At 41.7% G+C, this 144,179-nt stretch overlaps 2 protein-coding genes across 3 annotated transcripts; both read left to right on the top strand.

The window, feature by feature from the left end:
* The first annotated feature begins 22,586 nt into the window (after window positions 1–22,586).
* LOC121166713 (isocitrate dehydrogenase [NAD] subunit beta, mitochondrial-like) lies at window positions 22,587–24,050 on the top strand. The gene is given in 3 exon segments (XM_040995969.1): window positions 22,587–22,681; window positions 22,683–23,655; window positions 23,923–24,050. Coding segments are annotated over 3 exon segments (1,149 nt in total). The 3' UTR covers window positions 24,004–24,050.
* Window positions 24,051–74,807: 50,757 nt separating this feature from the next.
* RAB2A (RAB2A, member RAS oncogene family) lies at window positions 74,808–143,154 on the top strand. 2 transcript variants are annotated; one of them, XM_040995081.1, is made up of 8 exons: window positions 74,824–75,152; window positions 98,290–98,361; window positions 107,495–107,562; window positions 118,048–118,130; window positions 118,506–118,598; window positions 121,692–121,803; window positions 139,904–139,972; window positions 141,828–143,154. In XM_040995081.1, exons 1-8 carry the CDS (start codon window positions 75,107–75,109, stop codon window positions 141,921–141,923), a joined length of 639 nt encoding a protein of 212 aa, XP_040851015.1. In that variant the 5' UTR covers window positions 74,824–75,106; the 3' UTR covers window positions 141,924–143,154. The 2 variants fall into 2 exon arrangements, with proteins under 2 accessions (XP_040851023.1, XP_040851015.1); XM_040995089.1 differs by lacking the exon at window positions 98,290–98,361 and having other exon boundaries at window positions 74,808–75,152.
* The last annotated feature ends 1,025 nt before the right edge of the window (window positions 143,155–144,179 follow it).

Here is a 144,179-nt window from a genome sequence, read left to right as displayed (position 1 = left end):
AGCCACAAACACTCACACTGAAACAGAGAGAAATCTTACACACCTCCCCGATTTCTTTAGTTGTGCCAACTTCAAGAATTGGATTGATAGAGTTGCTACTACATAATACTAAAGCAGGCCTACCCTTGCAAGCTACAGTATACTATGTGGAAATATTTGACAAGTCTATGCATTTTACATGCATCATAACCAGATATTATGTAAAAAGATACTGAATTTTCCAGCTGTACTATTTGATGACTTTCACAGGTTTCTGATTACCTAGCAGAGCTTTAATAACAAAAAAAAAAAAAAAAGGCCGTGGTTTGGGAAAGGTATTGATACACAATGACAACAGTGATATCTTTCTGCTGATATCTTCGTTGCTGCAATTTTGGTTCCTTGCTGGTATATTTTTACTATTCCAGTTCATTGTGTTAGGCATTGCCAAACAAAAAAAAAAAAAAAGAAAAAGAAAAAGAAAAATCCTGGAATATTCCAATTCTAAAATGCTGGTTTCTACTGAAGAACTGGCTTTTATCTTGAAGCACATCTTCTTCTGTTGGTCATAACAAAGACTGAGTATCCCAGGATGTGGCCGATCTGCCAGCGTGTCCTTGGGTGTCATCAATCATGCAGCAGCTGGCAGAGCTTGTTTGGAGCTGGTATGCCAGGCAGGAGGCCTGGAGCCATGCCCAGGCAGCAGGAGCAACCAGGGTGGTCTGGGAGGGAGAGAGCCAGAGGGCAGTGTCTCGGGACATTTTGGGGACCTCATTAAGATGCAGCGCTTGGAAACCTCACAGGTGGATCCAAGTTGTCTGCTTCAGCCCCGATTGGCTCAAATGGAATTTTTGAAAAGTGAAGGCAAGCTCCAGATTTGTGTGATTTGACGTTTGTCAAAAAAGAAAAGTGAAGATCAAGTGTTTGGATGGCCTGGAAGAAAAGACCAAGAATCAAAAGAATCTGGAGTTGGACTAAGTGATTAATATTCCCTCCTTTTCCTGGATGTATGTACAGAGCCAAAAAACATAACTGACGGATGTCTCCTACCTAGAAATATGGGAGACCATCTGTCACCAAAAAGCCAAACCAATGGCTCCACACAGCACATGAGCAGTGTGTTAGTGGTTCCTCCAAAGCACTGCTAGATCATGTTTGCAGACACCCAGAGCACAACCAAGAAGCATCACAGGAAGGCCAGCATACAGAATGGCTTTGTTTTGGCAAGCTGGAACTTGGTCAGGTGTACTAAACTCTGCCTGGAGAGACTGCTTGAACCTAAATGCACAGTTAGTGTCATACACACATTAGTTAAACTTGAAGATGTGGAGGGTGGGGGTGTCCACCATGCTAGACCAGTAACCCCAACACTACAGCTAATGGACAAGCAGGTACATGACCTCTGTGACTAACCAGGTAAGTCAGCCAACTCCTTCTCCTTGCTCTGACCCTGTATTCACCGGAGATCCTATTGGCTACGATTTCCACTACTTTAGGAAAGCTAACAAGAGAGAGGGTATGCTCACTATGTTTGGCTTAAGTATCTCAGTCTAAAGGACATTCATGTTCTCATTGCAAAATAAATACTTGCACTTTAATTTATACATCAGCCTCTTGCCACCTCCGTTCATGAGAGTATACCCTCAGAAAGCTGGAGCATACCAAGTATGCTTGCCACTTAGATATGAGAAACATTAAAGCTGAGAGCCTGACCGGTAGTAGTGTTGAGCAGGTGGTATGGAAACACCGACTTAGGAACTATATGAGCATTAACAGAGCCAACTTTCCCTGATAACTCCCCAATATTGTCTCACACCATCTTCTAAATTTAAACCAGTAACAGTTGGGTGTGCCTGTGCCAGTTCATTTCAAATGTTCCACATTGTGAAACAGGTTGAAGCCCATAAAGCTAGAGGAACTATTGTCTGGGTTACCAGATCTGTGCTGCTGCAGCAAAGGATCCAGGGGCTTTGGAAGGCTGTAAATAAACTCTTACAGCATTGAACTGCCACAGCACAACTTAGCCACATGGGTCCTCCAGCAAGCAGGCCAGGCTCCCACGCAGCCCCAACTGCATTGGCTTCAGAACCTCACTTGGACACTTCTGAAAGTTTACAGTGTTGTGGAATATAAAGCTGTGTGCACCAAATATTAAACTTCGAGGAATCAGAAATATGAGACCTTACAATTGAAGACACAAACCTGATCAGAAGGTTTTAAATTTCGTTGCAGATTAGTATTGAAATGCAAAGTCGAACCACATATTAGAAAAACGTGCAATCTTGATAAGGTCATGAGAGAGGGTAGCATCATGACACAGCAGGTGAAGCCGCCACTTAAAGCACTGGCATTTTGTGTTGGGACTTAAGAGTCCTGGTCGTTCTGCTTCCAATCCAGCTTCCTGCTAATGTACCTGAGAAGGCAATAGAATCTGACCCCCAGTATTTTTGTTCCTCCCAATCTGAAAAATCAATATTAAGTACCTGGCTCCTGACTTCAGCCTGGCCTGTCCCTAGCTGTTGTGACGATTTGGAAATTGAACCAGTGACTGAAAGATATATCTCTCTTCAATCTCTCTCTCTCTCTCTCTCTCTCTCACACACACACACACACATACAGCCTTTCAAATAAAAGAAATATTTTACTTTAAGTCATAGAAAATGCATATAATGAAAAACTGTGAATAGATTTCCTTTTTTTCACTCTAAATTAGACTTATCTTTTAATACCATTTTCCATAAACTCTTGGAAATACCCTTGGATTTGCAGAGCAAATGATAATAATGTGAAGAGGAAAAAATTGTATATGCCTATTAAAAAACTAAGCAGGAAACTTTAGCAAAACTCAAAACATTAATATCCATCACCAGGGCAGTTAAGAAAAAAGTTTCTCACTGCGGGTAGTGTGGCAAGATTGCACAACACTTCCTGATTTCACTACACATCACAAGTAACAGACTCACTTTCTTTCACAACTACTCTGACTTGGAGACATTTATCCGAGGGAAAATATTTTAAGTGAAGGCAAAACTACATGTGTTAACATATCATTTAGCATTAAACATAATTGGGGAAACTGAACACAAACTAAATTTCCAAAAATTGAGAAACAATCAAATTGATTATGATGCACAAGCAGAGCAATGGGAAGCAATCACTCAAAACTGTCATTTTAAGATCTATGCAATATTTCAGGAAATGTCTAGAATATGCTAAACAAAATCTGAGTGCTTGGAGCTGGCTGTCTGGTACCACTCGGAGCACCTGCACTGCATATCATTGTGCCTGGATTCAAGTCCAGGCTCTCTGCTCTGATTCCATTTCCCAGCCCTTGCAGCAGGTGATGGCCCATGCAGGGCTAACCTGAATGCGGTACAGACCTAGCACTGGCCTCTGTTATACGATGAACTTACCTATTGGGTTATTTACAGCCTATCTCCCCCTTGGCAAACGCAATACCCACCACCCTACAGACGATCTCTGGAGGCAAGGATCTTCATCTACTACTAACAATAGTTCCATCTGGGAAGGTGGTTTAGGTGAATGAGTTACAGAAATAAAAGGAAGACACATTAAAAATTCAATTGATAGAAGAATAAAGCAAAAATAAAACATAGCTCTAGACAGATGATATCCCCTTTGAGTCCTTGTCTACGTCACGATAAGACTACTACGACAGATCACTATATCCAGGCCTCACAACATTCCACATGGAAAAGCAGCTGAAGATGAGCTCACAATACTAAAACAGCACATGACCAAAAATCTACAATAAGTAAATTGCTAACTGGCCTCATAACCTGTTCTGGACAAAAATTTCCAACATGGCTGCTGACTGCACCCTTGTGAAGCCCTCAGATAATACCATTACAATGAAATGACCACACTGACAATCTTTCACTCACTATGCACTACCTGATGCCAGGATACGTTCCAAGTTTCCCAAAAAAGCAAGGTGATACACAATGCTTAAACCTTGCCCCAAACTTACTCCTCAGGAACATTCAGTGAAAACCTACCCCAGCCATCACTCCTGTGTTTCCAGATTTTTTTTTAAAGATTTATTTTTATTATTATTTTATTGGAAAGGCAGATATACAGAGAGGAGAGACAGAGAGGAAGATCTTCCGTCCGATGATTCACTCCCCAAGTGAGCGCAAGGGCCGATGCTATGCCAATCCGAAGCCAGGAGCCTCTTTAGGGTCTCCCACGCGAGTGCAGGGTCCCAAGGCTTTGGGCTGTCCTCTGCTGCTTTCCCAGGCCACAGGCAGGGAGCTGGAAGGGAAGCGGGGCTGCTGGGATAGAACTGGCGCCCAAATGGGATCCCAGGCGTGCAAGGCGAGGACCTTAACCACTGCGCCACCGTGCCGGGCCCATGTTTCCAGATTTTATAAAGTGATGCACTAGAACTTCATCCAGTACAACTCTCCCTTAAGCATGCCTGCAATTCATGAGTGGATGCAACTAAATCTTGTTTATCTACTGAGCTTTACCTACGTCTCATCCTCAGATTTCTTGTGGATTGAGAAACTAGGATCCCAATGCCGGCAAACCACAACACCCACACAGACATAACTTATATTTGCATTTATTTCTGAAAAACATGTGCTCTTAGCTTGCTTTATACCATTGCACTAAAATGCTTGCAAATGTGTGGCATGCAAGTGTATATGTTCATTTTATTTTATATAATTACATGGAAATATCATTCAACAAGATAATATGAATAATTTCACAAGTATCAATGAGAAAATTACTATACATGTGGAAAAATAAATTAGATCATTAGTTTAAATTCACAATAATTGGCTCATACTTGGGAGTAGAATGGTGACCTTTTAAGGTAAAAACAGTTTGATATCTTTATGATTTTAAAATAAATAATAGGCACTGCCCCTCAAGAACCCCAATGATCCCCAACATGATTCTCATAAAAGATTGTGCACAGACTGCTGGCACAAGGATCACAAGATATAATTAAAGATCAAACTCTTTCTAGGAGTCTCCATAATGCCAGCCAAGATGTGTTTCAAGTACGTACAAACAGTCCTTTGCTAGACAAGACCAGGGTCTGGGTCCTTGCTTCATTTTGGTATCTGCCAAAGATGTGACATTTGTTGCAAATACATTATTTTATTGCATCGTAATACAAGCCATTTTTTTAAAGAAAGATTAATTTCTTTTACTTGAAAGGCAGAATTACAGAGATGGAGAGACACAGAGAGAGGTTTATACCCACTAGTTCACTCCTCAAATGACCACAACAGCTTTAAACTGCACCAATCCAAAGCCAGAAACTGGGAGTGTCTTCCAGATATCCAAAGTGAGTGCAGAGGCATAAAGACTTGGACGATCTACGGTGCTTTCTTAGGCACATTAGTAAGGAGTTGTATCAGAACTGAAGCAGCAGAGGCTTGAACCAGCATCTGTATGGGATGCTAGCATCACAGGAAGCAGCTTTACCCATTTGCCACAACACTGGCCCCCATGGTATAGAGCTTGAATCAATGCTAAGACTATCACAGTGGAGCCATAAAAGAAATCAGTGGTTACCAAACAGCATTGGGGAAGTCCTAACATAACAAAAGATGATGTGCTTGTTACAATGCCATTTGACTCTAAGGATAAATATAAAAACACCAGAGCTAAACTTATCCAAGATATTGCTAATAGCAAAAATGAAGAGCCTGGGGCTGTTAGCACCACCACTACTGCACTGCTGTACTGTATTGCCAAGGAAGGCTTTGAGATTAGCAAAGGTTCCTGATCCAGTGGAAATTAAGAGTTGATGCTTGAACTCAAAAAGCATTCTAAATGTGTGGCACTCTCCAAAGAAATGTTCCAGGTTACTATGTTCTCCAAAATTTGTTGTGAATAAATTGGCAAGATCGTTTTCTAGTGCATTGTGAAAGTTTGGAAGAAACTTACAATAAATAGTGAAAAAAATCTTCATTTTAAAGAATTTAAAAGTTAGTCTTCAGGTTGAGCAATCAAGCATTTTAGAAGAGTCTACAGTAAGATTTGAACAGGATAATGCTAGTAATGTGACTATATAAACTAGGTGTTCTAACAATATGACAGCAGAGATGAATATGAAAAGTGAATAAGGGTACCTTATATTACATTTCCATGTAAATGAAATATCCAAAATAGAAAAATCTGTAAAGACACAAAAGAGTTAAATAATGCCAGCAGCTTGGGAGATGGGGGTTTTATTATCTACAGGGGATAATGAAAATATTCCAGAAAAAAATGGCAGTGATTGTACAACTCTATGAATAAACTTCACAACAATGAATCATGTAATAAAGGCACTGCATCTCAATAAAATTATTCTATGCAAAAAATGGAAAGCACTTTGGGGCTACTGTGAATAAGTTCTTGTATCTATGGATTGTGAAGAAGACTCAGGCACTGACGATGCATTTTCAGTTTGGATAGTGGTGTGACTCCAAGTCAGGGAAGTATGTGAATGGGCAGGGAATGTGAGAGGAAGAGAAAGAAGGAGTAGCGGGCCCGGCGCGGTGGCGCAAGTGGTTAAGTCCTCGCCTGGCACGCCCGGGATCCCATATGGGCACCGGTTCTGGTCCCGGCAGCCCCGCTTCCCTTCCAGCTCCCTGCCTGTGGCCTGGGAAAGCAGTCGAGGACGGCCCAAAGCTTTGGGACCCTGTACCCGCGTGGGAGACCCGGAAGAGGCTCCTGGCTTCGGATCGGCATAGTATCGGCCCGTTGCGCTCACTTGGGGAGTGAATCATCGGACGGAAGATCTTCCTCTCTGTCTCTCCTCTCTGTATATCCGCCTTTCCAATGAAAAAATAATAAAAATAAATCTTTAAAAAAAAAAAAAAGAAGGAGTAGCAAAGCCAAAGAAGAGGCTCCACAGGAGAAGTAGGTAGATTTGAGAATCCAGGAAGTAAATCATGAATTCAATTTTCAAAGGATCATAATTGATGCATTTTTGTATGATACCAGGAGAAAAAAAAGAACTTGGGAAATAGTAGGAAATATAGCTTGAGAATTGGCAAAAGTGTTTACAAAAAGAAAGAGGGAATGCCTTCATGGTGTGTGCTTGGTTTTTGGATGAGACTTTAAGGATAAAACAATTCTGAACAGGCGTCTTGGGAGAAGGGAAGCTGCTCAGATCGGAGATCGGCGAGTCTGCACGAGACACTGGAGGGCAGGAATGAGAACACCTCCTCAACTGTGGACTTGGGGAAGAAGGGCCAGACAACACACAGTATCAGGTCACTAAGGGGAGAGGAGTAGGTTGAAGACCACAGAGAAAGAGTTAAAGAAAACATGATCAGAAAGAGCAGGAAGCAGAAAGTCTCAGGCTCAGCTGCCCTTTGAGCATTGTCTTGTCTGTCTCCACTTTTTTTTTTTTTTTTTTTGCCTCTTGGCCTTTAAATATTCACTATGGAAGTTACAGATGGTGAAGATTAAATGACATTGCAGGTGAGAAGGACTTACTAGGCATGTTTTTAGTATGAGGTATCAGCTTTCTTCTCACACATCTGCATGTTTTCTCAACACCATTTGACAGAAAAAGGAATCTGATGCTGGTAAATCACAGAGCTGGCCAATGCTGGAGCCAACATTGTGATGATAAATCTCACATTCTTCCCACTAGAAAAAGAAAAGGTTGGTAAAATCAGAGTGTTATGGCAGTTCATGAGGAACTGTGAATCTCTATTCACTAGAATGATTTTGTATTACCACTTCAGAGGTAGAAAGCATGAGAAAGATTAATTCAGAAATTGGTATGTGCAGTACCAAAATATATTAGATGTTTTCCAAGGTTTTCATTGCTTCACTGAGAATCAGTGAATCTGAAAGAGAAGCCAATTCCCAATTCTACATTCTCATTGAGATAGATAGATAGACAGATAGACAGATAGATAGGTAGATAGATAGACAGATAGATGTTTTTTTATTTCAAATTTTTGAATTATGTATTACAATTTCATATAGACTGGGATTTCCCCCAAAAACACCACCCCCCAACAGATTTTCCCCATTTTACTACAGTGGTATAATCCTTCATGAGGAAATATAATTCTATCAGTCTCTTATTTAAGTGTACCCCAACATTGCTGGTACAGACGATGTCAGACAGTCCAGCATCCTATTGTCTACACTTGTCCAACAGTTTCATCGGGAATCCATCTTTTGTCTGCAAGCAGGGATGCGTGTTGCATTATACCCCCACATCCGGATATGGTAGACCCCAGAACTCCACCCATTATACATTTCCATAATTGAGAAGCCATTAAACAAGGTCAACCACTGGTATGAGCTAGAACTACAGCCTCAACAACAACAACGACAACAATAACAAATTACAGTGCCATGAAAAAAACACACCAATGAGTAACCAACACATGAGTGACAAAAAGGAGATACAAAAGTCTCTTGGGAAAAATGATGCCACCATATAACCCATATAACCCTTACAGCAATGAAATAGACAAGAGAAAGGAGAGTATCTGAAATAAATAAAACTGAAATAAAAAAACATTGAAACACATGGGATGCAGCCAAAAAAAAAGAAAAAAAAACAGTATGAATCATATTATTGAAGTTACACTTTCCATGTTGGTTTCCTTATATAAGAGAGAACCTATGGTATTTGTTCTTTTGTGATTGACTCATTTCACTGAGCATAATGGACTCTAGTTGGGCCCACCTAGTTGTAAATAGTATAATTACATTCTTCTTAATAGCTGAATAATATTCCATGCAGTAGTTGTGCCACAGTTTCTTTAACCACTCTTCTTTAGACACACATCTGGATTGTTTTCATGTCTTTGCTATTGTGGATTGTGTTGCTGCAAATATAGGATTACAGATCCCCTTCTCACATGCAGATTTCATTCCTATTGGGTATATTCCTAGCAGCAGGATAGCTGGGTCACATGGCAGGTTTATTTTCAATTTTCCAAGCACTCTCCATACTAATTTCCACAGTGGTTGCACCAGCCTACACTCTCGCCAGCAGTGAAGGAGGGTGCCTTTCTCCCCACATCCACGCCAGCAGGTGTTGTTAGTTGAGTTCTGAATGTAGGCCAGTCTTACTAGAGTTAGGTGGTACCTCAGTATGGTTTCATTTGCATCTCATTGACTTTTATCACAAATTTGAAGGCCAATTTTCATATTTTCAACTAAAGCATGTATTTTCAGTTGCAAACTGTGTATCTTAGTGATGACATTATTTATCACTACATACAAAGCTACATAATCTAACCTGCTTTATCAATAAAAATGCCAGGAATTACAGAAAGGTATTTTATAACTATAACCATTCTACTATACTTGAACATTAAATGTAACAATTTAGGGCTGGATATTGCCTTCATTTTTGAAATGGGTAACTGAGTTATTTAAGTCTATAATCCTCAATTTCTTCAACTGTTAAATGAGAAGACTTACTTGATAACATCGCCCTAGAGATGAGATATAAAGTCATGGAAATAAGATGTTTGATGTAAAGGCATGCATTTGTTTGAGACCAGAAGGAAAAGCTTAGGAAAGAGTTGGAAACATAGAGTGAGAGTTAACAGAAGAATCATAGTATTTTGTTTACAAAAAGAAAGAGAAGTAAGGTGATGGATAAAACGTAATTCACCTAGAATATTCTCAGGAAACACAAGTAGTCATGGGAGGAGGAAGAGGGACAATAGTAGCATTACAGCCATCCATGTGCTTGCCAATTTGTGTGGGATTGGACAAGAACACACATAAAACCACAATCCTCATCAATGGCCCATCTTTGCGCTTAATTCCTCCCCCACCAGAATCAAGGGCCTCTGTCTACCAGAGACCAATAGTTAGAGATGAGCCTCTAGGAAACTGGAGGATAGGAGAAATTTTTGGGATTTGTTCCTTACAGGGAGTAGGAAGAATAAATGAAAAGGGAATCATAACATGCAAAGCAGTGAAGGGTAAGAGAATTAAATTATTCAAGGAGGGAAGGAAAATGAGAATTCCTTAATGGGAGTGGAGTAAGAAAGAACTTTAAAGCCTCCACCTGTAGTGCCAGCATCCCACATGGCAACAAGTCCACAACTCGGCTGCTCGATTTCCCTTCCAGCTCCCTGCTTACAGCCTGGGAAAGCAGTGAATGATGGTTCAGGCCCCTGGGCCCCTGTGTCCGTATGGAGTACTTGGAAGAAGTTCCTGGTTCCTAGATTCAGATTAGCTCTGGCCCTTGAAGCCATTTAAGATCTAACCAGCCGATGAAAGATCTCTTTCTCTGTCCCTCCTTCTCTCTGTAATTTTGCTTTTCAAATGAAAATAAAATGAATCTTTTTTAAAAATAAAAAACAAATTTTGTAATTTGTCTTTCTGTTGAATTTGATTGAATATAATGGATTTCCTCCTGGTGATGCTATTTCCTGAAATGCTCGTCCTTATGTAAAGCAGAGTTCCACAGGAACAGTGGATTCAAATCCAAGAACCAGCTTCTCAGATCTTGAGGTAAGCTTTGAGCCATCCTTAGGATGTGAACTGAACACTGGAGTTCGTCCTAAGTAAGCCTTAACAGAACGGTGACACAGTTGACATAGGTTAGACATTTGCCACATAAACCCTTTCACTTCCTTTTCATCACCAACACCACCAATCTTAACTCCTCTTCACAGCTCAAATCTCAACATAAAAATGACTTAGAGTTGGCTACTTAGCCCAGTTGCTAAGATGCCCTCATCTCATAGAAGAGTTTGGTTTTGAGTCCTAACTCATGCTCCCAACTCCAGCTCCCTGCTAATGAAGACCCTGGGTGGCAGCAATGACAACTCAAATAATTGGATTCTTGTCACCCATCTGGAAGATCTTAACTAAGTCATCAGTGCCCAGCTTCAACCTGACCCAATCCAACCAGGTGTGGGCATTTAGGGAGTTAGGTTCTTTTTCTCTGTCACCCCTTTTGTGTTTTTATCTCTCTCTTAGACACACAGAGAGATAAAGACACAGAAAAAGAGAGAACAAAGGAAAAAGAGAAGGAGGAAAGGAGAGAGGGAGGAAGCAAAAAGGTAGGAAGGAACAAAGAAAAGGAAGGAGGGAGGGACCAATGTTCGGTTAACATGGTATGGCGTGGGAACTAAAATGCAAATTTTCTCTGTACACTTTGACTCATCACCCTGCACCTATCCTTAGAGTCATGACTATTGAGAAGCAAAGTTTCAGATGGTTATGCATTTCCTCCCAACTCTATAGTCTCTGGATTTTTCAGGTCATTTGGCAACAATGACACAAGTTCTCTAGAGACAATGAAGGAGAGAAATAACCCTGCCACTGTGAGTATCCCTTTCCCACACAAAGGTCTCCTTGGGTTCCAGGGCTAGAGGTCAAGGGTGGGTGCTCCATTTGGAGCAGTACATGTTTATGGAACTATAGTAGCACCATTGTTCTAACTGCCAAGAGAGGAGACTGAAGGCTACAGAGGGCAAAGGATTAATTCTGAGTGCAGAGCTAAGATTTCAGGCCAGAAAACTAAAGGCAGTATGAATAAACTTCTGGAGGCAAGAAAATAGCACATCATTTAAATATTATTAATGGTATTTAGTAATGAATGTTATTTAAAGTATGCAGCTTCTTGAATCAATACCAATGCACAGCTTACTTCTGCAAGTCAGCTCAAGTATGCAGAGTGGGTTAAGTCTGTTTGGTTGCAAGCATAGGAAACTAGGAACAGTAATCACTGTTCTTCACCCAGCTTTCCATCCTGACATCTGGATGGACTCTCCTGAGGCCAGCTGTCTAGTGTAGGCATCCTAACTAACCTCTTCATGCTGACAAAGCTTACAGCACCCTCAGTAGAGTTTATATCAATGTGCCAGGAAAGATAAGAAAAGAAAAGAAGACCAACTTCTTGAACTGAGACCCAGGGGCAAGGAAGACAAAGCCTAGCTCCAATATTAAAAAGCAGATTCATGCGAATTCTGCATTGTGACACATTAAGCCAGGGCCTGAGATGCTGGCTTCCCATAGAGTCACAAGTCCAAGTTTCAGCTGTTCCACTTGCACATATATGTGAGTTCCAGGTTTCTGAAGGTGGGCTGACCCATCACCAGCCACTGCAGCCATTTAGGGAGTGAACCAATGGATAGGAGATCTCTCACTCTCTCTTTCTCTCTCTTTCTCTGTATCATTCTACCTTTTAAATAAATAAATATGTATTTCTTTTTTAAAAAAATTGTTTTTTTATTATTGGAAAGTCAGATGTACAGAGAGAGGAGAGACAGAGAAGAAAATCTTCTGTTCATTGATTCGCTCCTCAAGTGGCCACAATTGCCAGAACTGAGCCGATCCGAAGCCAGGAGCCAGGATCCTCTTCTGGGTCTCCCAGGTGGGTGCAGGGTCCCAAAGCTCTGGGCCACCCTCAACTGCTTTCCCAGACCACAAGCAGGAAGCTGGATGGGAAGTGGAGCCGCAAGGATTAGAACTGGTACCCATATGGGATCCCGGTGCATACAAGGCAAGGACTTTAGCCACTAGGATACCTTTCTGGGCCCATTAAATAAATATGTATATTTCAACAAGAGAAGAAAAAACATATGCATGTGATTTTTGATGGAGATTATTAGCAAGTGGAGTCAACAGAAATAACAAAGAAAGATTTGCTTTTCCTGCAGTGCAAAGTAAATCCAGCTTCTAAAATACTCCTAACATCTAATTATTTGTACCAATAGAAAGTGGACTGAATTATCTATATAGACCCACACATCATCTAAAACGCCACTCTCAAATATCCCTGAAAGGCACTGGGTGAGAGCAATCTAGCAGTTAGATCTGACACAGCAAGGTCAGCCAACCTGGGAACTCTCTCCTGCCAGCAACAGGATGAGACGCCCTTGAGATTGTGGGATTCTGTAATTTATGAACAATAGAAAGCATACCCTCTGTACCTTTTATCACAACGACTCTTTCCTGTGGGAGGTCTCCATTGAAGCTATTCAAATTTTTCCTCCACCATTTTCTATCAGGTGTGTTAAAAAGCGTTTCTCCTTGAATAGTCAATAGATTACAAGATAGAGGGAAATCACGTGTAGAAAAAAACTTAGACTGAACTAGAAGAGCAATGGAAATACCCCCAAAATGCTGAACCCTAATGCTAGCTCCATAAAAGAGTAAAATCTTCTGGATTCCACAGCAGATATGAATTTGGGGCATACTGTATAAGGGGTGAATGTATGCCATATATGTAATTGGTATTTATATGATACAATTAGATTATCTGAAGTGGGGGATCTTTGCAAGCTTATATATGAAAGGGAGGAAGAATCTTGAAGTTAATACAGTTCAGACCAGCTCTGGGAATACCATATCTATTCCCTCAATGCCTTGGCATTCAGATGGCCAGAGCAGGATTTCTGCCAGCCGTACGTGTACAATATGATCCCTCCCCAATCATAGTCGATTGGACCAATAATGTTAACCTCTCTCAAGCTGAGCTGACAATCAAAATGCATAGGGGGTTAGTTCCAGAATCCCCCCTGTACATACCAAACTCCACAGAAGCTCCAATTATCTATGTGACATAGCATAAAATTTGCATATAGCCTATGCATATCCTCTTTATCTTAAGCATCCCAAGACTGCTTACAATTCATGTACAAATGCCATGTAAATCGATGCTATGATTTATTATTTAGGGACTAATGACAAGAAAAGTGAATTCCGTGTACGTTCAGTGAAGATGTAAATTTTTCCTGAATGTTTTCCAACTGTGGATGGTTGAATCACAAATTATGGAAAGTCACATTTTTCCTCAAAGGAAACAAGAAATAGAATCGAGATTCTCACTTCTGCCCAAATCAGGATCTGTTATTTGCAGCTAGGAGACTCCCGCATAATAAAGAGATCCATCCCAACATTTGAGATGTCCCTTTTCCCTTACTCTTTTCTGAGACCGTTCTCTCTGCAGGAGTGATTACAAACATAGACTCACTAATGAGACAGAATGAGCGCATGGGTCATTAACTCGGTCACTACCTCTTTTTGACCAGTTTATATCAGCCTCTTCCTAGCACTGAATTATCATGTCCTCATATGGTCAGTCACTGTAAAAATGAATCTCACTTTTTTCCTCCAGAAAAGTTTTTTCTGAGTGCTGCCCTGAGAAAGGGGTGGGAATTTGGTGGGCAAGATTAAGCAGTTTTCATCCCGCCGCCCCCCCAGTTCTGTGCTTAGTGCAGCTCTCCAGCAAGGACCCCCGGCAAACGCGGTAGCTTCAGCAGCTTTGCAGTTAAGACAGGAACTAGAGAAAACAGTTCAGGAAGCTGAGTCTAGCAAGGCTGGAGATGTGGTTTACGAAACGGCAAGACAATCATTCCAAGGCTAAGAGCGGAGAAGGAGCAGTCAGCTGTTTCTGAAAACAGGCAGACCAAGAGATGCTCTTGCTTCCTGTCTGGAAAGATGCTGCATTTACAATCCCTAGGTGCAAAATAAGATGTTTGGAGGGGAAGTCACAGGGGCCTGGGAGAGGGAACAGACTGTTGCTGGGCTTCTGTCCGGCAGCACAAGCTAAGCAGAAGACTCAGTCCTCGTGAAAGACTCAGCCTCCAGGAGTATTCTGCGGGGATCTATTCACAGGTGTAGGGTGTCTCTCCCTCCTTGCCCCTCTGCCTGCTCCTAATCTCCCTTTCTTCTTTTCTTCCTTCCTTCTCCCTTTCATGCTCAGAAATCAGTCTAAAGAACAATAAGAAGAATTCCCTATTTAACTGCTCAACCTGGTAACAACCGTGATCATTATCAGAGGATGGGATAAACATCCTAAGAGTCCACATGGTTCCTTTTTAAATCATTTCAATTTAATAATTATGTATTTAAGAAATTAATGAAGCTTGCTTGTCAATGAACAGAGATTCTATTTTCAGTCATTTTGATTCATTTATCACAAAGTTGAGGAACTAGCAAAGGGTCAAATGACAACTTCTGCTTGACTCAAAGCAAACAGGAACTATAGAAACATGACTCAAAATGTAGCAAATTCAAATTTCTTTGTTTTGAAACATCACCTATAAATTATACTAAAATGTAATTTCAAATATTCATGGACTTCCAAAATTATTTTCATCTGCTTATCTGATAAATATCAATTCAAGAAATCACTATGCTAAATTCATTCAGCTTAGCTTTTGGTCCTATAGGGACAGTTTATTTGTCTTTGCTGGGCTTTGGCCTTTTAAGTGTAAATACCATAGTTGTTTTCCTACACATCGTATACTACAACCATATGGTACCGAATGTGATTTATTACAGAGCTGCTGCAAACGAGGTCTGTGGAGGGGAGATTCCTCAGACGTCGGTGAGCATTCTATTGCTTCCGCTGTTGAAGCATAATTTGTAGTGTTAGAATACAATCATGGAAGCAGTTTTCTGAGTTTTCAGCTTCTAGAATTAGGTTTCTTAGTGTGCCAAGTAATTTTTTTAAATATTGCTCATTTCAGGAAACCTTTCTGTGTCCCCCAAGCTCTCAATGGAATGGCATGCTGCCCCTTCGTTCTTCTATCTCATTCCTCTGTAAATCCGCGGATAGGTTACTAAGGCTACCCTACCTGCTGGAGCATCCCATCGAGTGACTATCCTTTCTCTATGCCTAATAGCATAGAGAAATGCAGTACTGAAACTGGCTTTCAGATTCATAACTTTTTATTTTCAGGCTTAAGGTGTATTCTTTAAGAGATCTCTGCCCTGTGAAGTAGAAAGCGTCTTCAAGAATTATCCTGTTTCTCTGGGCTAAGCCAGAGCTTCCTCCCACACTCAAGAAGCCCAGAACTCTGAGCCACCAACCAGAAGAGTCTTTCATCCGAGCAGACTCAGCCTCTCATACAAGCACCTAGAAGTGCTGGGGAATAGGCAACCAGTAGTAAGAAGAATAGGGTTTTCAAGACATAGTAAACAGTTTCATTGGGAGTCTATCTTTGTATGGAAGTAGAGATGCATAGTGCAAAGTATCCTCACATCTTGATAGGATAGTTTCCATTGCACAGTTACTATGCATCCCTTTTAATGAAAAGCAATTAAACAAAATCAACATCAGGAAGACTGTTTATCATATCTTAACAATAGGATGCTGGACTCTGTCATTGTCCATGCCTGCATGATGGACATATGACTGTGTATGGAGACATGGTAAATTTTTCCATCTTTTAATGTCTTCTGTTTCTTTTTTGAATGTTTTGTAATTATCATCAGAAAGGCCTTCTTCATCTTTGGTTAGGTTTATTCCAAGGTAATTTATGATTCTTCTCTACTATTTTAAAGAGGACTGTACTTGTAAACTTTTTATCAACCATGGAGTTATTTGTGCATTCTAGAGCCAATGATTTGTGTTAATTTTGCATCCTGCTGCCCTGTCAAACTTTTTTATGAGTTCCAATAGTCTCTTTATTGAGTCTTTTGATTCTCCTATGTAGAGAATCATGTCATCTGCAAACAGGGATAATTTTAATTCCTCCTATTCAATTTGAATTTCTTTAATTTCTTTTTCTTCTTTGCCTAATAGCTCTAGTGAGAACTTCTAATAAAATGTTGAATAGCATTGGTGAAAGTGAACATCCTTGTCTAGTTCCAGATATTAAAGGAAAAGCTTCCAGTCTTTCTCCATTTAGCATGATGCTGACATTGTGGTTTTTTGTAAATTGCTTTGACTGTGTTGTAGAACATTTCTTCTATGCATATCTTGCTTAGGATTTTTAGCATAAAGTGATGTTGAGTTTAACAAATGCTATCTCTGCATCCATTGAAATGTTCAAAGAGTTTCTATTCTTTAATTTGTTTATGTGATATATAACATTTATTGATTTGTGTATGAATCCCATTTCTAGGTCTATCTGATGTACTGTTGGATACTGTTGGTTAGTATTTTGTTGAGAATTTTTGCTTCTATGTTCATCAGGGATATCAGTCTATAGTTTTCGCTCTCTCTCTCTGTTGTGTCTTTATCTGGCTCTGGTATTAAGGTGATATTGGCTTCATGGAAAATTTTTGAAACAACTGCCTCTCTACCATTTTGAATATCTTGCGGAGGATCGGGGTAAGTTATTCTTAAAATCTTTGGTAGAATTCAAGAATGGAACCATCCAGTCCAGGGCTTTTTTTATTGGGATGGATTGAATCACTGATTCAACCTCTGTCCTAGTCGTAGGGATATTTACACTTTTTAATTGCTTCATGATTCAGTTTTAGTAGATTGTGTGTGTCCAAAATCAGTCCATTTCTTCTAGGTCTTCTGATTTCTTGTCGAAGAGTTGCTTGTAATAGTTCCCAATTATTCCAAGTATGTCTAAAGCAGCCATTGCTGTATTTCCCTTTTGTCTCTTTGTCTCTGATTCTGTTGATTTGTATCTTCTGTCTCCTTTTTTTTTTTTTAATTAGTCGGGCTAGTAAGGAATTTATTTTGTTGATTGTCTCAAGGAACTAGCTCTTTGACTCATGGATCTTATGTATTGCTCTCTTAGTCTCTATTTTGATTATACTGATCCCTTATTTTGATTATTACTGTCTTCCTACTAATCTTGATATTGTTTTGCTGTTGTTTTTCTAGCACTTCAGATGTGTGGTTAACTTGTTTACTTGGCACCTTTTACATTGCTTGACATATGCATTAATTGGAATGAGCTTTCTCTTAACACTGACTTGACTGTGTCCCACAGTTTTTGATATGTTGTATTGATGCCTTCATTTATTTAGAGCATTTTTATTTCCTCTTTCGTTTCTTCTATAATCCATTGTCCATTTAGCATCATATTGTTCAGTCTCCAAGTATTTGCATATCTTCTGGGGTATTTGGACTTGTGGGTCTCTGGTTTCACTCCATAATGGTCTGAGAGGATGCATGGTATCTTTTGGATTTTTTTTTTTATTAATTTGCTGAGGCTTGTTTTGTGTTCTATAATGTGATCAACCCTGGAGAAAGTTCCATGTATTAATGTGGTGGGGGGGGTGTATTTTGCATCTGTCAGGTGAAAGGTTCTGGAACCAGTGCAATGCCTTAAGCCAGAATTAAATTCTTGCCTAACTCAATACAAGCTCAGTTCACTGCTGTCCTCCCGAGAGCCTTTGCCACGGACAGTCAAAATGGCACCCAATGTGGCTCTGCTGGGATTCTATGCTGTGAAATCCACCCTGTTCCCACACTGAAACACTAGGGTTCTGCCATACTGCTTCTGCTCATGATCAGGATTTTTTTTCTTTTTTTTTTTCTTTTTTGTTTTATATATTTTTTATCCTTTATAATGATTACATGGTGGATGAGGGTGGAAAGGATTGAGCTTTAGGGAAAATTGGGTGTACTCCTTGCTTCCAAATTTGCTGTTTCTTATTGTTGTTTCAAGGGGGAGGGGGAAAGACAAAGGGAGAAACCACTTATGACTTTGCACAGGTCCCAGTACACAGGGACGAGGAACCACCACCTCATATCAACCCATAGTCTCAGTGTGTACATATTCCAAGGGTTCTGTCCAAGTCGTTTGGATAGTTCTGGAATGCTGCCAATTTCATCCCTCCCCGCAGTGTCCATTGCCTCCATTCACTAATAGTTTTTGCTGTCATCATTTATTTGGGGTGGTTGTCCAATTAGTTCTGTTCTGCTAGAGCACCAAATGTGCTGCCATATTCCCCTTTTACAACAGGGCCTGTGTCCACTGTTCCACCTTTTTCATTAAGTAGGACATATTTTTTGGAGATTTAAAAAAAAATCACCCCAGCCATGTGTTGGCAGTGAAAAACTGGGCAAATGGAGACTCTAAGGTGGACTATGTCAATCAGTGGATTCTGCAGCAACTTCATTGTGCTTGGAGTGATGAGATTGGCAACAATTCAGAACTGTTGAATTATCAAAACCACCTGAGCAAGACCCTCGGAGCATGCCCCACATCAAGGACCTGGGATGGGTGGGAGGCCCGGTGGGGCTTCTCCCTTTATCTCCCCTTTTACCTCAGATACAGAAAAAAAAAAAAAAACAACAACCAATGTGGAAAATAATAGTCTTACCCACTTTCCTGTAGCCCTTGAACCTTTGTGCCTTAATTAACTATGTAAAGATTGTCAAAAATAAAAAAAGAAATGAAAAAAGAAAAAAAAATCAGCAGCATCCACAGTTCTATGGCTAGGTTCACCTCCTGAAATCCTGGTGATCTCCCCTTCCACCAGCTGCTGGTGGAGCTCCAATCACCACTGGGGAATCTATTCACTGCAGCGCCACTCTGCTTTCTCTGTTGCTTCCTGGGGTTCATGGGTCTCCAGACATCCCTCTGCTGTCATTTTGTCCTCACCTATTTCCCGGGATCACACTCTCTCTGCTTCTCCTTGGCTAATATTTGTCCATTCATTTTGACATGTCCTCACCCAATTCTGCCATCTTGCATTCTTCCAAAATGCTGTTTTCCAGTGCAGAGAACTTAGGTTGCCTGTGTTGGTATTGCTGAGAAATTTGACTGAATGTGCAGTTCCTGAGCCCTGCCTCCTAAATCAGGTTCTGGAATGGGGTGTAGGGATGTGTGTGTGCGTGTGCGTGTGTGTGTGTGTGTGTGTGTGTGTGTGTGTGTAAGAAGCATGTGCAAGTACTTTCACTGACAGTAGGGAAACCAACCAGCTCTACATCCAAATCCCAGGTCTACCATGCAAATAACTTGAGCACATTTTCATTTTTTTAAACTTCTCTGCATCTGCATCATCTGTAAAAAGGAAGGTGATATATGCACCTCTAGAAGAGATTGTGCACATTAAGTTAAAGCAAAGGAGACATGGAATAGGATAAGGCAAAAAATATCATATAGTTTGGTCATCATTTCTGAATAAGGTTGAAGACGTTTTTTTAAAAAAAAATTATTGATTGTTTTTGAAAGAGATGTTCCATCCACTGGTTCACTCCCCACATAGCCAAAATGGCTAACCCTCGGCCAGGCTGAAACTAGGAGATAGAAGCTTTCTCTGGACAGCAGAGGACCAAGCACTCAGGCAATCTTCTGCTGCTTTATCCCAGGTTTTTAACAGCGAGCTGGAGTGGAAGTGAAGCAACTAAGACACAAACCAACCCCTACGTTGGATGCCAGGCTGCCAGCAGCTTTACCTTCTATGCCACAAGATTGGCCCCATGAGGATCATTTTAAAAAAAAATAACCAAAGTAATTTTTTCTAAGAAACCAAAAGGTCATGCTCTAAAATTCCAGCACAGGGGCCTGGCATGAAGATTCAACTGGCTAATCTTCTCCCTTCAAGTGCTAGAATCCTACCTATATGGACACTGGTTGTGTCCCGGCTGCTCCACTTCCCATCTAACTCCTTGCTTATGGTCTGGGAATGCAGCAGAGAATGGCCCAAAGCCTTGGGGCCCTGCACACATGTGGGAGATTTGGATCAAGCTCCTAGCTTCTGGCTTCCAGTCAGCTCAGCTCCAGCCATTGAAACCATTTGGAAAGTGAACCAGTGGATGGAAAAATCTTTCTCTCCTTCTCTCCATTAATCTGATCTGCTTTCAAATAAAAATGAATAAATCTTGTTTTGTTTTTTATTTATTATTTTATGATACAGTTTAATAGTGGCACTAGGTCTCCCTTCCTCTTCCCCAAGCTCCCCCGTCCCTTCAGTTCTCCCCTCCGGTCTTTTTTTTTTTTTTTTAAGATTTATGTATTTTTACTGGAAAGGAAGATATACAGAGAGGAGTGACAGAGAGGAAGATCCTCTGTCTGATGATTCACTCCACAAGTGACCGCAACAGACAGTGCTGCACCTCTTCCAGATTTCCCACGCTGGTGCAGGGTCCCAAAGCTTTGGGCTGTCCTTGACTGCCTTCCGAGGCCACAAGCAGGGAGCTGGATGGGAAGCAGGGCCACCGGGATTAGAACCAGTGACCATATGGGATCCTGGTGCGTGCAAGGTGAGGACTTTAACCACTACGCCAACATGCCGGGCCCTCCCCTCCAGTCTTACCATGGGTGTCTTTTGAGAATTTTCACAAGTGCATCATGCTGCCACTGAGGTGTCTCCCAACAATGTAGGAGATTATCAGTCATTTCGTTCTGAGTTCATCCTTGTAGTGCATACATGGGGACTTATTTCTCTGTTTCTACCTATGAACATATTAATTTCCACTAAATTTTCATTATGCATCTGCTTGAGTACAGTCCATCATGGGGGGGGGGCGGTGGAAGATAGCAAACCTTCCTCCATATGAAGTTAACGAACATATAGCAAAGGTATCAATGTGATGCTAGGGTGGTGAAAAACAGTGCCCAGCATCTTCATGTAGGAATAACTGCCAGCATGTGTCCCAAGGCACTAATGAAAGCACAATAAGGACTAGATCCTCGTTATTAGTGGGCAGTAGCAATAACAGTGATAAAAGGGACATTAACAAAAAATGAGGGCCTGGCGGCGTGGCCTAGTGGCTAAAGTCCTCGCCTTGAACGCGCCGGGATCCCATATGGGCACCGGTTCTAATCCCGGCAGCTCCACTTCCCATCCAGCTCCCTGCTTGTGGCCTGGGAAGGCAGTCGAGGACAGCCCAAATCCTTGGGACCCTGCACCCACGTGGGATACCCAGAAGAAGTTCCTGGATCCTGGCTTTGGATCAGCATAGCATCGGCCGTTGAGTCACTTGGGGAGTGAATCATCGGATGGAAGATCTTCCTCTCTGTCTCTCCTCCTCTCTGTATATCTGACTTTCCAATAAATAAATAAATCTTTTTTAAAAAAATGAATAAGTCTTACCAAAAACTCCGGCACAGGAGTGGCTGTTTAGCTGCTGTTAAGTTACTATTTAAGTTGCTAGCGCCCCACAGTCTGAATGCCTGACTTTGCTACCCAACTCCAACTCCTAACCCCAGCATCTTGCTAATACAGACTTGGGAGGTGGCAGTGATGGCTCAAGTTGGTAAATCCCTGCCAGCCACATGGATAACCCACAGTGACTTCCTGGCTCCTTGCTTCAGCTTGGCCCAGCCCAAGTTATCGCAGGCATTCGGGGAGTGAACCAGTGATGAACCAGATCTCTCTCATTTGTCTCTCTGTCTCTGTGAGCCAAATATACAAAGTAAATAAATAAGCATTTAAAAGGAGAAAGAAACCTCCAGTAGCTTCAAACCACAGAGCAGAGGTTAAAATATATAATTTTAGGGGTTCTTCTTCTCTTCCTGCCACTATGGCAGAGGGTTCAACTTCTTGTCCTCCTGCCACTATGGCAGAGCACTGGGGTTCTTTTCCTCCTGCCACTATGGCAGGGGGTAGGGCTCCTTTCTATCTCAAAACCCCCTCCCGTCGCTAGGACGGGAGTCTTCTCTTCTCAGCTTTTCTAATAAATCTTGCATTAAAATTAAACTGTGTCCGCACGAAAATTCTTCTTTCTTGCGAGACAAGAATTTGAGGTTGCTGCCATACTCGGAGTCAAAAATCCTGTAACAATATTGTTCCAGAAAATGACGTAAGAGACAACATGTTGAAACATCCAAGATCTTCCCGTCAGGAAAAACACGAGGAAGAGGAGGAAGAGGAGGAGGATCGGGCAGTGCCCACGGAGCCCCGGGCTGCGACAGAGCAAGACGTCAGCTCTGCGGGGGCACTGCACGCTTGCCGCGTCACTTCCGGCGCGACTTCCCGCGGAGGACATGGTGGCGCTGAGCGGTGTCCGCTGGCTGACCCGAGTGCTGGTCGCCGCCCGCAGCCCTGGCGCATGGAGAAGCTTGAGTACCTCGGCGGCGGCGCGCTGCCTCGGCGAGCCAGGCCAACGATGTGAGGGTGGAGGGGGCGTTTCCGGTGACCATGCTGCCGGGCGATGGCGTGGGGCCTGAGCTGATGCACGCCGTCAAGGAGGTGTTCAAGGCTGCGGCTGTCCCAGTGGAATTCCAGGAGCATCACCTGAGCGAGGTGCAGAATATGGCCTCGGAGGAGAAGCTGGAGCAGGTGCTGAGCTCCATGAAGGAGAACAAGGTGGCCATTATCGGAAAGATCCATAGTCCGATGGAGTATAAAGGAGAACTAGCCTCCTATGAAATGCGGCTGAGGCGGAAGTTGGACTTGTTTGCCAATGTGGTCCACGTGAAGTCGCTTCCTGGCTACAAGACTCGGCACAACAACCTAGACCTGGTGATCATTTGAGAACAGACAGAAGGGGAGTATAGCTCCCTGGAACATGAGAGTGCCAGGGGCGTGATTGAGTGCCTGAAGATTGTCGCTCGAACCAAGTCTCAGCGCATTGCGAAGTTTGCCTTTGACTATGCCACCAAGAAGGGGCGGAACAAGGTCACAGCTGTCCATAAGGCCAACATCATGAAGCTTGGGGATGGGCTGTTCCTGCAGTGCTGTGAGGAAGTTGCCGAACTGTACCCCAAAATCAAGTTTGAGACAATGATCATAGACAACTGCTGCATGCAGCTGGTGCAGAACCCTTACCAGTTTGATGTCCTTGTGATGCCCAATCTCTATGGGAACATTATCGATAACCTGGCTGCTGGCCTGGTCGGGGGAGCTGGTGTGGTCCCTGGAGAGAGCTACAGTGCTGAGTATGCTGTGTTTGAGACGGGAGTCCGGCACCGGTTTGCCCAGGCAGTGGGCAGGAATATCGCCCACCCCACAGCCATGCTGCTGTCAGCTTCCAACATGCTGCGGCATCTCAATCTCGAACATCACTCCAGCATGATTGCAGAAGCCATGAAGAAGGTGATCAAAGCTGGCAAGGTGCGGACTCGAGACATGGGCGGCTACAGCACCACAACCGACTTCATCAAGTCTGTCATCGGCCATCTGCACCCCCATGGTGGCTAGAGCCCCTTAGTCCTCCCAACCTCACCGGGACCATACACCCCTTGTGTGCAGTGGACCATACTCGCCTCTGGGCAGAGCCCAGGTCGTCCTGGGGCTGGCTCCTTAGGGAACAGTGTTGCTCGTGGAGGGCTGTTAGGGACAGGGCCCAGTCTACAGGATGATGGTAATTCTCACCCACAGGTTCGCACCTCTGACATGGGTGGCTATGCCACCTGCCACGACTTCACTGAGGCTGTCATTGCTGCCCTGCCCCACCCATAGGCCCTGCCCCTGGTCATGTATGGCACTCAATAAAAACAATATACTGAGAAAAAAAATATATATATATATATAATTTTAATCACCTTAAAAATATATTTATCTATGGGACCTGACACAGTAGCCTAGCAGCTGAAGTCCTCACTTTGTACGTGCCAGGATCCCATAAGGGTACCGGTTCTAATCCCGGAAGCCCCGCCTCCCATCCAGCTCCCTGCTTGTGGCCTGGGAAAGCAGTCGAGGATGGCCCAAAGCTTTGAGACCCTAACCCCGTGTGTGAGACCTGGAAGAGGTTCCTGGCTCCTGGCTTCGGATTGGCACAGTTCCAGCTGTTGTGGCCCTTTGTGGAATGAATCAACAAATGGAAGATATTCCCCTCTGCCTTTCCTCCTCTATATATCTGACTGTCCAATAAAAATAAATCATGTATATATACATATATACCTATGAAAGATTTTTTTATTAAAATCTGGATACTAAAAACAAAACAAAAAACAAACAAAAAAATGGATACTACAGAGTCTGTTGTGCTTATATGGGCATTTTTAAATGCAGAAAATATCATTTAGGGCTAGCATAGTGGCATGGTACACTAATCCCACATGCATTTTTATCCCACATGGATAAAGATTTGTGTCCTGGCTGCTTCACTTCTGATTCAGCCCCCCTGCTAATGACCTGGGAAAGCAGAGAGGAGGCCTCCAGTACCTGAGCCCTGCACGCATGTGGGAGACCCAGAGGAAACCCCAATTTACCAGATTGTTATTGGCTCAGCTTCACCCATTGTGTCCATTTGGGTAGTGAACCAGCAGATGGAAGGCCCCTGTCTCACCTCTCTGTAAATCCGCCAAATAAATCGTTTTTTAAAAAGACAATGCAATTTTAAAATGACTTCTGGTGCAAAATGTGAAATCTCTGCAGAATTTTTCATAATGTGTACTTTTCAATATCTGTTTTATGAAGTCCCTTGTGTATGCATGGATTCGGCTATTTTTTCACCTGATTAACTTACATCTTCAGCTTCATTCTTTGGTGGCCCTGTTGGCGCTGTGGTTGGGGCCACGTCATCGAAGCTGCCTTAGCGAATGCGTCTTGGGCTTGCTTCCTCCCCGAGTGCATTGCTCCAACAGGGACGCCCCAGGACTTGGAAAAATGCTTCTACCGAGCACATGCTTGTTTCCTGAGCTTGACCAAGTTTTAAAAATCCATCTATTTTCAAAATGCTGCTCTCACTATTCATCTATAATTGGGAGGAAAAATTACTCCCTGTCGATTTACAATGCCCAACTCATGAGCGTGGGGGTCCAAAGTCAAGGCTATTACCCAGCCTATCCCCAATCAGAGCAGAAGCAAAGTATACAATCTGCTCTTCTGTTTCCCGTTTCGGGTTGAGGGAGACTTGCTCATTTGAAGGCTGCTGTTCATTTCTTAATGACCCTCTGGAAATGAACAATTCACAGAGAAAGGATGCCCTAAAAGCAGCAGTGATGACCTGGAGTAACTCTCTCCTGCCCCCACCCCCGCCCCTGGTACTGATCAGCCTCCCCAACTTGAGGTGTGTGAAGAGCAGAGGGCTTGGTGTTGAGGGTAAGATCATGAAGACAATTAAATAATTGGAAAATAAAACCTTCTGGGAAGGGCTAAAGGAAATAAGATATTTCGCCTGGAGAAGAAAAGGCTGGGGAATGACCTAATTATAGGCTTCAAGTACATGAAGAATTAATCTACAGCAGATGGTGGCCAGCTGTTTCCAATTCCCACTGAAGACAGTACAACAGAAAATTGGCTTACAGGGTAATAGAAAGGATTTAGGATAGATAAAAGAAGGAATTTTCTGGGTTTTGAGGGTCACGAAGGTTAAGAGGAGATAGGCTCTGTTACTTAGGGAGGTGACAGCCACTCCTTCTCTGAGGTCTCCCAGCTTGGATTGGTTTGTTCAAGTGCACTCAGGGGGAAAGAGAGCTTTATTCTGTTGTGGGGAAGCCCGGCCCAATTTTCTATTTATGACACCTGTGTATTTTACTCATTCAGCTACTTAGGATGGTATTTTTTGGTTTGTTTCCATAAGGCATTACAACCACATCAAGTGGCACTTATCAATGCCAAATGTATCCCATGTATAGTGAAGCAAAACTACTTGGATCCTACTTTTGACTTTCAAAACTTTGCTCTGTTTTGCAATTACATGCACTGGGTACCCACCCTCTGAGGACAAGAGAGTGTCATGCAGATGAGTAGAATATGATTTTTCATATAAATAATATGTGTGTGCTTGTGTGTTTCTACTGGGAAGAAAAAAAGATATGTTAGAATTCACTGAATTTAAAACACACACACCGGCCTCTCCTTCCAGAGATTCATATACAACTTTGGTGTATTTTGCTTGATGGATTTTGCCAAACTGCAACCATTACCTGCAAGTTGAGAACCCCGTCTATTCACCCTCTAGTAAGATACACATTTTACGTTGTGATCCAGTACAAACTTGTAACAAACTCATGCATGCATGTACAACACACAACTGAGAAAATATTTTACAGAACAGCACTCTGCTACTATAATTATGCTTTGTAGCCTATTTTATTTAACCTTTTTTTTTTACACAAGTCAGCTCCTCTAAATTGATTTTACAATTCTCTAGTTGGGCATGACCCAGAGTTTGAAAGAAAAAGAGAAAAGAAGAAGAAGAAGAACTACTGCTATGGGGAAAGGTGTCAGCTTGCTTCAGGTCTAAACGAAATAATTCCCATTTTCACACACTAGAGGGCAAACTGTAGGGTGGAGGGGTCATTCAGCCTCTCTAGACTTAAAATTAAAAGGCTGGAAAGAATTCTATAGGTCGGTGTGTGTTCCAGCCCCAGGTCTCCAGGCAGAAGGAGCAGAGACACAAGAAACCACTGGTAATAAAGCTTACAGCTGCGTGGATTGCACCCCAATGCTCCATGAATCCATCCTGGCATCTGGGGTAAGGGGAGTTGCATGATGAAGACCATGAAGGCCCGGGACACAACAACAAGACACAATGCAAATCAAGAAGACACCTAGGACAGAAGCAGCCTAGTGACATGGAAATGGGGACTCGGAGCTCCAACCCTTGCCCTGCCACTGGTAGGACAGAGAGACAGGTCATTTGCACTCTCAAGAGACAAAACAGAATCAGCTGCAAACAGAAACCACTGCCAGCCCAGGCCGCTCTCCCGCTGCCCAGCACCAGGGACGACTGTATGTCTGTTCTCGCACTTGGCCTGCAGCAAAGACACTGCTATCCACATTTGATCTCGCTACCTGGGGAGTCTTGTTACAGTCACACTTAGGGCTGAACACAGAACCTTTTGTTCTGAAGGCAACACCAAAGGTCAGGTGAGAAGGGCTAACTGGTTCTCAGTCAATGAACTGCACATGACAAATGTAATCCTCAGTCTTCTCATCCGTAAAATGAGGCAACCATACCATGCCCCCCTTATATTTATATATTGTGTGTTCCTATTTAAATTCTATTATCTCACCGTTTCTTTAAAAAATAATACAAAGAATTTTAAAAAACTTAACAACAAAAAAAACAAACCCCTCAACATAAAAAATTTACACCTCATAATAAGACAAACCCAAATAAAAACAAAACAAACACTAATTACCCCAATACAAAAAAAACAAAACCAAATACCACTCATATAACACAACATCTAAATCATTATCCCAAAATCATCAAATCCATCACCCACATTACCAACTCCACCAAACAACAACACAACCCTAACACAACTCCCCAACCACCACACAACTCACAAAATTCACTTCCCCCCTTAACAATAACCACACTATAAATCATATATATCAATCCCCCCCCATCCACCACAACACCACACAAAAATAAACCCATATACCCAACAACCTCAACCATTCTCTCTTTTCTCCCTTATCCCCCATTCACAATCTAATATCCAACCAAAAACCAACTATATACCCATACCCCTTAACATTTAACATCAAACTCAATTCTTTTAGAAATTACCTTTCATCTTACATTCTTATTATGATGCCAGTTGACCCTCTTTTACCTTACTTTTATCACCACCATCATACTACTTCACATAAACCCATCCAATTATTTCCAGTCCCATTACATGCACTCCAAGGTCAGATTGTACATCCTGTGATTTTCTGGGGTGGCTGGGGTCTGAATCCAGCAGTCTAGTTGGGCAGTCCCCTACAAAACTTTACCTGGGGCAACCCCAGACTCAACTCTCATGTGCACCAGCCAGTGCAAAGCCAGGTGTGGTCTGTCACCTGCACTAGACAATGCACATACCAGGAGATGCACCACAGACCCAGTTCTCACACATACCAGCAGATCCCATGGCCTAGTCAGGGTGACTTGCAATAGCCCCTGCCAGGCCCACTCCCAGCCCCATTTTTGTGCATGCCAGCCTCTGCTGCAGCTTAGTCTGACCCAGCCCACAATCATCCACACCCATGAGTGCTATAACTTAGCAGAGTCTGTCTCACTCCCAGACTCAACCATCATATATGCTTGACCTGTTGCTCTCAGCTTGGTTCTTGTGCTCACCAGCAGGAGATACAGCCTAGCAAGAGAGTGCCCACAGTTTTTCTACCAGGAATGTTCCCAGCCCCAGTGCCTGCACATGCCAGGACTAACATACCATCCTGGCACTTGCCAGATTTTGCTATGACTTAGCCTGGTTGGCCCACAGCCATTCTAACTGTAGGTCAGTTGGTGCAATAGGCTAGCCCAGTCTGGCTCAACCCCAGTGTTAGCTCTCACACTCACCAGCAGAAGCAACAGCCCAGCAAGGGAATCCCAAAGTTCCCCTACTAGGCACACTCGCAGTCCTGAGTATTGCATGTACCAGTGGTTGCTGCAGTCCAGTCTAAGATGTTCCATCCCAATCCTATCATTTGCCAACTGGTGCTAAACCTGGCTCAGCCCAGCCTGCTCCCAGTCCCAGTCTCACCAGCAGATCCAGCAGCTTAACCCAGCCTTGCCCAATCCCAGCCTTCATGTAAACAAGTGGTTGTTTCAGTACAACCTGGCCCAGCCTGCACCACATCTTGATTCTGTCATGCCAGTGTGTGCTATGGACTGGTCCAGCCTGGCCAGCCCCCAGACCTGGCTCACATATGTCCCAATGGGTACTGTATCCAAGCCCCAACTTTCACATTTGCCAGCAGGAGTTACAACCTAGCAGGAGAGTTCACAAATTTCTCCTACCAAGCCTGTTCTCAGTCCTAGATCTTGCATGTGCTGGCAGGTGCTATAGCCCAGACCAACATGATCAGCCTCCAGTCCTAGTACTAACCAGTGAGTACAGTGACCTAGCCCTACTGGCCCACACCTATTCCAGCTGTCACCAGTGGGCGCTACAGCCTAGCCCAGCCTGGTCCATCCCCAGTACCAGCTTTCAAGTGAATCAGCTCTCAGGTAGGACCTCTACAGCGACTTCCCTCCAGAGGGCATTAGAAACATGTTGCATATTTCTGGTTATCAGATGACAAAGGGTTACTGTTAGCATACCCTCTAGACATCAGGAAGTGTACCTGCTGGTAACTGGCAGGGTAGATGGCCCAGGAGCTTGGGTCCCTGCCATGCATGTGGGAGACCCAAATGGTGTTCCAGGTTCCAGCATTCTGGCTTCAACCTGGCCCAGTCCTCACCAGCTGTTGTAGCTATTTGGGAAGTGAGTAAGTGTGTAGAAGATCTCTTTCTTTCTTTCTTTCTCTCTCTCTCTCTCTCTCTTTCTCTCTCTCTCTAATTAATTCCTGTCAACTAAATCTTTAAAAGAGTGAGAGACATATAGACTGAGACCAGTTCTCTGGTATCTGTACTCAGGTAGATCATGATATCATTTATTCATCAAAATAATAGACACAAAAGGCAGAGCTTTTCTAGGGGAAAAGATACAAAGTTTCTTTTGAATCACATTAAAGAATTTGAGAAGTTCAAAGGTTTATAGAAAATAAAATTAAAGATAAATTGGGTAGGAAAATTTGAAATCCATGCACAATTTTAGATCAATTTCCATGAACATTTTTATGTTTTCTATTTTGCCCTTAAATTTTGCTTATTTGAGCAGAAAAGAGTATGAGAGAGCACTCATCCAGTGGTCCATGCCCTGAATGCTTGAAATAGCTGACTAGGCCAGGGCTGGGCAAAGGCCAAAGCTGAGAGCAAAGGGCTCAGTCCAAGCCTACTGCATGGTAGTGGGTCATCATTGCTGCCTGCCAGGGCATGCATTAGCAGGAAGCTAAAGTCAGGAGGAGCTGGAGCTGGAATTTAGGTATTCCAATATGGAACACAGGTATGTTAACAGGAGTCTTAAGCAACAGGTCAAACATCATTCCCCTCTTGAAAATTTTATGTCTTTCAAATTCTTTTCTGCACCAACATAAATGATTGTATTTGCATTTCCCACAAACTCTGAAGCTCTCTCATACGTCTTTAAGGGTACTAAGGACATATGTTTGAAGTATAGCCAAAGTAAGAGAAAAAGATGTGGAACTAATGACACTTGAGTGGGAATGACAGCTGTGGGAGTGAAAGAGCTCTAATGGGATAAGTGGTGAGAAAAGGAAGGGAATTCTGAGCTCAGATGCTGGAAAAGGCCATTTAAGGGTTTAGTTCTACAAAGAAAAGGAGAAATAAGAAAAATAGAAAACTCAGGAGAAAGAATCAGGGACTGACCAATGCTGTCAAATGGAGTGAGTATTTGGACTAACAGTTAAACCACCGCCCTGGATACCACAAACCATAGCTGGTTGTCTGGACTTGAGTTTCCCCTTTCCTTTCAATTGCAGTTCCTGTGAGGTTGAATCCTCCTCTAAACTCCCTAGTGGATTGCGTCTCTTTGGGTCATCAATAGAGACTCCCCTACAATGCCCAACATTACATCTGACTTACGATGGAACTAAATAAATACTTGTTCAATTACCATCTGACCACTGAACTGCAAATGTAGAATTATTCCTTGTCTATTCCAAGTACAGTACAACAGTCATGGTTTAATTATAGTTAGGTAAAATGTGGCAGAGAAATGAGAAATAAAGCATATAACTGTCTTAAAAGGTGATTACAATGCACTGATTGGGGTATTTTTTTGTTTGAGAGGTCCAATTTTTGCTAGAATGTTTAACTGGAGCATGTTGCTTCACTGGCTAAGTAACGAAACTGTAGAAAGGGAGGGGTGTGGCATGATCAAAACTCAGAGAGATTAACTGTGAACTAAAGAAAAGGTAACTTGGGTGTGAGGGAGAGAGTGCTAGGTGAGAAAGGACAAAGGAAAACTTATAGGGAAGGCAGAAATAGAATTCATTTTTTGGATTTTATATTAATTTTTCAGAGCAAGTATGAGAATAGAGACCAACTGTGTAGTCACCTAACATAGCCCCTTCACTTTTTCTAAGATTTGTTTATTTATTTTAAAGTCAGGATGACACAGAGAGAAGGGGGAGGCAGAGGAAAAAGAAGAGGAAGAATAAAGAGGGAGAGAGAGAGAGTCCATCTGCTGGTTCACTCCCCAAATTGCCACATTGACCAAAGCTGGGCCAGGCTGAAGCCACGAGCCTGGGGTCTCCTCAGAATCCACATGGACCCAAGCACTTGGATCATTTTCTGCTGCTTTACCAGGCACGTTAACATGGAGCTGGATCAGAAATGGAGCAGCCCAGACCCAAACCAGCACCCGTATGAAGTGCCCACGCTGCAGGGGCAGCTTCACCTTCTATGCTACAATGTCATCCACGTTCACCTTTAATACTGATTCTAAGTAAGGAGGGGTTACCTCAAACCACTCTCGGCTTTGAAGAATCACTAAATGGACTTACTGAACCCATTCAAAGCTGTTGTCCCTGTAATTACAATGTATTGCAATGAAAGGATGCAGAGCAGAGTCACTCAAGGAAAGAAGTATGTGGGGCAGAGTCCCTAGATGGTCTAAAACACTGGACTTACGGTTGCTTTCTTTTTGAGGAGGCATAGACCAGATAATCCCCAAGCATGAATGTGTGACAGTTCACACATAGCACTGCCAGCCAGTGATGCTCCCCAGCCATTAATGTCAGAGTTTTATTTGTTTCTTTCACATCCTGTCCCTGGGGACCATCTCAGTCCAGTGCTTCCCAGGTCAGGCTTTGGCTTAGTCCTCCAGACCCTGCAGGAACCATAATGGATACATGATCCTCTAAAACTCCCATCTCAATCACCTTATTTGACTGTCAGTAGCCCAAGCTTCCACACAGGCACAGACACTCCAAGAATGCAGGATTTCCCCTTGAAGGTCTAGATATTTCAAGTAGCAGAGGGCCAAAGCAAGGCTACTCTTTGGATGAAGTTAATCACTCCCTACACCTGAAGAACAATGTTATTAAGTGTATGATAAGAATGGGAAGCTTAAAAAGAGTGAAATGTGGAATAGTTCAGATGAGAAACAAAAAGAAAGTTTATGACAGCAGCACATACTGGGTGAGGATTTAGGCAATGAGCCATTGCACCAGGCCAAGACAGCTCAAAGTTTTACTGGAGTTCTTCAATAAGAGATCTTTTGTAGAAGATTCCCCAGAGGTGTGGAAGTTTGTTACTTTGGGTGAGCCGTCTAAATTTCTCTCGAGACCGAAAGGCGAAAACTGTCATTAGTGGCAAAAGATGAAATCATTAGGTTCCTCCAGGAAGAATAACAGAGACAACCTCAGTCCATAACTGAGACTTCAAAACTTGAGACAGAATACCATCAAATGTCTTCAGAAATCAAGAAACTCAAGAAGAAATGGAATATTTTGCAGAAGTTAGCGAAAAGCCAAAAATGATCAATTATGGTCTCTGGAAGGCGATCTTAAAGAGAATGAAAACAAGACTTTGAAGAAATCTGTGAGAAAACTGGATGAGAGAATGTCAACACTAAAAATGAATATATATAAATTGAAACAGGAACAGGAGAAAATAGCAGACACAGCTAAGGAAAATATCATGGCATTAGAAGACTCCAGTCTGAAGCTTCTGGTGTCCTTCCAAGAGGAGCTTAAATGCTTTGCAGCGAAGGAGGAGGTCCACATTTATGAACAACTGTTGAAACAAAAACTGCAAAATTCACAACAGCTTTTCAACGCCATAAAATCCATCCAGAAGAAAATTCTGGTGTTTTGAAAAAAAAAAAAAAAGATGAAGAGCAAGCACCACAGAGCAAGGTTAAGGCATTTACAAGACAGGTTAAGCCAAGAGCTAGAGCGGTGTCACCGCTGTTGTCTACAGTCACAAGATTGCTGCATAGCTGAAGGCTTGCCCAAAAGATAAGAACTGGCTGGAGTTCCATCAGAGCCGACAGCAGAGAACAGATCATTAAGAGCTTTGAACAGTGCAACCAATAACCACCGTCACTAGCCTGGTTACCATAACACTGCAGCGGGAGCCGAAGATGCCACAGCCAGCATTGATCACCATCACCATGAGCAGCGAGGTCAAGAGCCAGCAGCTTTCTGCCAATCCCTAGCCCTCCACCCTAACCCCAACCCAAATTAGGAGCTCTGGACCTCACAGTGCTAGCACATGCCCGCAGGTACAAAAAAGTCATTGTCACCAAGGTTCTGGGAACTGTGAAATGATTTGACGTGAAAACCCCAGAGGCTTCATCAACTAAAATGACAGCAAGGAAGACAGCTTTGTCCATCAGATCACGCCAGGATGTCCCTTCACATCATAGGAGACTGCGAGACCATGAGGTTTGTCGTGGTAGAGGGGAGAAGGGCTTGGAAGCTGGAAATGTCACAGGCCCACGTGCAGCTACTGCAGCGAGCAGTCCATATATGATAAAGAGGGGCTGTTCCGGACACTCTTGATGGCGGAGGGCTCCTCAGCGCTGTTACCAGCCATCACCTCGCCAGCTACAGTGACCGCTCCAACAGCGCTTCTGCAGGCCGGGCCCAAACTCGCTGTTCCCCAGGCAAGCAAAGGTTCTTACGCTGTTACCTGTGGAGACCCTACTGGCATAAACATGGTAATAATACCATGTTCCCTTGCAGGCTGAAGGTGTGGAAAGTGCTGAAAGTCAGCCTGCAGCTGAGCACCACTGGCCCATAGGACAGAAGATGTTTCAGGGTCGTAGACCATCATGGCACAGCGGTCCTCCTCCCCACAGCCAGCCTGAAGAGGACAGCCACGAAACAGACACGGAAGATCAGGGAGAAGAGACCCCAGGCCTGCAACAGCCTCTCGCGCACTCCCCACGCAGGTGCCCAAACAGTCGTAAGCCCCAAGACCACAGAGAGAGCAGGACCACTCACCCAGCTGCTAACAATTCACCTGCTCTGGAAAATAAGTAAACCCTGCTTTATTATCACTTAGTCACCCACTGAGAATAAAGAAATCTGAAATCCAAACCAGAGAAAAGAACAAACTTGGAGCAGAAAAAAACCTCTCCCTCGCTTCATCACTCCCCCATCCTTCAAATAAACAATTTTGGGGAGATAAGTTCAATTTGGTAAAAAAGAAATTTGAAATCCAAATCCCTTTAAAAAAAAAGATTGCTTTTTATTTGGAAGGCAGAAAAGGAAAACCAGAGAGCTATTTCATCTACAGGTTCCCTACTCAAATGGCCAGAAAGACCACAGCTAAACTAATCCAAAACTGGGAGCCAGGCTTCCTCTGGCTTCATGTGGATTAAGGATACCAAAGACAGCCGTTCCCTGCTGCCTTCCTAGACCATAATCAGAGAGCTGGGTAGGAAGTGGAGCAGCCAGGAAATAAGCTGTCACCAATAAAGGATACCTGTACCACCAGAGAATTAGCTTGCTGTGCCACCACATGACTGCTGTTTTAGAAGATTGCCCTTTATATCCAAAATATAAGATCAATAGATATATAGGCAAACGTGTGTGTACTCATTTAGAGGAACTGTATAATAGAGATTACTATCAAATGTGAAAATACAATGCAGCATGCATCAAAGATGGACTCCCAATGAAACTATTAAATATATCTTGACAATAGGATACTTGACATTTTGCTATTGTCTACACCTACAATGTTAGGATACGCTTAAATAGCAGAATGATTTTTTGTGACTGGTTTTTGAATGATTGTACTATTGCAATAAATTAGGGGAAATTAGTGGGAGGAAGAGAGGATTTGGGAGTGAGGAAGGGGAAATCCCACAGCTGATGCAACTATATAATAAAAAATAGATGGGTTTTGTATTTTAATCCAGACTACTAGTCAATGATGTTTGATTGAGCTTAAACCATTTACATTCAGGGTTAACGTGAATGGGATGTAGTTTGCTCCTGTCATCTTAGCAATGGATTGTTCATTAACTTAGTCTTCTGTTGTTATCTTACTGGGATGTTCTTCCCGTTTGCCTTTGGTTTGTTTGGTGCTATTCCTCTTCTCTGTCAAGAGAGCATCTTGAAGTATCATTTGTAGGGCAGGTTTCAAAGAGGCAAATTCTTTTAACTTTTCTTTACTCTGGAAGAATTTGATTTCATTTTCAAAGACAAAAGAAAGCTTTGCTGGGTATGTTATTCTAGGCCGACAATTTTTTTCTTTTAGAATCTGGAATATGTCACTCCATTCTCTTCTGGCCTATAGAGTTTCCTGTGAGAGATCTCCTGTGAGTTTAATTGGCATTCCTTTATATGTCAGTTGATGTTTTTCACGTGCATATTTCCTTATGTTCAATTGAAGAGAGCTTGATGATCATGTGTCATGGTGAAGATCGCTTTTGATCAAGGCTGTTGGGAGTTCTGTGCCCTTCCTGGATCTTGTTTCCCAATTCTTTCTCTAGATTAGGGAACTTTTCCCTTATTATTTCATTGAATACACCTTTAATCCCAGCTTCTCTTTCTGCACCTTCTGGGACTCCCATAACTCTTATATTTGGCCTCTTAATAGTGTCGTTCAATTCTTGAATACTTTTTTTTTTCCTGACCCAGCTCTGCTTCCAGCTTTTTGTTTGCTTCCCTCTGATGACAGGAAATATCTTCCAATTCTGAGATTCTTTCTTCTGCTTGCTTCATTCTATTTTGGAGACTCTCCACTGTGTTCTTCATTTCTGATATATCAGCCTTGATCGGCTTTATTGCTTCCTTAAATTCTTTGAACTCTTGTATGAGCTTCTCATTTTTTATCAGAAGCTTTAAAAGGAGTCTTATGGATTCTGTGTGCCCCATTTTCTCGATGTCTTCCTCAGTTAACTCTGAGGTTGGCATAGGGTTTTGCTTCTTTGCAGGGGAGTGTTCAGTAAAATTCATTGTGCTTTTGTCTCTTCTTTTGCTCTTGATCATTGTACTTCTGGTTAGCAGAGTCTTCTTCTTGGGCAGGTTTCTAAACTGTGTCACCCACAGGTCTACAATGCAATTTTACTTATTGCAGTTTGTACACAACTTTTTGCTTGCAGCCACTTGTGCCACTCCCTCCCACGAATTCCAGGTCTGGGTTCTTATGTTAGATTTCCACCACTGTCTCCACAGCCCCAGCTCCTGGCTCACCAATCTGTACCTCCTGTGATACCATGCTGAAGCTGCACTGTTGTCTATACAACCTTTCTCCCACTTCCAATTGGAGCAAGTCCCAGGATTAAAGAGACACCAGGTGTCCTATCTAGTTAGGTTTTTGGTGGTGCTGATCTTGCTGGAACCTGTTGGACAATAGGTCTGGGTGCCACACGGGTTTATTTTGACTTGTACGATGCCATAGTCAGTATTATTTCCTGCTGGACCAGTGCAGTGTACGGAACTCAGTGAGTTTTCACGAGCTCAGCAGATGTGCAGTCCACTGTTGTCCCTACAGTCCTAAAGCTATGGCCACAGTGTGCAAAAGGACACCTGACGTACCACCACTACTACAGTTCTTGATCTGCTGGCCATCAGGTCTGAGGACTACACAGACCTGTCTTGGGTGGAACCTGTAGAATGCCACGTTGCTAGGGCCCGGCGCGATGGCGAAGTGGTTAAAGTCCTCACCTTGCACGCCCGGGATCCCATATGGGCGCCGGTTCTAATCCCGGTGGCCCCTCTTCCCATCCAGCTCCCTGCTTGTGGCCCAGGAAAGCAGTCGAGGACGGCCCAAAGCTTTGGGACCCTGCACCCCGGAAGAGGCTTCTGGCTTCTGATCGGCATAGCATCGACCGTTGCGCTCACTTGTAGAGTGAATCATCGGACGGAAGATCTTCCCCTCTATGTCTCTCCTCTCTGTATATCCGCCTTTCCAATAAAAATAAAATAAATCTTAAAAAAAAAAAAAAAGAATGCTACGTTGCTGCAGTTCACTGAGTCAGAAATGAGTTCACTCCCAGCTCAGCGCATGCTCAATCCTTTCCCTTGCCTTTGCCTCCTTACGCAAAATGGCACCTAATACGGCTCTAGAGGGCTGACTGGGCTATGAAATCCACCCTGTTCTCGCACTGCCCATCTGGGATCTGCTGCTCTGTCTCTGCTCCTGTTAATTCAAACGGACCAGTAGGACAGACAGTTCTTTGTCTGGGTTCACCTCCCAAGCTCCCAGTGAAAGTCCCTTCCCACCTGGTTGCTGGTGGAGTTCTGGCTGCTGGTGGAGTTCAGATTGCTGAATAGCTGAATGCTGCTTGAGTATCAATCATTGCAACACCACACTGTTGTATCTGTTGATTTCCTGTGTCTGTCAGTCTCCAGGTACCCCTCTACTGTTGTTGTTCTGTCCTCTACTATTTCCTGATATATATCCTCTCTTCTTCATTCTGATTTTTTTCCGTCCATTTAAACATGTCCTTACTCTATTGCACCATCTTGATTCTAGCAGTAATGGCTTTTTCCTGTGTAACTTGTCCTGGTAGTTGAAAGTCCAGAAATAATAGATTGTTCGCAGCTGAAGTTTAAGGTTTCTCTTCATTATTACAGAAATTCAAGAGTCTACGCTGTGCATCTTAAGAAACTAGAATTCCTGCAGCAATTGTTTAATTTAGTAGCAATTTTATAGTATTCAAACTGTAATAATAGGTTTATGAAAAGTGAGTGACCTTGAGTATAATACAGAAGAGAACTGACAATTTAAACAAATTGACAAGAAGGATGCATCTTGGGGAAGAGATTTGCAAGTTACAAGGACGTTAGAGACCATTAGTTTCAGTTTGCAGTGATAACTTCCGCATGCTGTTTTACTATCCTGTTAGCCATCTTCATGGGTAGCTTTGAATGGGGCCAGAAGTCAAGAATATCTGTATTTCATATTTCTGCCCACAATTATATTACAGCATAGAAAAAAAAAAACTCTTGGAAATTTTATTAGATTTTCTTTGCTCTTTTAACATGTATTATTTAGGTGTTTTGAATCCAGAGTAAAACAGCATGGATTTGAATTCCAGAACTACTATTTAGTAACCCGATGATCTTCAAAAAGTCATGAAGTCTGAAGTTTTCTTTTCTACAAAATGATGATACAACAACAGTACTTCTCTCATTACCTTACATGACCTAAAGCATCCAAAGTGTTAAGAATAGAGCTTGCTGCATAGTAAGTATTCAATGAATATGCACTTGAAAAGTTTTTAAAATCCAGTTTGCCACTAATTTGACAGCACTACCCTGCCATCTATGTGATAGACCCAAACTTAGCTGCTCTGGGCTCCTAGCTTTCGCCTAACTTTGCTCCAGCTGTTGTGGCGACTTGGAAAGAGAGCCAGCCAGAGCAAAGAACATCATACATATCACCCTCTGTTTCTCCGATTTTCAAATAAGATGAAAATATATTTTTAAGAAGTGCTTATAAACTCCCAAGCTATAGGCAACTGCCTTTGCTGCCTTGTACCCAGGCAGGTATTACACTGCTGGGACAAAAGGCATTAGGCATTCTGAACCTGCGTAATACCAACTCTGTGTTTACTATATCCACTGATGCAGTTAACTCTCTCAGCAGAGTTGCCTATTTTATATATAGATAGATATTGATATGTATTTGCATGTATTATATATTTTTTAAAGATCTGGGGGCGGGGCAGGGGGTAGAGTGCTTACCATGCCACCATGGATACACTGTGGCCAGGGCCACATCATTGCATTTGCCATGACTGCATGCACATGAGGGAGCTGTGCATTGTCAGGGGCCAAGGGACTGAAAGGGTCAGAAAGGATGCCACTCAAAGTTTGACATGTATAAAATGGTATCTGGGGGCTTCCATAGATCAGGTTACTGCACCTGCAGGTAGTCAAGGGAGGTGACATGGATTGGATCAGAAGGGGGAAACCAGAAAGCCTCCCCATGTCAGTTCAAATCACCCGTTCACACACAGAAGAGCCAGGGCTGGGGTTGAGCCAGTGCTGAGGGCATGCTGGGCTAGGCTGGGCTAGGTCATAGCACCTGAAGGCACATTGGAGACCAAGGGATATGAGTTGGCATAGCAGGAGTTCATAGTGGTCACCCCAATTAGGCAGTAGCACCCACCAGTGCACACACAAATTAGGGTTTGGGAAGGCCAGGTAGTGATTCTTTGATGTCTCCTGGATGAGGCTGTAGCATCTGCCAGTGCATGCGACAGTGAATCCTGGAAGCAGGCTTAATGGAGCTAGGCTACAGTGCCTACTGGTTAGAGTGAGAGCCAGGGTTGAGGACGGGACAGATCAGGCAGCTGCACCCACTGGTCCATGCATTGGCCTGTGCAGGGGAGCAGAGTGAACCTAACACTGCACCAGGCCACACATGTGAAAGTAAGGTTTGAGGACCTCCCAGGTGAAGTTTCTTAAGGGGCTTGCCAACTGGACCACTACTCTGGATCCTAACTTCAGGGAAAAAAAAAATCACAGAAACATGTGGTCTGACCCTGGAGCACGTGTTGCAGGGCTGGGCCACTTCCGTTGCTGATCCTCATGCAAGAATGGAGAGCAAACCCAGATGAACATGAAACATGAGATAGCCAGCTTATGGAAGCCAGTGGAAGACATTGAGCACTTTGATGTTGAAAAGATGAAAGAATAAAGTTCCACAACAGGCACATACGTCTGTGGGCACACTGATGTAGACAAGGACAGCCAACGGGCCTTAGAAAGAATTTCTTGCCTCTGGTTTAAAGCAGTTAACAACTCAGAACAATCAAAACCACTTATTTAGTAATACCAACATTCTTCCCCATACTAGGTGACATCAAACAACTGCTCCTGTCCTCAGGACACTGATGTAGTGTGACAACAATGAGCAACACATTTCCTCCCACTTCTCTCCATTACACCTGCCCCACTCCCCTTCCCCCACCCACTGATAGAAGAGGGAAAACTGAAACATTTATCTCACCCACCTCCACCTCCCCCTTCCCCTGAACCTGACTCCCCATCCGAATCAGAGTTCCAGAGGGTCTCCAATCCCCTTATCTTTGTAATAAATATTAAAATAAAATTGAAGTTTTCATAAACTCAATAATGCCTTAAGGAAAATGATAGCCAATTTTCACACAAATGAAATGTTTAGGGCACAATGACATCTCACAGCTTGCTCTCTCTTCATTTTTTGGCTCTGTTCTCTTCCAGCTTTAGTCTCAAGTGAGCTTACTGCAATCAGCTTCAGCAGCTTCAGTCTTATCTCCCCAGCATAGTGTGAACACATGAACTTGTCTTCAACATAACTCAAGGCAAAGTCCTGGGAGTAAGTCATCCAGCTCACCTGTCCACCCTGGGTCAATCACTGTAGCAGAGAGGATGGATACAACACCATGGTCAACTAGTCCTGAATGATATGCCCATCACAGGAGCCTGGAATCAGCCTATCTAGAGAATATGCTTGGGAAAGAAGAGTGGGTGGATTCCTAAGAAACCACGGGGGTTCTGCTATCAGAAGAGAGTAGGAGGTGCGTAGGGAAAGCCACACTTGCAGTTGGTGCACATAAATTACTCAATACATACTAAATTTGTCTTTGGTGCATTTGGTGTCTAATCCCTGGGCAGAGTTTGCATGGCTCCATGCAGCACTACTGTAGTGGGTTGAATGATCTGTACATGTTTTTAAGAGTGTCCTTGGAATCAATACCATGGAAAAGATGGCACAGAAGCTGGAAAAGGGGTAAATGAAGAAGTCAGGCTGCAATGCAGTCCCAGTGTAAGCTGCAACCTTGGAAAGCTGTGGAGCCATGGTGCTCCTTATGAGGCACAAGAGAGGTCTTTATCCCTCACATCTGTTAATGGGATATGCACTGCCACAAGATGGGAGCAACATCTGGGCAAGGTAGCGCTCCTCCACTGAGGTGATGCTGAAGGAGCTGACAGCAACAGGCTGTCATCACCCCTGGCTGTGAATGAGGAGGACCAAACTCCTTACTCCTGCAAGAAGGAAAGGGGGCGACATATCAGAAAGACCATAAAGGAACACAGTACTAATGTTGGGGGGACAGAGCTTTACTCATCTCCCTAAATCATAGAGTGTACATTCTTTCAATAATGAGTTTATAAATGTTAACACCTAACCAGTAAGAATGATTGATGCACATTACAAAATTTGACATGGGGAAAGTTCTGTACTTCTTACCTCAAATGCCAAAACTGCTGGTTGGGGTACTGCTTGAGGACAAACCTTGCAATTGTATCCTGTGTAACTTCTGAGTCACTCATGGAAGGCGGTGGCATCAAACCGGTTTCAAGAAGATAAAAGCAAAACAAAGAGTGTCTGCCACTTAGAGGTACTTAAAATTCCTAAGGAAGTAATCAGTGGCCCAGAGGGCTTACCGATGTCCTTTTGGCTGAGTTGTCCCTGTCTGGATTGATATGACGTCAGGCAGTTCATCTTTCCAACTGTTGCCTACCGCCTGTAGCCTACAGATCCTGTGAGTCCAACTGAAAGGTCCGGTGTCCTCCCAGCATGGGAGTGGAGGTAGGAGGGCTGACAACCTACAGGGGAGTTGGAACAACCACACCAAGGTTAAAATAAGAAAGTCCTTTTTCCCCTTCCTGGCTGTCATTACCTATGATTCACACTAGTTGGCAGTGAAAGATGGTTAAGCTCGAGGGAAAAAATGATAAAAGAAAATAAAGAGTATTTGGTAAGAGACAGGGCTTAGAAGAAATGAACTTGTAGGAGTAAAAGATGAGCAACGTCTCAGAGATTTCATGTATTTGAAGCAGTGGTTAATCAGAATGGAATGTCAGAAAAATATTCAGCTATAAAAAGAAAGAAAAATATTTAGCTGATGAACCAGTAAGACATATAGTGAGTAATGTTTAAGACTTACAGAGTTCTTGCATTAACCTCTAGATGGCAACATGAGAGGGAATGGGTTGCCCACTGGAGGTGAGACATGATTCCCCAATGACTCACAAATCTATTATCCTGTGGTTTCACCAATATTTTAAAAATATTTTTGCTTAGGACAAAGACCTCCAATTTAAGAGATTTCTGTTTGTTGATTACTTGGTTGGTCATTTTCTTTAAAAGCAAAAAAACCCAAGGTCATATATTTTCAAGTTGTAATAGGCATTCATACAACTACATATGATACACCCAATAAATTGATTTAATCAACTTAACAATTTGAATTGAACGTTTAAAAATTATCAATGTCAATTTTAGGGTGTGCTCTAACTTGGATAAGTTTTGTGCATGTCTCCCAAGGATTCATGTTTCGCTAGTTGGTCCCATTTTGGAATTGGTAAACCTTTCAGAGGTGAAGCTCAGTGGGAAATTCTTGGGCCACTGGGGACACCACCCTCATAAGGAGTAAAGTAGTTCTCAAGTAACCCTTCAGTGAGAAGGTCTACAGAAGGAGCAAGCCTGGCTCCTCCTACTTCCTGCTTCAAGATATAATCACTTGCTCCTGCAAAAACTCCTGCTCTTGAAATCCACCATGAATTAACATCACCGATGCAGAAACTTCACCTTCACCGGGGTCTACACTACAATGTTTGAACTGCCATATTCCATAACTGTCAGCTAAATATGCCTCTTTTCATGGTAGGTAGCTTGCTTCAGTATTTCATTCTAATAGTGGAAAACTGGGTAGCACAGAGGATGCTGTAGAATCAAGACAATTCAGGAAAAATAGAGAAGACCCTTTAGCTGAGAGCAGTTTGGAGCCAAACAGACCTGTCACTTCTGAGCTCTGTGCCTTTAGGCAAGTTCCTCAAGCCCTCTGAACCTGTTTACTCGTCTTTAAATTGGAATACCTATCACATAGGAGCAACTTGAAGTAATGTAGGCAAAGGTTAGCAGATGCCAAACAAGTATCCAGTCTACTGAAAGAGCAGCGGCTGCCGCAAACATTATTTGCCGCCATTGTGTTGTCATTGTGGCCATCATTGCCATTGCTGGGAAATCTCTGAAAGTATAAAGATCCCAGAAGAAAGGCAGTCATTTTTAGTCAGGATTTGAGAAGAAAGTGCTTTTTAGTAAGTCAGAGAAATTATGCCATCAGATAAAAGAAAAGGAATTAAAACAAAGATTAGTTGAGAACCCTAACTTGTTTTTCCTTTGCTTTCTCCCAGAGGTTGAATGAAAGTTGGCTTGACTGTAGCTCTTTGCCAACAACAGATTGGGGAACCCTAAAACTACCCAGGGTTTCCAGTTAAATATCAGTGACAGGGCAGCCCCATTAGCATACACCATGCCTTTCTACACCAGTTGCCAAAGCACATAGCATAGAGGCTAACATTCATTCCACACTGGCCCAACGCTATCCCCTGACTTCAGCTGATTCAGTGGTTCTTCTTTCAGACTCACCGAATAGTAGGAAAAAAAATCTATACTAATTTTGCAACATGATTTACTCTAAGGAATTCAAGCCTTTTGATTTCAGTACAATGTGGATTATTGTCATAAAATGAATATTGCAATGATTTTTAGAGGATTGTGACACAATTTGCTCTGCATGCTAATTCTGTCATCACTTGTTCAGATTGCTACCACTTCCTTTCAAGTTAGTCCCAAGGTCACCTAACTTGCCCATTCAAGAGCAGTTAGTGAGAGGCTGAGTCAGGAGTAGACTCCTATAATGGAATTCTTAGAACAATCCTCTTTACATTGTTATTAGTGTGTTTACTCATGTAAGGAACACATCTCTGCATCTCTCAGCACATTGCACAACCAATTCAACTGGTATTCAGGATATAAAAGTAAAAAGTTAATTCTCAAGCTAATAAGGAGTTATTTAGTGTCACCGCAAAAGTAAATGAATTCATGTAATAAACTATCGGATGCTAGAATCAAAGAAAGTCTGGGAAAATTTTACTTGGGAACTTGAAGAAGGTTGGGTACCAAAGGTGACATATGAGTCTGGAAGATGACTAAATTATCATTGATGGATATTTTGGGTGACAATGTCAGAAAACAAGCTCAGTTTAGCAATATAGTGACAGCCTGATGGGTCTAAGCAGCTACAAAGTCCTTGGTAAGACTGGCACCTATTTTGGGGGCAGGGGAGACACTCCTTAAAACAAAACAAAGATGTGGGTTAGTCAAGTTGACACATAAAGTTAAGGTCATGGGTGGGAGGGAAATAATGAGGGAAAAAAGTGGGAAGGTGGGGAAGAAGTCAAAGAAAGAATCACAAAGAGCAGACATGCTGAAAGGCTGGGCAAAGCAAGAGGGGTCAGGACAGAAGGGGTAGAAGGAAGACCACAGAGACTCCTCCCCAGCCCATCAAAATTGAAGAATGCCTTTCTGGAATTGTCAAAAAAAAAAAAACCTAAATAACACAGAGAAATAAGAAGATGAAGTAGAATGAACTCACTGGATTTGGGGAGCTGGTCTTTGGTGATGTGTCAAACAGTTTCACAGTAACACAGTGGGCGATGAAACTTGGTAAAAAGTGAATGGAGAAGAAACCAAAGCAAAATTACAAAACAGAAGCAAAGATTACAATTAGAGTCAATCAAATGTGGAGGGGATGCTCATTTACTGCTAGATATGTAAGTAGTATGAATTTTTGTATGAAAAACTTTTAGTATCAGGTTTATGTATTCTTAGAAAATTATCCCTGGGAAGGCATTTGCCATAGCAGTGTAAATGCCACTTGGGGCACCCACATCCTACATTTGAGAACCTAGGTTCAAGTCCTGGCTCCAGATCCTGCTAACATGCATCGTGGGAGGCAATAAGTGCTCATGATTCTAGCAGCTGAAGCTGCCCCTATATGAGAGACCCAAACTGAGCTTCAAACTCAATTTGGGAGCTCAATTTTGGTCTCCAAACTCCTAGCATTGGCTGTTGTAGGCACCCGGGGAATCAACCAGAGGATCAAAGCTATTTCTCTCTCTCTCTCTCTGAATTAAATAAATAAATAAAAATTTAAAGGAGCTATCATATAAATCAATCAATTTATAGAAATCAGTCTATATATCTGAGAAGATATAAGTCATTCATCTAAAGATGGGTTTTAATTTAGAAAGAAAAAAGAATTTCAGTGTGTAATATTAGAGTACTGGTTAAACTAAGTATGGTTTCTCTAAGGAATATTTCTCAAAAAGCTGATGAGAGTTAAGTTTTGGGTCTCTGGCTTACATGAACCTCTTTAATGCTCTAGGAAAAATCCTCTCAAAATTTTGTAGAAATAATTTTATGGTATACTCCTTAAGGAGAATTCACTTTGGGCTTCTCTAAAACTGAATCCCCTTCAATTCTGTTCGTGTAACTATGAAAACAATTGCATTCAATAGCAAAAACAAAACAAAAAAGAAACAACAAGCTTCGCTCTTCCCCACCCTACCCTACCACCACACCCACCTATGATCAGGCAAGTGATTCAAGCTTCTCATACCAGAAGACATAAGGATGAATGATATGGGGAAATACACGTTACAGAAAAATGAAATACCACTTACTACCTACTAGGAGGGTTGTTAAATGTATTTATTTTAATGCTGGTGAAGACATGTACAAATTACAGCACTCCACCATTACTGGCAAGAATATTAATGGTAGCACTACTTTGGAAAAGTTAGGAGGCACCTTTGTAAAGTTTCATATGTCATTAATAAATGGCCAAGCAATTTCTAGGAAATGAAAACATAAGTCTACAAAGAGACCCATGGGTGAATGTGGATGGTGGCTTTATTAATGATCACCAAAAACTAGAAGCAACCTAAATGTCCATCTACTGGTGGTGGATAAACTGTGATACAGTCACACAATGGAATGCAATGTCATGAAAAACAGAAACGAACCACTGATACATTCAACAATGAGGTAATCCCCATAGTGTTATTTTAAATGAAAACACACACAAACATACACACACTTATACTTTTTTTTTAAGATTTATTTTATTTTTATTGCAAAGTTAGATACACAGAGAGAGGGAGAGAAAGAGAGGAAGATCTTCTGTCCGCTGATTCACTCCCTAAGTGACCGCAAAGGCCAAAGGACGGTGCTTCACCGATGTGAAGTCAGGAGCCAGGATCTTCCCCCAGGTCTCCCACGCGGGTGCATTGTCCCAAGGCTTTGGGTCATCCTCGACTGCTTTCCCAGGCCACAGGCAGGGAGCTGAATGGGAAGCAGAGTCACCAGGATTAGAACTAGTACCCATATGGGATCCTGGTGCATGTTCAAGGTGAGGATTTAAGCCACTAGGCCACTGCACCAGGCCCAACACATACACTCTTACTATACAATACCATTTCCTTGACATGTTGGAAAAGATTAGACTAGATGGATAGAAATTGGATCCATTGTTGTCAGGTGTTACAAAAGGGAGGGAGAGAAGGGAATTTAAGAATGATTTAAGGGGCCCGGCGCGATGGCGAAGTGGTTAAGGTCCTCGCCTTGCACGCCCGGGATCCCATATGGGCGCCAGTTCTAATCCCAGCAGCTCCATTTCCCATCCAGCTCCCTCCTTGTGGCCTGGGAAAGCAGTCGAGGACGGCCCAAAGCTTTGGGAACCTGCACCCGCGCAGGAAACCCGAAAGAGTCTCCTGGCTTCGGAAAGGCATAGCATCGACCGTTGCGCTCACTTGGGGAGTGAATCATCGGACGGAAGATCTTCCTCTCTGTCTCTCCTCTCTGTATATCCGCCTTTCAAATAAAAATAAAATAAATCTTTAAAAAAAAAAAAAAGAATGATTTAAGAATGAAAAAGAGATCCTATATCTTGATATTCGTGCTGCTTCTGTGACTATTTGCCCAAGAAGTTATCACAATTATTAAAATTGTTAGCTGGGGCAATAGCTGCACTGGTCTAGTTTTCCTCTACACCCTAATGTCTTTGAGCACAAACACCCTGGTTTAAATCAGTGAAATCCAAGAAGGCTGTTAACAGGATCCCAAGTAGACCTCCAGCTTCATTTGTAATCCAGATTCTTTGTTAAAAATCACTCGCAAAGGCCCATTACAGTTGACAATAAGTTAACGAGACCATGAAAGGACTAAAAAACAGCACCTCCCAAACTCCAAAAATGTGACTTCTCTCAAAATACTCTGAATATTGCTCTCACTTATTAACATGTTTTCCCCTGAAATTGGTTGCTTGGTGTCTGTGACTTCTCAGAACCCTCAAACTGAGAAGTTGATTCTTGATCTCACATCTCACTTCTCCTCCATTCTTTGCACTAAGTAAAGCCGTGCTGTTGCGGCTCAGCTTCTGTTTCATTACTGGTTTGTGACACTGAGTGAACAAAGAACCCAATTTTGGAGTCTCTTCCCTCCAAAAATGATCACTTGAAAAAAAAATTTTTCACTGCATTGTAAGTTGTGCCTCAAAAATAGATATTGTATAAAGTTATTCAATTATAGGTACTTGTGGTTATGGAGGACTAAGTGAAGAAACCAGGTATAAAATAACCCATATCTTTTTTACAAGTTGTTTTATATGCAAATAAATGATACTTGAATAAACACACGGTATAAAAGGGCAGATAACAACATCAGAATGATAATTGCTTCTGAAGTATTGGATTATAGGTGATCTTTTTAAAAAAATTTATTATTTTCATTGGAAAGGCAGATTTACAGAGAGAAGGAGAGACAGAGAAGAAGATCTTCTGTCTGCTGGTTCACTGCCACAATGGCCTAAGCTGAGCTGATCTAAAGCCAGGAGCTCCTTTTGGGTCTCCTTCATGGGTGCAGGGTCCCAATACTTTGGGACATCCTCTTCTGCTTTCCCAGGCCACAAGCAGGGAACTGGAAGGGAAGTGGAGCAGCTGGGACATGAACCGCAGACCATATGGGATTCCGGCGTGTGTAAGGCAAGGTAAGGAATTAGCCACTCAGCCAACATGCTGGGTGGTAGAGGTGAATTTTAATTTTGTTCATAAATATTGGATAAATTTTCTTTAGCAAATACATATTCATAACACAATTTTTAAACTCTTGTAATGGAGGGATCAGTGCAACAGTTCAGCTGGCTAATCTTCCACCTGCAAGTGCTGGCCTAGAACTCCAGCTGGTGCCCATATGGGGTGCTGGCTGCACAGGCAACAATCTAACACACTGCATCACAATGCTGACCAGGGACTTGAGAATTTTTAAACAATGTGTCAGAAATGAGACAAAATTTCTAACCTGTTTTGATGGGCTTGGCTACTTAAGGAGAAATTTTCTAAAAATGAACTCAGAGACAGGGTTTTTTTGTTTTTGTTTTTATTTTTTGTTTTTTGAGGGGTTTTTTGTTTGTTTGTTTGTTTGCCTGGATAGCTTTTTATTTTAAAATGCATCTTTCCCACCCGGAGGGGTGAAGGGGGAACAAGGCACTCAGGCGATCAGGTGGTCCGTGAGAGACTGTGACAGAAGTGAGTCCTGACTGTGCAAAAGCCTGCTTGACTCACCTGCTTCTCAGAGTTCCATGATCCTGCTTGGTGCCTGTTCATCCTTCTTGGTGCTCACCAGGGCTTGCTCATCATTCCCAGCCGCAGCCCAGACTCCCTCCCTCTGCCACCGCTCTGCTCCCATCCTCCCCTCAAAGAAGGAGCCAAGGGTGCTTCTCTGCACCGTGCCATGCTGCCTGGACCCGTGTGCTGAGCCCACCTAGCGGCACTCTTAGAATCCTCTGTGACTCTTCTCCTCCTCCTTAAATCTAATTCCCAAGGTTATCTGTATATCCTGCACAGCACCGAACACAGAATCTAATAAATGCTGAATCTCACTAATGATGGCATCAAGCAGAGGGTAACAAATTGTGACAGCACGCACGAAGTCAAATACTTGGACAATTAGTTCCAGAGAGGGACTGGCTCCACGGTGCAATGGCCAGCACTCTGGGCTCTGAATCCAGAAATCCTAAATCACTGGAAAGAAACCGCTTTAGTAATCCATTCCAAAACAGAAATGTTTCCACCTTAGAGCCCAAATGTGATATGACTCAGAAAAATTCTGTAAATACAGAATGCAGTATTAATATTTATTCAAACAATGTTCCCAACTAGCATGATTTGGATATGGTTGAAGTGTGGCCCCCACGGCACCTTGTGCTGGTAGCATGATCCTCGCTGTGGTGATCAGAGGTGCTGAAACCTTTAATAGGTGGAGCCTAGATCAGAGATGACTGGATCATTGTAGGCTCTGCTCCCTCCTAGGTCTTCGGTGGTTCTCATGGAAACCCAGTTGGTTCCTGCAACTGTGGATTTTTATCAAACAGCAAGATAACCCCTCCCTGCTCTCCATCTTCCTGTCTCATAATCTGTGAGCTTTTCCTTTCACACATACTCCAATTGTCATGCAGACTGCCATGGGGTAAAGCAGCTCCATGGGGTCCTTGCCAGAGCCATTCCATGCTAGTTGGATTTTCAACTTCCAAAACTGTGGGCTAGACAGACCATTTTTATATAGAAAAAGTATACAGCCTCAATTACTAGTGGGAAACAGCAATAGCTTTTTTCCTCCATTTTCTAAACACCCAAGTCTATGTATTTTTAAGTGTTTTTAAGTCAAATTCCTGCTAATTGTCACATCAGAGTGCGCTTGCGATCTGGCTGGACTTTTTCAGAAAAGATTGCTATGGTTATTGGGGGTTGCTCTGACTAGGCTACAGCTCACACAGGTGAGAGCCAAGTGTGTGGTGGGCAGCATCAGGCTGCACTGCAACACCCATTGGTCCATGTGGAAGACAGGGCTGGAAACAGAACTGACCCAGCAACTGCAACCACCAGCGTATGCATAAGCTGATTGGGGCGACAGGTGGTGCCAGACCCTATATTGGCATGCACACACAAGGATCAGTTCTGGGATCACCTCAGATTAAGTTTCTTTGGGGATTCCTCCAACTGAACTGCTGATCTCAGAACCCCAACAATGAAGAGAAGTGCAGGTTCCATGGTCTAACCATGGAATGCAAGTATCAATGCTAAGCTTCCTCAGAGGCTCAGATGAAGCAATGGACAGCACATCCAGGTGCACATGGAGGATATGGCAGTCCATCAGAACCTGCAGAGGACACCTGGTACCACAACAGAGGAAAGAGGACAAAACAAATCATTCAATTACCCCAGCCATGTGTTGGCGGTGATAACCTGGACAGAGACTCTAAGGTGGACTATGTCAGCCAGTGTATTCTGGAGAGATTGCATCGTACTTGGAATGACGAGATTGGTAGCAATTCAGAACTGTTGAACTACCAAAACCACTTGAGCAGGACCCTCAGAGTATCCCTACATCGGGGACTTGGAATGGGTGGGAGGCTGGGTGAGATTTCTCCATTTATCTCCCCCTTACTCCAGATACAGAAAAAAATTGTGGAAATAATGGTTTTACCCACTTTCCTGTAGCTCTTGACCCTTTGTGCCCTAATCAACTATGTAAAGATTATCAAAATAAAATAATCAAAAATGTAAAAAAAAGAAAAAGAAAAAAAATGCTGTGGATCATGAATTGCCTGACTGAGTTGTTCATCTATAACAGCATAGTGCAAAAATGAAATTGATAGAAATATATAAACCGTGTCTGTATTTATAATTGAGTAAATTGGGAATCACTAAAGAAAGTCACATAGTACATGTTTTCTAAATATTCATGTACATCCTTCTGTTCAATAACCAATTAACCTTACCACAATTATGGAACACTTTTGGGTTCTAGGACCTACACCATCCTGGAAATATGAAGGTTGCCATGAATTTCAGCATAGTAGGATGGAAGCAAGAGACACCCAGGACAGGAATACAAGAAAAATGTAGCTGTATTCAAGGGGAGGCAAAGCCTTGGCTTTGTCCAGAGTAGGAAGCAGCCCTGAAAAGGGAAGAAATTCTGTTCCAATGCCTTCAACGGTGTGGCAAGGGGTGTTTGGTTAGGTGAGTTTGGAGATAAGGGTAGCCACCTATAAGAGACTTGAGGGCTCATCAGCTCCAGGGCGGTGATTAAAGTTCTAAAGAGTGGTTGTAACTGTCAAGCATTTGGATGATGCAAGGAAGAAGGGAAGAGGATTTAACCTATTGACAGAAAGAAGATGGAAATTGAAGAACAGAAGTCAGAGATGAAAGGAAATGAGGCAACATTATATTGCATCATTTTGTGATGAAATACCAACTGTCAAAGAGATTGTGCAGCTAATTAAATATGGCAACGTATTATCTGACACTCTCTCTGCCAAGAAGTGGAGTGCCACCTCCTTCCTCTCAGCTCTGGGTGGGTTTTTGTACTGTGTCATCCAATAAAATACAGTAGAAGTGAGATTGTGCTAATTTTCAGGACCTAGGCTAAGAAACCAGCAGCTTCTGTTTCCTGCTTCTTAGAATGATTTGTCATTGAGAAGCAAGCACTATGTGAGAAATCTGATTACCCAAAAGTTACCACGTTTTGAGAAAGCCTGAGCCAGCTATGGAGGTTGGGGGCCCTTGCCCAAGCTGCTGCATTATCCCAGCACAGATCCCGGCTACCCACCCCTCAGCCATTATTTCACTGCACCTACCAAGCAGACCTCAGGGGCGGGCCAATCAGCCGAATCCAGGCAATCACTAAACTGAGAAATTGAACTTTATTTAATGAGTGATAGTATTCAGATAAATTCCTTACAGTCCATTCCATTTCATTTCAACCAGGTTAATAGCAACAGTGGGTATTGCGCTGCTGACACTGACTCTACAGAATCAGCACAGACCCCACTCCCCTTAAGGTTAAAGGGAAAGTCCTCCCCAAGGCTGCCTTCAAACACCAGTTGTAAGTTTTAGGCATCTCCATGCTACCTACACTTCCAATAGGCAACCAATCAGGGGACTCTCACAATTGGTTCTGGTTTGGTAATTGATTAGAACTCACTGAACTCAGAAAGTACTAAATTTGCAGTGTTAATTAGAACAATGCACATACAGGGTTAGCGCTGGAAGGGAACCTGAACATCTGTCCCTCCCTCCACGGAATGAGGGTATGTCACCCTCCCAAAGTATCAATGCCTTTACCACCTAACAACGTATCCAAATCCCTGTACACAGAGTTTTGAGTGAATTTTTGAGATGCGAGCATGATCAATTGAACCATTTCCCACATAACTGGATTAAAAGCTCTGGTTCCCCTTCCTGGAGTGATAGAACACCAAAATTCCAGGGGGATATCTTACGTTCTCAATGTGCTTTTGAAAATCATTTATCTTGAAAAGGAAATCACCCATTCCCTTCTCCCACATTCAGGGAAAATCACAGCACACCTGCAAGTCTCCCGACAGTCTCCCAACAGTGAACAGTCTGCTAACACTGGCTAGGACCACTTCAGGCAGGTACATTTGGCAAGTCCTACATGCTGGAACACATTTAAATCACACTTAAAGTTCCATTCCATAATGACTTGGAAAAATCCTAAAGGTGCAGTTTCATAGATTTTAGAGTCTTTCAAGAATATGTGAGAGAGAGTAAATAATAATACAAACATAATTTTAAGTAAAGATGAGTGTGAAGGGAAGGTCCACTGCATGTGATGGACTTTGGTGACTCCCAATGCATCATGTTTTCTGTTACTTTGACTTTGAGTCATCCTAAACCATGTTGACAATGGGTTTGGTCATTCAATTAACTTTCAGTATGGGGACATTGATTATGGTATCAGCAAAAGTTTGAAGAGCACTTGCACATCAGATTACCCTTTTTAAAATACAGGCTTGCTTTGTTTTGTTTTTGCTTTTGTCTTTTCAGAATCCAGTTGCCAATCTGTGGGGAAGCCCAAGCAGGCACATAGTGAGGTCTACATAAAAGATACTCAAGCTCCATGGCCAACAGCCCCAACATCTCCAGCTAGGGAGGCTCGCCTTGTGACCTTCCCAATACTTCAGCACTGTAGCCGGTACTACTTGAAGCAGAACTAGCCAATAAGCTAAAAGAATCGTGAGAAATAATACCCTGCTAACGCTGCAGCCACTGGACATGAGAGTAATTTGTAACACAGTAACAGACAACAAAAGCACAAAGCCACAAGAGCAAAAACAAAAGGACCTACCTCGTCTGGAAAGTTGGGGAGTCTTTCCAAGGGAGCTAACCACTGAATCTGAAAGGCAGAGCAGGAGCCACAAAGGTCTGTATCTGAAAGGAAGAAGCAGCTTTCAAGGGGTGGGGGCAGGGAGATCATTTTCCAGTGAAATTGTAATTGATGGCAATATGTATAGAAAGGCAAATATCTGTGTACATACATGACTTTCATATTTATACAGAGTAGTATATTTAAGATGGAAGGAGAGCCCAGTGCTGAAACTGATATGCCTATTCTTGCTGATTAATACAGACTTGCTGTTATGAGCCATCTGTGACACGAACACACTGTGCTGGGACCATCTGTAATGTTCCCAATCAAATGGTTTAAATGATGGCTCATGCCCTCATTGGAAGATAACAGCACCTCAGAAAATTATTGTTGGAAATAGCAAGGTACTGATCCCTTTGGTTATTATCAAGTGGCTACCAACACACATAAGAGCAGGAAGAAAGGAAAGAGGCAGGGATCAGGTCCTCTCCCTGAGCCAAGATGATCATACAGGCCCTTATCAATTCCTTAGGAGTCTCATGAGCAAGCATTATTGTTCCCTTTTTGCTTATTAAGATCTGTCAAAGATTTGTTAAATTGATTAAGATCCCATGGTTTGAAAGTATCAGAGACAAGATTTAAATCTCAGTATCTCTGTCTCCAAAATGAGAAGCATCTGTACTAGCTGCTCTAGGCTGCCTCTCTTGCACAAACTTCCCCTTTCCAGAGTTTCGCTCCAATGTCCGTATCTTCTCACAAAGCAGTGAGCTTCAAAGATAAGCTTCCTCATGTGTGGTATAGTTTCTAAGCTGCAAGCAAAATGGGCATTTGGGGCTGGCTTACTCTTGGCTCTGCAGAGCTGTCCCATGCATCTAAGGACACTGAAAATCCCAAGCTCCCCTTGGACTCATTCTAACCATCTCAAATGCTCAGTATGCACCTGTATGCCAGCTATGCCTGAGAACTCCACCTACCAATGATTGATTCAGGGACTTACCTGGGGCTAGAGAACCAACCATCAAAGGAATTTCCCTTCCAAAGAAATGATCCAGGAACAGGAGCAGTTACAGCCAGTGACATGTAAGAGGAAGTTTGCTGGGGAACTCTGTACAAGAAGCTGAGGCTCTATGCAGAAGGCCAACCTCAAAGTTGCTTACTCCCAGAATTTAATTATGCTGATGATACTTGGAACTCTTCAGCCATGTCACTTCTACCCTGGAAATGAAGCCAAAACCTAGAATCTGAAAGACTGAAATGCGTAGCTACATTACAACTGACCACACAACTATCTAAACTTTTTCTATTGCATGAATCCATAAATCACCTTTATTTTTTTCTTCTAACGGAAATTATTTTTATTTGCTATTAAAATCTATGTATACTTATTTGTGAGACAGAGCTCCTATCTGATGGTTCACTCCACAAATACTATGATGGGGTGGAACCAAGTTAAGGCCAGAGTTGGAAACTCAAATCAGGTCCTCATGTAAGCCATCACTGCTACCCCGCCCCCCAGTGTCTGCATTAAAAGAAAAACATATTTAAGCGTAGAGTCAGGTAACAACCCATGTGCTCTAATGTGGGATGTAGGTATCCTAACATCTGAACCACTATCCAAAATACTTACCTCTAAACTGTTCTTCAAGTCAATCCAGTTAAATTCTAATCCCAAATGTTGGCTTCCCAGTTATTTTCCAAGACAAATATCTTAACTGACATAACTTTTGATTTAGGCATTTAAGTTCTGCTGTCTCTCTCCAGAGTAAAGAACAAGCCCCTTTGGGTTAGTGGCTGCAAAGGGTAGGACAAGGGCATAGATTTCAGTTGAGATTGGGTATATTCCTACAGATGAGGCATAGATTTCTATTTCAAAGCCTTCCTTGCTTCCATCTCCCTTCAATGTTGCTCCCTCCTCTCCATGGAGATGCTCCCTCTCCAGCCCAGAGGTGACTCCCTTGCTTGCCTTCTCGGCCTCCCCTCCTGCCTCCTCAGAGGGCCTTCTCCATTGAAGATGTTCTCTCCGCTTGGAACCCTCCAGCCATTTCCTTTCTACTTCTGTTCCCTTGAAGCACATGCTGGGGTTCAGACCACTTGCCTCCAGCTCTCCCCGAGAAGCACACCCTTCAAAGTTCTGTTCCTTATAAGGAGGTCTTGGTGGCTTCCCCTGGTTTGCACCCCTTTCCCTCAGCTGATCCCTAACTTCTCTAAAGAAAATGCTGCCATTATTCACTGATTCTGTGCTAAATAATAAACCCAATAAGCACTCCATCTTTACAATTTCTGATCTTTCTGCCAAATGTGTTAGCCAGTGCTTCCTTCAAATATTCTCTCTTAAGATCAGAACAGTGATTACCAAGGGCTGGGGAGGGGAGATGTGGGGTAAGGAAGATGAGAAGAGAGTGGTTGTTACATACAAAGCCACAGGGGCTAGCATTATGGCACAGTGGGTGAAGTGGCTCCCTGTAGCTTCCCACATGCACAGTCGAGTCCTGACTACTCCACTTCCAATTCAGTTCCCTGCTAGTATGCCTCGAAAAGCAGGGGAAGATGGACCAAGTGTTTGGGTCCTTGAACTCACATGGGGAGACCCTGACCATGTTCCTGGATCCTGGCTTTAGAATGGCCCAGCTTTGGGTGTTGCAGCCATCAGGGGAGTAGACGAACAAATGGCAGATGTCTCTCTAGCTCTCCCTGTCTCTTTCAGTAACTCTGACTTCCACACATACAAAAATAAGTCTTTTTTTTTTTAATTACAAAGCCATAGTCAGATAGGAAGAATACATTCTGGTGTTCACTTAACAGAAGGGCAATTGTAGTTACCAATATTCTGTTCTGTAATTCAAAATAGAGAAGATGATATTTTAATGTTCTCATAAAAAAGAAATGACAAATGTATGAGATGATGAATGACCTAAGTATCATGAGTAAGAATGTTCTAAAATATCACACTTGTGTACCATAAAGTTACTCAATAATTTTCTATCATTTTTTTAAAGTTTCTCTAACATTGGTATCTGTACTAACAACCTATAATGCCTGGTGATAAATAAAAATTATAGAAGGCCATTAGGTTGGAATAAACTGCTGCACTGGGCCCCAACAGGTCAAATTCAAAACCAAAATAAGGGTCTGGCACAGTAACCTAGTGGCTAAAGTCCTTGCCTTGCATACCCTGGGATCCCAGATAGGCTCCATTTTATGTTCTGGCTGTTACGCTGCACATTCAGCTCCCTGCTTGTGGCCTGGGAAAGCAGTCTAGGATGGCCCAAAGCTTTGGAACCCTGCACCCATGTGGGAGACCTGGAAGAAGATCCTGGCTCCTGACTTCAGATCAGCTCAGCTCTGACTGTTGTGGCCACTTGGGGAATGACTAGCAGATGGAAATCTTTCTGCTTTCCTTCTCTCTGTAAATCTGACTCATCAATAAAAATAAATAATAAAAATGGGTTTACTCACTTTAATGTTCCATATCATCACACTAACAGTCCCATTCCCCAAACAGACAAGTTTTGGTGGACTTTGTAATCAAAGTTCCCTTGCATCAACCCTTACCCCCAAAATAGCTTGAAATAATCCAGTGCTCATTAACCAGTTATTGCTGTGCTCTTTGTTCTCAGAAAGTAACTCTGAAGTAACAATCCCTTGTTTGCTGTTTTGTTTTTATATTAAATCCTTTTCTGCTTATGAATCCAACCTCTTTGTTGGTTTCATGGGAACACTTAAGCTATTTCTTTAAAAAAAAAAAGATTTATTTATTGTTATTGCAAAGTCAGATGTACAGAGAGAAGGAGAGACAGAGAAGATCTTCTGTCTGCTGATTCAGTCCCCAAATGGCTACAATGGCTGGAACCAAGCCCATTGGAAGCCAGGAGCCAGGAGCCTCTTCCAGGTCTCCCAAGCAGGTGCAGGGTCCCAATGCTTTGGGCCGTCCTCTACTGCTTCCCCAGGCCACAAGCAGGGAGCTGGATGGGAAGTGGGGCCGCCAAGATATGAATGAATGGGTGGCCATATGGGATCCCAGGGTGTGCAAGGCAAGGACTTAAGCCACTAGGCTACTACTCTGGGCCTTAAACTATTGCTTATGCTGTTTTGTGAAATAGAGGGTTACCACATTCTGCAATTGCAAATAAAGCCAATCAAGATCTTTAAATTGTTGAAATTTTGTTCTTAGAAAATGGCTCCTTAACTTGGGACCCATAAACCACACAGACATGGATGGGGAAAATATATCATTACTTTATTAATTATAGCTGAACATTAACATTCCCTTTAATTATGAACATTGAAAATAAGCCATGATAGTATTCACAGTATCTATGACTTTAGCAACAAGAATGACAGGTGTTTTCAAAATACAGTATGCCAGCAGCATAATTCCTTATTCTTTGTTTCTTCTTGCTTTCATTTGTTTGATTTTGTTTTTTTTAAGATATGTGAGGAAGTGGAGAGCTCTGGGCAGGGACATACCACCCTGGTCCAAGTTTGAAGGGCAGGGGAGCAGGGGAAGGGATGGTGCAGACTGCCTAGAGAAGGAGTCTGAGAAAATATTGGACTGGAAGCAGCTGAGGGCATGTTTGACAAGGAAGGAATGATTCTGCGGTCTTCCACAGGCCAGGCCATTACACTTGCAGATACGTAAGGGAAGTGAGACAGAGCGGTTTAGAGAGGGGAAGCTGGGGGCATGTCTGAGTCAGGCCAAGACACCCGCCCACATGGGAGATCTGGGCTGGGCTAAATAGCATAACCACCACCTGCTGGCATTCACAAAAGCTGAGGCTGGGTGACATGCCTGGTTGGGCTAGCCACAGTACCCACCGTGAATGTTGGAGCAGGGGCTGGGCCATGTCTGGCTGGGCCACATAACCCACCAGAACATGAGAGAACCAGCTCTGGGAACAGATTAAGTAATGAAACTGCGGGCTCACCTCCATGGGACTTCAATGCCTCCCTGGGGCCGGGAGAAGGCTTGATAGGGGAACTTGGGGAACTCCCCTTACTTTGCTATAGCTTCTTCTGGGGAGTATGGAAGCCTGTGGCTGGGGGAAGCATTCAGTATTTATTAGGATCCGGTCTGGGAACAGGCCTGGTTGGGTCAGGCTGCAACATCCACTGGCATGCACCAAAACAGGACAGGGTGTGGACCATGCCTGGCTGGGCTGGACTGCAACACCCACCAGCAAGAGCTGACTGTGGGTGGGTCATGTCAGGCTGTGTTGAAGTACCCACTAGCACGCACAGGACCTGAGCCTGGGATCAGCCTAGGAGGGGAACTCTGAGGACTCCCCTGCTGAGCTGCAGCTCTTACTGGTTAATACAATAATGGCTATTGGCTGACCATGCTTGGCAAGGCTACAGCACCTATCATACATTGGATCTGGGGGGCAGGCCAAACTGGCCTGAGCTCCAGAACCCACTGGAGCCTGAATGGGTGTAGGATAGACCAGGCTAGTCCATGGCACCAACTAGGTCTTATGAGAGCCATATCTGGGGGTGGCCCAGGCTGGGCTAGGCTCTAACACCCATCAGTGAGAGTCAGAGTAGGTGTGAGCCAAATGGGCTAGGCTGCAGTACCCACCAGTGAGTGCCAGTTGGGGGCTATGTCAGTCAGCAGCACAACCCATCAGTATGCATAGGATCCAGGGCTGGAAGTGGGCCTGGTTGAGGAACTCTAAAGACAGCTACTGCTGGTAAGCACAAAAACCAAGGCTGAGAGAACCAGCCTGGACTACATCACCAGCGGCACATATGTGAGCTGGGTCTGGCGATAAACCAAGCAGGGTCAGTCCACTGCACACATTAGCACAAGGGAGTGGCAGGACAAGGTGCAAGCCAGCCCGGGTTGAATCACAACACCTATTAGTTCACCTAAGGACTGGGGTAGGGCTGGGCTAGGCTGCTGTACCCACTGATGCACAAGAGCCAGAATGGGTGTGTCCCAGCCAAGCTAAGCCACAGCACCAGCTGGCAAGTGCCAGAACTGGATGTGAGTCATGTCAGGCTGGACTGCAAAAATGCAAAATTCAGAACTGTTGACGTGCCTGGCAGGGGAAACTGTGAACACTCCCCTCCTAGGCTGTACTTATCATTGGTGAGCACATGTATCAGTGCTGGGGGCGGGCCAGCCCAGACAAGCCAGCAACACCTATCCTAATATATGGGGACTGGGTTTGAAGGAATGCAGGGCTAGACTAGGTTGCAGCACTCATGGGTATACATGAGAATCAGATGAAGTGTGGGCTAGGCCAGGCCTGTTGTGGGAGCTGACATGTTCTGGGACCAGGACTGAGGTTGGACCTGGAAGGGAATATTGGAGTTGCCCCAACTAGGTTGCAGCACCCAGTGGTATGCCTGAGCGCTGGGACTGTGGTGGGCTGGCTAGGCCAGACTACAACACCTGTTGGTTTGTGTGGGATGAGACTGAAGCTCCATCCACAGGTATGAGTATGCACTGGCTGGTGCACATAGCAATCAAGTCTAGGATCACCCCAGGTGAGGTTTCTTAGGAGACTCCCCGACTGGACCAATGGACTCAGGAAAAATCACAGGAGGTGTGGCCCAACCTTGGAGTGCATGTATCTGGATTGGGCCACCTCAGTTGCTGATGCTATGCAGTGCATAGCATGTCCAGATGCACCCTGGAAACATGACAGCCTGCTTCTCCAGGCCAGCAGGTGATATTGAGTGCCTTACAGAGAATGGAAAGCAGAACAAACTGGACAATTCTCTAAGCTTTGCAACATTTTCCTGGGTCTGTGCATGCACTAAGGTGGATTTTGTCAACCAATAGTACTTGGAAAGATTTTCTCCACCCTGGAGCAACAAAAGCAACTTCTCAGAATTATCAAAATCGCTCAAGGGACACCCTCAGAACACTTCCGCACATCGGGGCCTCTAGGCTGTCTTTGGGGGACCTTCCTTCAGGGAACCTTCCTCCATCCCTGAGTGGAAGCAAGGAGCTGCCCTCTCCCCTTATTGCCCTGTGGACACAGGAAAGAAAAAGAAAAGACTGAGACATGTGTCCCGCCCACCTTCCTCCATACCTGCCCATCCCCACCCTAGTTGGAGGCCAACAGTGGCCCTCAACTATGTAAACAATATTAAATTTTTTAAGTTGAAATAATTAAAAAAAAGAAACATTATTTTAACATAAATTTGTGTTTGAAGTGTTTTGGTAAAATTTTATAATTCTCTGTTTGGTCTTATATTTTTAAAATCATTATTCTGACAAGGCATCTATGGACTCCACCAGACAATGAGAAAATGTTGCTAAAAGAAAAAAAAAAAGCCAAAACTTCCCAATTTGTCCTGGCTATTAGAAAAAGGAAAAGGAAGGGTGTAACTGGTGGAAATGTGGCGTAGCATTTGTCACCCACATGCCATGTTGGAGTGCCTGGTTCAAGCCCTGGCTGCACCACTTCTGATTCACCTTCCTGTTAATGTGCACCCTGGGAAGCAGCAAGGAAGCAGGTTCCTGCTACTCACGTGGAAGTCCCAGCTGTGTTCCTGGCTTCAACCCTGGCCAGCTCCTGCAACTTAGCTAATAAACCAGTCAGACAGTTTTCTCTCCCTCTCTGTCTGTTTCTCTGTTTATCTGTTTCTCTCTCTCTCAAATAAATAAAATTTTTAAAGAAACTAAAAGGCCCAGCACTGTGGTGTATCAGTTCCAGCTTCTACCTGCAGTGCTAGCATCACATATTGATGCCAGTTTGAGTCCCAGCTGTTGCACTGGCAATGCAGCTTCCCAATAATGCACATGGGAAAGCAGCAGAGGAGGAACTGAGTGCTTGGGGCTCTGCACCCACATACAAGATCCAGAAGAAGCTCCTGGTTCCCATCTTCAGACTGACCCAGCCCTGGTCAATTGGGGGTAGGCCAGAGAAGCAGCAAAAGAAACATCTCTTTGTCTCTTCCTCTCTCTCTGACTCTGCCTTTCAAATAAAATAAATAAATCTTTAAAAAAAATACAGATGAAATTCATGATGTGACTATGTCATATGGTCCACAATTAACAAGGCTGGGGGCGGGGGAAGTTAGTATATTGCAAATTAAATTTACAGGACTGACCTAAAGATCCAGATTGGAAATGAGGCTCAGAATTACACAGTGATTCACTCAATTTGTTAGGGTTTCTGAAGTGTCCAGCAGAAGGTAATTTGTCAGTCTTGTAACCTCAATAAAAAAGGAAATAAAAGATAAAACAGTTATTCTCCACTAAAATAGTACTCAGGGGGAGTTTTTCACTCATCCAGGTGTTTGGTACCTGGTGAAAGCCATCTGACCAGAGCTGCAAATGCCTTCACAGGCCAAGCAAAGCTATGTGGGTCAGAGCGAGGCAGCGGAGTGTGGTTGGGACTGATAAAATGCAAGGACAAATGAGTGAGCATTTTCTTCCTTGGAAAGATCATCCCCAAAGTGAGAGGGATGATTCATATTCTTGTCACTTAAGGTCATTAGACATTCCATACACATTCTCTTTTGCAAGAAAGAAAGTTAGTTGCATAGATTTTACATGCACTTGTCTTTGGAAGTGTGATTTCTGATTGCTACTTCCTTCTGTTTTTAAAAAATCAGACTCATTAGTGCAAATATTGTTGAATAGAGGAAAGAGGGGGGGGTGTTGTGAGGAGCAAGGACAGTATAATTGTCTTCTTGGGACAGTATGTATGGAATGCATAAAGCCTGTTCTTTTTCTATTAATAAAAAGGATTAATTAATTTTTAAAAATCAGACTCATAAACTAGGTTAATGTGAATTCATTCCTGAAAGATGGATTCATTCTTGATATGAAGAGAAATCAGGTTTCTAAGCCTGATTTGCTATATATACCATTCTGCGAGCTCTCCAGAGAGACTCAATGCAACCCTTCTTAGTGAACATGAAGTGCACATCATTCCCTTAGAGGAAGTTAACATGTTTTTCCTATTTGTTAAATGCTGATAACTTCTAGATTTGTCTGTGGAGGTCAGAACTCTCATTAGACTCACAGATTCAGCATCCAGTCCTACCATTTATTATCTGTCATAGTAGGAGAGATTACTTAACATCATTAAGCCTCAATCTGTCCTTATAAAATATTTTTAATGTATATTAACTACATTGTGAAGAATGGATTATTTGAAGTATTTGACACATATTGTCAGTTTAACAATTTTAATCAATGTTATTGCATTGAACTGACAGGGCGTTTTAAGAATAATTATCAGGTGCCTAACAGACAAATAGAGCATATAAAAATCATCCACAAAAGAAGAATCTATCCAATGATTTAAAAAAAAAAATACTTGCTTCCCCTCCCATCAATACCACCAATCCAAATTTCACATTCAAATGTGCAGGTACTCATCTAATACTTCCAGTTGGGTATTGACATAGTCCATTTTTCTTTCTTTGCTTCTTTTTTTTTTTAAGATTTATTTTTATTATTTTTTAATTGGAAAGGCGGAGATACAGAGAAGAAGATCTTCCGTCCCATGATTCACTCCCCAAGTGAGCGCAACGGGCCGATACTATGCCAAACCGAAGCCAGGAGCCTCTTGCGGGTCTCCCACTCGGGTGCAGGGTCCCAAAGCTTTGGGCCGTCCTCGACTGCTTTCCCAGGCCACAGGCAGGGAGCTGGAAGGGAAGCGGGGCCACAGGGATTAGAACCGGCGCCCATATGGGATCCTGGGCGTGCAAGGCGAGGACCTTTAACCACTTGCGCCACCGCGCCGGGCCCTCTTTGCTTCTTTTTTAAAAGAAGTTATTTATGTATTCATTTCAAATACAGAGACATTTCTTTCATCTGCTCGGTCACTCCCCAAATGGACACAACAGCCAGGTCTGGGCCAGGCCAAAGCCAGAATCCTGGAAGTCAACTCATGCAGACAGTCAAGTAATTGAGCCATCAAATATGCCTCCTAGAGTGTGTGTGAACAGGAACCTGGACTCAGCATCAGAGTCACAGCTTTAACACAGGCACTCAATGATGCAGCACAGGCATCTCAAGGGGCATGTTACCTGCTGGGCCAAACACTCAACCTAATGTCATTTTGCATAGGGAATGTGAGCATCTGGATCTGGAAGCCCTAACAGCTCCCGTGGATACCTTGTACTTTGGTATTTGTGATGGACAAGCTGCTCTCAAACTCAGGAATTGAGAGTTCTCTTTCCTCTGAATCCCCAAGAGGCACTGAGATTATTACTCACTTCCACATTTTATTTCTTACTTTAAGCAAACTACTGCTTTTTATGTGTTCTAGAAAATTTTCTGTTATAATTTTATTTTCTATGATAGGATAATTTTAGTAATTGTGTTATGTTTATCATCTTTATTGCACTGAATATTCTGTTAATGTTTTATAAACTGTGGTTCTAATAAATTAAAACTACATTTTAATAAACAAGTTAATAGAGTATTTCATTACATGCATATTGTTTAATGCAATAACAAGTATTTAATAAATACTTATTAGTAATCTAAGAGTATTGCTTTAAAATGACATACAAGCTCTGTGGGGTTCGCGGATAAATTTTCATTCACTAATGTTTGAACTTCTCTTCCAAAGCTTTGAAAATGCAATTCTGAGTAGAAATGCTTCTAAGCAACTATATTAGGCAGAAATCTCAGAAGATCCCTAAGGTCCCCAAACACTATCACAGCACTGCTTCCAAGGGATTTTGCAGTCCAAATGACATTCAAATCATAGAACTTGAGATAAGGAAAATTATCCTGGTTGGGCCAGACCTAATCAATTGAATCTTTAGAAGGGAAATCGCCATTTTGACAAAAAATAGTCAAAGCATTAAGGATTAAAAATTAAGGAAATCCTCTACTGCTAGCTTTGAAATAAAGCAGGCCACGTGGCAAGGAAAATAAGTGGTGTCTAGCTGCTGAGAACAATCCAAGCTTAAAACCAGATGGAAAATATACCTGCAAGAGACTGAATCTGCCACACTACATGGGCTCAGGAAAGGAATCAGAGCTCCAGATGAGAACGTAGCCAAGCCAATATCTTAAAAAATAAATTAATTAAAATAAAAACTTCTAAAATAAAGATTTACTTATTTGGAAGGCAAAAGAGAGAGAGCGAGAGATTTCATCTGCTGATTCATTCCCTAAAGGGTCACAAAAGATGGAGCTGGGCCAGTTCAAAGCCAGGAGACAAGAATGGTTAGAATGTTTTCTGAGTCTTCCACATGTGTGGCAGAATCTAAATCTTGGTCATCCTCCACTGCTTCCCAGACACGTTGGCAAGGAGCTGGATCAGAGATGCAGTATCCATATGGGATGCCAGCATTACTGGCAACAGCTTCACCTGCTATGCCACCATGTTGACTACCCAAATCAACATCTTGATTTTAACTTTGAGACCCTGAGAATGCTTTTACATCATACTCATATTTTTGCTATATGAAATGATGAGAAAATAGGTATTTTTTTATTCACTAAGTTTTTGGTAACTGGTTGGTGAGCAATAGAAAACCAATTCAGTTAGACATGCTTATATATGATATGTTCTCTACATTATAATTTGCTGTGTGAATTAGCAGAGATGACACTGTTCATAGAAACCCCTTCTCTCTCTCTCTCTCTCTCTCTCTCTCTCTCTCTCTTTCTCTCTTTATGATTTATTTATTCATTTTAATGGCAGTTACAGACAGAGCAAGAAAACAAGCAAGAGACAGAAAGATCTTCTGTCCACTGGTTCACTCACTGAAATGGCCATGGCTAGGACTGGGCCAGGGTGAAGTTTCACCTGTGTCTTCCATATGGAGCCAAATCCTTAGGCCATTCTGCTGCCTTCCCAGGTGCATTAGCAGGGAATTGGGTCAGAAGTGGAACAGCTGGGACTTGAATTTGTGCCTATATGCGATGCTGACATCATAGTTGGAAACATAACCTGATATGACACGATGTCAGACCCAAAGAAACCCTGGATAAGTGACCCAATAAATATAAATATGTCTTCCAAAACCATGTGTATTCCCAACTCGTTTATAGACAACATAAAAAAGAAATCTGTGGATATTCCAAAACCTCCAAACACAAGAAGAAATGTTATAGATAAAATGAAGAGAAACAGATAAAGCAATTAAGATTTAAATATCTTATTTATTGCAGAAAACGGAAATCGGCTGTGTGAATATAATTGTCATGGAGGGATTCATGCACGTTGAGGGGTTCTTGATCTGTGCTTCATTAGCATCTTGGCAAACCTGTGTCCCTAGCACCTGGTATCCGAATGACATGTCTCAAATATAATTTCTTGTGAAGTTCGGTTAAATTCATCATTAAACATCGATTTGCTTAAGGGACATATGACTAAAATGTTCTTAAAGATTCAGTCTAGGGCCCGGCGCGGTGGCGCAAGTGGTTAAAGGTCCTCGCCTTGCACCCCCGGGATCCCATATGGGCGCCGGTTCTAATCCCGGCAGCCCCGCTTCCCTTCCAGCTCCCTGCTTGTGGCCTGGGAAAGCAGTCGAGGACGGCCCAAAGCTTTGGGAACCTGCACCCGTGTGGGAGACCCGGAAGAGGCTCCTGGCTTCGGATCGACATAGTATCGGCCCGTTGCGCTCACTTGGGGAGTGAATCATGGGACGGAAGATCTTCCTCTCTGTCTCTCCTCTCTGTATATCCGCCTTTCCAATGAAAAAATAATAAAAATAAATCTTTAAAAAAAAAAAAAAAAAGATTCAGTCTATATATGTTTTAAAAATTTTTAGACAAAAATAATTTTTTTTTTAGTTCCATTTTCACAAAAGTTTTTGAAATAGCCTCATACCAACTTCCTCATCTCTGATTCCAGGAAAGAAAAGTCACTTACCTTTTATATCTCAGTTAATAATTCAATAATTTTAGTTTTTTTTTTAAAGAAAAAGAAAAAAAGAAAAATAGCTTGCTTCAATGTTCAGAACAGGCGATCTTACCTTTAGTGTTTGAATTTTGTATCTTTTGGGGTAGAGTGAAAGGAGAATCTTCCAGAATCATTCAATTAAAAGAGAAAAGTGATCCAGTTCTAAAAATGATTGATTGCTCTAAGTGAAAAGTAATGATAAGTGTATTATATCAATCCTGACTAATCTGTCCTTTCTAACAGATGTTTTTGTCCTAGTAGCTTGTATCACCACAGCATCAGTAATACTAAAGTGCTAATTTACTGGAAGCAGAAAATGTTTTCTGTTAAATCAGATCATAAAATTTTCGATATTCCAAAAGCATCTTCACTTTTCTAACAGTTACTGTTTATAGAACCAGAGGAGACATTTTCAGGGAATAAGGTGATAATCAAGTTTCTCTACTGGTTTGTACCTTAAACTTGCTTAGCTCAAGGCAGTGTGCTTCTGTTACCTGTATTTAGTGCAGGTTTTGTCCACCTGAAACCCAAAACGCATAATTAACTGCTGCAATATTAGGATGGAAGAGTTTTCCCCAACAGGAAAGCATTCAGTTCCCAGAAAATCATTCAAAGAATTTTATAAAAAGTAGAAATGAATGGTTTACTATGTTGTCCATTTAAATCATTAAAGCCTTGAGTTAGACACAAACAATAACAGTAAAGAAATCCATTCTAGGAATTACTCTATTCTTTGTTCAAAGCAATTGCTTTGAAATGCAATGCTTAAGAGAAAATAAACAAACAAAAACCAAAAAACTTGATGCTTAAAGAATTCTTCAAAAGAAAATTTTCTCTTCATGTTCCTATGTTAAAAGTTACTTTAAACTTTTTTTTTAATTTGCCCACGAAGAAGCTATATTTGCAAAGTGAACAAGTGAACATGAAAAGCAGGAGAAGAAAAGGCCTTCCCAGGAGAGATAAGAGATGGGGCGTCTTCATAAAAGAGAGAGAAAAGGAGGGTGGGAGAGAGAGGTTTCTGCGAGTGTCTTGGGTTTTTAAGTGTTCCCTGACTTCTTGTCTGGGTAGGAACCTGCAGAAGGCCTTACCCATGAGTATTCTCTGATTAAGAAATGGCTGGGCAATTTTTGTGTTGCCAAGTTGGAGGGGTTATTTTCCTGGTCACTCAAGAGAGACAAGGGTGAATGATAGATAAAGAGTGTACATGCAAACATGGAGCAGTAAGATACGGCTCAGGGAGAACCGCCTCACAAGGTTTACCCCTGGACCTGACACAAGAGTTTAGCAGACTTGGATGGTCTCAGAGCCCCCTCTTGGAATACTACAACCTACTTCTGTAGGGGTAAAAGATAGAGCCTTCTGGACCTAGCACAGTGGCCTAGTGATGGAAGTCCTCGCCTTGAACGTGCCAGGATCCCATATGGGCACCGGTTCTAATTCTGGCAGCCCCACTTCACATCCAAGCTCCCTACTTGTGGCCTGGGAAAGCGGTCAAGGATGGTCCAAAGCCATGGCACCCTGTACCCACATGGGAGATCTGGAAGAAGTTCCTGGATCCCAGGTTCGGAATGGCACAGTACTGACTGTTGCAGTCACTTGAAGAGTGAATCATTGGACAGGAGATCTTCCTCTCTTATCTCTCCTCCTCTCTGTATATCTGACTTTGTAATGAAGAAGAAGAAGGAGGAGGAGGAGGAGAGGAAGAGGAAGAGAAAGAAGAAGAAAAAGAAGAAGAAGAAGAAGAAGGTGTGGGATCACAGAGCAACGTTTCAGGTCATTCAGGTTGCTCACACAAAAGTTGATCCTTATGACATTTCATGAAAAAGACTGTCTGGAACTTGAAGATCTGACCTAGCCACATGACCAAAAGCCTTTTCAAACCCCATACTGGGTGCCAGGCAAATGATACCAGTAAAGCTCAGTGGGTTCTTTCCTTAGCTTAGTATAGAAACAAAAATCTGGGAGTCAGTTGAAAACAAAGGAAATTTATCTTTGAAGTGAACATGAAAAGGAAAGGGGAATTACCTTCTGGGAGAGATCAGAGAGGTGCCATGTCTCCTGAAGGAAGAGAGACATTGCTATTTTTCAACTCTTCATCTGAGATTTAGAAGTTCGTGCAATCGAGGCACAATAAATGCCTTTTATAGACTAATCCCTTTATAGTAAAATGTTATGGTCTGTGTTCTGTAGTACCGCTTGACAAGTGCAGGATCCAAGGCTGGGGGTGGACCTGGTAGGGGAACTGTGAGCATTCCCTTGCTAAGCTGCAGCTTCCACTGGTGAGCAGGAAAGCCAGAGCTGGGGCTGGGCCAGGCTGGACAAGGCAACAGCACCCAACAGCGTATGTATGGGCTGGGTCTTGGGGACAGAAAGGACTGAGCTGAGCTGCAGCACCAATGAGTGTACACAGAAGCTGGATGGGATGTGAGATGCTCTGGGCTAAGTTAGGCTGCAGCACATGCCAGCAAGTACAATAACTGGGGCTGGAGGCAGGACCTGGTGGGATTAACAGAGGTAGCTCCATCTAAGCTTCAGCTCCTGGTGGCATGCATGAGGACCAGCCCTGTGGCTGGCTGGGCTGGGCTAGGCCACAGCACCCATTGTTTCTAATGAGAGACAGCGAGTGGGGAAGAACTGAAGAGGCAACTGCAGCCATCTGTATGTGTGCTGGCTGGTACAAGTGATGGATCAACTTTGACCCTGTGTGAGTTGACCCACACTAGTCAAGTCTGACGTCACTCCAGGTGAAGTCTGGCCTGGCCCCAGCTGTTGTGTCCATTTAGAAGTTAATCAGCAGATAAAAGATCTCTCTTTTCTCTCTCCAACCCCGCCCCCCCAAAAACTCACTGTTTCTATGCAAATATACCCTACAAATAAATTTTTTTAATCTTGAAAAAAATTAATTTGCATAAATGACCATTTTCTGCAGATTAGAAATGAAATTTCTTTCATTCTGCGTGTTGAACAATCTGATCATGAAATTGCTAGAAGTGGAGACAAAGACTACTCATTTGGGAAATGGGGGAGATAGAGAAGTGCCGAAAATGAGATCGCATCATTCCTTAACCCACTTATTTCCAAAGGTCTCATCTCACACAGAAGACATCAGGGACAGAGTTGCTTTGTCCATGCCTCTCCCTGACAAGCAGCAAGCTTATCCTTGAAACTGACATGAAATGAGATACCACTTTCATGCCATTTAAGCTCCTTTAGGTAGAGATTCAAAGTAACCTAAGAGAGTAGTCACTGTTTCTTTCTTCAGCATAATGGGAGGTGTCTTCCTTGTGCTTTTCCATTCTTTTTCCAATCTCAGATCTTTCAAAGTCAGGAATACCTATCAATGAACAGCAAGACAGCACACATTAAAGATAAATGGAGAATAAACTTTGAACCAACTGCAAGATCTAGTCTGTGCTGATAAAAATGCAGATAATTAAAATTTATTACTGATGTCATCTGGCTCTGCAGGAGTTGATCCTTGGATACTTTGAAGAATCATTCACTTGCAATTTTGTATATAAGATTTCTCTCAGTAATACTGAACTGATCAGAGTGTCCTCACATTTGGCCACAGTAATTCTATTATGTAAGCAGTCAAAAGTATTATCTCTATTGAACAGATGATGAAAAATTTGGCACTGGAGGGGGAAGTAAAAGGGGAGGGTAGAAGGGGAAGTCCTAAGCCTAAGGAAATGTCTCATGAAAAATAACAATTAAAAACAAAAAAAAGAAAAGTTTGAAGAGGATTTTCCTAAGATCAGATAGTAGCAAAAAGACACCTTAATTCAGGCCTCCTGGATTTCAACATCAGACCTTTATCCAAATCACTATTGTTTGCTAAATGCACTAGGAAGGACTCAGGGGGAAAAAGAAAACAGCAATTTAAGAGTGCTTTGCTGGTTTAATTCATGTTTTTATTAACTATCATTCAGATATTTTATATAGTCTCATTTCTAACATAGTGCTAATAAAATGAACTTACTGGAGTCAGCACTGGAGTGTGGCATGTTAAGCCACTGATTACAGCACTGACATTCCATATGAATCAATTTAAGTCCTGTCTGCTTCACTTTCCATCGAGCTCTGTGTTAATACACCTGAAAAAGCAGTAGAGGATGGTCTAACTGGTTGGGCCCCAGCACCTGTGTCAGACACCTGGCTACAGCTCCTGGCTCCTGGCTTCAGCTTGGCCCAGCCCTAGCTGTTGTAGCCATTGGGGCAGTGAACTAATAGCTAGATGGTCTCTGCCTCTTCTCCCTCTCTCTGTAATTCTGCTTTTCAATAAATAGGTATTTTTTTTTTTTATTATTCCTCTTTCCAATGTTTCTGTGGCTTAGACACTCATGTCAGTCTTTCCTATTACTAATGAAAGACTAGTCTGTGTTAAAGTTTCTTGCCCCATTAAAACACACACACTGACTGGGGGTGTGAATGTGCTACCATTAACTTCTGACCCTTCAAGTAATGTGGACAACACAGCATCTCTCCTGTAGCCCTCAACAGGCCAACGCTATGGATGACTAGCACAAGGAGACACACCTCCTTCCAGACAGGGTCCTTGTCGGATGCCTTGAACTCTTACAGTTTTAATTGACACGTTGAGGGCAGAGGGAATGAAGCAAAGGGGGAAATAACTGCAATGTTTATTTAGTCTCTAGCGTGTGTTTGGTATCGTGCTGGACAGGCTACCTACGTCATCTCATGGGATGGCTAAGACTTGGAGAACTTAGTAATTTATCTAAGATCACTCAACTAACAGTAAAGTCAGGATCTGAATCTAATTCTTTCCCCCCTCTGAGCTGGTACTGAGCTTATTAAGTATTTGCTGGAAAAATCAGTGCTGTCATAGCTAGACATGGTTAAAAGAAGGTATTTCTCAGTGGTTGTTAATAACTCTGGGTCACGAACTTAAATGACTCTCTCATCAAATTGACCATAGATCAACATGTACATCAGTGTACATAATAATTCTGGGAGGATTGGTTAAGGAAGCACGGAAAACAAGACCCTCAACATTTCAGAATTTTAAATCACCATTCTACCATTCTATTGCCACGTACTTTCCATAGTCTGAGAGTAAGGAAAACTAAAAAAAAAAAATTGTAAACATTTGAAAATGTGGTTGTAAGTAGCAAATGCAAATTTCTAATTGATGGTTACCATGGTTACAGAAAGTGGGTGGACACCACAGCACCTCAGCCATAGATCTGGCATGCCCTGAAGGCAGTCAAAGCCACGTATGGCCAATGATGCACAAAAGCCAACATTCCCTGTCCTATCAGGACCCAAGCCGGGCTGATGCCAGCACCCATGTCAGAGGGGGTATGAATGCTTTGTCTCCGCTGCCCAGCTTGTCTTTCCCACCTGCGTTCCTCTCCTCTCCTGTTCATTCCTCCACTATACGGGATGGGCCCGGGAACGGACTCCACTTTGCATAGTAAAAGTCTGTTTGTACTTGGCTGGTATTTTCTTTTTTGGGTGGTCGACAGATTTAACACTAATACAGTGCTATCATATTATAAAATGTCATCAAGGGCTTGAGTAAGTTCTACATTTAAGATCATAGTCTCACATCTTTGAATTTCATGATAATGACTTTCAGAATATGTGAGGTATAAGATTGAGAGGTAGGGATTATTGGAATCCACCCTCAAGAAATTTAAAACAACTGAAAATCAATCCAAATGAAAAATCACAGGAACTATTATGCCGTTTAAGAGGAGCATTTTTTTTGGCACTTTGGGAGGTTTATTTCTTACAGAACAATACTTGATTATATGGGTAAAATGCAATATTTTGAATAAGGTTTATGTGATATTTATTTATACTGTGTACTGTTTCCAAACAGATTTAAGAGTTTATACGCTTAAACAATAACAAAATTTTTACATGAAGTATATAGACTTAAAATAGAGCCAAAATGATTAAAATCTGAATTTATGTGGTTATTGTGCCTGTAGCTCTCAATAACATCTTCAGAAATTATGCAGCATTTAGACTGCCACGTATTAAGTAAATATTTTTAATTTATTAAATATTTTCACATACATGCTACTTTGGAAAGTTTGAGGAAAATGGAACTTAAAATGTTTATTTCAGCGCAAGAAACTGAAGTTTTCCTGGCACATATTTTTCATGAACCTTTTGAACACTACTTACATGCTTCCCTTCTTTGATGCTAAACTGACTTTGCGAAAGCAATGATTATCCACATTCTCTAGATAAGGAAACTGACTTCAGAAGAGGACTTGCAAAGCAAGCCTTGGCTCTTGCTGTGAGATTGCCCTGCCGAGGTAAGGCAGCTCAGTTCTAAGCAAGAACAGAACATGTTGAATGCCTGTAGCCCTGACACCTCCACAAGACTTTCTTCCCAGGTGGCACAGACACATGAACTAAAGGGCTTAGGCAGTTTTTGTCCTGGTGATTGTGAGTCCACACTCTATACTGCAGCACCAGGTTGGTTCCTGATTCCAGTTTCCTGTTAAGGCAGATACTGAAAGGCAGCAGTGACAGCTCCAGTCCGTGGACTTCTACCACCCACATGGGTGACCTGGGTTCCTGGGCATAGTGTTGCAGTGCAGTGAGTTAAACTGCTGACGTCCCGCCTGAGTGCCCTTTTAGGCCCATCTGCTCTCCTGATCCCACTCCCTGCTAATGACCTGGGAAAGCAGGAGGAGATGGCCCAGCTGCTTAGGCCCTCCACTGTGTCTTCCACTGGAGTTTCAGGCTCCTGGCTTCAGTATGACTCAGCTTCTGCTGTTGCAACCATTTGGTGAGTGAACCAATGGATGAAAGACCTTTCTCTTCTTCTTTCTCTGTATCTTCTCTCTGCCTTACAAGTGAATAAATAAATCTAAGATGAAAAGGAAAGGAAGAAATAAAACCCTGGCTCCTGGGTTTCAGCCAAGTCCAACACTAGGAGAACACACACATGAAGGCGAGTTCTCTTTTGATAAAATAAAGGACTGGTGACTTGGAAATGTCCTTTGAAGTAACACTTATCTACCTCCCTTTACAGATGAGCACGTGGATGCTTTCAGGAGTCATATGATTTGCAAGAATTAGCCAATCCCTTAGTGGTAGGATCAAGACCAAAAATAAGTATGAGAACGCTTCTGATTCCTAAGAATACATTTTTTAGGGGGACGAGCACCATGACAGAGTACTGTTGAGGCTGTGTTAGCAAAGGTCCCCGAGTGCCTCTCCTACCACCAGGGAAGGCTGGGTGAAAGCATAGGATAAGGCTGAGAGCCACACAGCAGGTGTTGCAACCTAGGGGCTTCAGAGACCATGCCTCTCCCAGCAGATGAAGCCGAGGAGGTGAGTTCCAGGTCTGATGTTTGCATGCTATCCCTGAAGCTTTAGTCAACGTTCCTTCAAGTATTCCAGAAAAACCTTGTGAGTTCATACTTCGTATCCAAACCATGTTGCAACCAACTCCAGCCAGCACAACAGGATAGTGTCAGAAATAATTACATAGTTAGGAATCACACAAGGGAGAAAATATTAGGCAACTGGAACTGGGGACCATGAGTCCCAGTCACTTCTTCCCAGTAATAATTCTTCCACTGAAAATCGTAAAGGATACTAGTCAATAAATTAGCTTCCTTATGCAACTTTAAATTCTCTAGAGCCATGAGCTCAGCACATTCTGTTCCTTGTGAACTCAGTTCCCTTCCCCAAATGTCTGTCCTTTTGACAATTTCCTGCATATTCACCTTTCTGGTTCAGACATTGTCTTACCTGATCTCTCCTGAAATTCAATTAATTTTTCTTTAGTTCCCCTCCTAAAACTGGAGCTCCTCTCGGACGGTCTACTCTAGCCGCTATGCCTAGGAGGGCATAAAACCGTAGCGATGCAGTCATATTCATCTGCTGAAGGAATAATAAAACAAGTCACTCTTTGCTCTAACAGTATTTATAATACATAATTCACAGACACTGTAAACATTTTTGAAATACACATGCACACAAATCAATGAGAAGTAGATCCCCCACCGCCAATGCCCATGGTTGCCTTTCAGACTCATGATGAACTCGTGCACATCTAAGTGCATTCTGTGATTTTCTTTTTATACTGGGCAAAAACATTTACATTAGTATAAAGTAATGCTTACACAAATAAAAACACAATTCATAATTCAATTCTGTAACACACAAATATACACAAATAATATGTAATTGATACACCTTGACGTGCAAGTTGCATTGTTCCCTCCTAACGCCAAGCAATGTTTCTTTCATTTTCAAACTTAAGCGTAGGGTAGCATCCATCACAAATGATCCCATCACTGACTTTACAATCTCTGAGAATGGCATTTGTACCGAGAAGCCCAGGGAGCAAACAAAACACACCACCGCTCCTCCCACTCCGCCAGCTGCTCCCCACAGCATCCAACCCCCTCCTCGAGGGCCACAGAGCTGCCCCGCACCGAACGCCACCTGCGCCTTCCCGCCACGGACGCCGCAGCCGCCGCCCCTCCCCCCGCAGCTCCAGGCCGCCCGGGGCGCCGGCTGAAACCGGACCGAACGACCCGCGACCGGCCTGGCAGGGCTCCGGGTGGACGGGGCGCGGCCGGCTCGGCGAGGGGCGGGGCTCCGGCGGGGCTGGGCGGGGCTCCGGCCGGCGGGGCGCGGCCGGCGTGCGGGGCTCCTCCCCTTTCCTCCGGCGGCCGCAGTACTTCCGGGTCGGCGCGGAGGCGGGGCGGAGGCGCCGCGGCGGCTGTTATTGTTCGGCTGGGCTGGGCCGGGGCGCTGTCCTCCCCGTGAGCTGCGTGGTGTCAGTTTGTCCGGCTTCCTTCCCGGCCCTTCACTCCCGGCGGCTGACGACGACGACGACGGCGGCGGCAGCGGGCGGAGCCTGGCGTTTCGAGGCTGAGCGGCGCCGGGGTGAGGGGCGCGGAGGAGGAGCAGTAGCAGGAGGAGGAGCCGTGTGCCCTGGCACCGAGCGGCCGCCGCGGCCATGGCGTACGCCTATCTCTTCAAGTACATCATCATCGGCGACACAGGTGAGGCCCTCCCCGCCCCCCCGGGCACGGCCGGACGGTGCGGGCAGCCCCTGCGCCCGGCCCGAGCGGGGCAAACGGCGACCGGCGCCGACCCGGCCCGGCGCCTCCCTCCCTCCCGGCCGCGCCGCTCCATTTCCGCAGTGCTGGAGCTGGTGACGTGGGCACTGCGAGCGGCCGCGGCCTGGCCAGGCCTGCACCCGGGGAGGGCCGCGGCCCCCGCCCTGGCCACCGCTGCACCGGGGCCGGCCGTTTGCGAGGCCCGATGCCGAGGGCGTGTGACAGCGGGGACGGCCCCACCTGCAAGGCTGCACCGTGTCCTCCTGCGTCCCCGTCCGCGGTCCCCCGGGGAGGAGGAGGAGAAGCGAAGGTGAAGGGACCAGGGATCTGATTTTCCTGACCATTCCCACCTCCTCCAGCCAGCATGCATCCACCTGGACTAGGGTTAGGCTCTGCGTGCTGTGGGGCAGCCAGCTGAGAAGAAAACCTTTTTTTTTTTTAAATGATATTTAACACTAGGTTCCCAAGTCGGAGTAAATCGCATCTCATTATTTGACAGCTGGGGAACCCCGTTCAGGGTCATTAAAGCATGAAAAGCATGAGACAGTTCTGTCGACTTCTGCCACGTGTAATCTGGAATTCGTAGCAGTGTTGCAGGGCCCGGTCAGAGCTGGGGTGTGTGCTAACGTTTGCAGTGAGGACGCTGAGGTTGTAGATATGTCACATCCGGGGTCACCGCTGCCAGTTTTCGGGGGGAGGGGGGACCGTGTGTCCTTGTGAAATCAAGAAAATTAGAGTATTCTGACTTTAAGTGACATCCTGGCATATTTCACAGATAAGCAAACAGCGTAATTCAGTTTTTAATACCTGTGATTTTGGCATTACTTGGAACCTAATAATAAACCTAAAGCTTGTTCAGGTGTTACAACTATTAATACACGCGTGTCTGATTTCAGTGGTGCCTCTTGCACAACTTTGGACCCTTTGCACAATTTTGGAAGTGTAAGCAACAACAACTTGTGCTTGCATTAATGATGTAGCAGGTTTTGTAAGTAACTAGGGAAGCGGGTTGTTTGCTGCCTAGAAAAAAAAAACTTTGTGTTATAAATATGGGGATTTTTTTTTTTTTTTTGGCTAAGAGTTTTGATGTGTGTATTTATGGAAACTGATTTTCTCTGTTGTATTCTGTGTAAAGCAGTGTTTTGCATATAGTTAATAGTACATTTATCAGCTTTAACAAATGCCGTATTTGGGAGAGTTGAAGGCCTTCTGGCAAAATTTGATTTGGGCTGTCATGATTTAAGCTCAGAGGGATGTCACACTAACTGTTAGCATGACTAGGCCTGACTGTGTCCATTTGGCTATCTTAACAGTGAGTGAGTATTCACAATTAGATTTTTCAGGTTGCCTTTTTTTTTTTTTAATTGGATAAACACAGTGTTGTGCAGGGAGGTACTAAAAAGTTGGTGCTCTGTGCTCTTGCAATTTGTCCCTTCCAAAAGCTGTCCCCAGACAGTTGAAAGGGAGGACTCAATTCTGGCCATTACTGCTGTTCTAATCTAGTTCAGGCTTTGAATACTTAAGATTGACTGTGTAAAGCACCACTTTCTCCCCATTCTAGTTCTACCAGTAGACTTTCCTATTGGCTTGTCTCCCTGAAACGTGGTATCTGGATGCAGTTTCTCTCCTCGCTCAGTGTTTTTATTTGGATCTTCAATGAACTGCATATTTTAGATTTTGTCCACTTCCTCGAGCCTTCTCTTCTATGGTTGCCCACCTGGCTTCTGCCAGTGAGACAACAGTGGCTGATTTCTGTGTGTTTTGCTGGGCCCCGTAGAGTAGCTTTTGCCATGAACTCTCCCTTGGAGAGTTCCATCATGCCTGCGGAGTGAGGACGTACTGAGCTTTTATTATGTGCCAGAGTTACCCTGTTATCCTCACTGGCAGTGACTGTTCCTTTTCTGAATTAGTGTTTCTCACTTTACCCAGAATGTGGTGTTTTATAGATACTTGTCTGGGCGTCTAAATTCAGTTTTATACTTCTGGAGAGAAGATATGTTGTGCGACTGTTTCACGAACTCTCTAGTAAAAAAAAGGGGAGGGCCTATACAGTAAAGAATGAGGAGCCAAACCAGTATATTCCTGAGTACAAGTTAGTAACTTGATTGAAACGTTTTAGCCCATTTTTATTGACCTTGATCAAAATCATTACAATGTTTCCTTAATTTCAGACTATATTTATAATTGTAAAATACACTGAATGGGGCTCTCTCACTAAGAAATGATGTGAAGACCATACTGTGAGGTTCATCTTTTCTTTTTATAGTTGTAGTGTGAAAAACATATGATAAAATCACCCTTTTTCCTGTTTTTTGCTTTCTCTGACCTTTGAAGCCATCATTCTTAGCCATTCATTCCTCCCATAGTGAGATAAAATGGAATAAATGCTGGAGATACTTTTTTTTTTTAAAGATTTACTTTTATTATTTTTTTATTGGAAAGGCGGATATACAGAGAGGAGAGACAGAGAGGAAGATCTTCCGTCCCATGATTCACTCCCCAAGTGAGCGCAATGGGCCGATACTATGCCGATCCAAAGCCAGGAGCCTCTTCCGGGTCTCCCACGCGGGTGCAGGGTCCCAAAGCTTTGGGCTTTCCCAGGCCACAGGCAGGGAGCTGGAAGGGAAGCAGGGCTGCCGGGATTAGAACCGGGGCCCATCTGGGATCCCGGGCGTGCAAGGCGAGGACCTTTAACCACTTGCGCCACCGCGCCGGGCCCTGCTGGAGATACTTTTGACTTCCCAGGAGAAAGGAAATCATGATACTGGCCATGATGATATTGTTGAGCTGTTTCCTTGCTTTGAGGTCAAATAAAGTTAAAATGTAGCCTTTACGTTTTTCATTAGTAGTATCTTGTTTCTGAAAAATTGTGTAGGAAGATATGTCATTTAAATGTAGATGAAAATATTTAAGAAGCCTGACCCATGAGAAGCAGATAAGTATCAAGAATAGAGGGAGAGGGCCTGGCGTCGTGGCCCAGCGGCTTAAGTCCTCTCCTTGGACACCCCGGGATCCCATATGGGCTCCAGTTCTAATCCCAGTAGCCCTGCTTTCCGTCCAGCTCCCTGCTTGTGGCCTGGGAAAGCAGTCAAGGATGGCCCAAGGCTTTGGAACCCTGCACCCGTGTAGGATACCCGGAAGAAGTTCCTGGATCCTGGCTTCGGATCAGCATAGCACTGGCCGTTTCGGTCACTTGGGGAGTGAATCATCGGACGGAAGATCTTCCTCTCTGTCTGTCCTCCTCTCTGTATATCTGACTTTTGAATAAATAAATAAATCTTAAAAAAAAAGTAAAAAAAAAGAATAGAGAGAAAAATTCTAATAAAACTGTCATTTGCCTACCATTTTTTACATCATCACTAACCCTTCCTGGCACTTAACCCTATACCAAAGAGGGGCAAACATGGTTGTTTCCTTCTGTCTGAAGTGCCCCTTCTTGTCCCCTCCTCCTCACCAGGAAAAAAAGAGAGGTTCCATCAGGACACTTGGCTAACTCCTAGTCATCTGTTCTTCTAAGAGAGCTGTAAACCGTGCTGCTCCCTGTGGGTTTAAACAGGCCCCCATCACTTTGCGCCCACTCTCACTTGCCTTTAAATCTTCTATTTTGTTAGGAAGGTGTGTAATTTTGTCCTAAATGGGAAGGTATCTAGTCAGTCAGAGATTTATAATAGTTAAATGATGGGCCCTTGAGGGAGCTGCTATAAATCTTTACTTGAGATGATGCTTGAGCAGAAATTCAAGTAGTGAGAACAGATTTGCCAGTGGGTAAGAAGAAATGTTGGCAACTCAAGAGAGTGTGCCCTGGGTTGGAGACTTAGGATCCAATTATATGTAGTAAAATCTTCCTTACCTGACAGTTTCATTATTTTGACATTAGTAGTTTTTTAGGAAAATGCCAAAAAATTTTATAATATAAAACTAAGTTGCTACTTATAGAAATTAATATTTCTTCCCCATTTATTCCTATCCTTCTGCTTTGAGGTTATCACAGTATAGTTCCAGTTAGTTGCAAAGTGAAATACATATTTAGAAAATGCAAGCTGTTGTTTGTTTGAGGAAAATTATCTTGGTGTATTAGTTCACTTTCAAAGTAGTTGACAAAGGGGCATCTGGTCGAATTGTCCTCCTGCAATGGAGTGCTTGTCATTCATTACTGGAACAAGTTTGGATGTGGTGGTGGAGAGTATTACCAGCATAGGAGACTAAGAAACAGGACTCGATATGAGGCAGTATAGCATCTGCAGTCTAGAGGTAGTTCCCGGAGAGGGAGTGGCCATCAGTGTCAAGTGAAGTGCAAAGTGGAGTACTGGTGAAATGGGTAGGAAGGCTTTAGGGCCTTACCACAGTGTTGGATAAGTATTGAATGAGGAGGATAAGGTAAGTAAGTTACTAAAGTGTGTAGCACGTAACAATATCTGAAGTCTCGAAGGCTACACACTTAGCTGTTAGGTTTGAAGATTAAAATTCTCTGTTTGGATTGATATTGGTGAAATGAGGCGTTCTTATTTTATGGTTCATCCCACTATTTCTTGTTTTTAATTTTAAGCAATAATACATATAGTGTTGGGGATTAAAAAGAAAAGAAAAAGATTGGGAAGTTTAAAATAGTCATAAGAGGGAAAGAGATGCTTATATGTGGTTGCAAGAATCAGGTTGACTGGCATGTAGATGCACATGTATGTGTGTATATATTTAAACCTATGAAAGACTTCAGGTTGACAGGCTGAGAATAAGACAGATGAGGAGCAAAATCCCAGAGGTCTTGGGGAAGGATGCAGATTTGTTTTCCAGAGCTTTACAATTTTAGCAGAAAGACCTCTTCCTGGGGACACCCCAAAAAGCTTCCTTAGATTCCTTAGATAAAATATGCAATGTATATTTAAAAGAGTATATCATATATACATAATTTTAAAGAACAAAAAAATACTGTGTCAAAGGAATGTGCATCCTTATTAGATACCCCTCTCTCCCTTTCAACAAGGTTTCAATCATCAACTAGAATTTTTTATCAATGCTTTCTTTGCTTCTCTTCATAATTGAGTCACTTACACATCTATGACATATATTGTTTAGTTTTGCCGATTCTTAAATGCGGCTAGCTGCTTCATTTATCAAATGAGAGTCGAAATATATCAAACATAACTTTTAGTGTCATCTAGAATTTACATGATCTGTCAAACCTACATCACTGTTTTTTGTATGTTTTTAGTTTTCCAAAATTTTTGGCTAGGTGCTTCATTTTCTGCCTCTTCCTAACCAAGTTTACTCAATGCATTCTCCCCTTTAATATTTATATTGCTTCTGAGACTTTATGTGGAACCACAGAGGCTGTTAGTCCTGGTCTCATTCGTTTTCCCTTTGTAATCTGTGGTGAAACTCCTTCCTCATCATCCCTGGAAAGATCCCTGCTGTTGTTGTTGTGCTCTTGGCCTTTTTGTTCCACTCTCTTCCTGGTCCAACATAAAAATAACTTTTTGCTGTTACCTCCCTCACAGCTTCCCACCCTCCATTTTGTCTTGGCAGCTCTCTTCCTGCGGTAGCCAGTGATTTTGCTTTTGCAGACCCCGGTATTGCCAGCTCAGCTGTTTCTTCCTCTCCTTCTAGTCCAGCTATGCTTGCTGCATTTTGTTATTCTCTGATTTCTTCAGTCTGTGAGGCTATATCCTTTGCTACAAAACATGTAGCCATGTGCCTTGTCTTGCAGCCTTGTCTCCTTCCTAACTTTTAATTTTGTACATGAAACTTTCATATTTGATTTCTGCAGCTGTATTTCTTTGTAAGGGTTAAAATAATCTATTTTAGCTGCTATTATTCACTTTTGCTTAACAAAGGCATACTAAAATTCCTTCTGCCTACGTACCTCTCTTCAATTCCTGTGGTGCATTACAACTCAAACCTCTTAGGTTTGGTTCATAGAGATGCTGTTTTTGTAGCTCTATTGTGTATCCTAAACATCTTTGTTTTCAAGAAGTATTAATTGTAATGGTAATCCTATTCATTGTTCCACAGGTCAGTTGTCAACCATTTTTGCCTGTTTTTCTAAATTGATGGCTTGTTTGTTTGTTAATAATTGGAAAGGCAGTTATACAGGTAAAAGGAGATACAGTAAGATCTTCTGTCCACTGGTTCATTTTCCAAGTGGCTACAATGGCTGGAGTTACACTGATTTGAAGCCAGGAGCCCAGAGCTTCTTTCAGGTGTCACCCAGGTGCAGGGTCCGAAGGCTTTGGACCATCCTCCACTGCCTTCCCAGGCCACAAGCAGGAAGCGGGATGGGAGGTGGAGCAGCCAGGACATGAACCTGTGCCTATATGGAATCCAGCAGACGTAAGGCGAGGATTTAACTACTAGGTTATCATGCCAGGGCCCCTATTTTTCTAAATTGACTCTTTTTTTCTGCTGCCACATTTTCTACTTTTTAGCATTGTGTTTGAATGACTTGTAAGGTATATCCAGGGTGAGTTCCTGTGGGATTCTTCATCAGATTAGCTTGTGGCAGTGTGTGTGAGTAGCTGATTCTCACGAGTCCTCCCCTCCTTTGTAGTGCACAGTACCAAAGGCTTGTTGCCTTTTCCTCTCTTAAGGTGCATATTAAGTTACTATTTTACAGCTGAAGAAGCAGCTATATCATCTGGTGCGGATTATTTTATGAAGTGGTAGAACAAAGGCTTGCTGACTCCAGTGCCCATGCCCTCCCTGTTCATAGGATGTCTAGCTTCATTCTTTTCCCTGCTTTCCCCTACCTCCTCAGAATTTAATATCGTGTTAGGTTTCTCTCATTTCTCTTTGTTGAGCTGTTCTGTATTTCTGGAATAGCAAACATTTATTCTATTTCTAGCCAAATCCAAGGTGGAAAAGAGGGAAAAAGATTGATGTCTACATACCGCAGCGCCCTCCATGAAGGCAGGATAGTGCCTGGCACAGAGTTAAGTGCTTCAGAACATGATGAATGTGTGTTCTGCAAAGGCCGTATGCATTGATCAATGCATTCCTCCTTGCTTCAGACATAGTTTAAACGTGGTTATGTAAACGTGAGTTTACATAAGAGTATATATTTTCTATTTCTACCATAGCAAACAAATTTAGTGGTTCAAACAATAGAAATGTATCTAAATGTTTGGTAGTTCAGAAGTCTAATATGAATAATGGGTCTGAGAGCTTTTTACCAGGGCTGGGTGCCTTCCTGGGGAGTGCTGCTCACTCCAGAGTATAGTTTATTAAAGCTGTGGGACTGAGAATGCTTTCCCTGCTGGTTGTCTTGGGACAGCTTTGGCCAGTTTCTGCTTTATGCATCTCAAAGTCAGCAACATGGAGTCATGTCCTTGTGGCCCATCTCACTAATTCTCCTTAGAACTCCCCTATCTCTCTGATCAGAATCTGCGACTGTGGCAGGTATCGGCAAAAAGTTTAAGCCAACAGTTGGGATTGCTGCATCTCATATCACAGTACCTGGGTTCAAGTCTTGTTCTACTCCCTATCCCTGCTTCCTTCTGATGCATACCCTGCAGGATGAGTTTCTGGGCTTCCAGCTTCAGCCTGCTCCAGCCCCAGCCTTTGCAGTGCATTTGAAAAGTAAACCAGCAGATGTCAGGTCTGTCTTTCTGTGTCTCGAGCAAAAAATAAAAATGTAGAGATAATTTATATAATTAAGCTAGGTTTACTAGATAATTTAGAGTAATGTTCCCATATTCATGTCAACTTTTTTTTTTTTTTTTAAGATTTACTTATTTGTTTGAAGGACAGAATTCTAGAGACAAGCACAGACAATGAAAAAGAGCTTCTGCTGGTTAACTGACTAAATGGCCACAGCAGCCAGACTGGGTTAGTCCAAAGCCAGAAACCAGGAGCTCCATATGGATCGCCCATGTGGGTAGCAGGGATCCACATGCTTGAGCCTTTCTCTGCTATTTTCCCAGGCACATTAGCAGGGAGCTGGATCTGAAATGGAGTGGCTGGGACTGGTATTGGTGCCCATATGGGATTCCGTCATCTGGATGGCCTAATCTACTGTGCCACAATGCCAACCATTCTGAGTCTACTCTGAACCACATCTGTAAAGCTTTCTGTACTTTGTGGAGTACTATATTCACGGGTTCTGGGCACTAGGGCATAGACATCTTACGTTGCACATTATTCTGCATGCTGTAAAAGGGTAAGAAGCAAATAATAGAAATAGTAGTCCAGGTGAGGACTCAAGTCCAGATACTTCATTGTATTCTGAGTGTCTTAGCCAGTATTATAACTCCTACGCTAAATATCTGCCCTCAGAATCTGTATTTTAGTAGCACTTAATATGTTTGTGTATATTGCAGTCATTGAAGAATTTGGATTTATTTCTATTATCAGGTCACAGCCATGCCACTCATCATGGAATTTTGGGTGGAGACAGAGACATGCGTCATACAGGAAACCAGTAATAGTCAGATTCCCTAAGCATTTGAAGAGATGCCTATTCCCGGGAGGAAATATAGAGTATCTCCTACCAGTTAATTTGTGTGCATTAACAATCCAAATTCCTGACTTTTCTGATTGTAAAACGTGCATGATGCGTGCCTTAAGCAACACATAGGGTAATTTACCGAAGCTCCGAGTTATGTAGGGTATTTTTTCTCTTTTTATAGTTGTCTTTGGAATTCAAATGTCATCATTTTGTTTTGTTTATTTCTTTGCAGTTGCTATATCAATATAAGTAGTATTCTTGCTGTGCTGACTCCAGCATTATTAGAATTGATGGACCATGTTCTTTCATATCTGTCTATCCTTAGCAATAACTGCTACACATATAAGAGGCAAACAGTGTATTATTCTAAGTGTTGTCTGGTTATTTTACCTTAAGTAAGGAACACTCTTGCAAATTTTTATAATACTTTTGATTGTAAATAGTATATCTTGATTGGTGTGATGGCTCTACTCTTTGCCATAAGCCTGGTAAACAGCATCTTTATTTTCTTATCTAGAAAAAGCCAGTAATAGCTTGGCTTATCTACTAGGATTTTTGTGAGCTTTAAATAATATATGCAGTTACTTGTAAACCGCCAAGGACTTCTTTATTGGCAGTAGTGTATTAGAGATATTTCTCCCAATATTTAGAGCATTTTAAAATATATATAAGGGGTCACGCATACAAAAAGCTGTTCACTATTCTGACTTGCATCTGCAATTGCTTGAGTTGAAGGAAACAAGATCATGAGTTAACCAACAAATAGCAACTTTTGAATCCGAAACTCAAATCCTTTTCTGTCCCAGCTGTCCTCCTGAGCTACTTGTGATTGAGAAAAATTTTAAGATGGGGGGACTACTTTTATACTAATTTTCAGTGGGAAAATGATAAAAGCAGCAGCCATCTTCTCCCTTGATTTTCTCTTTTTTTAAGATTTATTTTTATTGGGAGGAAAGATTAACAGAGAGGAGATACAGAGAGAAAGATCTTCTGTTGCTAAAATTCATTCCCCAAGTGGCCCAACAACCAAAGCAGAGCTGATCCGAAGCTGGGCGCCAGGAGCTTCTTCCAGGTCTTCTCCATGGGTACAGGGTTCCAAGGCTTTGGGTCATCTACTGTTTTTCCAGGCCATAAGCAGGGAGCTAGAAGGGAAGCAGAGCAGCTGGGGACACAATTCAGTGCTCATATGGGGTCCCAGTGCATGCAAGGCAGGATTTAGATACTTAGCCATTGCTCCAGGCCCTCACTTTATTTCTTCTGAACCCCCTTAGATAAGAGACAGTTTTATAGGTCTGCAGAAGTCTTCAGTACAAATGAATCTATTGATTAATATTTAGCTTATCTCATGACCAATTTCCGCCATTTCTAAAAACAGAATGAAAGTACATGTGTCCAAAATCACTTAGGTTCAGTGTTACTCAACTTGATATACCAGTTACACAGTAAAGCACGATAACTCTGTGTCTGCCTTCTAAGTAGTGGTATTTGTTAGTTTTTCAGGAAGGTAAAGAAATTCTAGCAGTTTTCACAGCTAAGTGCATTTTTTAACAAATTAAATAACTGTGTTCATAAAGCTCAGCCTGTATGAGGAAGCTGGAGGGGACAGACTGTTAGATGCTGTTCTGAATTTGTTGCATTTCATATGAACCATCTGGATAAATTCCAGTTTGGTTAGAAGAATTAATATATTATGTGGATTATAACAGAGTATAAATTGACGTTGATAGGAAAAATGATTGCCTAAATTCAGGAAATGGACTTAAGTAAAAGTGAAGTTAAAACTCATGTTTACATTTTAAATTTTTCTTCTTCATATTGTTTGCATAGTTGAGAAGGATACACACCCTGTGGGCCTCCAGTTAGGGTGGAGAGGAGCAAGTATGCAGGAAGGTGGGTGGGACAAATGTTTCAATATCTCCTGGTGCTGGGCAGGGCAGAATGAAAGGGACCACTCCTTGCTGTCAAACTACATGGGCACCCAGGGACAGGGACAGTCATTTGAAAACACCTTAGATATCCCGATACAGGAAATAATATTCCAGGGGTGTTTCTTGAGAGGTTCTGATATTTTGAGATGTTGTTGACATCATTGTACCAGGGTTGAGAAACTTGTCATATTTTTCATTTTTTTTTCAATTTGGCTGTTAACATGACTGGAAAAAAATTTTCTTTTTAAAATTTTTATATTGAGTTTTTTTTTAGTTGAGTTTTTTTTAATATTTATTTAGTTTTATTATAAAGTCAGATATACAGAGAAGAGGAGAGACAGAGAGGAAGATCTTCCATCCGATGATTCACTCCGGCCAGTGCTGCGCTAATCTGAAGCAGGGAACCAGGAACTTCTTCTGGGTCTCCCACGCGGGTGCAGGGTCCCAAAGTATTGGGCCATCCTCAACTGCCTTCCCAGGCCACAAGCAGGGAGCTGGATGGGAAGTGGAGCTGCTGGGATTAGAACCGGGTGTCCACATGGGTGCAAGGCGAGGACCTTAGCCACTAGTTCACACCACTGGGCTCTTTAGTTTTTTAACATTGTTTACATAGTTAAAGGGGATACACACCCTTAAGGGTCTGCATTAGGGTGGGAAGGATCCAAATATGGAGGAAGGTAGGTGGAACAGATGTTACAATGATTTTTTTTCTCCTATGTCAGCAAGGGAGGGAAAGAGAGGGGTCCATTCCTTACTGTCAAACTATATTAGAATTTGAGAATGGAAAGATGATCATCTGAGGACATCTTAGAGATCCTGATGTGAACAGTGGAACAGTATTCCAAGGGTGTTTTTTTTGAATGGTTTTGATAGTTCTGACACGTTGTCAGGTTTGTTGCCCCAGGGTTGAGGAAATATTTCCAAGGTCTGTTGGCTAACAAAGTCATTTCAGCGTGCATCCACACACCCAAACACTTGCTGCAAAGCTTGGCCAGTAGGCTGGCCAAACTGTTCTGCTTTCCATCCTCTGATAAAGCACTCGACATCCTCTGGGCTTAGCTGAGTTAGCTGTCATGCCCTGTGTGCATCTGGGCATGCTGTCCACAGGAGGCCCTGTCTTGAGAACATACTCCAAGGTTGAACGACACATTTTGTGATTTTCCCTGTGACCCAAGTTCCAGTCCAGTGATGTAGTTGGAGAATCCCCCAAGAAACAGCTGGGGGATGACCTCAGACTTGAGTCTTGTGTGCTGGCCAGCGGATAAGGTTCATTTTTTTTAAATATTTATTTTATTTTTATTGGAAAGTCAGATATACAAAGAGGAGGAGAGACAGAGATCTTCTGATGATCCACTCCCCAAGCAGCCACAACAGTCCAAGCTGAACCTATCTGAAACCAGAAGCCAGGAGCTACCTCCAGGTCTCCCACGTGGGTGCAGGGTCCTAAGGCCTTGGGCCATCCTCGACTGCTTTCCCAGGCCACAAACAGGGAGCTGGATGGGAAGCGGGGCTACTGGGATTAGAATCGGTGCCCATATGGGATGCCAGTTCGTTCAAGGTGAGGACTTTAGCTACTAGGTTACTGTGCCGGTCCCAGTAAGGTTCATTTCATCACATGTACCAGCCAGCGCACATAGCAGTGAATACAGCTGCCTATTCAGTTCTGTCCCTCTCCCCGTCTCACACAAACTGATGGATGCTGCAACCTAGTCCAGCACAGCTGCCACAGGCCTGGTCTTTATACACACCAGCTGGTCTGCAGCCTAGTCGGGGTGATCCCTAACAACTTACACCAGGCCTTCCCTCAGCCCCAGTTTTTGAGTATGCTGGCATGTGCTGCAGCCTTGCTATGTCCGCTTCATATCCCATCTGGTTCTTGTTCACATCAGTGTGTGCTGCAGCTTAGGTCAGCCTGCCCTGCTCCCAGACTCAGTCCTCCTGCATGCCAGTGGATGTTACTGCCTTGCCCAGCTGCTTCACAGCAGCTTTTGCTCTTGTGCTTACCAATGGGAACCACAGCCTAGCAAAGGAGTGCCCACAGTTTCCCCGTCAGTCAGTTCAGCTCTAAATCTTGGTGCCTGCCAGGGGGTACTACATTCTAGTCTGAGATGCCTTGCCCCCATTCTCAGCATTTGATAGCAGATGTGTAGCTTGACTTAGCCAGGCCTGTCAGTTTCATGTGAACTGACATGTGTTGCAGTCCAGTCTGGCCTGGCCTGCACCCGCATCCTGGCTCTCACTCAGGCCTGTGTGTGTTGTGGACTGACCCAGCCTGACCCACCCCCAAACCAAGCCCACATAGATGCCAACAGGTGCTGCAGCCCAGCCTGGCCTGGCCTGCCTCCAGCCCCAACTCTCACACTCATTAGCAGGTGCTATAGCCTAGCAAGGGAGTTCCCCAAGTTCCCCTGCCAGCTCCATTCCAAGCCCAGGATCTTCCATTGTGCAGACAGTGCTGCTGCCCAGCCAGACATGGCCAGCCCCAAATCCTGGCACTCACCAGCAGATACTATGACCTAGCCCAACTGGCCCATACCCATTCCAACTCTCAGAGATGAGTTCTAACAACCTAGCCCAGCCTGTCCTGTCCTGTGCCCATTCTGGCTCTCTAGTACCAGCAGGTGTTAAAACCAGTCCAGTCTGGATTTAGGCCTGCCCCTAAACCTAGCCTAAAGGCATGCCTCTGTGCTGCAGCTTTCCCCACTCTTTGTATCTACAACCCTGGCTTTCACACTCCCCAGGGAGTCCCTAGAGTTCTCTTACTAGACCTGTTCCCAGTCCCAAGTCTTGCGCATATTGACAGAAGCTTCATCCTAGCCCAGTATGGCCTGTCCGCAGTTTCAGCTCTCACTGGTAAGTGTTGTAGCCTAACCCAACAGCCCAGCCAGCACCCTGTCCTGGCTGTTGTATGTGCCGGCAGTTGCTGTGGCCTGGCCCAGTTCAGCCTGTCCCCAAACCAAACTCAAAATGCTGACAAGTCCTGTAGCCTTGTCTGACCTGGCCCGGCCCACCCTCAGCTCAGGCTCTTGTGCTCCCCAGTGAGAGCTGTGACCTAGCAGGGAAGTTACCCAGGATCTCATGCATGCCAACAGTCTGCCTTCAGTCCTGGCCTTTGTGTGTGCTAGTGGGTGCTATAGCCTATCCCAGTCTAGCCTCTTCCTAGCCCCAGGTCTTGCAAGAGTCAGATAAGCTCCGTGGTCTACCCTGGCTAAGCCCATCACCATCCTCCAGCTCCCTGTGTCCCACAGAGGCAAGTTCTCATGTCCCCTACAGATTCTGCCCCCAGATCCAGTTCTGTCATGTTCTAGTGGGTGCTATGGCACAGCCTGACACGGTCTAACCCTGGTGTGACACCTGGGGGCAGTTCTGTAGCTTAGCCTAGTCAGGAAGACCATACCTCTTCCACCACCACCTCCTGCCTCACTGCCAGCTTTTGCATGATGCTTTTTCAATTAGCTCAGTCAAATATCTCTCCACATGGGCAGGTGCCTTGGCCTGACCCAAATATGTTCTCTGTTTTCTCCCTGCAAATGACTGTCTGAGCCAGTCCATGGAATCCTCCAGAATCATTCTTTCCCATCAAATATGCCTTCAGCTGTTGCCACTCCAATGTCTCCAGACCCCCTTCCCTGGCATCCCAGATGTCCTTCCATGGACAATCTGCAGCTCCCTGCCTGGAGGCCAAGGTGATGGGCTCCCCACCCACCCCACACATCTTAAAAAAAAAAAAAAAAGTAGAATAGAGTAGGCAAGTATACTGACACACTGGTATAGTTAATACAGATTTGGCATTAACCAGGCCCAGAATGCCCACAAGGTTTGGCTGCTTTTTTCTCAGCAGCGTAACATTTGTTAGGCATCCTAGGCAGAAAAAATTTTCTGTTTGTAAAATAAGCTACTAATGTTTAAATCAGACCTCTGTTTCATTTTCATATGTTTAAATTTAAATTGTTTGGTTTAGGTGTTTTTTTTAAGATTTATTTATTTTTCTTGCAAAGTCAGATATACAGAGAGAAGGAGAGACCGAGAGGAAGATCTTCCATTCCTTGATTCATTCTCCAGGGGCTGCAGTGGCTGGAGCTGAGCTGATCCAAAACCAGAAGCCAGGAGCTTCTTCTGGGTCTCCTTCATGGGTGCAGGGTCCCAAGGCGTTGAGCCATCCCCAACTGCTTTCCCAGGCCACCAGCAGGGAGCTGGATGGGAAATGGAGCAGCCGGAATTAGAACCAGCACCCATAGGGGATCCTGACACATGCAAGGCGAGAACTTTAGCCACAAGGCTACCATACTAGGCCCAGTTTAGGATTTTAAAAATAGACTTTTCATAAATTTGTAAGAGTGTTGAGGGGTTGTCGCCGTGACAGAATGTTAAGTCTTTACATGGAGTGCCAGCATCCAATATGGACACTGATGCTAGTCCCAGCTGCTCCAGTTCCAATCCTGCTCCCTGCTAATGTTACTGGTAAATGATAGCCCAAGTCCTTGGGCCCTTGCACCCCTGTGGGAGATCTGGGAGTTCTAGGCTCCTGACTTTGGACATACCTGGTCCAGCCTTTGTAGTCATTTGTGGAGTGAAGCAGCAGGTGGAAGATCTCTCTGTGGCTCTCCTTCTATCTGTAAATTTGCCTTTCAAATAAAAATCTTAAAAATAAAAGTCTTGAAACATGAAAGGTCAGTTTAGGACAAGGATGACAACCATCAATGGAATACTCCAGTGTTTTCTATGGAAACAGACTCCTTACCTGAAAATCACTAGAGGGAGTTTTTGGGCCCCGTCAAAGATCTACTGAATCACTGGGTTGGGACTTGGGAATCTGCATTTTCAGTGACTGGTGGTTGTAATTTCTAGGCATTGACTTGATATTTAATTACTCAGTTCTCAGAGCAGTCCTCCACTGAGAGATAATGAGTCGGGCCCTGTGTAAAGGAAGAAGGTGAGGTGAATGTGGAAACCCCAACAGTAGTGTTAAGGTGTAGTAATTTGAACTAGTTCTTTGTATGCCCAAGATACCACCTACACAAGGTCTCAAAATACAATATTTTGCATCTGCTTTATTTGTTGAACAAATATTTAGTGGATCTTGCCCGAAGGCATCATTCAGGTAGTTGAAGGATGAAAAGGTAAATGAGTCAGCACTTAGCCTCAAGGCACTTTGTTTACACATGAGATAACTGCAGCTTTAAGTGGTTCCACCTCTTCACTTTACCTTAGCATTTAACACCCTACTGCTAACTCTTTCCAGCCCTCCTTCCTTCCCTCTCTTTTTGCCTATTTGTTTCTTTCTCCTCAGTTCATAAGCACAGGAGTCTTTGTTAGAAATCTATGTGAATAAAAATTATTCTTGCTTTTAGGGAGCTTGCAGCAGTATAATCAGATTCAGTAAAAGTAGCAGGGGCCATCACCTTGGCATATCAGGTTAAGCTCATGTCTTTGACTCCAGCATACCTTATGAATACCAGTTGCAGTCTCAGTTGCTCCTCTTCCAGTCCAACTCCCTGGAAATGTGACTGGGTGAGCAGAAGAGATGGCCCAAATGCTTGGAACACTGCCACCCACTTGAGAGACCGAGATGGAGTTCCATCTCCTGGTTTTGGCCTGGCCCAACAATCATGCTCCTGGCCCTGGTTTGGGGAGTGAACCAGCAGATGGAAGATATCTTTCTCTGTCTTTACCTGTCTCTCTACAATTGTCTTTCAAATCAATAAATCTCTTTTTTTTTAAGTAACAATGATATTTATGGTAGTAATAAATGTTGCAATATTTTTATTGCAAGGTCAGATATGCAGAGAGAAGGAGAGACAGAGAGGAAGACCTTCTGTCCCATGACTCATTCCCCAAGCGACCACAATGGCAGGAGCTGGCCAGAAGCCAGGAACTTCTTCCGGGTCTCCCACGCAGGTCTCCACGCAGGCTTTGGGCCATCCTTGGGCATTCCTTGACTACTTTCCCAAGCTACAAGCAGGGAGCTGGATGGGCAACAGCGCTACTGAGAGTAGAACTGGTGCCCATATGGGATCCTGGCATGTTCAAGGTGAGGGCTTTAGCTGCTAGGCTACCATGCTGGCCCATTTGTTGAATTCTTTATTGAATGTTTTAGTATTTGGTAATCAAAGTGAAACATTTGTAATCCATTAACTCATTTAATACTCAAAATCAGCCTATGAAATAGGTACTATTACTCTGCTTCTTACAGCCTAGGGAACTAAGGCTTTGAGAAGATAATTTGTTAATAGTGATTGGCAGAGCTATGATTGACTTCAGTATGGCTTCAGAGTCAGAAATCTAAGTACAACTAAAAAGTGTGTTTGTATAATATAAAATGCATGTAACATTGCCTGGTCCAAGATCAGCTCCGTGTAAATGTGCTGTTATTAGGGATTATTAATTTTTAGTTTCAACCTTCCTAAAAATATAGTCATAATATGAAAATACTCATTGGCCATTTAAACTATTTCTGGTTCGATCATCTTTTCTAAATATCTGCCTCCACACAGTCAGCATACTTGACTGTTATTCTCTGTGAATATGTATAATAAAGTAGTGCATATTTCACATATACAAAATTTCTTCAAATGTGTAAATGTTAGAATGCTGCTTGGATTCCATATAATGCGATTGGTGAATAATGGAGCCTGACCTTTAGATTAGTAATAACTAAAAAATAAGAGATATATAATGCATGCTTTTGAAGAACTTGGAATACCAGGAGTTAAGAAAAGAAAAAAGTTCTTGGGAAAACTGATTAAACTTAGACTGGCCTTGTAGTATGGTGAGTAAAGATAACACCTGCAGTGCCAACATCTCACCCTGGGAACTGGTGTGTATCCTTGTTGCTCCACGTGTGATCCAGTTCCCCACTAGTGTGCCTGGGAAAGTGGTGGGAGGTGGTCCAGTGTTAGGGCCCCTGCAGCCATGATGGAAACACAGAAGAAGCTAAGGTAACACTAAGACTCCTGTTTTTGGTCTGGCCCAGCCCTGGCTTATACCACCTATTGGGGAGTGAACCAGTGGGTGGAAGATGCTTCTGTGTTTCTCCTTTTCTCTCTGTAACCCTACTTTCTGATAAGTAAATAAATCAATACTATTTTCCTTATCATGCTGCATCAGGACTGAGATTAAGAAAAGGATGCATCAGAACTGACATGGTGCAGCCTGATCTTCTGCCTTTAGCACCAGCATCCTGTGTGGACACTGATTGTAGTCCCCACTGCTCCACTTCCAATCCAGCTTCCTGCTAGTGGTGTTTTGAAGAAATGAAACTAGCAGAAAATATCAAAACCTATGCAATATAGTTTCTACTAATTTTTGTTGGTGAAATGTGTCTCTTCTAGACAACAAATAGATGGGTTTTGTTTTTTAATCCAGACTACTAATCTATGACGTTTGATTGAGCTTAAGCCATTTACATTCAGGGTTTAACATACATGGGTGGTACTTTGGTCCTGTCATCTTAGCAATGGATTGTTCATTAACTTAGTCTTCTGTTGTCATTTTACTGGGATGTTCTTCCCGTTTGCCTCTGGTTTGTTTGGTGCTATTCCTCTTCTCTGTCAAGAGAATATCTTGAAGTATCATTTGTAGGGCAGGTTTGAAAGAAGCAAATTCTTTTAACTTTTCTTTACTCTGGAAGAATTTGATTTCATTTTCAAAGACAAAAGAAAGCTTTGCTGGGTATGTTATTCTAGGCCGACAATTTTTTTCTTTTAGAATCTGGAATATGTCACTCCATTCTCTTCTGGCCTATAGGGTTTCCTGTGAGAGATCTCCTGTGAGTTTAATTGGCATTCCTTTATATGTCAGTTGATTTTTTTCATGTGCATATTTCCTTATGTTCAATTGAAGAGAGCTTGATGATCATGTGTCTTGGTGAAGATTGCTTTTGATCAAGCCTGTTGGGAGTTCTGTGCCCCTCCTGGATCTTGTTTCCCAATTCTTTCTCTAGATTAGGGAACTTTTCCCTTATTATTTCATTGAATACACCTTTAATCCCAGCTTCTCTTTCTGCACCTTCTGGGACTCCCATAACTCTTATATTTGGCCTCTTAATAGTGTCGTTCAATTCTTGAATACTTTTTTTTTTCCTGACCCAGCTCTGCTTCCAGCTTTTTGTTTGCTTCCCTCTGATGACAGGAAATATCTTCCAATTCTGAGATTCTTTCTTCTGCTTGCTTCATTCTATTTTGGAGACTCTCCACTGTACTTTTAATTTGCTCTACTGTGTTCTTCATTTCTGATATATCAGCCTTGATTGGCTTTATTGCTGCTATTGCTAGTGTAACATATTCCTTAAATTCTTTGAACTCTTGTATGAGCTTCTCTTTATTGATCAGAAGCTTTAAAATGAGTCTTCTGAATTCTGTGTGCCCCATTTTCTCGATATCTTCCTCAGTTAACTCTGAGGTTGGCATAGGGTTTTGCTTCTTTGCAGGGGAGTGTTCAGTAATATTCATTGTGCTTTTATCTCTTCTTTTGCTCTTGATCATTGTACTTCTGGTTACCAGAGTGTTCTCCTTGGGCAGGTTTCTAAACTGTGTCACCCACAGGTCTATACTTTGATTTTACTTACTGCAGTTTGTACACAACTTTTTGCTTGCAGCCACTTGTGCCACTCCCTCCCACGAATTCCAGGTCTGGGTTCTTATGTTAGATTTCTACCACTGTCTCCACAGCCCCAGCTCCTAGCTCACCAATCTGTACCTCCTGTGATACCATGCTGAAGCTGCACTGTTGTCTATACAACCTTTCTTCCACTTCAATTGGAGCAAGTCCCAGGATTAAAGAGAGACCAGGTGTCCTATCTAGTTAGGTTTTTGGTGGTGCTGATCTTGCTGGAACCTGTTGGACAATAGGTCTGGGTGCCACACGGATCTATTTTGACTTGTACAATGCCACAGTCAGTATTATTTCCTGCTGGACCAGTGCAGTGTACGGAACTCAGTGAGTTTTCACGAGCTCAGCAGATGTGCAGTCCACTGTTGTCCCTGCAGTCTTAAAGCTATTGCCACAGTGTGCAAAATGACACCTGACGTACCACCACTACTACAGTTCTTGATCTGCTGGCCATCAAGTGTGAGGGCTACCCAGACTTGTTTTGGGTGGAACCTGTAGAATGCCATGTTGATGCAGTTCACTGAGTCAGAAATGAGTTCACTCCCAGCTCTGCGTATGCTCAGTCCTTTCCCTTGCCTTTGCCTCCTTACGCAAAATGACGCCTAATCTGGCTCTAGGGGGCTGACTGGGCTATGAAATCTACCCTGTTCTCGCACTTCCCATCTGGGATCTGCTGCTCTGTCTCTGCTCCTGTTAATTCAAACGGACCAGCAGGACGGACAGTTGTTTGTCTGGGTTCACCTCCCAAGCTCCCAGTGAAAGTCTCTTCCCACCTGGTTGCTGGTGGAGTTCTGGCTGCTGGTGGAGTTCAGATTGCTGAATAGCTGAATGCTGCTTGAGTATCAGTCATTGCAACACCACACTGTTGTATCTGTTGATTTCCTGTGTCTGTCAGTCTCCAGGTACCCTTCTACTGTTGTCCTGTCCTCTCCTATTTCCTGGAATGTGTCCTCTCTGCTTCATCCTGATTAAATGTTTTTCCGTCCATTTAAACATGTCCTTACCCTATTCTGGCATCTTGATTCTCAGGCCTTTTTGTTTTTGTTTTTGTTTAGTAACCCAGAGAATAAGGGAAAATTATTTAAAGAAAGCATCAGATTTGGACAAAAGTTTGGTCTTGTGCTGTGCTTAACTGTTTTGTCTGTGGAAGATATTCAAGTAATCTTAAGTTTCAAAGATTCATTTTAAAATGAATCTTCAATTTAGATATTTTTCAAATACATGGAGCATGGCATTTTGATAAAAGGTGCCCTTTCTGCATGTCTTATCAGTGGTACTAGTTAGATGGGGGTTTCTCAGAGGATCTGTATAGCAGCCTGATGGAATTAGCTGTTTTATCTGAACACTGATATGTCTTAAAGCTGTTGAATGAAGTCTTGCCTTTGACTGAAGCATGCAGAGATGTGGCTTTCTTAACTTCTTAGAGGTCATGATACATAGAGCATTTAAACACCAGCCCTATCTAGTTAAACCACAAGTGTGCTTTATGTTTTTAAAGACAACTAAAGTTATTTTCGTGGTTCAAATTAGTATGCTCAGTTATAAAATAAGGACTGGTCTTTCTTCAAATACAGGTCTGTTTTCAGTTGCATTCATACTTGATGACATTGTGCTGGCTGTATCCCAGCACAAGAATCTGACTTACAAATTACAAGAGGAGAGACTCTTCTTATTGCTTTCATCTTTGTAGTGGAGTGGATTCGTTGTTCTCCATTTAGATTTAGACAAATATTCAGATGTTAGCTTTAACTCCAGGCCGTGAAAACACTAAAAAAAATTTAAAGTTTTAAATAATAATTCATGCGTGCTAACTAGTAGAATGAGAAATTTAATGATAATCTGATTAAATTCTGTACTGTACACTTACAGAATTATGTATAAAATGATTAAATGATTTGTACAAAGTTACACAGTTAATTTTCTCAGGCAGCCATCTTCCAGAGGCAATGAAAAAAAGTTGGATACAGCATTACTACAAACTTTATTTTTTAAACCAGTCAACAACTTAGACTGCATTTTCTAGTAAGATAGTTATAAAGGTAAAAAGGCTTGCTTTTTAGTATGTATTATTTTCTAGGAATGTAGGATTAAATATCACTTCTAAATAGAGGTCTTGTTCTATTGAAAATCGTATTTTACCAGAACCAATAAAGCATTATGATATAGTTAATTAAAACAATTTGCTTCCTTTTATACATATTGTGCTTTTTAGATGGTACTGGTTGCTTGTGTGGCAGTGGTCAGCTGTATCCAAGAAGATGTGTGTATTTGGAGTTTGAGGATGATTGAAATTAATAGATGTGTTTGTTGTGTGTGATTGGAGGGAGTGGACAAACAAATCTGAAATCCCTGAATTAGGTTGCAACCTGCCCGCATAGCCAAAGGTGCTGTCAGTGAGTGAATCGGGCTTGCCCAGCTTATCCGGAAATCTCGACTTACTGTCATCTGATTATGATTTTAAATGTATCTGCAGTGCCTCACAACAGCACTTAAATTAGTTTGATTAGCTAATTGGAAAGGCCTACCCAAATTGGTACATCAGAAAGGTGAGCATTTTGTTTTTGCATTTTCACTGAAGTATATTATATGTATGGAAAATGCATGGGCCCTAAATGTACAACTCTAGGAATTTTATAGACTGAATGTAGGTAACCAACACTGTGCAGGGTACTTGGTGAATTTACTTGTTTATTTGCTTCTTATAGTAGCTCATTAAGGTGTTAGGATTCTCAAAGCTTGATGCTTTCAAAGCTTCATGCTGTGTTATGGCTAATAAACAGTGGAACCAGGATCCAGAGCATACATGGTGAGGTATGGAAGCTTTAATTGAATTATTGGTGTCTGTGTGTGGAGGCTAACCCATTAGTTCTTCTTAGGAATTGATAAAATATCTGAAACAAATACTTGACTGAATATAGAGGACGTAAGAATCTCTGAATTGGATCTTGGAGTGAGGAGCTCCTTGGTATAGGCATCAAAGAGAAAGGCATAATTTCAGAGGATGGGAAGTAGCTTATCATATTTAACTGTTCATTAGACTCTGGTATGTTAATATGATCTATTAGTGTAATGATTTTCAGCTCAAATACATAGAGCTTTGTGTGCTATTTTTGGGTATCAACAGCCCAACAGTTGAGTCCTTACTGCTGCCTCCTTAGCAGGAAGCTAGAATCAGGAGCCAGAACTCCCTGTTTCACTATGGTCCAACCTCTCTCCACCTAGTCAACCCACCACCCTTCTCCCATTCTAAGTCTCATTGCATTCCTGTCCTGGAGGGTGGCTCCTTGGGCTGACAGGTGACAGGAGAGGAGTCAGGGGTGAAGCAGTGGCTGTACTTCTTCTCTCTGGCCAACTGAGCCTTGTCCAGCCCCCTCCTGCCCTGGCTCCTGAAAACTGCTCTGGGCAGGGGAGGCTGTTCTGGGGAGGGAATGAGGGCACACTTGCCTATGCCCTCTTATGTTCACAACACTGAGCACCATGTATTATGCCTCCTAAGCACCAAGTTCATATTGTGTTGTCCTGATCCAGGCAGTCACAAAAGAGACCCTCAGACAACATTGTGAAAAATACATATTATAGGGCCTGGTGCGGTAGCCTAGTGGTTAAAGTCCTCCTCACCTTGCACAAGCTAGGATCCCACATAGATACCAGTTCTAATCCCGGCAGCCCCGCTTCCCCTCCAGCTCCCTGCTTGTGGCCTTAAGAAAGCAGTCAAAGTCGACCCAAAGTCTTAGGACCCTGCACACACATGGGAGACCCAGAAGAGCCCCTGCCTCCTGCCTGCATGGGCACAGCTCTAGCCATTGCGGTCACTTGGGGAGATGAAAGATCTTCTATTTCTCCTCCTCACTCTATATGTATTTGACTTTGCAATAAAATAAATAAATAAATAAATCTTTGAAAGAAAAGAAAGGATATACAACTTTCAGCTAAATCTGCAATCATTAAACTTCTCAAGAAATTAGAGTACTGGGAAATTACGGTAGGCTGTTCCAGAGTGCAGGATCCCCAGCTGCCACTTGTCCTTGTGCTCCTGTGAAGTGTTTTTGGTTTCTGTGAGTTTTCTCTTTAATTCATTGTCTTTTTCATTTTTAACTTGCAGGTGTTGGTAAATCATGCTTATTGCTACAGTTTACGGACAAGAGGTTTCAACCAGTACATGACCTTACTATTGGTAAGTTTTGCAAAAGAGAAGAGAAGCACGACAAATTTGGGTGGTTTAGATGGAAGATGCAATAGGGTCTATTCTACAGTGATGATTCCAGAATCAACACAGCTAAACTTGTTGTCTGACAGAATTTATCCTTTTTTTTTTTCCAGGAGATTTGTATAGTAAAACATTTACCCAACTTTGCAAAAATGATAACATGTAGAAAAATAGTAATGTTAAAATTTCACTTATATTTTAAGGTGAATAATCATTTGAACAGTAAATATAGCATTGTGGTATAAGCAAGAGAACTAGACAGGCTTGCTGGATTTCATTACCACTAACCAGCTGGGCAAGCTACTTCACTGGCCATGTCTTTCTTCCTCTGTCTATACAAGGAAATTAACAGTAGTTCCAGCCCCACAATGTTACTTTGAGCAGTAAATAGAGGTAGAGGATTAGAACAGTACCTAACAAATTGGTAAATGGTCCAGACTTACGTATAGCTAATAACTAAGGAAGAATGCCTTTTTAGTTGCTAGTAGCATATAGTCAACTGATATTAGCTGTTATTTAAAATAGAGGTATTACTTATTTTTTAATAGTTACAAAAGTTTTAAATGTTTTTTAACATTTGTTTATATTTTTTTATTGGAAACTCAGATATACAGAGAGGAGGAGAGACAGAGAGAAAGATCTTCCATCTGATGATTCACTCCCCAAGTGAGCACAATGGCCGGTGCTTCGCCAGTCCAAAGCCAGGATCCTGGAACCTCTTCCAGGTCTCCCACGTGGGTGCAGAGTCCCAAGGCTTTGGGCCGCCCTTGACTGCTTTCCCAGGCTACAAGCAGGGAGCTAGATGGGAAGTGGAGCTGCCAGGATTAGAACCGGTGCCCATATGGGATCCCAGCACATTCAGGGCGAGGACCTTAACCACTAGGCCACTCCACTGGGCCCTTAATTTTTTTTTTTTTTTTAATTTTTATTGGAAAGGCGGATATACAGAGAGGAGAAACAGAGAGGAAGATCTTCTGTCCGATGATTCACTCCTCAGGCGGCCGCAACGGCTGGAGCTGAGTCAATCCAAACCCAGGAGCCTCTTCCTGGTCTCCCACGTGGGTGCAGGGTCCCAAAGCTTTGGGCCGTCCTTGACTGCTTTCCCAGGCCACAGGCAGGGAGCTGGATAGGAAGCGGGGCTGCCGAGATTAGAACTGGCGCCCATATGGGATCCCGGGCGTGCAAGGCAAGGACCTTAACCACTGCGCCATCATGCCGGGCCCCCTTAAATGTTTTTTTAAAAAAGCTAAATAATCACCCTGTTTTGAGGTTCTTGTTTGTTTAAAAATTACATACTTAAAGCCAAAGAATCTAGCTGGATTATTCTTCTAAATCTATGTCCCCTGTAGAGTTAGAACTTCATCAGATGTACAAAAAAGAAGTTAAGTTGAAGACCAATTACCATTTCAGTGACTAGCTACCTGTTTTCAGTGTTCTGAGCGTGCCACATTTGGCATGTTGATTCTTGTGTCCTGTGTAATTTTTTTTGCCCTGTGTATTTTTAAAATGCAAATTCAAAGTTAGAGATGAATCAAATTGTTAGGTTAGTTTATAGTCTTAGATAAGCTACTTGTATTTGTGGATATACTAAAATCTTTCATTAGTAGCTGTTAGTAAAACTATGATATTCTAGTTTGGTACTTATGTGGGTGCTTTAAAAACTTCTGTTTGAAATCCATGCATAGCATACCATTGTGATGAGTAAAGCAGGCAGAACTGTTTCGTTCTAGAACTCAGGACTTTTTTAACTTTCGGAAGTACTTTTTTGCACATGACCTGATCTTTGTTCAATAGGTTAGTCTTGAGGCAACTAATCAAACAGTATAGGATACTAAACAAAAGTGTTGTTCCCTTTTGTTGAATTTAATAAATTTCTAAATTGTTATGGCATGCCCAGTTTACAGGACACTACTGTACCTACTGTTAGGAATTAGGCATTGGTTTTTGGTTTTTTGTAGAGAAATGAGGGAGCAGACCAAAGAGACATCCTAACTCAGCTGACACAAGAGAATTCAATATTTTAGCAATGGGTGTATTTTACATCACCTGAGAGCAGAGAAGTAGCTGGATAGCGTGGAACAAGCATTCAGACCTCTTAGGAGCAGGACTACGGGAAGTTCTGTCTCTCCATCTCACATCTTTCCTTTGTTCTTTCTCTGTTTTTTCTCTTTTCCATTCTGTTTTTTTCCCTTCTCACTGACCAGTAATTTTAATTTTTCTGTCTCCAAGCTGAGAAATCTTATTATCGATAGCTCCAAAGTTCTTGTCAGCTTCTGGAGAGCAAAGATTCTCATGCTTAATTCCAAGTTCCCTAGGGAAGAGAACTCATTGACTTAAATTGCTTCAAATCTGTTCACCCCTTGTTCTGTCCAGCTTTGGCCATGGGCTGAGAGTCACTTTGTACAATATAGTTTACAAGTTGGTACTGGGCGGGGGCAGGGACGGGTACAGTGGGTCAGTAGTCTTACGCAGCCACTCTTGCAATGCCCTCACATCTAGCTATCCTAGCTAGTCATAGGTCCTTGTCTTTAGTCTGCAGTAATGATCTTTTCTCTACTCTGCTTATCACTGATTCCTAAGCTTGTTTCTTCTGTCTCCCACTCACTATTTCTTCTTTTCCTAACACATAATAATACCATCTCCTATCAATTCTTAACTGCTTGCTGTTCCCTGATCATCTGGTATTTTTTTACACCCTTCTGCTTTTCTTCTCAGTGTGTCCTCCCTTGGTAGCTGTATTTACTCAAGTTCTTGTGTAAACAATTAACTGTGCTTACCCCAGACTGCAGTCCCCCCTGTTGGCAGTGAGACGTATATGCCCTTGCTGTGGGGAAACGTTCACTGGGAAGGAAGAACTATAAAAATATACTGAAAAACAGGCTAGAAAGAGTAACTGTATAAACCAAGAATGAGGAATGTCCCATCCTTGGAACACACAAAATCTATGAAATCATTTCGTCTTGCTTTACCGAGGAAATCACAAATGGGATTCAAAGTGCAGTAAATATATAGCAGGCTACTTGATTATTTTTTGTGTTCCACAAATAAAGTTATAAATGTCCAAATGGCCATTAATGGTTGTAAATGTTCACCATCCCTGATATAGGCAGAGTTTCAGCATAACACTGAGCACTGACATGGCTGGTAAATGATATTGTCCATGATAGGTCTGGTGTTAGGACTACTTTGTGATTGTGATCATTCCTCCTAAAGGCAGTTAGGCTGTTCCACTCATTATTTGCTGTGTGTTCAGGGAAACTGTGTCCAGTGGACTTCAACAAAGTAGATCATAGTCTAACCTTGTCTTTAGCAACAGTCCATTATCAGAGTAAAGACGGAAGCTGCCATGAACTCCCTTTTTTAACCTTGGACTTGATTATTGTAGATCCTATTAAGTGGATTCCTTGCAAAAGATCTCAGTATTTATGATGTTTCACCATAGTTGAGATAACACTTTATCACTTTTCAAAAATATCTGTAATATCTGAAGCAGCAAAGCTATTTAGGATCACGTGTCTGTTCCCAAAACACTAATAGATCCTCAATATTCATGGTTGATAATGATGATTAGTGCCTGTTCCACTGTAGGGCAATTCTGAAAGTAAAGATTGATCCAATTGTTGTTCTCACCCCTTACATACAGTGTAGCTGGAGCACATTTAGTGTTGCCAGTTATTCAGTCAAGCTAAATAAACAGACCTCTAGAAGCAGTGTGTATTAGTCATTAACGTTCAGTTTCTGCAGAAGGCCTGCTTAGCAGTTTTGACACCTATTGCAGCAACTTATTTTTCAGACAGAAAAGCATCTAGCAGATCATTAGCTCCTTTTTTTAAAAAGAACCTTAGAATGTTTGCTAAGATAAGCGTTAGATCATATCTTGACTGCTGCATACTTTGACAGAAAATGAAAGTAAAATATTTAATATTGGTTTATATGTTATGTGTTATGAAAGAGTAAAAGGGCATAGAAAGTCAGGGAATGTTCTGGCATATACTTTGTTCGTTGTCTATCAGAATAAGAAACAATTACAGTGGTAGTTTAAGTAATTTCATGGCAGTCACGTTGAGGGTTTAGAATAGAGCTTTGCAACTCAAGGTTGGATCCTGGGCTACTGCAGTAAACCAGCAGCATCAGTATCACGTGGGAGCTTATCAAGATCCTAGTGTCATCATTTATATTTATTTATTTATCTATTTATTTGTTTATTTGAAAGACAGGGGCAGGAGAGAGACAGAATCATCTTTCATCTACTAGTCACTCGTGAGGTGCCTGCAATAACTGGGGTTGCTCCAGACCAAAGCTTAGAGCCTGGCACTCCCTCCAGGTCTTCCCCAGGGTGGGAGGGACTCAGGTATGTGGACAGCCACCATTCACTGTTTTCCTTTCATGCCAGGAAACTGGATCCACAGCAAAGTAGCTAAAACTTGAACCAGTTCTCTGATATTGGATACAAACTTCCCAAGCTATGGTTTAACCCCAGAGCCACAACACTGACTCCCACAGTTTGCATTTTGAAAGTATCTCCAAATGATTCATATAAATATTTAGGTTTAAGAAACACTGAATCAGAGTGCCACATGTAGTGCTGCAATCCTATATAATAAGTAAATCCTTTAAAAAATGGAACCATCATTTAAATTGGGAAATACATCAAGTGTTGATTGCTGAGCTAGAAATCTGTGGTGTTTTGTCTGTCTCATGCCTATAAATAAGCACATATCCTCCCAAATTCTAATCTCTCAGTTCCTATCTTGTGCACTGATCTATGTTCCTCCATTACGGTCATGGTCACAGCTGATACCTTCATGGTACCAAAAACTAGAGCACTCCTCAGTTTTACTTTTAAACATCTGGTTATTTAATTACTCCTGCCATCCTTCCACCTTACTCCTTCAGTTTTTAATGCTAACTTTTTTTTTTTACCTCTTCTAGGCTGTAATCTTTTCAACGTACCGTCTTCTCATTCTCACCCCTCTTTTCTTACCTCCACTCCCCCCACCCCCACACACACACTCATGTTTAATTCTAACTGTTCTGTCCTTATGGTCATTTCTGCATATACCCTCAATCCTCTTGTCCCACTTTTGCTTTATCATACTCAGGTGGCTAAACTTTACATTAGATCCAACTGTCTACTCCATGCCTAAATATAACTAGACTTGCCCAGAGAAAAAGACAGCTTTGTTAACTCCTCATTTTTAAGTTCTGCAACACCAACTTAAAGCAAACCCTTGGAACTGGCTGGCAGCTATATTTTATTTCCGATCTACTCGCTCTTCACTTTCCTTTACAGTTATATGGTACCATCTATTCTTTGGCACGTGCAACTCCATTCCTGTCTTCTCTTTTACTTGATAATGTTAATTTCTGTTTCACTCAGAAAATAGAAAAGTAACAGATTTCCATCACCAGTACACCCACCTACTACCATTGTGTCCGTAAACAGCCTTCTCAACACTGTGAGTGAGCTATTACAATCCTAGCCAACACCTACTTAAGGACAATACTTTGGTAATTTTTCTCCTTAGGCATAATTAATTTTTCCCTTTTTCATGACAGCATTTTCTTTTTTACTTTTCAATCATTTTATCTCATTTTAGCAGAAGTTATCAGAATTGTCTGTATTTCAGTCTCCAATTTCCAAACACAGTTTTTCATAGAAAATTAAATACGTTACTTCTTACATCTTTTTCCTTTATTGTGGGATTAGGAAAAGTGAAGCCTTCTTTGCACAGGTTTCTATTTTGAAAGCTTAGCGCTGTCTTGTGTTCTGATAAAGGTCTGCTTTCCACTTTGGCATCTTCAGCAGCCCAGCGCCTGGATGCTCTGGCCTTGAACTTGCAGACAAGTTCAAATGAGCATTCCCCGCTTTTACCCAGAAGAAGGAACCTCTTCTTTCTCTGCACATCTTTGTGTCTCCTAAATCACCTGTATTGGGTACCTAACGTGTATTGGGCTTTATTTTTCGTTTTGTTTTTGTCTTTAAACAATGAAAGTCAAATGCAGAGCTCCCGTCCTGATTCATACCCAAATGCCTGTACCAACCAAGACAGGAAAGAAGCTGGGACCTTGGAATTCGGTTCAGACTTCTGTATGAGACAAGTACCCTGTTATTTGAGCTGTCACTGCTGCCTCATGGGGCAGCATTAACAGGAAGCTGGAGTCCTCAAGCTCGGTTTCTCAACATCAAATCATCAAGATCTCAACAATAACTGAGCATTAGATTCAGATACTGTGAGGTGGGTTGTGAATGTCTCAGCAAACATCCATTCCCACTGTCTACTTTGTGTGTGATTTGTATATGGAAAAGAGCCTCAAGGGCATAGCAGATGATGGTTTAGACCAATTAAAAAAATACTAACTGGAAGTCTCAAACACATATACACATAAGGAAAATGATTTAAATTCCTGACCATCTAGAAAAGAAATGGGGATTTTGGTTTTATATTTGTTTCTAACACTTTGAATTTTCTTTTGCTACATACAGTAGTAAAACCTACATTGATATGGTTATAAAAAGTTAAATAGAAAAGAGTAATATTTCTAGAGCTGAAACTGAAAGCTCTCTTTTGTTAGGTAAAGAAAAACCATAATTTTCAGTAATCAACAGCACATTCTTAACTTCCTTTTTAAGTTTATTTTTCCCATCACCATTCTTTATCTCATCTAAATAATACAATAGCGTTTTAGCTGGTCTTTTTGCCTCTTGATGTTTTTATTTTATTTAATATATTTCTGCTTGAAAGATGGATTTTACAGAGAGAGAAGGATAGGCAGAGGAAGAAGTCTTCCAATTTCTGGTTCACCCCTGCAGATGGCCACAATGGCCAGAGCTGAGCTGATCCCCAGCCAGGAGCTTCATCCAGGTCTCCCACTTGGGTATAGGGTCCCACAGAGATAGACCACCCTCTGCTGTTTTCCCAGGTCACAAGCAGAGAACTGGATCAGAAGTGAAGCAGCCTGGACACAAACAAGTGCCAGAGGGCTGAGAATTAGCTTGCTGTGGCACCATACCATTCCCAATGCATTCCTCTTTTTTTTTTTTAAATGATACAGTTCAATAGGCTCAAGAATTTCTCCATTTCATCCTCCCCATTCATTACCCCACTATTTTCTCCTATATTATTAAAACAGTGTAGTCCTTCAGCAACAGTCACGAGTCCATGATTCTGCTCTTTAAGTATATCATGACATTGCAGGTGTAGACAATGGCAGAAAGTCCAGCTTCCTATTGTCAAGACATATTTAGCAGTTTCATTGGTAGTCCTTTTATTTGTAGAAATACATACTGCAACATGTCTTCACTTCTCAGTATGCTAGTCTCCATTATACAGTTCCTCTAGGTGAATGCATGTGTGTACTTGTATGTGTACTTGTTTATTTATTGACCTTGTATTTTACATAAAGGTTGTCTTATATTAAAGAGAACAGATGATATTTGTCCTTTTGGGATTGGCTTATTTCACTGAGTGAAATGGTTAGTCGGGACCTTTTTGTTGCAGATGGTAGAATTTCATTCTTTTTAATGACTGAGTAGTAGTCCATACCCAGCATATTCCTTTTAAATACTGGTATTTCAAGGTAAACTAGTATCATACTTAGCCACTGATTTAACTACTTTCATTTTCATTAATGCATGGTGGTTTTGTGTTTCCTGACCCCAAGAACACGTGTCAGTATATATTTGTGCGTGTGTTATATGTGTTACAGATAGGTAGGTATGTAAATATTCTGAAAATCCTGTTTGAGACTGGCACATCATGACTTCTGGATATCAACTCCATAGATTTCCTGCATTTCTGAGCCTAAACAACCTGGACTTACTCTTAGTTTCTTCATATTGACTACATCCCTTCAATGGCAAAGTACTAAAATGCAGAGGAGGATAAATTTCTTTTTTCTCTCATATTCCTAATTGTAGTTGGGCTAAATACAAGGGATGCTGAAATGGACTTCTGCCACTGGCTGGCAGTGTGCTCTTTTTTGGGAAACTAAAAGTGGTTTTTTTTGTTTGTTTGTTTTTAAGCTAGGAAGACATGTGATTTCTGGGGATCTTATGTGTCTTTGGTTTTTCCAACTCTGATCCAAATAGCGATAGAATACACTCCAGAAAGTATTGATTTGGTGTAATATACGGGATTTTTCATAAAGTTCATGTAGGTATAGAATTAAAAGATAAGTTTACTTTAATGTAAAATATTGAAATCTGCATAATTTTTTTCATTATACACCTTCCTCATGTATGTGAAGTCTCCCTCATGTATAGATTTAAAAAAATTTTTTGTACCAAAATTCACTATTTTAAGAGGCAAACAGATAATCCTTATTGCCAAAATCCTAGGTTGAAAAATATTTGCAGAAATTTCATTTTAGCATTTATTGTTTGATGAAAATATGGGAACAACCTAAATTTGTAGCAGTGGAGTACCAAGTACCAATTTAATTAAGTTTCTAAACATGGAGATATATTATGAAGACATCAAAAATAATGGTGTGATATTTGCTTATTGATTTACAAAGATGCTTGTGATATAGAATAAAACCCATTATATATTATTGAATGAAAAACATGTATTATTGCCGTCTATTTAAAATAATGTGATAACGTCTGCGTGTGTCTGTTCACGGATTAGTGCTGGTAAGTACAGATGAAATAGTGATTGTGACTAGTGAGCAATTTTGGACATTTCTTTTCTTGTTGATTACCCATTTTGGAAACAAAACTATGATATTGAAATTCATCTGTCCCTTTTAGTGACTCTTGCCACATTAGTGTGGTTAAAATTTTAGTAATTAATGAGTATTACTAGTAAGTGTGGTGCATAAGTCCTTTTTTAAGTTGTTGTGTTACTAAGTCTGCAAAACATGAAGACCAATATTGATTTCTTGATATTGATTTCCAGACTTGAGTGTCTTCATGTTCTTACCATGGCTAATCACTGCCTCTACCATTGTGTATATGTTTTCTGAGGATAGAAGCTATTTATTAAAATCAATCTGATTATCTCTTATCTGGATACAGATATTCTGCTTTTTAATTCTTGAATGTGAAATATATTTCAACTAGTTTATGTGACAAAGAATATTATACTCTATTCAGGTGTAGAATTTGGCGCTCGAATGATAACGATTGATGGGAAACAGATAAAACTTCAAATATGGGATACGGTAAGTAAAACAAAAATGCATTGTATGACCTTACCAAAGTTGGTTTATAAAAGTACATTTTAATTTAGCGTAGTTTATACTTAGTTTGCTTTACATTGATATCCTATAACCATGAGATTCATTAGCGTACCAAGAGAATTAGTTTATCTTAGGTAGTGTGAAATGAGAGATTTCAGTGAGTGATGAGATGTTAGGGGTCGGTGACTGAGTGATACTCGGGGTATGTGGTCTAAACAAATGCTTTAGAAACTTTTTAGGAAGAACAATCTGCATATCTAATTAGGTGAAATAAAGTAAAAACATAAGCAGTGGGGTAACTTAACTGAAACCTTATTATTTTAATATTTGTATTTGTTCTGAAGCCATCTTATTCTTAGTAGGATTATGTAATTAATAGTTGTTTGCCCTCTGAAGCAGAATATAGAATGTGATTTGAATGATTGTTTTCTTTCTTTTCTCATCTTTGATGGATAAAAGTGAACTCACTTTGTATAATGGATAGTGTAAAGCAATGGTTTTCTTTTTTATACTTATTTTTATTGGAAAGGTGGATTTACAAAGAGGAGAGATAGAAATCTTCCTTCCATTGGTTTATTCCCCAAATGGCCACAATGGCTGGAGTTGAGCTGATTGAAAGCCAGGAGCTTCTTCCAGGTCTCCCACATAGGTACAGGGTCCTAAGGGGTTGAATCATCCACCACTGCTTTTCCAGGCCACAAGCAGCAAGCTGGATCAAAGTGGAGCAGCTGGAGCTAGAACAAGTAACAATATGTGATGCCAGCTCCGCAAGCAGGGGATTAGCTTGTTGAGCCACCTTGCCAGCCCCAAGCCAGTGATTTTCAAACTTATATTTCAGAACCTTATCCATTTAAAAATGAAAGAGAAGCCCAAACAACTTTAATCTGTGTGACTTAAATCCATCAGTGTTTGCTGTTTTTATAAGTTAAAACTGAGACATGGGCGGGCATTTGACTCAACAGCTAAACACTATTTGGCATGCAAGCATCCCAGCTCAGATACCGATCTGTATCCCAACCCCCTCCATCTTTGACCCGGTTTCCTACAAATGTGTGGGAGTCAGCAGGTGATTGTAAGAGATTCAAATTGAGTTCCAGACTTCTGGCTTTGGCATGGTCCACCCTAGCTGTTACAGGAGTAGGCAAATGGAACAGAAATGGAAGGTTTTGTCTCCCTACCTTTCAAGTAAAATAAAAATAAATACAAGGAGAAAATGAGAAGCTTGTTAAACATTCAGTCATCGGTTCATTTTAAAATAAAACTGATTTCTTATTACAATGAATAGTTTTATGGAAATTAAATTTTCCCAGATCAAAAACCAACTTTTTCTGATGAGAAGTTACGTCATGTTACAAGTTGAAAGTGTTTCTACTCTTTAATAAATGATACTTAGTTCTCATGTTCTGCCTCTTTCTGAGTGTTCCCCTTGTTGTCTCACTGCAGTATTATGCAACTGGAAGCTGAAGAGCGTGCTCTTCTGCAGAATCTGAGACCAGGGATCATGGGATCACAATTTAGGAACCATTCCCTTGGAGCGCGAGGACTTGCTACTTCTCAGAGCCCAACTGAGAAAGCAGGAAGGTCTCCTGTTGGGTCAGAGAATATTCTCTAAACCAGTACATCAGATGTAAAATACACGAAATTTAATCATCATCATTTTTCTCTAGTCACTAAGTTTCTTACTTGTCATCTATGTTAGCAATTGAAGGAAGGTACCTTGGGAAATACTCATTTTGTGGAATGGATTCCTGAGATTAAGATTGCTCCTAGAGAGCTTTTAAGGTTCTAGAATTCTTTTTTATGATTTATTATTATTATTTTGGAAAGGCATATATACAGAGAGAAGGAGTTACAGAAAGAAAGTCTTCATCTGCTGGTTCACTCCCTAAGCAGCCGCAGTAGCCAGAGCTGAGCCAATCTGAAGCTAGGATTCAGGAGCTTCTTCCGGGTCTCCCACGCAGGTCACAAGGGTTTGGGCCATCCTCGACTGCTTTCCCATGCCACAGGCAGGGAGCTGATGGGAAGTTGTGCAGCTGGGACATGAACCAGTGCCCATATGGGACCCCAGCTCATGGAAGGCAAAGACTTCAGCCACTAGGCTACCGCTCGGGGCCCTCTAGAATTCTTGATACTTAATTGTGTCATACACTTGTATATAATTTTTATTCTTTAAAATTTTAATAAGGTTTTTTTTGTTTTGTTTTGCAAAATTCTCACATCCTGCATTCCTGCTTTGTTTGGCAAATGGTGGATAATCCTTAGAGACCTAGGGCCATCAGTCAGTTCACAGCTGGAAGCAGTGATAAGAGTCCCTAAGTGCCTGCCTTTAAAGCACTTTCCCTTCACCCTGGGATGAGTGTCTTTTTTTTTTTTTTTTTTTTTTAAACGAAAGCCAACACCAGACACGTCTGCCAGGATAAGTCAAAGAAACCCAGGGTAAGTCAGAGTGCACCCAGTTTCTGATCACTGACAGATGGAAAAGAACAGGGGAGGCTGTTCTTCCTGGGAGTCTCCATCCAGCCTTTCTATGTCCTGTTCAGCCCTGCCTTTTATCACTTACACATGCCTTGCAGCAAACACAAAGAAAATACTCTCCCCATATTTAAAATAGGCATGTTTTAGCTCAATCTGTTATTTGCTCAGCTTCATTAGTAATGCTTTTAATCTTTTATTCTCTAGAAATCTTTTTTTAAAAGATTTGTTTTTTGTTGTTGTTGTTTGGTTTTGGTTTTTTATTTGGAAGGGGAAAGTACAGAGAGGGATTGACTGATCTTCTCTCTGCTGGTCAGTTTCCCCAATGGCTGCAGTGACCAAAGGTAATAGCCGAGAGCTTCTTTGAGATCTCCAGTGAGAGTGCACAGGGACTTGAGCCATATTCTGTTGTTTTCTGTACTAGCAGGGGAACTGGATCGAAAGTGGAGTATCCAGGTTTCTAACCAGGACCAGGGTGGGATACTAGCATTGCAGGTGGATGTCCCATAGTTTTAGATACAGAAGTATTTTTCTGGTCAAGAGTTAGTGAAACTCAACAATTGATGATAAATTTACATGCTGAAAGTCCCTTTTCGGCAATTCATCACAGACGTTTTTGTCCTTTGCCAGGGAGAGAAATGCGGGGGTGGAGGGAGTTACTTTAAACTGCTTTTCAAAACCCTGAATATCATTTTGTTCCACTTTATCAGTAAAGGTGGACTGTCAGAATGCAGTGGAGCCGAAGTAAAGGCTTGGCAGTGAGAGCTGATAGACTTGCCTTTGCTTCTTCTGTCTTGTCTGCTCCCATTGCACACACTCCACCCTAGTCCCACCTGCCGCAAGTTGAAAGGCTATGGGGACCAACTGTTTTGACTCCTTCAGCAACTGTTTAGCAACCTTTCCTTGAAGAACCTCAGAAACAAATTAGCTTAGACACTTCATTCAGTCCTAAAGATAACTTTATACCTGCGGTTCCCTGTTTCTCCTTGAATAGTAGCAGTGAAAGTTGGTGACATATCCTTTTGCTTTTTTCTTTTTTTTCCCCTGGGTATTTCTGATGCTTGTTTCTCAGGATCTGTTTTAGTTTCTATGGAGGACTCCTTTAAAAGCCCAAACTTGAATAGTCCATATTAACTTTTTATTCATCCTTGCTATGATCACTGTGGCAGCCTAAAAATTACTTTCTTTCTAACCATGCTGTCATCACAAACATCTGTCTTGCTCATGCATGTAGATTTCAGAATCTTCTTCCCCACAGTGATAGCAGTTTGTTGATCACAGATATAGGTTTTAAGATTGAGAGTGTAGGGCCCAGCAGCATGGCCTAACAGCTAAAGTCCTCACCTTGAACGCACCAATATCCCATATGGGCACCGGTTCTAATCCCGGCAGCTGCACTTCCACTCCAGCTCCCTGCTTGTGGCCTAGGAAAGCAGTAGAGGAAAGCAGTAGAGGACGGCCCAAAGCCTTGGGATCCTGCTCCCACGTGGGAGAGCCAGAAGTTGTTTCTGGTTCCCGGCTTCAGATTTGCATAGCACTGGCCGTTGTGCTCACTTGGGGAGTGAATCATTGGACGGAAGATCTTCTCTGTCTCTCCTCCTCTCTGTATATCTGACTCTGCAATAAAAATAAACAAAACCTTAAAAAAAAAAAAGAGTGTGTAAAGCACTTAAAATTTAATACTTGAGCAATGCAGAATTTATTTACATGTAAATATAAAAATTCCTTTTTCCTTCATTTTGGTTCTTTTTGTGTTCTACATAGCTGAGTTGTTAGATGACAGGCAGTGAACGTAACAAAAGTGTTATCATGATATTGATTCTCAAATCTTAATTTTCTAACTGAATTGGCTGTTTGAGATCCACTAAGATAGCATATGTAAGTACCTACTGTAAATATACTTAAGCGCTGAGTTAGATCTCCCTCAAACTAAATGGAAACCAAAGAGGAAAAAACATTGAAGAGTTTGTTAGTTTTTTCTAATTAGTGTAGTATTAAAACCAAGCACACACATGAAAGTGCTATTGGATTTGAGACAAGGCTAGCTGCAGAATGTGCTAAGCAAGTCGTTTTTGTGAAAAAATTTCGAAGTGTGAACTCATCCTGTTAGGGAATAGAAACTGGATAGGTGAAGGGATAAGAAAATAGTGTTTCAGGCAGAAATTTAGGCACAGCAGCAGGAATATTTAAATTATAGGTGGGACATTAGTGGAAAAACATTAACAGCATGACTGAGCTTTTTAAAAAATTTATTCTTTTGTTTGAAAGTCATTGTTGGGCCCGGCGCGGTGGTGCAAGTGGTTAAAGGTCCTCGCCTTGCATGCCCGGGATCCCAGATGGGCGCCGGTTCTAATCCCAGCAGCCCCGCTTCCCTTCCAGCTCCCTGCCTGTGGCCTGGGAAAGCAGTCAAGGACGGCCCAAAGCTTTGGGAACCTGCACCCGCGTGGGAGACCCGGAAGAGGCTCCTGGCTTCGGATCGGCATAGTATCGGCTGTTGCGCTCACTTGGGGAGTGAATCATGGGACGGAAGATCTTCCTCTCTGTCTCTCCTCTCTGTATATCCGCCTTTCCAATAAAAAAATAATAAAAATAAATCTTTAAAAAAAAAAAAAGAAAGTCATTGTTTAAGAGTGCTCTTCATCCACTGCTTTGTAACAGAGCAGAACCAGACTGAAGCAAGGAGCTTCATCCATGCCTCAGTGTGGGTAGTTGGGGCCTAAGCACTTGGGGTCATCTTTGGCTGCTTTCCCAGATCATTAGTAGGGAGCTGGATTTGCAGTAGAGTAGCCAGGACACTAACCCACACTCACGTGGGATGCTGCTGTAACAGGAGGTGGCATTACTTACTGTAGCACAGTGCTGGTCCCCAACATGACAGGACTTTAAATAAGAAAAAAATTCTGGGCCCGGCACAGTAGCTTAGTGGCTAAAGTCCTCACCTTGAACATGCCAGGATTGCATACGGGTGCAGGTTCTAATCCCGGCAGCTCTGCTTCCCATCCAGCTCCCTGCTTGAGGCCTGGGAAAGCAGTCGAGGATGGCCCAAAGCCTTGGGACCCTGCCACCCGTGTGGGATGCCCAGAGGAGGCTCCTGGCTCCTGGCTTTGGATTGACTCGGGTCCATTTGCGTAGCTGCTTAGGAAGTGAATCAACAGATGAAAGATCTTCCTCTCTGTCTCTCCTCCTCTCTATGTATCTGACTTTGCAATAAAAACAAGTAAATCTTTAAAAGAAAAAAGGAAGAAAATTCTCTCTCTTTTTTTTTTTAAAGAATTGTTTATTTAAAAGGCAGAATGAGCCTGGCAGCAATCTTCCACCATCTAGTTCACTCCCCGGATTGAAACAATGGCAGAGATAGACCAGGCTGCAGCTAGGAGCTGGAGTTTCATCCAGGTCATGTTCCACTTGAGTGCAAGGATCCCAGCACGTGGGTCATCTTCCACTGCTTTCCCACACACGTTAGCAGGGATCTGGATTGAAAGTGGAGTAACTGGGACATGAACCAGCATCCATATAAGATGCTTGCATTGCAGGAGTAGCTTAATCAGCTTGTCACATGCTGTCCCCAGGAAAAAAATTCTTGACAGACAGACATGATTCCTAGAGCTAAGGAGTTTAGAGAGTTTTTGAGCAGCAACTTAGCATGTGCAAAGTTTTGTGCTTATGGGGGGATTAAGAGAGAGAATTAGGATTGTCACCACTTGCCAGCCTAGCTACTACAAAAAGTGCTATTGATAAAAAGGTTCAGTCACGTGGTAAAACCAATTTTGTAGGACTATATTTCTGGCAAGTGGAATTATTTTTAAAATTATGGTGCTCATGCTGAAGTTTGACTTAGCAACCCCCACATAGAAAATGAAAATCTATAAAATCTCTCACCTATGGGCCCGGCACGGTGGCGCAGTGGTAAAGGTCCTCGCCTTGCACGCCCAGGATCCCATATGGGCGCCGGTTCTATCCCGTCAGCCCCGCTCCCCTTCCCATCCAGCTCCCTGCCTGTGGCCCGGGAGAGCAATCAAGGACGGCCCAAAACTTTGGGAACCTGCACCCGCGTGGGATACCCAGAAGAGGCTCCTGGCTTCGAATCGGCATAGCATCGGCCGTTGCGCTCACTTGGGGAGTGAATCATTGGACGGAAGATCTTCCTCTCTGTCTCTCCTCTCTGTATATCTGCCTTTCCAATAAAAAAAAAATAAAAATAAAATCTTTAAAAAAAAAAACTCTCACCTAAATGTTCTGCAACTCTTGTTTAAATACTAAATATAACTAAAAATGGATGTCTCTGTTATTTCCTGAGGCAGACTTGGTCTGTGGTTTTGGCATTACTAGGTATGTTGTATTTTTCTTTCTTTCTTCCTTTTTTAGAAATAAAACAACTATGTAATGAGCTGTTGTAAACTCATGGTCTACTCTGGCCAATCCTAACCCTGATTTTGTTCTGATGTTGTTCACCTAGTCCAACATTTTTTATTCATTAAATTTAATTTTCTTTATACTGAAAGTAACTATCAAGAATCCTTTACTGGTGCCAGCATTGTAGCATAGTGGATGAATCCTCCTCCTGCTATGCTAGCATCTAATTCAGATACCCATTCAAATCCTGACTACTCCACCTCTGATCCAGCTCCCTGCTAATGGCCTGGGAAAAGCAGAGGAAGAAGGTCCTGACTTTTGGCTAGCCCAGTCCTAGCCAGTGTGGCTGGGTAGTGTACCAGTGGATAGAAGAGTCTCTTTCTCCCTCTCTCCTCTCTGTAACACTGTCTTTCAAACAAATGAGTAAATATTTGGGTGGGGGAGTGGGGAAAGGAATCCTTTACTACAAAGAATTCTATATTCCGTCTTGTTTCAAACCTCTAAAACCCTTTTTCACTAGCAATACATAGTCAAGAGGCTCAAATACAACTTCTGTATTTCCCAAGTTAACATTTTGTTTCACCTAAAGCAGTATAGGCCAGTTAGTTTCTATAAGTAAATAATAAATTGCTTTTCTCTTTCTTTTTTCTAAGAGTCCAGAGAGCTTTAATTTCTTTTACACTCATCATGCCATGGATTCAAAGGGCATGGGCTCCAGCAGTTCAGGCTCCTTCCTATTGGTTCTAATAAAGTGGGCTTCTCTGGGTGGGGCAGGCTGGGCTGTAGTTGCACTCAGGTACCTTTCGCTTTGACTTCCTCCTTTTTCTGATCAATTTCTTTCACTTATTCACTTGTTTCAGGAAGCTGTCTCAGCTCTTAGATTGTTTAATGTACTCAGTACATACATTTATTCCCTTGGCAAGAATCTTGCCCTTGTTTGTTTATAACAGTGACAACATAGACTCTTCGAGTTTTGACATGGTAACATTTATGGGACATCCCTTTTTGAGCAGTATACCTTTCTTGTAAATGTGCATAGATGTGGCCAAAGGAACAGTTCTGTGTTTTCTAAAAGGCTTGGAGAACATGAAATGGGTGCCTTACCTCTTTCCCTTTGTGTTTCTCATCTTGGCAAGTTACTGGAAGATGACAGCTCTGACCCAAAGCAAGTACTCTTCTTCATGTCTTTTTTTTTTATTATTTTATTTTCATAAGTCAATTGTTTATTTGTTTGTTTATTTGAAAGACAGAAAGAGAGAGATCCACTGGTTCACTTCCTCATGTCCTCACAGCTGGGGCTGGGCCAGGCCAAAGCCAAAAGCCTGGAACTCCATTCACATCTCCCACATGGGTGGTAGGCAGCCATTACCTGCTGTTTCTCCAAGGTGCCTATTAACACAAAGCTAAAATTGAAAGCAGAGCTCAGACTTGAACCCAGGTTCTCAGTATGTGTGGGGTGCCAAACATGGTTTAATGCTTTGCTGAATTCCTGCTCCTTAAAGTAGTTATTAAAAGCTAGATTACTTTGCTTCATTATATCCAAGATAGTTAGCCATAGGTAGGGCTAACTGTACATAGTTATAGTTTGGTAATGTATTTATAGTTTGAGAAGCCATACAAAAATTCTTTTTTTGTCAAGATTTATTTCAAGGCTACTAATGCCACTCCCAAAGAGACCAAGACTGTAATGTGCAATGGTTTTCCCAGATCTCAAGAATTTGGGAACTGTTCCAAATAATCACCTCTATTTTGTTATAAAATAATAGCTTTTTGAAAAAAAAAAGATTTGTTTATTTTTATTGGAAAGGCAGATCAGATTTCCTAGAGAAGAGACAGAAATACCTTCCATCCACTGATTCACTCCACAAATGGCTGCAGTGGCTGGAGCTGAGCTGATCAGAAGCTAGAATCCAGGAACTTCTTCCAGGTCTCCCATGCAAGTGCAGGGTCACAAGGACTTGGGCTATCCTCTGCTGCTTTCTCAGACCACAAGCAGGGAGCTGGATGGACTGTGGAGCAGCCGGGACATGGATCGGTGCCCTGTGGGATCCTGGTGCATGCAGGGCAAGGATTTAACCACTGAGCCATCATGCCAAGCCCAAATAGTCATAGCTTTTAAGATTCTTAGCTACATTCATACTCCTCAATGAAATATGTGTGGGATTTTTTTTCAGGTTTTTTTTTTTTTGCCTTTGCATTAATGAACAAAATTCCAATTTAGTATAAAGTGATCCATTCTGTAAGTTACTTCCTTACTTGAACATCTTTTTGCTCTTTGCAAAATAACTTGAGAGTTATGAGGGAGGATGGTCTGTAGAAGTTTGCTTCTCTCCTAGTTTTGTTTTCCCTCTTATTTTTATACAATATCTTATCTAGACCATTAAACACTGAGATTTTAGATCCTGTAGTTATGCTTTCTTAGCAGTGTGTTCCTTTTAATTCTCACAGAACACTCTAGCAAGATTACTTCAAAGGAGTTTGTCTTTGCTCTGTGTTTATATACAGGAGATAGTAGCTTTAAGCAACAACACAGAAAATACCTGCTGTGTTCCAGACTCAGTGCTAGGCACTGGAGGTGGGGGACAAGAAATAGGGAGAAAAAGACAGAGTGTACACTTGTGAGAACAGTGCAACTTTTCTGTGTGCCTTTTTGGGGGAGGGGGATGATTTTCACACCTAAGGATCATAACTCAAATATGTAAACCTAAATATTTTTCAGGTTATTCGAATCTTGATTTTTAGTTCCAGAGTGGTAAAAATATATTAAGTTGCTATTTTTTTTCTGAAAGGCAGAGAAGTAATTAAAAATGAAAAACTGCTGTAATTTTAAATTCAGAAGCAATAGTCATTTTTACTAGCCTTTCTCAAAAAACAAAATATTAGGACCATTAGTAAAAGAAATTACCTAATTTTGATAATCTCTGGTATCTGTTTCACAAGTGGATATAGATGACTTTTGCATCCTTTTGCTTTTTGACAAGCATTATATATCAAATCCAGAGAAAATTGATTGTATGGGAGAAGATTTATACAAATTAAATAAAGAACAATTTTCTGTTTTTCATAATAAAATGATTGCCTAAATAATTTCGTCTGATGGCTGTTGAAAGCTAGCTGCAGTTTATGATATAACTGATAAAATCTGTATCCTTGGCCTTCCAACAACCCTTCTACCAGCAGATGGTGGGCGTAAAGATGTCCTTCATCATTTATTTACAATGGGCTTTATTTATTCTAGTGTCAACAGCTGCCCCAGGGAGTGGGTTATTGAATTCAAATGTGAAGCTCTGGGTTATTTGCTTCCTTTCAAATTTGTCTTAGGAGCTTAGTTGCTAGGAGTCCATTCTGTGCTCTAATAATGATTCATGTATTGTGAAGCCATTCAGTAAATTGGGTTGTCAGGGATTGCCAGAAAGGGTTAGGGGTCTTGGTTGGCAAGGGGCAAGTTGGAGAAGCATGTGGGAGTGAGCAGCAGCGTGTGCTTCTGGTTGACTTGAGCAGTCGTTGTATTGTACGACTGGTGAACTTTTCCTGTGCCCTGATGGATTCCTTCCCTGCCAGCCCATAATGTATTTGAATATTTTGAAAATATTGAGGACATTGTGTGGAAGGAAACTGTCAACCTTTTTCTTCTGTTCATAGGCAGGGCAAGAGTCTTTCCGTTCCATCACAAGATCGTATTACAGAGGTGCAGCAGGGGCTTTACTAGTGTATGATATTACCAGGTGAGTGCTTGAACAGTTTGCAAGTTGGTCATCAATACAGAAAGTTTTTCCCAATACATATGGCTAACAGTAATAAAAGTAGAGCTTTCTTTATGTTGCTCTTGATACTTGTTTTTTAAAGCTCTGTATCTAAATTTAAATTAACTATGGAAATCTGTGATTGAATGTTTTTGTATTACAATAACTATCAGTTTGGTAATAATTATTAATTGGAATTTTTAAAAATATGGTTCCATTTAATTGAAATGTAATAAACCCAGATACTATGCTTGAAATATTTTTTATTATGTAAGTGGGTAAAGTGAAAAATGATTATCTGGAGTGAAATGTATATTAGAAATACTTTGAAAAAATAATTATTATCATTATATTTAGGAGAGATACATTCAACCACTTGACAACCTGGTTAGAAGATGCCCGCCAGCATTCTAATTCCAACATGGTCATAATGCTTATTGGAAATAAAAGGTAAAAAGGCTAATTTAAAACTTTTGCTGTGTGAATAATAAAGACTGGATTGTATCCGGTTATGCGACCACCTTTTTTATACATTTGTTCACAAATGTTGGCTTGTGAAATTAAAAATTATAAGATTTTTAAAATATAGATACTAAGTTTATTGGAAATTATTATTTGTTGCAGTTGTATTTGAAAGTACCTGGAAAAGCATATTTGCTTGTTCGGAATTTCCATAGATTTCCTAAATATGGGAAATTTTTCACTGATCTTAGAGAAAATTAAGATATAAAAATTCGTATTTTAAATCTTAAACAGAGAACTCATTTGGCTCCTAGAATAGATACTGTTTAAAGATAATGTTTAAAAATACTGTTTATAGAAAGATAAAATCATGCATCTCCACTGGTGAGTCTGTGAGAGCTTTAGTGAACTAACAAGCAGCAGTACACTACTGCTGCTTCAGAAAACTCAGGCTGCCACACATCCATAATCAGAGCAGATGTTGACGTTAATTTGCAGGTGGTTGCAGAACTGAACAGTATTCATAGGGTGACTGCTGCATTTCATAGAGCGTAGTCTGCCTTTCTCGAGGTTAGAATTGTTTATATTATTATCTGTTTCCCACAAGTTAGTGTCTGTGTCTACAATATTTGAAAATGTTTAGGATATGGTTGATGTGGTGCTTAAAGAGATATTATAATGCTAAATATTTAACTTGAAATTAATAACCTGAGCATTTACTTTAAGAAACTACAAAAATAACAACAAATTAAACCTAAGATAAGCAGGGGGAAAAAAAGAATATGATAAAGAGAAAAACAGTGATACCATAAGCTAGTTCTTAAGAAAATGACACACATAACCAATTCCAGGAATGAAAGACTCACTGAAGACTCTTTAGAAATGAAAAGGATACTCAAAGAACACTGTGACCAAACTAAGTGAGGGAGATACATGTCATGTTCATGGGAGAGAAAACCAAAGGTTTCTGAACGAGGGCAGTGACCTAGTCAGAGTGACAGATGACAGATGTTTCTCTTTTTTTTTTTCTTTTTTCTTTTTTTAAAGATTTATTTATTTATTGGAAAGTCAGATATACAGAGAGGAGGAGAGACAGAGAGGAAGCTCTTCCGTCCCATGATTCACTCCCCAAGTGACTGCAACGGCTGATGCTATGCTGATCCGAAGCCGGGAAACAGGAACTTCTTCCGGGTCTCCCATGCAGATGCAGGGTCCCAAGGCTTTGGGCTGTCCTCAACTGCTTTCCCAGGCCACAGGCAGGGAGCTGGATGGGAAGTGGAGCTGCCAGGATTAGAACCGCACCCATATGGGATCCTGGCACGTTCAAGGCGAGGACTTAAGCCGCTAGGCCATGCTGCCGGGCCCGACAAATGTTTCTTAATGTGACATTTTAAATTTTATAACATCAGAAATAGTCTAAAACAAAATTTTTAATGGTAAAGGATTGTAATATGAGCTATAAACAAAAAGAGGCATAAATTAGAATAGTTTAGGATGAAAGATGTATAAATAATGGAGCATCTTAACTGAGTGAGATACAGAGTGCCATGTCATAGACATAAATCACCTACAAGTCTAACAAAAATCCATAAAGCAGTGTGTGATATCTTCTAATATTTTCCCCTCAGTTTCTTTTTAACCTTCTGCATATATATATATATAACCTGCCAAAGTGACTTTACAGTTTACTGAGTCATGATGAAGTTGAAAAAAATGCTACCCTGAAAAAATTGGACACATGTACACACACATGCGTGCACACACAAAACCCAAGCATACTTCAAAATTGGTTGAAAAAGAGCAAAGATTATGCGCATTTTCTATAAACTTTTTTGAGAAGTTCTTATAAATTGCCAGTTGTAACATTGTAGTAATAAAAAAATTATAAATAGCATAGACAACTAAAAATACATTCACTCAATGAAATATAATGCCAGCAGTACAGAATTAAAAACAGTGTTGACCAAAATTGAGTTGTAGTTACATCTGAATTTTTTAAATCTTATAACAAAAAAGTTACTCTTTATAGTTACAAACACAAATATAAAAACATACATGAGAATGAAAACACTGAATTCAAGTAGTAGTTACTTTTGCAGTAAGAGAAGGAAGAATAGGATTAGGGACAAAATGGGATTCAACTGTGTATATATCAATTTTCTTAAATCTGAGCATTGGCAATTTTATGTTAAAGCTAGGTAGAAGTATATAAATAATATATCATTCTGCGTCCTTTTCTGTGTATGTATGATGGTAATAAATACTGTAGGGTCACAGAATTTTTCAGTTTTGCATAAAGAATAAATTGGGAATTAAAATAACAAAGTAATGATTTGATTAATGTTTCTTTAGACCAAAAACAGTTTCGTGTAGTTTCTGTATTTTGTGAGACTTATATTTTAATGGTATTCATAGAAAGTCAGTCTACCCAAGTACCAGAGGAAGCCAGTTGTAGTCCTGTTCATGTTATTTTGAGTAAAATAACTTACTTTGGCAGCCCGCTATACTCAAAGGCTAGAATCTCCTTTCAGGTTGCTGCTGGTTGTACCATTCTTGCACTCCTTAACTCAAATTTCTGCTATAATTATTGGTTCTAAACTCTTAATACTAAAATATATAGAGTAATGCAGTTATTTTATGTTAAAATTGAGAAAAATTGGGCCCAGCACAATAGCCTAGTGGCTAAAACCCTTGCCTTGCATGTGCCAGGATTCCATACGGGTGCTGGTTCATGTCCTGGATGCTCCACTTCCCATCCCCCTGTTTATGGGGAAAGCAAGACCTAAAGCCTTGGGAGCCTGCACCCACACGGGAGACCCAGAGGAAGCTCCTGGCTGCGGATGGCTCAGCTCTGGCCATTGTAGCTACTTGTGGGGTGGTGAGCCAGCCGACAGAAGATCTTTCTCTGTGTTTTCCTTCTCTCTGTAGATCTGCCTTGTTGATAAAACAAATACATAAATTTTTTTTAATTAAAAAAAATTAAAAAGTGTGATCAACTTTGAGTGGATTTCACATTTCAAATGGATCCCTCCATTTGTACCATGTTGGTTAATAACCTTGTCTTTTCTTACTCATATTTAGTGATTTAGAATCTAGAAGAGAAGTAAAAAAGGAAGAAGGTGAGGCCTTTGCACGAGAACATGGACTTATTTTCATGGAAACTTCGGCTAAGACTGCATCCAATGTAGAAGAGGTAAGTAAACTCTTAAATGTCCTTTATTATCTTGTTTAATAGAAATATTTTATACACATTAATATATATTTATGGGCATTGCTTCCATACTTTTTTTATTCTTTGATAGTCTTAAGATCATCATAAAGTAGGAAAACTTCTTGCCTTTATAATACCTTGTAACATTATCTTTACATTACATGAAATTATTCTTAAATTACAAGCTGAGCTTTTTTTGTAACCTAAAAGCTTTAACACATCATTGTATGTAATTGGTCTGAAATCTGTTTTATGTTGCATGGGAGAAGATTAAACAACACTGAAATCTAAAAATTTGTCAAGACATCAAACATTTATAGCTATAAATATATAGTAGAGGGCCTGGCATAGTAGCCCTATTCCCCTGCACATGCTGGGATCCCATATAGGCACCGGTTCTAATCCCAGCAGCCCTGCTTCCCATCCAACTCCCTTCTTGTGGCTTGGAAAAGCATTTTAGGACAGCCCAGGACTTTGGGACACTGCACCTGCGTGAGAGACCTGGAAGAGGTTCCTGGCTCCTGGCTTTGGATTAGCGCAGCTCTGGCCATTGCAGCCGCTTCAGGAGTGAATCAGTAGATATAAAGTCTTCTCTGTCTCTCCTCCTCTCTGTATATCTGACTTAACAATAAAAAACAAATCTTTTTTATATATATATTAGAATTGCCAGTGCCACAATCTAGTGCGCTCAGCATTTGCCCATGGTATTGGCATCTCATATGGGTGCCAATTCATGTCCCAGCTGCTCCATTTCCTGTCCAGCTGCTTGCTGATGACCTAGGAAGGCATCCATGTGTAAGACTAGGAATTCCTCGCTCCTATCCTCAAACCAGCCCTATTCCAGCCATCACAGCCATTTGGGGAGAGAGCCAGCAGAAGGAAGATCTCTGTCTCGCTGTGTCTCTCCTCTCTGTCTAACTCTGCTTTTCAGATAAAAATAAATCTTTAAAAATAGAGTGAGAAAGAATTTCTAGAAAATAATTGAAGAACTTCATTATACTGAGGATAACAGAGGATAGATTCCTAAGCAGTTGTCAGTAAACCTTTGACATTGTAAGAAATCAGTAAATATTTGTTAGGAATAATATTTGTAGCTTTTCTAATTACCCTGTAAACCTTAAAGTTAACTACAGTTGGTTCTGCAGCACTAGTATTTTCATTGAAGAATTCTTTCTTAATCAGCTTTTCTATGACTGTTCTTTCTTTTTTAATATTTTTATTTATTTGAAAGAGAGGCAGAGGAACAGAGATCTTCCACCTGCTGGGTCACACCAAAGCCAGTAGCCTGTAGATTTTTTCAGGCAGCATGAATGCAGGGCCCCGAGCACTTGGGCTACCCTCTGCTGCCTTCTCGGTGCATTAGCTGGAAACTGACTTGGAAGTGGAGCAACTGGATCTTGAACCAGCACCCATAAGGGATTCCAGCTTCACAGGAGGCTAAACCTGTTCTGCCATACCACCTTGCCCCCTGCGCTGGCCATGATTGTTCTAATGCATTTCCTACAGATACCACCTAATACTTGACCTATTTTGAACTGGATTTCAGCCATTGAAAATACATCCATATGAATTATTCACAGTGTTACTTTTTCTTGATTTTTAAGTACCATAAATCCACAACTGTTTGCATTTTAACAAAGATCCATGCTGTGAAGTCATATGGGATCAACTAATGGAAAGTCAGTTGATTCTAGATCTGTCTCTATTGCTTTGTGTTCATTTTTCTTAAAAAGTAACAGTTGGTATTTATTTACAAACCAAAAAATTACTCTTGTCATCTGATTAAACACCTGACTGAGATATATTTCATTAATGTTTTTGTAGAATTTTGTGATACTTATGTTTCTGGTTTAAAAAAAAATGTTGAAATTTTAATCTAGGAAGAAATTTTCCATGCTAATGAAAATTAGTGAAAATCTGCCTCAGAAATGACAAGGATTTTTTTGGCAAAGATTTTTTTTTTTAATTTGAAAATCAGCGATACAGAGAAGACAGAGAGATCTAGCATCCGCTGGTTCACTCCCCAGATGACTGCTTGCAACCAAAGCTGGGCCAGCCCAAACCAGGAGCTTCTTCTGGGTCTGCCATGTGGATGCAAAGTCCCAAGTCTTTGGGCTCTCTTCCAGTACTTTCCCAGACCATTAGCAGGGAGCTGGATTGGAAATGGAGCACCAGATACAAACTGGTACCCATATGGGATGCCGGTGCTGCTGGCTGAAGATCAGCTTGCTATACTCGTGGCTAGCTCCTCAAGCAGATTAAGCAATAATCTCATGTGACTTCATTTTTAAAGGATTTAGAGATGGACATTGCATGGTATAGTCCTCCATGAGATTTTACCTTAAAGTTAAAACTATTTCATGATAAAGTATTTTAAGAAAGTGAAGGATCACTATTTGACTCAATGAAGGTATAGATTTCATCTTAACCTCTTAGCATTACATAGCAATTGATTGAACATGAAAATAACCCAGGGATTTGTGCTCTGAGAAGATAGAATAGATTTACTCTTCTCATATTCCTCCTGCTGAGTAAAAATGAAACCCAGGCTATTATATGTATAAAACAAATAGAAGAAGTTTCTGAAAAGTGGAGAGAAAGCAAACTATAAACCTTGGTACTTAGCAGTGACAGAGTCATATTGCTCTGGTTTTATCTTTGTCTTATGTTCCACACTGGGTCATAAAAGAGACTGGCAGTCTAAATAGGCCAGTAAGCAAAGGGGAAAAACAAGGCTAACCTTGTGACACAGCTGGTCAAGCCACTGCTTACAACACCTGCATCCCATGTTGGAGAGCCAGTGCAATTTCTGGCCACTGTGCTTCTCATCCAGCTTCCTTTGAGCATGTCTGGAGCAGCAGCTGACAGCTCAAGTGTTTAGGCACTTGCTGCGCATGTGGGACACCCTGAAGGAGTTCTGGGCTCTGAATTTAATCTGGCCCAGCCCTGGGCATTGCAGGCATATGGGGAGTAAGTTAGCAAGTGGAAAACAGTGTGCTTACACATGCTTATGTGCTCTCTCTTTCCCTCCCTGCTTTTCAAGTAAATGAAAACAAAATAATAAATATTGAAAAAAAGTCCTAAAATAAACTTAAAACTAAAGGACCAGGAAAAGGGCAACTGATAAGAGACAGAAAAAGCTCTTAGATACAACCATTCTTCTGTAGCCAGATACCACAGTAAAGGATGTGGCAGTGCTTCCACCATTGCCATGCCCTAAAGGGATTCTCCTCCTTCACTTTGGAGTGACAAAATGGCACACCTGCCACCACAACCATTTCTGTGTTAAAGTGGTCTAAGCAAAGCCAGCAAAAGCAGAAGTGTAAGAACCTTATCTCACAAAATTACTCACAACACCCAGATTTCAATAGAAAAGTACTCATTATACTTGGAACCAAGAAGATTTCAGAAGGAATGGAGTAAAACGAATGCCATTAGTGAGAAGATAAATGTTAGACTTATGAGTATTTGGCTTAGCAATTAAAATGCCCATACATTTTTTTAAATTTTATTTTAACTTCTTTCTAAATTATTATCATCATTCTATGATACAATTCCAAAGGCCCAGGATTTTCCCCTACCTTCTCCCTAAGTTATCTCTCCCCCTACCCCACTGAGTTCCCCTATAGTATTACTATAGCATAGCTTTACATAAACAGTCACATGTTTATCATTGCAGCCATAGACAGTGGCAGAGAGTCCAGCATCGTATTGTCAAAATACAGCTAATAGTTTCTTTAGTAGTCCATCTTTGATCTGGAAGTAGAGATGCACACTGCACTGTATCCTCACATCTGGACATGCTGATTTACTCCCCATGTGCCTGCAGTGCCCACACATTCCTCTTAAATGAAAAGCTACAATATGAAATCAACAACAGGAAGAAAAATAGAAATTTACAACACCATGAATTTGTCAACAGGTTTTGATAATTCAACAGTCCTGAATTGCTGGCGATCCCACCACTCCAGTAACGATGAAATTTCTCCCAAATCCACTGGCTGCTATACTTCACCTTAGTGGCTACTGCCCAGATCTTCGCTGCCAACAATTGGCTGGGGTAGTTGATCAATTAGTTCTGTCCTCCATCCTCTGTCACGGTACCACGTGTCCTCTGGAGGCTGTGATGCACTGCCATATTCTCCATTTACATTTGGATATGCTGTCTTCTGCTCCGTCTGAACCACTGAGGAGGCCCAGCTGACATATCCCATACATCTTATATACATGCATAGATATCAGAGTGCCTGCCTCTTGCTCCTGAATACAGCTTCTGCTAATATGGGCTTTGGGAGTCAGCATTGATGGCTAAATTAATTGTATTTCTGCCATGCTAGAGAGAGACCCAGATTGAGTTCCTTGCTCCAAGGTTGGCCTCAAACTTGGCCCACAGTCACTGGTGTATATGGGGTAAACAAGTGGATGAGAGTTTGTCTGTCTTAATGTTCTCTCCTCTCTATTCTGCTTGTAAATTTGTTTTCTTTAATAGAATTCTCTGACAAAGACATGAAAGAAACAGCATAAATATTAACAAATAATTAGGAGTATACTTCAAACAAGTGAAAACAATGTCAGCAAATAATTAGAAAGTGTCAGTGAGAAAGGGGAGGGGATTGTGGTACATTGGATTAGTCAGCCAACCACTTAGGATACAGATCAGGTGTCAGAGTGCTAGTTCAAGTCCTGTCTGTTTTGCTTTAAGTCCTGCTTCTTGCCAATGCATCCTGTTCAGCAGCAGATGATTACTCAGTTTCCTGTGGCCCTGCCATTCATGAGATACTCAGATGGAACACTTGACTTTCACCTGGCCCAACCCCAGCTGCTGCAGACTTTTGGGGGGTGGACTGGAGAATAGAGTATCTCTGTTTCTTCCTCTCTCTGTCTCTTTCCCTTTTGTGTTAATAAATAAATGAATCCTTTGGGGGGGAGGGTAATGGGGTGTTAAATGACACTGAAAGAATACAAAATAAAAAGAACCAAAGAGAAATTGTAGAACTAAAAAATACAATAGTGAAAATAAACTTGGTGTACAAGCTCAACAACAGTGGGAAAAAACGAGAGAAATGATTAACTGGATAGTGGAGCAAGAGAAACTACTCAGTTAAACTATAAAGAGAAAATAGACGGAAAAGTCACCAAAAGATAACAGTAATGGGAAAATTTGGTGAATTTATTAAATGATAGGGCCAGTGTTGTAGCACAGCACGATAGGCCATCACTTGTATATCTACATCCGACATCGGAGTGCCAGTTCAAGTCCAATCTAGTGTCCTGCTAACTCATCCTGGGAAACAGGAGATTGCTTGGACCTGCTACCCGTGGGAAAAACTAGGTTGGCCTAGCAGTGCCACTTGCAGACATTGTAGGAAGGAACCAGCATACGGATATCTTGCTCTTTCTCTCTTCTCTCTCTCCCCCGACTCTCCCCAGTGCCTTTCAGACAGATGAAAATAGATATTTTAAAAAAATATTTACTCTCTTGAAAGCACATATTAAATAGATGAGAAAAATATACCAACTTACAGAAGATATTCACAAAATATACCCAATAATGCACTTGTTAGATTTAAAAACTTAAAACTGAGTAGCAAAAAAAAAATCAGAAAATGAGCCAAAGACATAAGCAGATATTTCATCAACGTGTGTACACAAGTGGCAGTTAAGCGCTTGTAAGAATATTCAGCATTACTAGCCACTGGGAAAATTGCAAATTGAAAACCTCAATGAAAGCACTGTACATCTATCAGAATTGCTAAAATGAAAAAAAATAGTAACAGCTGTAAATGCTGATGTAGATGTGGAGAAAGCTAGGTTACTCCTCCATTTCTGGTGATAAATTGACAACAGCCCTCTGAAAACATTTTGATATTTCTTTAAAGTGTAAACATGCATCTGTCACATGACCAGTCACACCCCTGAGCATTTATCCTAGAGAAGTGAAGATTCATATTCACACAGAAACCTTCACACTGATATTCTGGCAGTTTTATTCATAATAGCCAAACCTAGAAATAGCTCAGAGACATTGTCCTGATGAATGGCCTGCCCATACCATAGGATAGTACTGAACAATCAAATGGACAGAATACAGAAATGATGAAGCAACCTGGATGAATATACAGAGAGCTTTGCAACCTTTGGAGATGATTTTTACTCTCTAACCAAAGTTGTCATTTGTAGAGGTCGCAAACTATGATTTCATCTGTATAACTTCTCTGAGTTGCTTGTTAGAATGCACTCCTGTCCAAAGGTTCACTCCCCATATGCCCACAGCCATCAGGATGGGATCAGCCAAAACTGAGAAGGTAGGATTCAAGAGCTCAACTTAGGTCTCCCACTTAGGTGGCCGTGATCCAGTAAACTACTTAAGCAATCACCTGCTCTCACATGGTCTATATTAGCAGTAAGTTGGAGTCAGAGCCAGGGGTTGAACCAAGCACTCTAAAGACTCACTGCCAAGGTTAAAGGAGCCTATGGGGTAGGGAAAAAGTAGATGTAGTTCTAGAAACTACATGAGAGGAGCAGGTGTTTTGTGTAGTGGTTAAATGTTTTTTTGGGATACTTTTGCAACCCATTTCATTCAAGCCTGTAGTCAACTAGATTAAGTACCCATTCCCAAAAGCTATCTTTTTGAAGATTTAAAAATAGCCCAGAAATGATGTTTACATCTGTAATTTTTCTCCCATTTTTTTTTTCTTATATTTCCCCCCTACATGTAAGACTTATTTTTCTCAGTTATATCACCTCTAGGACATCTGAAGAGTTAGTAAGAGTGGTTGAAGGATTAATGATTAAACTTGGTATTTGCCAAACATTTGTCACCTTGTCAGCTATGTTTAATCATTAGCCATTTAATAAGGTCTTATCCAGTTTTTCCTAAAGATTGAAACTTAATGTGAAATGAGAAATGTATAGAAACATGTAAAAACAAATGTTGATCTAGAATTCATAAGGGCTTTGGGAAGGAGTGCCTTCCCTAGCCTGCCATAGTCTTCGCTAAACATGATCATTTAAAATAGCTCTCATTCATTGAAAACTCAGCCCTGAAAATTCCTGACTTCGATTCTGAAGTATCAAGACTAGGATGGTGACCAACTTCAAAATCCCTTGCTAGTACCCCTATAATTGGTAATCTGCAGATTTAATGTATGTTGAGAAACCACATCACTTGTCTTAAACTTCACATGGTAGAATGGGGTATTTTTTCTAACTGGAATGTGTTTGGGAACTGGAGGTTGTCCCATTAACCCTGTTCTTTGTGAATGCTGAGGCAACCAAAATAGTTTTTCACTGGAAATCTGACCTGGCCTTATTAAGCTTCTAGTGTCTCTTGAAGATACTTTAGGTTGATATTTATCACTTTTTTCTACATATTAGAAAACTTTGCTAACATCAACTTCTTCACCTTAATGTGTCCATCACCCTATGGAGCTTCTTTCCTGACCCAAAGCGAACTCTAATAGTTATGTCCAGCCTAGCACAGTGCTTCAGTGGCTAAATTCTCACTTTGCACATGCTAGGATCCCATGTGGACATTGATTCATGTCCCGGCTGCTATGCTTCACATCCAACCCCCTGCTTGTGGCCTGGGAAAGCAGTCAAGCATGGCCGAAAGCCTTGGGACCCTGCACCCAAAAGGGAGACGTGAAAGAAGCCCTGGCTCCTGACTCCTGGCTTCAGATTGGCTCAGCTCTGGCCATTGTGGCCACTTCGGGAGTGAACCAGCAAATGGAAGATCCTTCTCTCGAAATCTAATGCTCTCCATAAATCTTCCTTTCCAATAAAAATGTTTTAAAGAGAAACATCCATTTTCTCTGAAAAAAAAAAGATTTATTTATTTGGAAATCATACTTAACAGAGAAGAAAAAGCAGAGGCAAAGAAGATCTAACATTGTCTGGTTCATTCCTGAAACACCCACATCAGCCAAGGCAAGGCCAGGTTGAAGCCAAGGAACTAGGAGCCACGTTCAAGTCTTCCATGTGGGTGCAAAATCCCAGATTCTTTGGCCATCATCCCTGCCTTCCCAGGTACATTAACAGAGGTCTTCATTGAGAGTAGAGCAGCCAGGACTCAAACCAACACCCACATGGGATGCCAGTGCTGCAGGTTGCTTTACCCACTTTGCTACTTTCAGTTCCTCTATACCAGGGTAGGGAGTCATTAGACCCTAGAAAGTCACACACTAATATTTCCATGTCATACACTTACAAACATACCATTGTCTATAAAGTATATTCATGTGTATAAATTACCATGTACCAATATTTCCCAATGTTTATATGACAAGCAGAATTCCAGAATACAAATTTATTTCTTCCTCAAAACCTGATTTTCTTCCTGTTTATCTCATAGATACGTAGTGTGCGCTTCAGGCTCACTCAGTCATACTTACATACCTTACTGACATTTTCCCCTTTCATTTCCCTAGCTCTGTTAAAAACTTCCAGACTGTTGATGTTTGGCCTCTACTTTCTGTCTTGTTTCCACCATTTTAATTGCTTTTATTTGCTTTTTAAAAATTATTTTATGGTTTAGTTCCATAGGCTCTGGGTTTTCCCCTCCCTCCTCCTCAAAGCCCCGCTCTTCACTGATTTTCTCTGTTATTAGAACAGAATAGTCTACCTTCAGGAGCTTTCTCTGGTCCTTTACTTAGTTCCAACTTTGGCTCTCCACCCTCTCTTGCAATGACCATCAGGGTTGCTCTGGAGCCCCCCAAATTAGATCAAATAGACAGAGAACAATAAGGAAAGCTTAGAATAGACAGGAAAAAGTCAGCTTGGACTACCATATACTCACTAATAGGACACAAAGATCAGTTACTCCTCACTAAGGTACTGAAGATTTCTCTGCACACCCCTCCTAAAATTTTGTTTAAAAATGGCTTGTTAGAGTTATAAGCCTGTTTGGACCATCCTAAAAATCGCAAAGTTCAGTAAAAATCATGCTAGAATTCTATAAGCTGCTAAATATAAAAATGAAAATAGACATGGGACAGCTGAATAACACCCTATAATTATTGTTAGGTTTATAGCAGCCGGTTGTGTATACACTAAGATTGAGATGTCAAGGACTAAATAAAAATATTTTATTGGGATGTTCTCCATGTTTTCCTTTGATTTTTGTAGGTGCTATTCCTTTTCTCTATCAATAGAACATCTTTAAGTATCCTCTATAGGGCAGGTCTGGAAGAGGTATGTATATTCTTTGAGCTTTTCTTTACTGTGAAAGAATTTTATTTCACCTTCAAAGGTAAATGAAAGCTTTGCTGGGTACGTTCTTCTGGGCTGACAGTTTTTTCCTTTTAAAATCTGGAGTATGTCGCTGCATTCTCTTCTGTTGAATTTCCTCTGCGAGGTCAACAATGAGTCTGGGGTTCCTCTCTATGTTCATTGATTTTTTTTTCATACATAAGGGTCTTTTCCCTGTGTTCAACTGGAGAGAGTCTGATTATTGTGTGGCATGGCAAAGATTGCTTTTGGTCAACCCTATTAGGAGTTCTGTGCACCTCCTAGATATTGTTTCCCAATTCTTTCTCTATATTAGGAAAGTTTTCCTTTATTATTTTATTGAATACATTTTTAGACCCAGCTTCTCTTTCTGTGCCTTCTGAAACTCCCATTTTAACTCTTATATTCAGCCTTTGAAAAGTGTCTTATTTCTTGAATACTTTTCTTACCTTGAATCAGTTGTACTTCCAGCTTTTTGATTGTTTCCCCATTGTGTCAAGAAATATTTTCTAATTCTGACATTCTTTCTTCTGGCCTCACTTACTCTATTATTGAGGCTTTCAGCTAAATTTTTAATTTGCTGCATTGTGTCCTTCATTTCTAATAATTCAGCTTGATTTTGTTTCAGTGTTGCTATTTCCTGTGTGACATATTCCTTGAACTCCTGTATGTGCTTCTCGTTGTTGTTAAGCTTTAGGAGAAAAAAAAAAAGAAGCTTTAGAACAAGTTTTTAAAATTCTTTATTGCCCATTCCCCCGATGTCTTCCTCAGTTAACTCCAAGGTTGAAAAAAGCTTTTGTTCCTTTCCAGGGAAGACATCAGTAAAATTCAATGTACATCTGTCTCTTTTGCTTTTGGTCATTGCACTTCTGGTTAGCAGATTTCTCTCCTTAGGGCAAGTTTCTACAGTATATTGCCCACTGGTCTGCAGTTTTACTGATTGTCAGTACGCAGTTCTTCGTTTGCAGTCAGTTGTGCCACTTCCTCCAGTGAGTTTCAGTCCCAGGCTCTTGTGCTTCACTTCCACCACAGTTTCCATAGCCCCAGCTCCTGGCTCACCATTTTCCATCCTCTGTGGTCCTGTGCTGTGGCCACATCATTGGCTACACACACCCCTCTCCCACTCACGGTTTGAGCAGTGTCCAGGATTAGGAAGACACTAGCTGTCCTAAAATTCCTGATTGTCGGGAGTCCTGATCTTACCAGAACCTGCTGGCAGTTATGTCTAAAGACCACCTGGACCTATTTTGGGTGGAACTCATAGGATGCCAAGTTGGTACTATTTTTCCTGCTAGACCAGTGCAGTGTGTTGATCTGGAAGTAAGTTCTCTCCTGGTTTAGTGCCTGCGCAGCTCACTGTTGCTCCATCAGCCCCACAGCCTTTCTCTCAGTACACAAAATGGTGCCCATTGTGGCACTGGTGGATTCGGCCATGCTGGCCATTGGGTCTGGAAGCCACGCAGACGTATTTTGAGTGGGGCCTGTAGGATGCCAGGATGTGTTCTCTGCAGGATCAGTGCAGTCGTTGAGCTGTGGGGGTTTTCTCACAGCTTGTTTAGCTCACTGTTGTTCCTCCATCCCCCCACAACTTTTTCCTCAGTACACAGATTGGCACCCAACATGGCACTGGTACATCTGGGCCTGATGGTTGTCAAGTCTTGGGGCTACCCAGACCTATCTTAGGTGGAATCTGTAGGATGCCATGTCAGTACTGTTTTCAGTGTGACCAGAGCAGTATATCGAACCAAAAATGAGCTTGCTCCCAGCTTGGGATATTCCCAAGAATATTCTGGGATATCCCAGAATAGGATACCCTATTCTGCCATCTGCACAACTTCCTGTTGTTCCTCCAGCCTCCACCCTCCCAACCTTTTCTATAGTACACAAAATGGTGGGGGAGGGGGGCTGTCTGAGCCGTGACACCCACCCTGTTCCTGCACCCTCCTGCTTGGGCTCTGTCACTCTGCATCTGTTCATGGTTGAATCAAGCGTATCAACAGGATGGGCAGTTCTGTGCCTGGGTTTACCTCCTGAGCTCCTGGTAAGTTCCCCTTCCTGGCCACTGGAGCTCCAGTTGCCCACTGTTGCTGGGGTAACTGGTCGCTGCAACAGCACTCAGTTGTCTATGCTGCTTCCCTGTGTCCACAGGTCTCCAGGTGTCCCTCTGCCGTCGGCCTGTCCTGTCCTGTTTCCCGGGATCACAGCCTCTGGGCGTCACCCTGGCAAATGATTCTCCATCTGTTTAAACATGTCCTTACCCTATTCTGCCATCTTGTTTCCTCTTTCATTTGCTGCTTCTCTGGATCCTTCTAGATCACTCACTGGTCTGCCTGCTGGCAACCTTGATGGCTCATAACTGATCCTATGAATTTGTCCCTTTCTTGCTTCTTGCTTTGACAGGGTCCCTCTCTAACCTCATCTCGCATGCCTGCATGTCCCCAGCTCCCAACAGATATGTGTGCAATGTGCCCCTCCCCCTCGTCTTCATGTTGTATCTGACAGAAATTTCTACCAAGAACATGAAACTGATCAGTGTAACTCCAGTCTTAATCTAAATAGTTCTGATCTCTTCGCCCCCCCCGCCCCCCGTTTCCCAGCTAACAGCTCAAAGATTTGTGTAAAACACATTCTTTCTGTCCCTTTTTGTATATAAAATTTATTTATTTATTATTTTTTATTGGAAAGGCAGATATGCAGAGAGAAGGTGATACAGGAAGATCTTGTGTCCACTGGCTCCAGGTTTCCCACATGGGTTCAGAGTCCCAAGGCTTTGGGCCATCCTCCACTGATTTCCCTAGTCATAAGCAGGGAGCTGGATGGGAGGTGAAGCAGCTGGGATTTGAACTGGCGCCCATATGGCATCCTGGTGTGTGCAAAGTGAAGACTTTAACTGCTAGGCTACCACGCTGGGCCCTTATCCTTGTTAATAAACATTCATTTGTGATGTTAATTTTTATAAAAAATGGAAAGGAAATAGAATGTAAATAATCACTAATTTCCTGTACTTCCATATAATTGTAGAAATCCAAAATAACTCTGAGGAAGATTTTTTTTTTTAATTTATATTTTTTATTTTTATCACAAAGTCAGACCTACAAAGAGGAGGAGAGATAGAGAGGAAGATCTTCCATCCGATGATTCACTCCCCAAGTGAACGCAACATCCAGTGCTGCGCCGATCCAAAGCCAGGAGCCAGGAACTTCCTCCAGGTCTCTGCATGGGTGCAGGGTCCCAAGTCCTTGGGCCATCCTCGACTGCTTTCCCAGGCCACAAGCAGGGAGCTGGATGGGAAGTGGAGCTGCCGGGATTAGAACCGGTGCTCATATGGGATCCTGGCCCATTCAAGGCGAGGACCTTAGCCACTAGGCCAACACGTCTGGGCCAGATAGAAGGATTTTGAGTGATATAAGAACTATGTGTTTTTAGGTTCAACATAAGCAGATGAAAATTTCTTTGACTTTTATTAAAGATAAATAATCCTGGGCCCGGTGTGATAGCCTAGTGATTAAAATCCTCACCTTGAACACACCAGGATTCCATATGTCCCGGCAACCCCTCTTCCCATCCAGCTCCAGTGCCTTGGGACCCTGCACCTGCATGGGAGACCCGGAAGAGGCTCCTGGCTCCTGGCTCCCAATCAACTTGGCTCCAGCCGTTGCAGCCACTTGGGGACTGGATCAGCAGACAGATCTCTCTCGCTCCTCCTCTCTGTATATCTAACTTTCCCATAAAAATAAACAAATCTTTTTTTAAAAAAAAAAAGGTAAGATAAATAAATGCAGGAGACATTGCAGTTTGAACCTGGATAGCCTGGTTCTAGAGCCACAGCCTAAGCCATTCTGCTAATATAATAGGCATAACTTTCACCCCACCAATCCACAATGTAAAAAATCAGTAAAAGAAAATGTCCTTATTTTCATACATACTTTGAGTGTCTTTTAACAAATTATGAAAACTTATGCAAATCACTCAATGACCCACAATTCTTAGTAAACATTGGTTCTTATTAGCTAAGCAAATGAGCAGCTGTAATTACATAGCCTTGATGTGGAGACTGAGAATATCAAGTAGCATTCTAATTACTTTTTCTTTTCCAGTTCTAAGACAACACTAGAAATTTGTTTATTTCATTTTAAAAACTGTTATCTGATATCTACTCAAAATGCTAAATAAAAGTGTCCAAGATACTTTTCAGTATGTTATTTTGAAGTCTTATCTAACATGCTGCCATTTTAATCTTGCCACCAGATGGCAGCATGTTACATAGGAAATAGTTTAAATGTTACTCTGTTGGAAAAGACTTTATTTTCAGTGTTTTGCCGTAGAAGTTGTTGAGACATAATACACATGAAATAGTGTTCCCTGTGCCCCTTTGCCTGTGTCTTGCCCATCAGTTGTAAACAGCGCATGAGCACCGTGCGTAGGCGGCATGAAGCCTGCCCCTGGCCTGGCCGCCCCCGGTTCTCCCTCGAGCAGCTCCAGCTGAGGTCGGAGCCCTGTCCTTGGGTTCTCCCGGCTGACTGCTTTCACTCCAGCGGCGATGAGAGCTGTGTCCTTCTGCATTCTAGATATGTGACCACAACTTAGTAGGTGCTCTTGTAATATTTAGATATTACCAACATCTACATTTGTTGAGTGCTTTTTTAAATTACAACATACCCATAGTAGTGTGTGTGTGAAAGCAGGGGGCACAATATTTGTTTTAATTTGTGCTGTAGGAGTCCTTGAAAATTTGTCCAGGGTTTGTTACTACCGCTGCTGCCAGGGGTTGAAAGATTAGTGTCTGGGATGGAAAGCTTGATAATTAATGGCTAATGAAGAAAAGGTGTAGGGCTGAACGTGGCAATTCATCAAAGTGTGGTGAAAGGGGAAGGCTAATGGTAAAATGAAAAGAGACTCCAGCTTTTGCTACTGAGATGAAAACTCCCTGCATGGGAGAGCGAGAGGATGGCAGATCCTGCCGGTTACCTGAGAGCTCTTTCCACTTCCTAGTCGCAAATCTGCCTACATACTGTGTACTTCTCTGTGTTCATGATGAAGTCATTTGACATTGGTTTCTCAAAAGTTTTTCTAAGTTTTCTAAGCTCTAAAGCCTATTAGTGTCAAGTAAGTGAACTTGCCTATGAAGAGAGAGTGCACAGAAACTAAACACCCATTTCAAGGAAGCCCTGTGTACCTCTCAGATACTCTCTTGCTGTGGGCAATTGAGTCTTTAAAGCAACGTTAAGCACCTATTCCATTTCAGGTATTGTGATAGAGATTCTAATCTTAAATTCTGCAGAGGGTGTTTTTAAGGGACTGATTCAATCAGACCATTCAAATTAGGCTAATTCTCTGGCGCGTAGGGGGGTTAAGCTGCTGCCTGCCTGTGACTTTGGCATTCCCACATGCATGCCAGTTCATTCCCAGCTGTTCCACTTCCTGTCTAGCTCCCTGCTAATGTGCCAAGGAAAAGAGCAGAAGATGGCCCAGCTTCTTGGGACCCTGCCACCCACACAGGAGGCCCATATTTCCTGGCTCCTGACTTGAGCCTGGGCCACTGCAGGCCGTCGTTTCCCTTTGGGCAGTGAACCAGCAGGTGGAAGAGATCTCTCTCCATCTCCCCCTTTCTCTGTAACCCTGCCTTTTAATTAAATAAATGTATGTTTTAAAAAGCTAATTCTATGAACATTAATCCTATCTTGAAAATTTTTTTTGAGATTTTTTTTTTTTTTTTTTTGAGATTTACAGAGAGGAAGAGAGACAGAGGAAGAGAGATCCTCTCTCTGCTGGTTTACTCCTCACATGGCTGCACTGGCCAGAACTGAGCCAATCCCAAGCCAGGAGCCTACAGGTCCTTCTAAATCTCCCTTGTGGGTATAGGAGTCCAAAGACCAGAGCCATCCTCCACTGCTTTCCCAGGCCATTAGCAGGGAGCTGGATCAGAGGTGGAGCAGCCAGGACACGTTCCAACTCTATCCCATATGGGATACTGGCACGGCAAGCAGAGGATTAGCTTGTTATGCCACCATGCCAGCCCCATCTTAAAATATTTACCAAGAAATACCTAAATGGTATTTTTTGTACAGGATACATATTCATAGAGAATTCTAAAGATGGATGGAAAACATGTACCTTAAAAACATCAAAAGATTAGTATCTGATTATTAGAATGAAGTGATCAATTTGTTTTAAATCCCAAACCATTTTATATAGGTATGTAATAACTTTACATATTATGCATTTTATAGACACATAATCTTATCTTGAAATGTTTCACATTTTAAGTGGGAAGATTTTATCTGTGACACTCAAAGGCTGTTAGATTTATTTAGGCTGTTTAGAAGATTTCTAAAAAGCATTCAGTCAGTATTCATTGTATTCGGGACCTGTTATTTCAATCCATGGTCACATACTTTTAAAACAGATACACTGATATGTGTATTATTCATGTTGGGTTTCAGACTCTAAGCACTCATTAAAAGTATTCATTAATCACTTGGTAATATATATGAAATATTAATTTTCATCATGAAATACAGAAAAATAATCCACTTACAGTATCCTCAGTAATATGCCTAAGAAGTGGAAAATATTTTATTGTGTTATCTTTAATGTATTCTCAAGGTCAAATGACAGTAAACATTTTGTCCCATGACTACATTCAGATGATGGAAATTATAATAAAAGTAGTAATCATTTGTTGTATTTTAGATGTAACAAGATTAACTGCATGTTTTTCAGATGTACCTACCATGCATCTGAAGGCCGTCTGATTAAAACTGCTTAAATGTACTTAACAAAATATTAGGTAGTCTTAAAATTATAAAATTAGCAGTGACTTATAAAATTTTTTATAGCATAGTTTTCTTAAGTCAGTTTTTAAAGTCAACAGAATGGTGAAAAGAAAGTTTATTTCCATCAATTGACACTTGTAATAATGGCTTTGTAATGCAGCGGTGATTGTTTATACTAATTTATAACTCATTTATAGAACCTTGAAGTTCTGTCTCACATTCCAGTAAAATACACACATGTGGATGCCCCTATAAGGAATTGCAGCTCTGTGGATTTATGTACCTTGACTTCAATATTTAGTTAGCCTGGATTCTAATACCATCACAGTAATTGACTTGTTATTAGAAATAAAGTTTTTTCTTATTTATAAGGGTAACTTTAATTTTGAAGAATGTAAATCCAATTCATACATGGCTGAAAGCCAATTTCTCCTTCACTTCAACTCCAGCACATGCATGAAAAGCATGCTCGCGTCCGAAGTGCCTTGTGAATCTACAGTGATTAATTCTTCTCATTATTTTGCTGCAGATTCTCATGACCCTCTGTGATGATTCGATCAGCCACTTAGAGTTTATACATATTCATTTCTCTGTGCTGCCACAGTCGCTGAAGTCTCCTTCACTGACTGGTGTGTGCTTGGTGCAGTAATTGAGCTGCAGTAGATTGATTACTCTGGGGAGCTGTAAGCCCTTTAAAGGTGAAAACGTATCAGTCCTGTTAATTAGGAAACAAAAGCTCTGATGGCAAGTTCAGCAGTCAAATATTTCCAGTATAGAAGACAAAAGGTGTGTTTTGTTCCCTCCAAATAAACCCTGTTTACTTTGTAAAATTTGAATTTCCACCAGTGGTAGTGAAGATAGCTTTCTTCTAGGATTTTTTCATAGAAACTAAATGAAAAGGACCATCTTTATAATATCAGTATCATTATATAATCTCTCAAATCTTATAGTTTAGAACCTATGAGAATTTGTAGCATTGGTAATACATCTTCCTGTTATACATCAGTATTAAGTGTGGGTAAATTTTGGTCTTTTTAAAATTTAAGTCGATCTGCAATATTACAGCACTTTTGTTAGGTCAATTTAGTAGTATTCTAGATGGAGAAAGAGATTTTATTCAGCATGACATAGAAGTTGAGCTGTCTTTTGTCTCTTTGTCATAAACATCCTTTTATTCCTTCCCTCTTTAACCATATATTGCCTTACATTCCTACAGTAAAAGGTACCTATGTGGAATTATCTTCCACAGGTAACCCAGTTTCAGCATAGAAGTGGTGTCATTTATGTAGCTGACATGCCTTTCTCGAGTGGTGTTCTCACATTGGTTATAGTTTTCTCTTTTGAGATACAACTCACATACTATAAAATTCACTTTTTTAATGTATATAGCTCAGTAGTTTTAGTATAATCAACAAAATTGAATACTCACCACTACTAATTCCAAAACAAAACCCTTACTACTCTAGCCCCTGGCAACAAATAATCTACTTTCTGTCTCTGGATTTTCCTGTTCTAGACATTTCATAGAGATGGTGCTGTGCTAGCTCCAGCCTTGGGGTTGACCTTCCTTTCGTTTAGCGGGATAGCTTCTGGATTTCTGGATTCATCCATAGTGCTGCATGAACTCGACTTCATTCCTTTTTAGGACTGAATTATATTATATTGCATTGATAATTCCACATTTGGCTTTTCATTTATCAGTTTATGTATATTTGTATTGTTTACGCTTTTTGACTATTTTAAATGATGCTAATTCCTTCTTGCTTTGTTCTTGATCTTACTATGGGAACTCTTTCAGTCTTTCCATTAACATTGAGTATAATGTTTAGTTTTACTTAGATGATCTTCATCAAATTGAGGAAATGTCCAGTTTTTTTGAGTGATTTTACCATAAGAAGGTGTTGGAGTTTGCAATATACTTTTTCTACATCTGTTAAGAAAATCATGATTTTTGTCCTTTATTGATATATTACATCAGTTGATTTTCCTCTGTTGAACGCAGGGTATTCCACAGACTTTATATGTTCTTTTGTTTTTGTGACTTTAAATAACACGAGCCAATCTATCTTGTATTTCAGGCTTTTATTAATACAGCAAAAGAGATTTATGAAAAAATCCAAGAAGGAGTCTTTGACATTAATAATGAGGTATTATTTACATACAATGTTATTAGCTGATGTTAATTTAGAATTGACCTCTAATTACTATGAGATTTTGTAGGTACTGAAATGCTTCGTATAATAGTTAAATGTTCATGTTTTAATTGGATATAACTATATTGGTGAAAATTAGCTCAAGTGGATGGCCCTAGCCTTTTAATCTAATAACATATATTTTATAAATCCTGCAGAAAGCAAAGAAAACCCATGTCCATACGACATTATCTGCTGTGGGGAATGATGCTCCGTGTATAAAAGCATATGCTGTGTCACTGATGCAGAGTGCTGTCTGTCTGTCCCTGTGGAAGAGGGGAACACCCAATCTGGAAAATATTCCCGGCACAGCAGAGCACGTTCTCGGGAGGCTAAGCTAATATACCTAATTGGTAGTTGGCACTGAGCATTTTATAGAATTATTTTGAGTCTGGTTGTTGACATAACTAGGATCAAATGTGAAGTTTCAAAGCATGTAATTCATTGTTTACCAAAACCCATCATTTTGACCCAAATCACCACTCTTCATTTATCTATATTTACTTCAAGACATTTATTGTGGATAGGGCATTTTATTTGCTTAAACACAAGCATTTTTGCTGTTCTATAGTGAGACCTTTGGCATCCAGGAGAACACCTTGGTTCTTGCTCCGGTTGCGGCTAGAAAAGCATAACATAGATGGATCTGGCACTCCTATTATGTGGCTCAGTAGTCTTGACTAAAACATACAGCCTGTTACCTAAGGTTTCCAAAGAGGACTTAATTTCCTTATTCTTGGTAACATGGAATAATACTTTGTAGTTTCTAAATCCTCTTCTAGACTTGGGGCAGTTAATTTAAAGGTGACAGCATTCCGAGACTAATGCCAAATAAATTGAGCAGTAATTGGGCTTCTGTTTAAAAGGGCATGTTCATTGTTTCTGTCTGGTTTCATATAGTAGCTGACTGCTTTACTGTGCCTTATATGGCTTTGATTGTAATGTGCTGTCAGGAGCCAACAGGCCATGCTATTTATTTGGCCTAATGCCAGGTCTGACTCCTTGCTTCCTCACAAAGTTGCTACCAGCCCAGAGGGGGCAAAGCCAATGAGCCATAGGGCATGCTTTTTATTAAAGAGGAGTCAAAGAGCAAAAAGAAACCGCATCAGCTGCTGTCAGTACTGAGCCGGTGCCAGAAACCCCAAGGCTACTGCTGTGGTGGAACAACTGCCAAGCACTATAAATCTGAGATTTACTGTGACGTAAAGTTTCCTTAAGAGCTTAATTTCTGAAGCTACTGTATTACTTTTCTCAAAGTGTTGTGTTTTTAGGTAAAATCCACTTGAGGGAGTGAGGGTTAAGACATAAGTGTGAGCTTGATGAATGAAAGAACTATTCTGTGTGTGGGTTCTTGGCAAGCTGCCCTGTCTTCGGGGCTCATAGAAATTATTGATGACACAGAACCCTCATGTGCCCTCAGCCTGTACAGCTGATTCAACATGGAACAGAAATGCTGTCGGAGAAGAGTTTAGATTGTGGGAGACGGCATCGGCTTGGGAAAGTTGTGTCTTTTCACGATCACCTTCAGTGATTGCCTCCATGAGGAGACGTCCCTCAGAAACAAGCATTCCCCACTTTGTTTACCTTGTATCTAGTGTGATAAAACATTATTTTCAGAAAGCTTTGTTGTTGTTTTGGAAAGAAGAAATATGCACTAGGAAGAGTTATTTCAGTCTTTGCTAAATATTACTTAAATAGCTCTTTCAAAATTGTGTCCTTAAGAGTTAGAAATCTTTTTCTACAGATGCACTGTATTAAACTCTCTGGTTGGGTCTGATTATATTTATATTTCTGTTCTCTTTGATTTCAGGCAAATGGCATTAAAATTGGCCCTCAGCATGCTGCTACTAATGCTACACATGCCGGCAATCAGGGAGGACAGCAGGCAGGGGGAGGCTGCTGTTGAAGCTGTTTTTACTGTCTTGCTGCCCACTCGGGCCCACTCACTTATTCTTTCACCCTCTCCTCCTGCTCTCAGCTGAGACATGAAACTATTCGAAATGGCTTTATGTCACAGAAGACTTTAATCCTTCAAATTCTTGTATAACTTTGAATAAATGGTTCATGTTCACTTAAAAAGACAGATTCTGGAGATTGTATTCCTATCTATTTGCATTTGATTTCTAGGTCAATTGATGTGATTATTTTTGTTAAATGTTGTCTTGTGCCCTTAACTACAAACTGAATTGTATTAAAACACTACAAAGTCATCTTGAGTATTTTAAATCGGTTTATGTAGTTAGGTTTCCTAATACCTGTGGTTACCTAATGTTTAATATTATAGAACTGTCCTCAGAAAGTTTGTCAATTTTCAAGGCTGTAAGGAAAAGCAGAACTCTTTAATTCTGTATTTATCATTTACTTTCTGTATATATAGTTTAATAACTTGCTTGGGTGTAATTTGCCAAGCTTGAATTCTTTAATGCATTTGCATAAATTCTATACTGTTTAGAGCTTAAAGCTACAGAAGCATTGTTAGGAATTGCTTGGACACTGAGTTTTAAACTTTTTGACATTGTTAAGCATGTTCATCTTTTCTTGTCACTAGTCCAAGGAAAATATGCTCAATGTATATTACTAAAGGCTGTGTATGTGTTAACCTGTTTTAATGCCAAAAGTTTGCTATTTGTCCACAGTTTCCTTAAGACCTCTTCAGAAAAGGATTTGTTTGCCTTAATGAATACTGTTGGGTAGAAACACAGTATAATGAGTGCAAAGGCCCGAAGCAAGAACTCCCTCCATCTGTGCAACTCTCGGAAGAATGAGTATCCACATGTAGATGACATTATGAGGACTTTAATCTTTCCTTAACACAATAATGTTTTCTTTTCCTTTTATTCACATGATTTCTAAGTATATTTTTCATGCAGGACAGTTTTTCAACCTTGATGTACAGTGACTGTGTAAAGTTTTTTTTCTTTCAGTGGCATCCTATTAATCTTTAAAATATGATAAGCATCTTGTCTGTTTGGAAGGGGATATGACAATAAATCTACCAGATGGAAAATCCTGTTAAAAAGTAGAAAAGCTTTAGTAATTTACTCAGTGTGGTGGTTTTATCTTTTTTTTCCCCCCTTTTTCCCTTGGACTCTAATGAAATTGTTACAGCAGTGCAAAATAAAATCCTATGTACAAAAGTGTTCTTTTTTTATTATGCCCACCTTTTTAATGTATTTTTAAGTCCATTTATAACTTTTACATGTATTTAAGCATGTTTTTTAAAATGGGTCAGAATATTTTACACCCTTTTTCAAAAATTTTGCAAAGATGTTATAAAACTCCCACTATGTTGAAACTTCTTACTACTGATGGTGTAAGCAAATATTTTGTCTTTGGGACAACAGAATATAGACACCTGTGAGAAGATATGAAAGTAAGAAACGTTTCCATCCACTCAGGGCCTTCAGCTTTCTCCAGGTCTTTCCTCAACAGTCCACAATATTCTGTCACAGTTTCAGCATTACTCGTGTGGGAAACCACCCCATGCTGTCATGGTTTAACTGACTCCGTGGGGCACAGGGCAAGGGGAGAGGAAACCTAGTTTTGAGAGTAGTTTTTATTATGACCTTCCTTTCTCCTTCAAGTATTCTCATTGAATTCACTCATTCAATATTAGTGATTTCACTAATCACTATTTATTGATGAAAAAATTAAGACAAGCAGGATATGTTCTCTATATCAAGAAGGAAATGATTCTAGAAATCATTTTTAATCTGTTACATTTTTCAGAGGCCCACTGTATTTGTTTCCCTTTCTGCCTCCCCTAATTACTTTGCAAATTGAGTGTAAGAAGAGATAGTAGTGCTAAATAAACAGCAGCAAATGAGCACATCTATTTGTAATCTAAGAGAAGATGGAGCAAGTTAAGCCTCTACCTTCACACCAGCACCTCACATGGGCACCAGTTCAGGTGGAGCTCTACTTCCCGATTCAGATCCCTATTAATGGCCTGGGGTGGGGTGCACAGAAAAGGGCCCAGATCCTTGGGCACCTGCGCCCATGTGACTTAGACCAGTTTAGTCCCAACCATTGCAACCATTTGGGAGTGAACCAGCAGATAGAAGATCAATCGCTGTCATTGTGTCTCTGTAACTGTGCCTCTGAAATAAAGAAATCAATCTGAGAGATGAAGGAAGGAAAAAAGGACAAAAAAAAAAAAAAG

This window comes from Ochotona curzoniae, unplaced genomic scaffold, assembly GCF_017591425.1.
Source record: "Ochotona curzoniae isolate NIBS_2020 unplaced genomic scaffold, NIBS_Ocur_1.0 contig_1071, whole genome shotgun sequence".
Lineage (NCBI taxonomy): Eukaryota > Metazoa > Chordata > Mammalia > Lagomorpha > Ochotonidae > Ochotona > Ochotona curzoniae.
The sequence above is the reverse complement of the archived record's forward strand: the minus strand, read 5'-3'. Positions and strand labels throughout refer to the sequence as shown.

Coding starts and splice junctions, on each gene's coding strand:
- RAB2A (XM_040995081.1), top strand. CDS start 75,107: ATGGCGTACGCCTATCTCTTCAAGTACATCATCATCGGCGACACAG. Junction 118,599..121,691: donor ATGCTTATTGGAAATAAAAG/GTAAAAAGGCTA, acceptor ACTCATATTTAG/TGATTTAGAATCTAGAAGAG. Junction 139,973..141,827: donor TCTTTGACATTAATAATGAG/GTATTATTTACA, acceptor CTTTGATTTCAG/GCAAATGGCATTAAAATTGG.